The following is a 137357-nucleotide window of genomic DNA, read 5'->3' as shown; positions in this document are numbered from 1 at the left end:
TGGGGAGCCAGGCTGGCTTGGAGGGCTCAGCTCCAGCTGGGGCTGCCTGCTTGCTGCCTGGGGAGCCTGGTCTGGATCAGCAATCTGGCACTGTGCAGTCCCTGGCATGTCCCTTGTCCCTGGGGAGTGCGGAGAGCAGCTGCTCTGGGAGCCTTTCCCACCGCCATGGCAGCTGGGGCTGCCCAGAGCATGCGTGCGCTCACAGGAGCTGCTAAGCCAGAGGAAAGCAAAGAGCCACCCGTGGTCTTCCCCTACGCTGAGAGTCCCTTTCACCTGTCGGGGACAGCGGCCCCCTCCCTCGTCTGACCATCTTTCTGCATTAGTGGAGTTTCCTGGCCTGGCAGGAAAGAGTGTGGGCCCTGCCGTCTTCCTGTCTGGCTGGATGGGGACTGACGCGGCTTTGTGTCTCTGCTCTTCCTCCCTTCAGGTTTCGACTGCCGCTGTGGGAACCTGTTCTGTGCCATTCACCGGTACTCTGACATGCACGCCTGCCCCTACGACTACAAGGCAGAAGCTGCTGAGAAGATTCGTAAGGAGAACCCCATCGTTATTGCTGAGAAGATCCAGAAGTTGTGAAGGGGGTTGAGCAGCTCGAACTGCAGCCAGGCAGCCTGGTGCTCCTCCCCTTCCTCCCAGCCTTCCTCCTCTTCCTCCCAGCCCCATCGCTGGTGCGATGGGGACTCCAGCAGCACACATGAACCAGCACCAGGACATGGGGAGTCCCCACACCTCTTTGGCAGACAGTTGGCGTTCCTTCTCTCCCTTCCTGCCTGTCCAACAGCCACAGCTCAGCTGATCCCTTCTCAACCAGCTTCCCAAAGGAAAAGGGACCATCCTTCCCCACCACTCCAGTGCTAAAACCTTCGGACTTGTCTTCCACCGGGGCGGTTTGTGCGGCGCGGGCAGCAGGGCTCTGCCAGGCAGCTTTTCCCTTTGGCCCACAGCTCTTGAGTCCTGCGAACCACCTGGGACTCGCAGCTGGAGCCCGTGAGCAGCCACTGGACTTTGTTCCCTTTGCCTCACTGTCTCTTTGTGGCAGATGTAAAACCGGGAGCTGGGAAATCCCAGCAGCAAGGCTGCCTTCTGCTCCCCGAGAGGTGTTTGGTCTTGGATGCAGAAGAGATGATTCTTTAGATTTAACATCCCAAATACACCTCTCCTCCCTTTAAGACACTGTTGTTGAAGCACCGAGGTGGTTAAGCAGCAGAGTACTGGCACAGTAAAGTTATTTTGTGGCTTGAAGTGATGTGGCCACAGGTCAGGACCTTTAGGAAAGTACTGCTCGCTGCCTCGTGCCTCTTGCCACAGGGAGGGAGCCAGCCTGCTGCATCCAGGGACGTGGCTGGGCTGTGGGACACCCTTGCACCAGCCTCCCATCCTTCAACACCCCCTGAATTACTGCTGGCCGCTTCCCAAGTGAGGTTTGTCGTAATGCAGTGGTGCCTGCGCCTCTCCTCTCCCCTCTGCTCCCTGCCTTCTGCCTTACACGATTCTTTCTCATCAGGGTTGTGCACAAAGCTCAGACCGTCAAACCTCCGCTTCCTTTCCTGTCCCTGCACACAGGTGGATGGTGGGGACCCTTCCTCCCCTGTGGGCCACGCTGATGCTTGGCGAGAGCCTTTATCCCCTATGAGCATGTTGGCTTGGGAATCCCACCCAACTGCCCTGCCCTCTCGCCTCGCTGCTTGTCCCTGTGAGATGAGAGGCAGGGCCGGATCCCCAGGAGATGCTCTGAAAACTGGATAGAGGGAGCTGGGGCGCAGGGAAAGGCACGTAGAGGGCTGCAGGGCACGTGAAAAGTCACGAGGAGGTTCCTGGGGTGCCCAGAAGTACAGGCGGGGGCTTTCAGAAAAGCCCATGGAGAGCCCTGGGGAGCAGGGAGAGGCACTTGGAAGGCTCTGGGCCCACTGAAAGACTCGTAGAGATCTCGGGGGTGCTGGAAGGCTCAGGGAAGGCTCCGGGGTGCAAGGGAAAGCAAAAGGAGAGCTTTGGGGTACAGTGAACATGCTCAGAGGACTCAAGTACCCCAAAAGGCACCTGGAAGGCTCTGGGCTGCACACACACATGCATACATGTGGAAGGCTCTGGGTTGCAGGGAAAGCCAGATGCTGGGCTTGGTAGCACTCCAGAAAAAAACACATGGAGGGCTCTGGGGCTGTTAGAAAGGAAAACTCGGGGCTTGGGTACACAGTGCAAGGCAGGTGGCAGCTCCTGGGGTGCACTAAAAGCCACCCCAGCACCATGCAGGGTCTGCACCCACCCTGGGGGGCTCTCCTCCCTGGGAACACCAGGAGTGGGGCTGCGGCTGCAGGGCTCCCAGCAGTCTCAAAAGCAGAGAAACCCAGATGAGTCCCGAGGAGAAGCAGCAGCCTCTGCCCTGCTTCTGGCCAGCCCACGCTTTGGAAGCATTTCCCTCAGCATCGGCTCATATAAGGGCGTTGGAGAGTGGAGCCACAGGGGCCGAACCGGCAGCTGGGGGACATCACAGCAGCTCCTTCCAAGTGCTGTTTTCCTCCTCCACTTACGGTGATTGCAGGGGGATGGTTCCGAAGGTTTCGTTTTTCCTATCCAATTTCAGCTGAAGTGGCGTGCACCCTGCAGCAGCTACCACCATACGGCATTGCTGGGAGGATTCAGACCTCCAAAAATGATGCAAATCCCCCGCCAGCGCGGAGCAGAGGCGAGGCTGGCTCTTGCCAGCCTTTTCCTCAGGTTTTTGCTTCTGGGCAATATCGGCGTCACATCCGGAGCACGCGAGTGGCGGCACGTTTTAGTGCTAGAACGCAGCCGGGCCGTAAGCGCGGTGCCGGCAGTGCGTGGCGAGGCTGGGTTCCACCGTTGAGGTTTTGGCTGAGAATGAGCCGTCACTCTCAGGGAGGAAGCTGTGAGGAATTGCAACCACTCCTTGCCTTGCGTTCGCACGAAGGTTGCGAGCCCCTGGGGAGGGAAAGCAGCTCCCATGGGTGCAACGGGAAAGCCCATGAGGCAAAAGGGCAGCTGCGTGCTTGTTCACCACCTACCTTTTTCCCTTTTATTTCCTTTCTCTTCGTAAGTGTAAATATTAATACAGTCTAGTTTGCTTGGATGCTGTGGTTGATTTGTTATGGGCACGGATGTGTCGCGTGCCAGCGTCGGCTCAGATCTGGGCTCTTCTGGGGTGGCTGGTGGGGTTCTGTGCCTCAGTTTCCCTATGGCTAATAACTAACCGTGCCCAGTGCTGGCGGGGGTTAGGAGCACCCAAACTCCCGGTTTCTCTTCCCACCACCCCAGTACACAGGTTGTGTTCTGGGGTTGTATCCGATACCCCTAGGCCCTGGAAAACCAAATTCCCCCTTGGTGGGGGAGCTGCTGTCTCCCCCCTCGCGTTTGCATGGCTGGAGTGGGACCCCACGTTGCGGGGGGGGTGGTGTTTGGGCCCGGGCCTAGGACCCGGGTGGGACCTTAGGTCCCACCCGGGTCCTAGGCCCGGGCCCAAACACCACCCCCCCTTATCCATTTTTGTGTTTGGCATCTGGATTTGGGAGGGGGAAATATCCTGGCCATGCGTGGCCTCTATCCGTGGGTTTCTTCCCCCACCCCGGGCACGTCTCTGAGTACTGACCACCCCGGCAGCCATGAAGAGAAAGCAAGCCCGAGGGAAGACCGCGCCGTTCCCTTGGCAACGAGGGCGGGGCGAAAACGTCACTTCCTGGAGAAGTGGGCGGGGCTAGGCAAGTCGCTGTGCAGCGCCGCCCCCGCTTGGGAGGACCGCAGCGGCCGCCCGTCCCTTCGGCAGCCCCGAACGCGGAGGGGGGGGGGGCCCGGACCGGGCCGGGCCGGGCCGCGGCGGATCATGTCCAGGTACCGGGGGGGGGACACATACGGACACGGGGCTGCCTCGGCTGGGGAGGCACGAGTGGGTGCTGGGGGCGTCTGTGGGGTCGCGGGGCGGCCGTACAGGGGTCAGTGGGGGAGGGAGGGGGGTCCCGCACCGGTCGGTGTATGTGTTTAAGGGGCCCACAGGGGTCGTGGGGGGGCCCCACGCGGGTCGGTGTGTGTGTGGGAGGCCCGCAGCGGTCACGGTGTGGGGGTGGGGAGGCCCAGAGCAGTCGGAGGGGGGGCCACACCGGTCAGTGGGGGGGGGGGGTGTGGGGCCACACCGGTCAGTGGGGGGGGGGTGTGGGGCCCACAGTGATCGTGGGGGGGGGTCCCACCAGTCAGTGTGTGTTTGGGGGGGTCCTCCAGTTCGACACGGGTCAGTGGGGGAAGTGAGGCCCACAGCCGTTGTTGGGGGGGGGAGGTATGCCGGTCAGCGTGTGTGCGTGGGAGGCCCACAGCAGTCGGGGAGGGGGGGCCCACACAGGTCAGTGTGTGTGGGGTGGGGGGGTCCCATGCCTGTCACTGGGGTGGGGGGTCCTACACTGGTCAGCGGGGCTGGGGGCACTCACCGGTCAGTGTGGGGGGTCCCACACAGGTCAGTGTGTGTGTGGGGGGGGTCCAACAGCAGTCAGTGGGAGGAGGGAGGCCCACGCTGGCCAGTGTGTGGGGGCCCCCCCACATCAACCAGTGGAGAGGGGTGCGGCTGCACCGATCAGTGTGTTTGGGGTGGGGGGTCCATGCTGGTCAGGGTGGGGAGGGGGGACACCCACTGGCCAGTGGGAGGGGGTTGTCCCCCCATGCTGATCAGTGGAGGGGGCCCATGCAGGTCACTGTGTGTGTGGGACCCCTCCCCACCAGTCAGTGTATTTGGGGGGGGGGGTCCCCATGCCTGTCAGTGGAGGGGGGAGGCCCACGCTGGTCAGTGGGTGTGGAGGGACACCTAGGGGTCAGTGGGGGGGGATTCCCACTCAGGTCAGTGAGTAGGTGCAGTGTGGATCCCTCACTCTGGCTGTGGGGTGTTTGTGTGTTTTGGCGGGGGGAGGAGGGTCAGTGCATGTGCGTGGCGTGGATCCGGCCCCCACGCCAGGCGGTGGGTGGGTGGGTGTGGGGTCAGGGTGGGTGTGTGGTGTGGATCTGGCCCCCGTGCTGGCTGCGGGGCGAGGGCAGCCGGGCAGGCAGGGCTGCCTGCCCGCGGGGGTGCGTGTCCCCAGCCGGTGCCGGGGTTCGGCTTGGCGTGAGCGTGACACACGGCGTGAGCGTGACACACGGAGCGTGCGCCGCCGGCAGCTGCCTGCCTCTGCCTGCGTGGACCCACGCCCCGACGTGCCCGTGCAGGTGTGTGGCTGCCGGACACCGCCATCCGCCGCGGGTGCGTGTGGTCCCGTTGGCACGCGGGGTGCCAAACCCAGGGAGGGATGGTGCTGCTGTGTGCCAGGCGCGACGCCGGCCCCGGCACCGCTGTGAATGGTCACCAGCCTGAGGGAGACCCAAATTCAGCCCCGGTCCCTAAAGTATAGGGCCTGCAGCAGGGCCAGGGCACAGGGCATCCCTTTGCTCTGAATATTTCGGCATATTTTGGTGCTGAGTGCCTTCCCCTCCCGGCTGGGCGGGAGGACTCCCCCCTCCACCCTTTCCTCCCCTTTCCCAGCCCTTCAGAAGCAGATGGAGCAAATTCCTTGGGGTGTGGGCTGGTTTGACATTCCTCAGCGCAAGCCTGTGCCCAAACTTGCAGAAAATAGTTGCTTTTTTTTTTTTTTTTTTTTTTTCCCCTTTCTCCCCTCTCCTCTTTTTCTCCAGGAGCTCGGCACTCCTGCCGCTTGCCTGTGCGGCCAGGCCTGTGCCAGCATCCAGGGGGGGTCCTGGAGAGGCCGTGTCCTTTGTACCAACGACCACACGGCTGTTGTAGAGAGCATGTGTGTGTATGTGTGCGATTCTGCGCCCGCCGTCCTCGCCTCCTCAGCGTGGGCCTGCGTGCGGGGGCTGTGGTGCGTGGTGTGGGGGTGTGTGGGCTGGGACATGTTGAAGAAGGCTTGGTTTTGGGGGGTGTGCGTGGGTTCAGTGCAAATGTGGGGGCTCTGAGTGGTGGGTGTGCGCTCTGTGTGTGTGTTAGAGGGGGGGACGGTGTGGTGTGTGTGTTCGCTGGTGCGTGGGTGTGCTGGGGAGGTGCATGTTTGTCCCCAGCCATGGGTCACAAGTGTCTGGGGGGTGCCCGTTGCAGAGTCCTCACTGCTGCCTGACCTGCCCGTAGGCCACCGCTGCCACCCGCAGACGGACAGATGGCGGCCGTCCCAGCCCCGACCAGCGCCCCGGCCCGCGGTGGACTGCCGGCAGCAGCCGTGCCGAGGGCCGGCTGAAGACGGGGCCTCTCCGGGCCGTTGTCGTTCCCGGCTTCTCTCCGTTTTGGATCCTCCCTCGCTCCAGGCGCGGCTGCCTTTTGCCTCATCGCCGTCATGAACGGGCTGTCGATCAGCCAACTCTGCTGCCTCTTCTGCTGCCCTCCCTGCCCCAGCCGCATCGCCGCCAAACTGGCCTTCCTGCCCCCGGAGCCCACCTACGCCGTGGTCCCCGAGCCGGAGCCCGTAGGCAGCACCAGCACCGGCTCCCTGCGCGGCGGCGCCGCAGGGCGGTGGAAGCTGCACTTGAAGGACCGGGCGGATTTCCAGTACTCTCAGCGGGAGCTGGACAACATCGAGGTGTTTGTCACCAAAAGCAGCCGAGGGAACCGTGTTGGCTGCATGTATGTCCGCTGCGTGCCGGGTGCCAGGTGAGTTGCCTGTGGATGTGCCGGCCTGGCACTGCTGCCGGTTGTTTGACCCTGCCCTGCTCAACGTTGGGCTGGTGAACTGCTGGCAGGCACGGTGCCATCCTACCGCCTCCCCTCCTTCAGCTGAGTGCCACCTCCTTGCCCCGGCCTGACCCAGCACCTTGCTGAAGGAGCTGGCCCAGCCACAGAGGTTTGGAGGCATCCTGTGGAGTGGGTGAGCTCGGCTCCCAGGACCGGTCTGGCTTGTGGCTGCAGCTGGGAATAGGGTTAAACATGGAGCAGAGGCAAAGCCGGAGGCTGTAGGGATGTAGGGATTCCCTAGGCTGTTCCACAGATCCTCCCCAATGTCACGCCAGTGACGTTACTCTGTGGTTGCGAACCAAGTGTCTGCACGAAGCTCTCGGTGAGCGCTGGGGGGTCTGCACCGGCCACTCGCCCTCTGTCCCCAGCCCCAGAGTGACCACGTGGATGGGTGAGAGCCTGTGCTGGCCAGGAGCTGTCTGCAGTGAAACGGGTCTGCATGTTTAGTCTAACTCATGGGCGCATTTGAATCCTCAAGAAAAGTGATAGAAACGAAAGCCAGGAGGGCTTTAAGCACAACCTGCTACTGGTCACTCCCATGGGTCCGTAAACTGGGAAGCTGGAGAGGGGCAGCCTGGGGTGTGGGATGGAGGCCCCCCTCCTGGCTGCCAGTGGCTAGGCATGAGGGGATGGCGTGGGGACAGGAGGGGACTCAGCAGCTGCTCCCTGAGCTGGTGACACAGCATGGGGGTTCAGGTGCGGAGGGAGGTCAGGGCCCAAATCCTGCAGCGCCCTGGTTGACCCCACACACCAGTATCCTTCCAGGAACAACTTGCCCTCCAAGGAACGGTGTCCGCAGAGACCTCTGTGCGGGGGAATGCAGCCTGGATCTGCCCTCAGCTTGCTGTGGGCTTCAAACCCACTGGGTGGACTTGGGGCGAGGCGGGGATGGCTCTTGTGGGGGTTGGAGAGCTGCATTAAAGGAGACCTCCACAGGCTGCCCAGTGAGGATGTCCACTCTGTCCCTGTGTGTGTTGCAGGTCCCCAGAGAGGAAACTGGTGGGGGGATTGCTCTGCCTGCACATCCGCCAGCCTGCGCCCTGCCGCGGCAAGACTCGGTGCTGGCCGCGCTCCCAGCCAGCCTGCAGGAGCAGCTCTTTAGCACAGGCTGCAGGGCTGGAGGGAAGGGCCCGGCCTGGGGGGGATCCATCCCTCCCAAACCCACCAGGACATCAGGTCTTGCTTGCTCTCTGTCCTCTTTGCAGTTTGTCCTGCCACCACCTTCCTGCTGGGGCTTTCTGGGGCATCCAGGCGGGGACAGGGAGGCTCAACCTGGCTGCAGACCTCTTGGACCAACTGTGGGGGCTCAGCAGGGTGTGGGTCCTGCTCCCTCCCTCTGGCAGAAGAGAGCCAAGCTTCCATCAATGAGATATTAGTGTTAATTTTTATGATTAACATTGTTTTTCCCCTTATGGTGGAAATTTCTTGTGCCTTGTCACTCCCACAATTCACTTCTCTCCCAGCGTCTGGTGTCTTGCCAGACTCGGGAGAGGAAAAAAAGCTGCTGTCAGAATTCTCTTACTTGAAATCCCCATTGGGCAAACGGCCCCAAATCCTGAGCTTTTTACCAAAAATAGACTCAAAAACTTGAACAGAATCATCCTGCCTTCGGGCTGCCTGTTTCTGCTGGGAGCAAGCCCCTGGCCCCGGGCAGTGAATAGGGTCCATGTATCTCTGGGGTTGGACCAGGGGTGTCATGAGGGCCTGAGAGGCGTTGGCCCTTTGTGTCCTGGGGTTTGGTTTTCAGCCTCTGAAGCAGATGTCCTGGCTGGTGCTGCCCAGGCACATCGGTCCCCGAGAGCCGCTGGTGGAGCCAGGCAGCGCGGCAGCAGCGCGGCAGCAGAGTCCACAATTAACCCGCCATGCTCATCTCTCCTTGGTGCTGCAGGTACACGGTGCTCTTCTCGCATGGCAATGCTGTGGACCTGGGGCAGATGAGCAGCTTCTACATCGGGCTGGGCACCCGCATCAACTGCAACATCTTCTCTTACGACTACTCGGGGTACGGTGTGAGCACGGGCAAGCCCTCGGAGAGGAACCTCTACTCCGACATCGATGCTGCATGGCAGGCGCTGCGGACGCGGTGAGCGGAGCACCAGAAAGGGGGAAGGGAGGACGTCCAGGAAAACCCTGTGGTCCGGCAGTCTGGAAAACAGGAAATCTCCCAGAGAGGGAACCCAGGCCACGCGTAACGGGAAGGGGTGGCCGGAAAGCAGCTGCAGGGGGAGTGGGCCGGGTGACCCGGAGGGGCAGGGATGCTGCGGGGGTATGACCTTGCCTGGGGGCACTGGCACAAGCTGTGCTCCCCATCGTGCTGTTCCCAGGCTCTCCCCTGGCTGTGCTCACCCCCAGTTGCCCAGCTGAGCTCAAGGTGCAGCTCCATGATGGCCTCTGCCTCCTCTGCCCTGCCTGCGGCCAGGCCTGGCTTGCAGCGTGCCCCGGGAACCGGGGGCTGCCCCATGCGGCTGCGATCCGGGGTCCACAAACCTGCCCGTAACCCTGCTCCTGGCAAGGGTGAGCCTTCACACCCCCCACAACTTATCTGGCAGCTCAGCCCTAGCTGCTGGCTCATCCTGCCAGTGGTGCAGGGCAGCTGCTTTGGGCCCAGCCACAAGGAGCTGGGGGAAGACAGGGGGGACATTGCCCCATTCCCCACCACCCTACCCCAGGAAGCCTTGCAGGGTGCTGTGGCCAGAGTAAGGTGACCCCCTGGGCTGTATCTCCTGGAGATGTGACTCTGGTGCTTGGGTGCTGACCTGCCCTCTTGTCTCCCAGGTATGGGATCAGCCCAGAGAACATTATTTTATATGGACAAAGCATCGGCACAGTGCCCACGGTTGATCTGGCCTCCCGCTACGAGTGTGCTGCCATCGTGCTCCACTCCCCACTCACCTCTGGCATGAGAGTCGCCTTCCCTGAGACCAAGAAGACCTACTGGTTTGATGCCTTCCCCAAGTGAGTGGCCTGAGAAGGGACAGGTGTCAACTCTGCAGGGGCAGTACCCAGACGAGCTCTGTCCTGGACGCTAGCTCTGGCCACGAAGAGGGGTTATGGTGAAAACTGTGGTCCTGTTTCCTATGATAGGCTTAAACACACCCATCGGCATCCTCTTGCCTTGTATTTGGTCCCCTCTGGGGGATCGTAACCCTCCCTGGGGTCACCATGCCCCCTCCTGACGGCCATGCCACGTGTGCGCCCCACGTCCCCTGGTGGCATCACCTCCTGGTGATCCTGTCCCAGTGAATATGCCCACAAGCTTTGGGGCTCTGCCACTGGCCCCTCGTTAGGTATCACAAGCCCTGGTGGTCCCTGGGACTCCTTTCTCCCCCAAGAGTAATTTCTTGGGCTTTTTTCCCCCCCTTTGCAGACGGCAGGGGCAGTGGCATGGAAAGGCAGCGCTGAGGTGGGACGAGCTCTTGCTTCGCTTCTCCCTTGCAGTCAGGCCAGCAGGGCCCGAGGGACAGTCCCCAATCCGGAAGCCGTGGCTGGGAGCCACCAGCCCACGCTTTGCATCCCGATGGCCTCGCATGGCCCTTGGGGCCGGGCTGAGAACAGCTGTGCTTCCACTCCTCAAAGCCTGGCACGGCTGATCCTGACACGGGGAGGGCCTGTGCTTATACTGTCCTGCAGTGATTTCCGTCAGCCCTGCCTAGGTCCCACAGGGCTGTTGTCACTGCTGTCTGGTACTTGTCTGTCATGCTGGGGTAAATCTTGTCTCGGAGCTCACTCTTGGCAGAAGCTCCGTGTCCCCATGCTCTGCTGCAATCAAAGCGCATTTCCTGGTCCCTCTCCCCAAGGGAATGTGTTTTGGGGGGCAGGAGGAATGGGAGTGCCTTGATCCCTGTACTTACCCCCCTCTCTCATCTCTTTCCCACCCACCTTCTTGGCAGCATCGAAAAGATCTCCAAAATCACCTCTCCTGTCCTCATCATCCACGGCACGGAGGATGAAGTCATCGACTTTTCCCATGGCCTGGCGCTTTTCGAACGCTGCCCCAAGGCTGTGGAGCCGCTGTGGGTGGATGGGGCCGGGCACAATGACATTGAACTCTACAGCCAGTACCTCGAGCGCCTTCGGAAATTCATCTCCCAGGAGCTGGCCAGCCAACGCAACTAGCTGTGGGGCAGGGGGACGGGCAGGGGGTTTCTGCCTGTTTCTCCAGTTCTCCCAGCGTCCCTCCCCAGACCCTGCTGCTGGAGGTGCAATGAGTTTGTACAGCCTCAGCTCCAGGCTCGGGAGAGGGCAGGAGGCCCTGGAGCAGACAGTGCATTTCCTCTTGGACATGAGCACAACTCTCCTCCCTCCCAGTGTCAGCCCCGGCGCTGCTGGCACCACCGGCCGGGCTGGCAAGAGATGGCAGCTCCCTCCTTCCCCCTTCCCCAGAAAGATGAGAGCCCACCCTCTTGATGGCGTATCCTTGGCTTTGGACATCTCCTTGTCCTTTCTCCTAAAACAGCGAACTCCTGAATTCCTCCTGGCTGCTCTGCTGCTCTGACTATAGCAATAAGGCGAGTTGGAGAGGGGCTGGGGGCCCAGCCCCCTCCCTGGCATTGCTGCGGGGCGGGACGGAGGAGGTGGCAGTTCCTGCTCTCAGTCGGAGCTTTCCCGAGATCAACACTGGTGGCGGCGGGATGCCTTGTGTTCGCCCTGTGGCTGGGGCAGAGCCGTGTCCCCAGTGGCAGTTTGGGGATGCATGGAGGACGTGCCCCCCTGTCCCATGCCCTTTACAGTCTGGCCTTGCTCTGCCTTCTCGGAGCGCTCCCCATGTTCAGGTCACCCCTGGAAAACATCCTCCGGTACCGCTTGCTTATGGTGCATTCGGGAAACGGGGCGAGGAAACCAGGCACCGAATAAAGAGCAGAGGTTTAATGTTTTACCCGTGTTGCCCTTTCCCTGCATATGCCTGGGGTTGCCTCCCTGGGACCCAGCCAAGGGGACCAAGCCCCAGTGCCTGTGGGATCCGGCCCCTCAGCTTTCCCCACTGGACAATCACTCTGCTGAATTGCACTTGGCTGTATCCCCAACGCTTGTCACCCTCCTCCGGGGACCGGGCAGCAGGTGGGGAAGGAGCCTTTGGTCCCCTGGGACCAGGCTGGAAAGGTCTGTCTCTTCAAATCAAGCTGTGGGGACAACGGGGGCCCATTCCCTTGCCAGCCCATCCCATTTCATTAAGGGATCCCATGGGATTATGAGGGCAGAGGTGGAGGATGGCCTCAGCCTCCTAGGACCTGTGGCACGGGGAGCTCCCGTGTGCCGCAGGGGAAGGGGAACGTCCCCATGGCCTGCCAGTGTACCAGGGCCAGTGTTGTGAGGGATGCAGCGCGGTCCTGAGTGGGCAGGGTGGCCCTGGGGGGAGCAAATCTTATTTTTTACCTGCTCTGTGCCTAGCTGTGCCCCTGGCTGCATGGGGACCTCTGCAATTACTGGTGTTTGCTGGCCACGGAGGCAGGTGTGTGGGGCATCCTACTGTGCCCTCCTGCCAGCAGACAGGGTATTTTGCCCCACAAAAAAGCAGGGTGCTTGGGTTTGTGCTTTTTGGGTCAGCCCCTGCTCTGAAATCACCCTGGGAAGAGCTGTTCAAAGTATCTGTGTTTTCCTGCCCCCGGGACATCCTGCACCCCAACCCAAAGAGCAAAGCACCGCTCTGCTCCTTCCCGTGTCCACAGGGATCCTAATGGAGCTTCCAGGCACCGGTTCCCCCCTCTCTGTCCCTGTCACCCTCATGTCCCCTCCTCCCCGGTGCGAGGCCGTGGGGCCCGGCGGGCTCATGTGAGGAGCGATAATCTCCTTAGGCGGCTCTCGGAGGGGCTCAGGGGCCTTGTGGTGGGGCCTCGCCACAGCCCCACGCTCGGAGCACTCAAATGCACCTATTGTTTGGGGCTGGGGGCCATGGGGGGGGCTGAAGCGGGGGGCATGGGACCCCCAGCTCCCCACACATCCCTCACCATACACCCCACGGGACCAGGGTGCTCCAGTAGAGGAAGGGGGACCCTTCCTTGGCACTGGGGCTCTGCAGGAGCTAGAAGAGGAGTTGGATGTTGGGGCTCTGGGTGATCATCCCCTTTTTCCAGGGTGGCGCTGGCATCCAGGAGCCGGGATGTCTGGCTTCTCCCTGAGCATCCCCCAGCCCTCCCCTCCCTTCCCTGGCTCACCGCACGCAGCTGCCGGGTGATTTTAGAGCCTTTAGCTCACACGTGTGCTGGAAGCCAAAGCCACCGCAGTCACCCAGCCCGGCTCCCCTCCGGCCCCAGCTCCGATTAGCAGGGCTGGAGCAGCCCACGACACCCTAATCCTGACATAGAGACGTTTTGTTTGCACCAGGGGTATTTTTATCCTCTTACTGCTGCCTGTTTCCTGTTGAGCTGCGGATACTTGAGAGCGGCTCTGCATTGCCGGCAGGACATCTCAGAGCCAGTGGCTGGGTTCAGGGGGATGTCGGGGTGGCTTGAGTTTGTGTTTACTGTGTCTCAGTTTAAAAAAAAAAAAAAGGACAAAAAGACAGAAAAGTTCAGCCTGATCCCCAGAATTTAGACCCAGCTCAGGCATATGGGATCCTGGTGAGCCGGACATCACTGGCTGCCACCTCCATGATGGGGAGCCATGGCTGTGATCCCTGGTCATTAGGGAACGGAACTTTTTGGGTCTGGATCCTTCTCTGCTCCTGGCCTGAGAGGGCTCGGGCTCTGTCCTCACCTGGGCAAGAGCAGCTGGAACGAGGAGGGAGGGGAGAAGCAGTAATCCATACGTGAGCTGCAGGGTCCCCAAAAGGCATGAGCCATGAGCCAGTCCTGCCCTGGGGGTCCTAGGTGCAGTGTTCCCCACCAGTGGGGCCAAACAGGGCCATGAGCCACTGGGACGGCACTTCTGTCCCCACCACTGGTGCCATGGTTTGGGAGCACCAGGAGGGGATGGGGAAGGAAAGGGGCTGGGTTGGGGCTGGACCTGGATGGGATTTGGTGCCTGGAGGGGGACTCTGCCGAAACTGTGGTCTCGGAGGCGGGGAAAGGCAGAGTCAGGCTTCAGGGTGTCCCCAAAGTCCCTCCCGCAGCCACAGCAGAGAGGGGATGGGGCAGGCGTCCCCCTGGGGTCTTTTTGAAGTCCCCGGCCAGAAGAGCCGGGGCACAGGCAGCTCCTGCTCCCATCGCTGCAGAGTCGCAGGCACATGGCTGGGCTGGGGGGTGCCTGCGTGTGCCCGTGTGTAATGGCTGTGAAAGGGGACGATGTACTGGATGTCTCAGGGATCCTGTTGGGGAAAGGATGGGATACCCACTGTGATGATGCGATGAGCCCTCGGCAGAGGTGTGATGCCGGTGCGGACGAGGCCGTGGATGAAGCCGGGCATGGGGGACATCGGGCTCACCGGGTGACCAGCCAAGAGGGGTTTAAGTCTCTTTTGGGGCATAAATGAGGCTTTTGATGGCCGGGGCCTGCGTGCCACAGTCATGAGACCCCGTTCACAGGCCGAGCTCAGTCATGGGATCCAGGAAACTGAATTAAAGCATCTTAAGGAGCTTTTTTCCGAGCTCTGCTCTAGTTTTTCACGTGCTTGTCATATGAACAAAGACGGTATAAAAGGGCAGAGGGGAAGGATCCCATCTGTGGTCGGGCTGGGGAGAGGGGAGGGCACTGGAGGAGGGATGCCAGGGTGAGGGGCTCTGCACGGCGCTGGCTAAGATGGAGGGAAGGGGACAGGGAAGGACAAGGAGAGGAGAGGATGTGCTGGCAGCAGCCCCTGGCTCTGCCCTGCCAGGTGAGTGAGGCAACGACCTGGGGCCGGTGGGGGACAGCTGGGGACAGGGATGGCGGCAGGTCTGGGGGAGCAAAGCCTGTCTTTCCCTGCTCCTCGAGCAGCACAGACGCTGCGAGCATCCCAGCATGCCCGCGGCTGCGCCCAGACACCAGCTGGCACTTACCTGGTGAGAGACGGTGAGTGTAGCATCGCGTCACGGAAAGGAGAGAGCACGGGTTGCAGGGGGGCACCCACCACCCTGCGCTGTTGGCTAGGGTGGGACGGGGGTGGCGGGTGCCCAGTGGTCCCCAAGGTCCCCCTGTGCTGGGTTCGGTCCTGGGAAGGGTGCCTGGGCCCGGTCTCTGTGGGTGGGCAACCGCGGGATGGACCCACGCAGCTCTGCGCTGTGCACATACGTGTGCAAACACTCACACGTGTGTACGTGCACACACATGTGCACACAGATGCGTGTGCCTGCAGACATGCATACACGCATTCACACTTGCACACAGACATCCAAGCACACAGCGACCTGCACACACATACGTGCACGCCTGCGCAGTCTTGCACACGCATTCACCTCCACGCGTGTGCACACATGTGGCTGTGCACGCATGTGTGCACACCCTGGCACAGACATGCCCACACACACGTATGTGGATGTGCACACACTCCCATACGCTGCCCTTTTGGTGCCGCACTCCTCACCCCCTCGGGTTTGCACACACAAACCCACACATTCACCTACAACCTCCCTGCAAAAGCCAGCGCTGCCCAAGAGTGTGGCCCCGCTCACACCCTGCACGCCCGCCATGTCCCAAAATGCCCCAGAGAAGCAGCACAGGGTCTGGCGGGTCACACCGGAGAGGTCTATGGACTGGTTTTCACAGGCTGGGGATCCCCCAGCTCCCCCCGGGTTCCTGCCCCCTTCCCTCCCCTCCTGGCTTATGTCTCTCCGTCTGCAGGAGCGCTCGGCCGGAGGATTGTGGGGTCGCGGCCCCCTGCCCCCTGTGAGCTTCCCTTTGTCATCCTATGCCTGAGCGATGCCTGGAGGCTGGGACGGTGAAGGGAGGCCCACGGGCTGCCACAGCCCTGCGGCGACGACGCCTGGACAGCACATGCGGGACCACACAGCCGGGGCCGGGGGCTGAGTCCTGGGGGGGGGGGCTGGGAGCACCCTTGGGGGGGCTGGAGCATCCCCTTGGGGGGCCAGAGTATTGTCTTGGGGGGCCAGGAGCACCCTGCGGGTCTGGGAGCACTCTTGGGGAGCTGGAGTGCCCTCCCCGGACTGGCTGATACCCAGTGGGTTGGGGCTGGGCAGTGTGGGATGCAGTGGCCGGGCCATTGCCCCAGGATGTGGACGGAGGACCCCTGGCCACGGGGAGGACCTGGGGGGCGACTGGGATGCTGCAGTGGGGCTGGGGAGGAGTCTCCCATGGGGGACGTGGACTGTGGTGGGATACATGTGGGGTGGTACCAGGACTGGGCTACCAGAAGCGCCAGGATTGGTATCACCCCACGCATCAAATATGCCATCCCTGCGAAGAGATGAACCTGCCTGAGGATGTTTTAGCAGCTCTGGGGAAGCCCCTGTTCTCCCACTGCCCTGTTTCTTTCTCCAACTTCACAAACTCCTGGCTGATGCCTTGTGCCTGGGCCGTGCTGGGACAACTGGAAAGTTCTCATGTGGATGCAAAAAAAGTCTGTAACTCCCACTGTGGGGAGCAGAAACTTGCCCCAGGAGGTGCTTTTTTACAGTGATGCAAAATAACAAGCAGGGAGTGGAGGTCTGCAAGGCGGGAGGCTCCCACCACACAAGCATCTCCGTCTGGTTTCCTTATTTTTTGGTTCTTTTCTCCCCAAAAACTCAACCCAATGCACCTGGCTGTGGGTTTATTGTGGGGTGGGGATCAGCTGCAGGGATGCAGAGGCCCATTCCCCACAGGGGCTGTTTTGCCTGTGGCTGGGCCTGGGCTGGTGGGTGGGGTTTTGGGGACACCCCTGAGCCTCAGCTGTCCCAGGGCTGGATCTGGCCTTCCGCCCCAGTGAGCAAACTGCGAGCATCCCCCGTGGCAGGTCTGGAGCCACGTTTCTGGGTCACATCCTCCATTCAGTCCTTGCTGTGTTGGGGGACACCTAGCACAGCGCGAGGTCTCCCCAGTACAGGGAGCAGGTCCCCGCTGTCACCCAGCAGCAGTAATGGGCTGTCGTGGGGATGGGTTCGGCCCAGATGCTGTGGGATCCCTCTGCTTGGCTCTCCCCAGGGACGAAAGGGGCAAAAATGTGGAGGGATGCGTGTTAGCGCAGCCCTTGCTTCCGAGGGCATCGTTAGGATGCCCTCGGGAGCTAGGGCTGTGCTGGCGCACATCTGTCTGCGCTGCCCCTCACCCCATGTTGGGACCCAAAGTGCTGTGACAACCCTGCCACATGCCCGAACCCTGTTTCGAGGTTGTTCCTCTCCTTAACTTAAATCGGGCCATTTGGGTGTCTGACGTGAGCTGTGCCAGGAGGCAGAGCAAGCATCAGCCAGGCATCCCGGGGGCAAGCAGCTGAGGAAATCCCCTCATTTCTCTGCAGAGGGGTTGGAAGGTTTTTGGAGGGAGATGAGGTCAGTCTTGGGGATTCATTAGTTGATCTGGGAGGCTGTGGTTGGGGGTTCAGGTCCTTGCAGGGTTGGAGGGACTTGTTTGGGGTGCTGAGCTTGGGGAGCACTTGGATCTGCCAGGACGGGTGAATTTGGGTGTGCCAGTTCTCAGAGGGGCTGCCTCAGGGTGCGCAGCAACCCTTGGGACCTTTTTCAGTGCTGCTAACTGGGAACTGAGTGGGCATCCCAGTTAACTAAGCTGCCCCTTTCCACATGGGGAAGCAAAAGCATAGACAAGATTGGCCTGAATCAATCAATAAAGGACAGTTTAGCCATATGGGGTCCTCTAGGTCTGGACAGAAGTGAATGGTTTATTTTATATTACTTTATTTTATTTTGCCAGCTTGTGAGTTGAGTAAGCATGGGGCAAGAATTATAAGGAAGGGAAATAATATTATTCAGCCTGTGTCTGTGCACGTGGCCTTTCTATAGAGTTATCTCTATTACAGCTGAAGTTATATAAAATAGATTTATCTATATCATAAAAATAAAAATGCTTTCTTTTTTGGGGGAAAGAATAGCTTGCTTTTCTAGCACTTGTGGGAGGCGGGGAGCTGGCTGGCAGGAGTGTAGGTGGGGATGCTCAGCATGAGCCCTCCCTGGGTACCTTGTAAAGCACCTTGTGTTGGTTGCATGTTTCTGCCGGAGGGAAGGCTGTTGATATCCTGGTGTTTCCTGCTTTTTAAAAGCTTTTTATTGATTATTCAGGTTTCCCAGGGCTGGCAGCTGCTCGCCTCCAAACCTCGGCAGTGCTGGGGCATCGGTCTCCTGCCTGCCCCCCCCTGCACGTTGGCCAGGCATGGTGGTGGGTTCCTCTCCTGACATCCTCAGCTCCCAGAGTCGCTCTGCTGGAACACTGGGAGGGGGGTGGGCAATGGGTAGGGAGGAGGCACCATCATCACCTTGTTGCAGTGCTGTATTTGAAAATAAAGTGGTTTTGTGTTTTTTTTTAAGACTACTATGAAACATGACTTTTGTAATCTTTCCATTGGCCTTCCCTGGGGCCGAGGACGACTCCTCCTTGTGCACTTTTCTCTATATCATCTAGCTGGCTCCCTGCACTGCCTCAGCACTTTCCACCCTCTCTCCCATCTCTCCTTTCAAAAGTGATGAGGCTTTTCTGGATCATCCCTTCTCTCTGGGCTGGGGCTTGCAGCTCCATTTAATGGGATTTCTCCTCGAAGGCCTTGGTTGCTCGCTGTCGTCCCAAAACAGCCTTATCTGCTGAAGGTGGAGACTCCCTCCTCTGAAAACTCAAGGTAGGGGCACTGCTAGGTGGTACCCAGGTGCTGCAGATGCCCCTCACCTGCCTGAACCCCCCCCCAGGGCCAGCTCCGAGTCCCTGCTCTGGTGCCTACTTGACACAGACAGATTGCTATTTACCATGTGCCTCAGTTTCCCCATTGGTAAATACGGGTGTGACGATTGCCTGGGGCAAAGGAGGGAGGGCTGGGTCTTCATGGCAGGGAGCAGCGCAGAATGAGTTCGCTCCTCTGCTTGGCCTCAGGTGAGTTATTTCTGCCTCAGGTCCCTCTACCAAAACCTGGCTGGTGTTCTGCTGCTTTCCTGAAGGCCGACGCCGTGCTGAGGGTGGTGGGCCATGCTGCGGTCAGTGGGCCATGCTGGGGGTGGTGGGCCGCAGCGCAAGGAGCCCAGGGCCGTCCCTCTGGCCGCAGCAGGGGGGACCTGGTGGTGTTCGGGTGGAGCAGAGGTGGCCCAGCCCGGGGTGTGAGGCAGCAGGACGGGGTGGCTGCAGGGCTGGGGGCCTGCACCCGCCTTCCCCTCACTCTGCGGCTTTGGGGGGAGCGGGTGCAGCCGTGTGCCCCAAACCAGCTGAACTGGGAATTACTCTCGACGGCATCTCCTACAAACTGGTCACACGCCAGTTGTGGCTCCGGGAGGGCGACTGACCTCCAGCCGCGGGGGTTTGTCCCCCTGCAGCCCACAGGGGCCCGGAACGGCCCCAGGCCCCTTCCTGAGGGAGGGACCCACCCCAGACTCCTCCCGTCGGTGCCCCCAGGCCCGCAGCCGCCGGGCAGAGGCCAGGCAGGCCCCGATACCCCGAGGGAGGCGGCCGACGGGCCGAACTCACCTCAGCGCGGGCGCCTCCCTCTGGCCGCCATTTTCCATCGCCCGCCCTCGCCTTTAGCCCCGCCCCCGGCCCCGCCCCGCGCTCCGCTCAGGCGCGCCGCGGGCAGCCCTGTGCGGGCAGCGGCGTCACGGGGTCTTCGCCGCCGGGCCTGGCGCTTCCAAGATGGCGGCGGCGCCGGAGCCGGCGGTGTGAGGCGAGAGCGCGTCGTCGCCGCCGCCCGCGCCTCCTCTCCCCTCCCCTCCCCTGCCCCTGCCCCTGCTCCCCGCCCCGCAGCCGGCGGGATGCTGAGATCCACCGGCTATTTCCGCGGCATCGACTGCCCTTTCCTCAGCGCCGGGGGGCCGGGGCCGGGCGGGGGCCCGCCCTGCCGCCGGCCCTACTGCCACTTCCGGCACCCCCCGGTGGCGGCGGCGGCGGCGGCGGTGCGGTGCGGAGCCTCCGGCGGCCCCGGAGCGGGGCTCGCGCTCGGCCACGGCGCAGGTACGGCCCTGGCCCGGCCCGGCGGGTCGCGGTACCTCCTTCCCTTTTCCCTGTCTCTTTCCCTCCCCGGGCTGTGGCCTCTCCCGGCCCTGCGCCGCCCCCGCCCCGCGGTCCCGCCGTCCCCCACCCCGGCAGCAGCGTGTCCTCCCCCTGGCAAGGACAGGCCCGTGCCCTTTCTCCTTCTCACGCCTGCCCGCCTTTCAGGGCCTGAATCTGCCTCCGAGTCCTCTAAATCCCACCTGCTGCCAGGGCTCGGGTGTTTCCCCCTCAAGCCCCTCTCGAGTGGGATGTTCTCACGGGGGTCTGTCGGTACCATCCAGGCGGGGCAGGTGGGTCCCGCTTGCCCCTGAGCTCTTGTGTCTGCTTCTGCTCTCTGGGCCCTTCGATGTCACCTCTTGTTGCCTCCAAAGGAGGGTCTGAAGGGCCTTTTCTGCCCCTCCAGGTGAGAGAGAGATGGGTGTCTCCTCATCATCATCGTCGGTCAGATCCCACAGTTGCCGTCTGACAGGAGGTGGTGGGGAGCAGCTTTCCAAAATGTCCGATTGCCTGAGGTCAGCCTGTCTCTCGTCACCAGGATGGAGGCTGCAGAAGGGCAGCTCTGTTCTGATCCCTTTCTTTGTCCCTCCAGGCACCACGGCTCACGTGGCAATGAGGTGTCAGGGCAGTCTCTCACTCAAACCTTTGCTAAGAGTTGCTGTGCCATCACAACCCTTCCAGAGATGCATGGCCTTTGGGAGCTGGAGGTGATGTGTTCTCTTGTCCAGTGCTGCAAGGCAGGTCCTGCTAGTGGGGTGTTGTGGGGCGCGGGCTGCAGTGAGCCGGGCCCCCTCCCTCTGAGGGTCTTGAGTAAGGCATGGAGTACTGCCAGGTTTCTCAGATGAAGCTTGGCTACAAAAAAGCTAGTGAGCTATTGTTCTCCTCCATTCTTCCAGCAACTCGTGTCGTTTTACTTACGTTATTTGCAGATCTGCTTATTTATCTGGAGAGAAAAGCTTTCATTCTTTTCCCTAGAAAAATGCTGCTTGCTTTATTTTTGTTAAAGCTGTGTTATTTCAGTTAGGTATACTTGCTAGTATGTATGGTCTCTAACAATCTGAAGCAGAAGTTGTGAAAATAAAGCATGACTTGTGTTTTTTCTGTGCCTGCTTAACTTTTGGTTATTCTCAAGTTTGGAAGATGATTAATTCTTCGTGTCTCCTGGCTACCTGGTCACCTTACCACAACTGTGGTTTAGTTTAGAATAAAGGAAGCGTGCATACTCAGGGCTGTCTCAGGCAGGCAGATACCATATTAGAAAGACAAAAGGTTTTGCCTCTTTCGGTGTTCTTTTGAATTTGAAAAGCTCCGTAGAACCCTTTAGGATGGTCCTCTAGGTGCTTGATATTATAATTATGTTTCAGTGTGCTATTCCTGTTTGTCTTTAAATATCTGTAGAGTGTCAGTTTTGGAACTAGATTTGCTCATTTTGGTCTGCCACCTGAAACAGATGCTGGTGTACTAAATAAAAGCTGGTGCTGGTTTTGATTTTCGAAACAGGGAAGTGAAGGTTCATCTTTAGTAAAACCTCCTGCTGCACTTGGAAAGTGTGTGCAGCTTCTAATACTGGCTGAAAAGTGTTCATGTAAGAGCTGAGCGTAAATGACAAGAAAGAAATTATCCAAATGTCTTGTTAGGCCTGGCTAGGATGTGTTAGTGACCCAGGAAAAAACCCCTGTGTTTTGGGGAGTAATAGCGGCTTACCATATTATGACTCTTAGAGAAGCTCTGGCTTTTGAAAAACAAAAGCTATAAGCATGTGTCTGGTTTTCCTAGGTGAAGTGTCTGCCACTTGCAAAAGAAGCAGGATAACGAAGCTTAACTTCCAGCCTGCTGCCTCCCACTTCCCACAGCCGGCTCAGTGTGTGTTCTTGCCCTCTTTCCCAAACTCTTGGCATCTAATGCATAGCATGGGTGTCATAACCAGGAATCTGTAAATTCTGCCTCAGCTTGGTGTTGGACTTCAGCCATTTTTTTTCTATGTTGATTTTGATTGAGAAATGGAAAATGAGCGATGAACCTGCTGCAAAACACTGTCTTTTAGAAAGGACTTCAGCGGGGTTGCGTAAGGTGCCTGATTTCTGTAGGAGCAGAAGATGCTTTCACAGTTGTTTTGTAAGCAGTGCTGTGTCTCGGCTTCATCTGAAGGATTCAGGTTGAAGTGCTCCTGTCTTTTCCTCTGTCTGTCTGAAGCTTGTCTAGCCTGGAAGGATGTATTTAAGATTTACACTAGAGGGTGTAGTAGTTTAGCTAGCAACCAGGCAACCATCTTCTTGAAAGCAGGTTCTTGATCCAACATAAGTTGCTCCCCGTAAGTGAAACTACCTGTCTTGTTTTAAAGTAGCCTTATAACAGTGCACTTCGGCGTATTTGACCTATTTAATCTCATTGCTCAATAAATAAGCTTTAAAAGCCTAATTTTTTTGCCAACGCAGGTGGGTATCTATACCAAGAGCTACAATGCAAATCTGTCTTTTCTTGGATACTGCCTAGAAAAAAGGATAACATCTAAAGAACCAGCATGCTAAGCATATTGATTCGAGGCTGATGTTGACTTCAGTGTTTGAGGATCACTGTAGGACTGGCAACACTCTTAGTAGATCTTTCATAGCCTTGAAAGTAGCTTTTGAAAACTGAGAAGTCGAGCTGGCCTTGCTGGGTCGTGGTGGGAGGAGGCTGTGGACAAGTGCTAGGTGGAGCAGAGGGGAGATGAAAAGGGGAATTGGTGCGACATAGCACTGTTTCCCTTTTCTTTCCCCCCCTCACAGTTCCAGACTTCCTGAGGAGCGTAGTGTTCAGATGTTCGTAATAGATGATCCCTATTTTTCATACAGTGCTCTTGTGGTCTCAACCACTGGGAAACAGTGGTGAAGAGGCCTCCATGCCTGTTAGGAGATCATCAGCAGCAGGAGGACTGAGTTTTCCTCCTGCTGCTGCTGTTTGCATGTGTCAGGCGTTCCCTTTTCTTCCCCTCTGAAAGCAGCTCAGTAAATACAAACTTGTTGGGTGAGGAGGGAACTGGTGTGATGCGTCTGGTCCTTAGAACACGTTTGACCTGGGTTCTGAAATGTATGATACTTTATGTGGGAAATCTATTTCAGTGTCTTTACTGCAAGTATCTGCCTGCGTGGTAAAAAAGTGTGGCTACCTGGAGGCTTGTGGAAATTCAGGGCTGGCTGAAAACTGAGTAGGGTGCTGGGGTGATAGCATGCACTGATGTGGTATTTCCACAGCAGTGTTCGTGGGCTGAGAAATGGGATGTGAGCCTGTACAGGACTGGGAATCTGGAGATTGCAAATTCTAATCCTGACTTGGCTGAAGTGCTTTTTCCATTTACAAAATGACTAAACCCCACCTGCTTCAGAGCAGGATGAAAAGATTATTGAATGTGTGTGAAGTGCTTTGAAAGCGTGCTGTGTAAGTAGGAGGGAAGAACTGCCTTCAGTCCTAAAAGCGTCTCTTCAAGAGCTGTAGAGGAGAAAAATAGGTCTCTCTTTAAAGTCTAGGTCCTGAGTATGCTGAAAGACATAAAAGAAGCATAATACATCTCTTCATAAATATCTTAAGGAAACCAGCTCTTTGGTTTGCTGGGTCTGATAGTAGCTGTCAGGAGATGCTTAGGAGGTGGATGTTATTTGAACCCAGAGCAGAAAGCTGTGTCCAGGTCTGGAGGTCTGAATTCCTCTTTGTCTGCTCTGATCCTTGTGTTAGCATGAGATGGGAAGAGCAAGGCTTTCAGCACCCTGCCTTGAAATACTTTATTCTGGAGTGGTGCATGCTGACAGTTGCTCAGCAGTCGTCTTATATGGTCCAAAGCTTGTGGAGTGGTTTTCTTGCTGTGTGGTGTCGTGGTTTAACCCCAGCTGGCAACTAAGCACCACACAGCTGCTCGCCCACTCCCCCCTGATGGGATGGGGGAGAGAATCAGAAGAGTAAAAGTGAGAAAACTCGTGGGTTGAGATAAAGACAGTTTAATAAGTAAAGCAAAATAAGGAATTAATTCACAACTTCCCATCAGCTGGCAGGTGTTCAGCCATCACTAGGAAAGCAGGGCTCCATCACATGTAACAGTTACTTGGGAAGACTCTGAACGTTTCACCCCCTTCCTCCTCCTTCCCCCAGCTTTATATGCTGAGCATGATGTCCTGTGGTCTGGAATATCCTTTTGGTCAGTCAGGATCAGCTGTCCCAGCTGTGTCCCCTGCTAGCTTCTTGTGCACCCCCAGCCGACTCGCTGGTGGGGTGGGGTGAGGAGCAGAAAAGGCCTTGACTCTGTAAGCACTGCTCAGCAATAACAAAAACATCTCTGTGTTATCAACACTGTTTCCAGCACAAATCCAAAACACAGCCTTGTACTAGCAACTATGAAGAAAGTTAACTCTATCGCAGCCAAAACCAGCACAGTGGATTTTCTATTTGGATGAGCAAGGCTTTGCAGATTAAATCTAGATTGCATCTTGGAAAGGTGACTGGATGGGTTTGTGTGGTACTGTCCAGCGATGGAATTTTTCACCTCTCTGTGATTTACACTACCCAGCCCGCAAGTAAGCCACTGTAACACTGTTTGGCTCTTGTTGGCCCAGGTCGGGTGCAGAGAAATCCTTGGGCTTATCTCCGCAGCTTTAACTCTGTTGATCCTGTCACTGATGCAGGAAGGCACTTTACCTCTCCCTTCTTCAAAGTCTTCAGCCAAAAAGCAACCACGTGGGATGGCTGTGACTTGTATATAAAACACTGTGCAAAATGATACTTGGTAAAACCTAAAGAGGCTCTTGAAATGTTAAAACCCAACTTTAATCATCCTCAGCCCATGTGTCACCATAGGATCAAGGCTGTTGTCTTTTTCGCCAGTCAGGTTCCTCATACAGCACATTGCTGAGGGGCTGCGCATTAAACTCAGCAGTGTTTGGTGGGAGCAGCCTCTCTGTGCTATCTGGGATTGCCTTTGTACTACTTATATTGCAGCGCAGGTTCACTCTATGTGTAGAAAGGATGAAAAAAAAGTCTTTACAGATGCGTTTTCCTTCCCGTAGTTGATGTTGTGCAAGATCAGCTTCTTGTAGGAAAGAGCTTTAATTACTGTATTTCCTACAGGGAAATTGAATGAGCAGAAATGCAAACTTCTGAACTGCCTTCAGTATTTCTTCACCAAGAAAGGAAATTGAGTGGTTCAGTGTTGGGTGCTCTAGTCCATGAACGGCATGTGGGGGGCATTGCCAACACTGCTTTTTTCCCCCCCACATTTGTGTTTAGGACAGTAATTACCAAAATGTCGCCAGTGGATGTTTTTTTAACTGAGTTTTGAAATGAAGAATAGAAAACCCACTTGACGGTAAGGTCAGAATGTGTCTTTTCATGTAAATCAATGTCATGGCTTTCCAGTGGTTAGGGATTTCTTGTCATTTAACTAAATTGTCAGTTATGGCAGGTTTCCTGTGGGTGGGCAGGTGCAGCTGCATTATATGTCAGGATTTCGGTGTGGGCTGGCAAGGCACTTCTGATTTTTGGTCTTTCTGCAAGTGGGAGTGTGGCTGTGGGGAGTCTCGGCCCTGAGCTTGCACGTGGCTCTTCCTCACTCCAGTCACAGACCTGTGAAAAGCAGGAGGTGGGAGCAAATCTTCTCAGTTGTCAAGCCGGAAGGATTTTGAAGGCTAAAGGTGCAGCAGCCTGCATGGGTGTTGAAGGCACTAGAGTTGTGCCAGTGTTTGCGAGCTCCCCATGCTCCTCTCTGCCCACCACAAGAGCCCTTTGTCTGCTCTTACAGGATTTCTCTCTCCAGTGTGGAATATCTTACCTGACATTTAAACACTTCCTCTGGCTTTTTTTTTTCCTCTAGTCAAACACTGCAGTGCTGCTTTAGTGCTGGAGAAGCAGAAAGCACAATTCACTAGTCCAGCATTTCCCAAATCGCTTTCCGTGGGCTGCCCTGTGCTGGATGAGGGGGGTCAGAGGCACCGGGGCATGGGCTCACATAATACCGGAGAGGCGGCAGCACTGGGCTGCAGGCAGGCACGCACCGACAAGCAGGGCCAGGTCATCTCCCTGCCCTGCAGCCTCCTTCCCCACTGCGACTGAGCGTGGGTTGTTGTGCTGGAGAAGTGGGGTGGTGTTGGGCTCCAGTTGGGAAGCGTGCTGCTGGGGGGGGGCCCGGCAGGCCAAGGGGATCACTTAGCATGACCCTGGGGATCGCTGTTTGGGAAACTGCTGTGCTTGCCAACTTGTGTTGCTCAAATCAAGTAAAAAGCAACGTGTACAGTTGGGGATTGGGGAAAGTAGGATGTCAAAAAATCCCCCAAGATGATAGTAGTAGTGCTAGGAAAGAAGAAAACAGTCAAAAAGCCCCTGCGGACGCTTGAGTAAAACCTCATCCGACTTGGGAGTAAATGAGGGTGAAGGCGGGACTTTGGGTTGGTAAGTCCTGCCCTAATTATCTCTGCAGCCCAGAAAGTGCTGTGTCAGCACATGGTCAGCGGTATTGTGCTATAAGCCTTTGCCGGAGTGTCTTAGCAGTACCAAGCAGATATTAAAAGCCTCAAGTACAGCATGAACAAATATCTGCAATATTTATTAACTGCGGGGAGCTCAGGTAATTCTTTGAAGTTTTTGACTTACTGTGGAGTGAACTTGTGTTTTTGTGTGGGTTGCAGTACGTGAAGAAGCAGCTGTGAGAGAAGTGCCTTCTCCAGAGAGGCTTTCACGTGTTAGCCATTCATTTAATGTGAGACTTTGGTCCTCAGGGTTGCATCTGCTTCTGAAATACATGGACTATGCAAAAAAACTTAGCTCTGCTTTGGAGGGTTTAGTTGCACAAGGATTTTAATTTCCCTGTGAGATCTAGCCTTTTTATTAAAGAGGATCTGTGCTGAGAATCGGGGAGTGTGTTGGGATAGCTGGTTAAAAGAGTCTGTGGAGCTGCAGGTGTCTTGAGTCGTAAAGGAGCTGCAAAGTATTAATTCCAGCTTTTGAGTTAACTAAAGCCGGACAGGTTTTAAAACCAGTTTAAGTTTTTGTTTTAGCCCATCATAAGTTACAGCTGAAGTTTTTAAATGTAATATAGCTTGAAGGGTGGTTTTCTTTAGTTTTTAACTTTGTTTTTCAAAGTTTCCAGTTGTGACTGTATTGAAATACTGCTGGTTATTGTTGGGTTTTTTTCCCTTAAATGGGAATTCTTCACCCGAAACAGTTAAAGAAGTAAGACAGGTGTTGAGAAGGTAACTTATCTTGAGCAAGCAAGAGAAAGGCTGGAAAGTTAAGGAACTGGTGGGTGAGGAGTATTGTTACTGCTTGTGACCATGCTGGTCAAAGTAAGTTTTCAAGGTGGAGTTAAATAGAGAGAAAAGAAGACACCAGAATACTTGAAGTATTTCTTTTTTTTTCTTCTGCTTTGAAAGCTAAGTTGTAGCCACCTTTGAAAAAACTAATTATACAAGAGATGTGGAAATGTTTTCTGGTCTGTCTTTTTCTCAGAAACAGAAAAAATAAGTCTCTGTTAATTTTTTTTTTTCCCCAAACAGAGTTTCAACTTTTCTTGTATATTGAGGAATAACTTTAAAGCTAAAATGAGAAAGGGAGTGGAAAGTCATCTCCAAAGAATCCAAACATTGAATATCCAGATTAATGTATCATCGATTTTAAAACGGTGAGACGCCTTCTAGCCTGTGTGATGACAGGCTGTGGGGTCGGGAGAGCAGCATGGGGAGAAATCGTGATATTTTGGGTGCCAACCGTTGCTTTCTGCCCCTGTCCTGGTAAATACACCCGTTCTTTTTCTCACGTTCTTTCCTAGGTTATGGTACAAATGTACCAATGGTGTGATTTCCTCTTAGGAAAACATTACATTTATTACAGATCTTGACACACCTCTGATGCTCTTTGCCTACCGCTGTTGTTTTAGCACCAGGACGGGTGGGACTATAAATCACTGCGGCAGTAGAGGAATGTAAATGATGGCTTTTGCATGGGCCAGACTGTCTCATTCTGGCTTTTGCATCCTCGGATTTAACTAGTGTTGCTGTGTGAAGGAGTGGCAGTCCTAGCGTCGAGGACAGTCCTCCAGAACTGTCTGTGAGGCTATCACAAGGGTGAAGCTGCCATATTTAGTAAGCTTGAGGACCTTTTAGATGCATCTTCTGCTGCACCAGAGAAAAAAACCTTGCAAAGTTGATTTTTCTTGAATAAAATTAGGAGGTGTGTACTGCTTCCCTGGATGTTGCTGTCTGAGCTGCTGTGAGGGGTGTGCCCTAATGTCCTCCTGTCACAGCGAGTTTCCTGAGTGAGTCGTTCCCTGATAATGCTGCCTGCTCAGGAGTGACATGGCCCATGTTGGAGCTGCTCCCTTGCTGGATTGAACTCACTTGGGCAGGTCCGTGTCTCCTCTCCAGCCACAGCATGTCAGCAGTCTCAGGTGGCTGAGCGGAGAAAACGGCTTATGGCTTGTATGAGGGTGATGTCTGGCTGCTCTTGGCCCTCTGTGTGATCCACCCCTCCCTATGATGGTTGTGAAACCCTCCGGTGAACCCCCTGGTCAACCAGTTCAGCCCACTGAGACGGTTCTTCGGTGGCACCAAGTGCTTATGTTGGCTGACAACATCTGGTGAAACCATACCCTGACCTTAAGCAGGCTTTGTCACAGCAGGTTTAAAAATACCGCAGTGTGATGGATGACTGTTCAAACTTTTTTCAGCCTTGCTAATATAAGACTCTCTTTTCTCATATTTGCTTCCTTTTTTCCACTAAAGAAATGACCTTGTTGGTTCATGATGTACTTTGATGCTGTGGCATCAAATACCTGTCATGGAGTAACAAATGCAAGGAGTAGGTTGCATAGGGATTGGCCAGCTTGGACTAGACTGGCTGTAATACCTCTCAAACCTTGCTTCCCTGATCTTCTTAGACCAGGACAAGGTTATCTATGCTTTTAATACTTAATTTTAATAATTAAATTCACTATTTAAAAAGAGAAAGAAGGAGCAAAAAAAAAATTCATTAGGACTAGCGTTATATTTAAAGTTGAAGAAACATTTCTCTTAGCTCCTCTTACCTGCCCTCCTAACCCATTTACTCTGAATAATTATTTGAAATGTACTATTTTAAATCTCAGTGTTAATTATTTCCAGGTGGTTGGACATTACTGTTAAATTAATTGTTGGAAATTTGCTTTGGGTACTCACAAATGAGGTCTGTGCCAAAACCTGCCATTTCTTTTGCGCTGTTTAATTCTGTACAGTAGCAAAACTCAGCCTGCTGGTAAAGCTTTTTTGAAACATTTTGTTCTTGAGAAACCACTGTCTCTTCTGTGAAGCATTAAATGAAAAGCTTAAAATAATTTTCCAATGGTGATAATTTTTCTGTAATCGCAAAGGTTGTCCATTTGCTAAGTACTGGCACTGTAAATACAGGCAAGCTGTTAAGCTAACAAAGCTGTTCTGATGACGTTAAAATAAAAATTTTTTTTTTTTTTTTTTTTTTCCTCCAGAGGTTTCCCAACAGCTTTCACTGTCCCCATCTCCCAGTGAATGCATTTGTTGCCAGCTCCAGGTGACCCAGGAAAATGGGTGACTTCAGCAGCGGTCTTGAAAATGTTCACTGTCTTTTGGCCTGTGCTGGTGCCTCTGCAGTTTGGCCAGCAAACCCTTCCATTTTGAGATCTTAATTGGCGTAAATTTGAAAGTTTCCAATTTTTGCCTTCCTTTTGTTTAGCAGCAGCTGTTGCTGCTTAGCAACTGTTATATCTGGAAGGAAGGTAGTTGTCATCCATGTCCCACATGCATGGAAGAGCTTGACTCCTCTTCCAAAACCTGCAGGTTTACAACCACCAGTACCTGTCATACATCTGGGCTTTTCTGTATTTAAAGCATCTGAAGTATGTGTTCTGGTAGGGTGCTTGAAAAAAATAGACATCTTTTTCTCCAGAGTGATTCACTGTAAAATAAGTTTTAACATCAAACAGGTGACCTTGTACTCCCATTATTCATTTAATGTCAGCCTTTGTTTACTGCTTTCGCCTGTTGCACAAACTAGAAGGACCAGTGTACAGCAAGGAGTCGTTAGCTTTAGAAGCTCTGTAATAAAACAGCTCCACCTCAGAACTGAGGCATTGTTTCCCAGAACCAACCTGACTGTAACCAGGAAAAAAAACAATCAGCTTGGTTTTTTGGAAGAATCTTGTTTTATGCTTTTGTATACTCGGCTGAAATGGCTGATTTAAGTGCAGTTAATTTTGGTACATTCTAAAGTAGTTCTAGGTTAAATAAATTGTTTGCTGAGGTCCTATGTAAATTATTAATAACTTCTTTGGTGTAGTGTTGATGTTAACTTCACCTTTTTGTGCCTCAGAAGGACTATTTCATTATGACTGAGGTGTATTAATTTATTAAAATAGTTTGTATTTTAAAGAGTGTCCTGACAGCAGTTTAGTTCACAATCCTGTAAGGAGTTGTCATCTTAAGTCTCATTATCTCACGATTCTCAAAGGACAGTGTAGACTCTCAATTTGACATCCTACGTGGTGCCTCTAACTCATTTTGCTTCAGAAATACTGCAGACGTCTTGTATATCAGAATAGCAAAACCAGTGTAGTTCATCTTGTAGTAATCTTTCTTTACACCATGGACACTAATGCATTTGAAATGGAGAGGACTAAATGCAGAAGCTGAAGACTCGTTTGAATCTTGTATTCAGGTTGTAAGAAGGGGTGTGTGGGTGTAGCTGGGTGCCTGCCTGTGTGGCACTGGGCTTAATCATCCAGAGATCCTTTTCTGCCCTAGGTTCTTAGAAGTATAATTAGGCATCTGAAAAGGTGGCCTGATTTCAGATAGGCTATTTAATTTCTCTGACTCTGGGGACTTGTGTGTTTAGGGCTATCCATATATATATATATGTGTGTGTGTGTGTGTGTATGTATGTAGATACATTAAAAAAAAAAAATCCCCTTCTGCTCGTGTTTCCACTACATTGTCTGCAAATGCATCATGGCCAAAGGTGACAGTCCTGATTAGTATCACGGAGCCCACTTACACAAGTCTCTTTCATGGAAAAGGTAGCCTTTGATCAGCGCCGCTTGGGTAATCCATCAGGCCTCCTACACTCCTACAAAAGAGCTCTTTTATGACGATATCTCAAAGCCTGCTGGCATTCTCAGAGATTGCAATGTATTTTTACATCTGGTCATTCCACTGAAAGAAAATGTGCAAATTATTTTTATACTGTAGATGAACAGCAGAGAATCAGACACCAGGTCTGTACTTAGATTGTCTTCTACTTTCTCTGTATCCTGATGTATTTAAAATAGTTTGCTTTTCTGTGTAGACAAGATGTATTTTGTGTATTGTGTAGTTTAGGGTTTGGGTGTTTTTGTGTGTGGTAGTGTTTGTTTTGGCAAGTCTTTAGATCCAGACTCTGTGTTCTTGCCTCTGTTTGCTTATAGGCCCCCTAATACTTATCGCTGCACAAATTACCAGGCTTTCAGCTGTTCCCTTAACAATGCTTGTGCTAAATTTTAGGTCTCTATCATGCGTTAGAGGGTAATATCTGACTCCTCCAGACTTCACCGCACTGGTCTTCTCTACCACTATGGAGCTGGCGTTTCGCAAAGTGGTGAGAAATGAGGTGGCGGGTATGGAGGGCTCTGTTGTTCATCAGCTGTTAGGCTAATATTTATACCTATCTGTTTACATATACTAGCCTTGATGCTGCTGGTGCTGTTTACATCTAGGTTTGGTCCTGGTTTTTCCTTGTTACCTGCATTTCTTCGTGGTTTCTTTTTCTAACTAGGCTCTGGATATCAGTCTGTCAGGTGTACACTATCCTCTGAGATGCTCTGCTTTGCCACCTTCTCCCTCCCCCAGGGTGTGAGCCGTGCTGGGCATCAGGAAGAGCAGACACTAGTTTCGGAAATGCTCTTTGTATATTGGTTGTAAAGCACTTTGCAATAGGTGGAGGGGAAGCTAGTTATAGAAATATATCACCTTGTTCCTTTTTCCCCCGATTTCTGGTGCTGAGCACAGCTCAGACTGTCCTTTGTAAGATGGTGACACCATACTATGATTGCCCAGAGTCCCTGCTCAATCAGGAGCTAATTGGTTTGGAAAAAGACTTTGCAAACCTGAGGGAGTAAAAAGTATTTTTTGAAACCACTGTCTTTATTTTAACCCAGTCTCTATTATTCTGCTTCCTTGGAGGCTAGTTCTGCCAACTGCTAGACAGGTTCTTTTCATATTACCAAAGGGAGCTGTGCATTCATGGATCCTCTCCAAAAAAAAAATAAAAATCCAAGAAAAACTCAGTCTTGTGAGAATGGTAGAAGCAGCTCCTGTAAACACTGTTTATTTCTGGCTGTTACAAGAAGTTCTTTCATCCCTCTTAGACCTGAGAGGTTTATGTTTCCCTGTGTTTTATCTCTCTGCTTATTGTTTTTTTTCTTCTACATATTCATGTTGGAAAGCCAGTTTTACTACTGTCCTTCTAGCAAAGAACAAAAAGTTCCTCTGGAATATCAGCATCCAGAAACACTGTGATAAAACAAGAGTTGAAAACTGTTCAAAGTCAAAAAGCAGCCATTAACTTACCTGTAGCTTCTGTTAGCTTGCTAAATGCAGTCACCTTTTTATTACTGTACTGGGTTCCTCCATTACTAGTCTAATTTTTTAAGGTGAAGTTATTTTCCTGCCTGCTTTCACAAGCAGGGTGCCTGTCACTCTGCACACATGCGTGAATGACATCCTTTTCCCTTCCATTTCACTATGAGTTGGGAAGGTAGGTGGGAGAGTTTGGGATACCGTGGCAGAAAGTAGAGAGTGTTTATGCTTGTGACAACTGCTCCCATGTCCTTTTCAAGATGAATGTTACAAGATGAGCTTTAATGGACTCTCCACTTGTAAGTTGTCACTTGGACAGGTTGCTTTGGCATTTCCATGTAGTTCCATAGGGTTGGACCATCACTTGCCAAAAGCGCTGTGGTCGGAAGAGCTGTGCAGCATGGTCAAAGCGTATCCTCTGCTTGTAGTCCTAGAAATGTCTGTGTAAGAGAGGCCACCGAAGAGACTTGTCTGAAAAGACGAATGTCAGAAAAGAGAAATGTTCTGGATGTTTAATATTCCTGTTGGTGGTTGTTCTGTGTGGTTGAGTTGTGTTGCCTTTGTGCCTGTAGTTTTTTCTTACTAGTAGCACTCAGTTTGTCAGTCCAAATAAGACTGGTTTTTCTGCAACTGCCATGAGAAGTACTGAGCTTTGAGGAATATTGGAGGCTTCAGTGGGCTTTAGGCATTGGCATTGATAAGTGAGAACCTAATCCACAGTTTTCATACTGGAATCCTCTTTCCTCCCTTGGTTGCTTCACTGAATTAAGCAGATAATTCTGTGCAGACTCAGCTCCTCTTAGTCTTAATACAGTGATTATTCTTTGGTGCCCCAAAGAATAGTTAATTTATAGAGGTTTTCCATGAGTAATAAAACCACTTTGTTACTAAATCTTTAGTCCTTAAGACCCGGGAGTAGTTTCTAAAATCTAGTCTAGCTGCACGCCTGCTGCTGGCCAGAGAACATCACTGATGGCTTTTGGTATCAAACATTTATTCTGTGGTGACAAGAGCATGGCTTTTGGTAGTATTGGGTTTTGATGAGAGCAGACCTTAAAAAGACCTTTTTTAAAATTTTACTCCAAAGAAAATTTTGCCTAAATTCCTGGCAGTAAATTATTTTTTCTTTCTCTTTTACAGAACGAGGCTATGATCCCTACAATCCAGAACTTCCGAGGCCCTCACTGGAGGTGGAGGATGGCGCTCTGGCTGACATTACAGATGTGACACCTGGTATTCTGGAGCTGGAGCTGGTCAACAAGGCCATTGAGGCAGTCAAAAATGAAGTTGAGAGAGAGCAGAAAAAGTACGAGGAGCTGCTAGAAACGACAAAGGAGTTCAGTGCCTCAGAGGCCTCTTCGCTCATTTCGAATACACCCGTGTCACCTGCTGGGACACAAAATGATTCATTTACTTCCTTAGAGTATAATCCAGGTAGCTACAACTTTAATAATAACTCGGACTACAACCCTACTCCTCTCGCTGCTGCTAGCCGGTCAAGTAAATACACTTTGGATACTTCCCGATCTAAAGGTAGCTCACTGGAATATGTTCCCAAGGCTGTAGTACAGAATAAAAAATACAGTAGCACTGTCACTAACAATAAATATGTGATTGATGACTCTAAGCCTTCTACAGACTTGGAATATGACCCTCTTTCAAATTATTCAGCCAGGCTTTTGAGCAAAGCCACAACAAAGGAGCCAAAAGGGTCTAAAAGGGGTAGGGTGTCTAGTTACGAAGAATCTTACTCTCCTTCGCGAAAGAAGCTCTGTGAAGTACTCGATGAGTATGAAGTGTGTGCCAGGTTCTCTTCCTCTGAAGATGAGGCTGATGAGGAATGTAAACCAACTTCTGCTAGTTCACAGTCAAAAGCTGGTTCTGAAAGTGAGTCAAATGATGGGTTATCCAAAAAAGAGCAGAGCACCAAACTGGATGACTTTGCTTCCCAGGATAACAAAGAAGTGGCAGTGCGATATGGCATGGAAGACGTTTCAAGTTCACAGAAAAATCTTGCCAAAAACTTATCAGACAAGAATGCAAAAGCAGCGAAATTGTGTTCTGGTAAGAATGACCAGGAAATTGAAAACAAAAACAAAGACTCAAAAGACAAAACAAAAAGGAAGAAATCAGACCTTAGTAAAACGCCTGGCCTCAATGAGGTTGGTAAGAAGGAGAAAAGTAAAAATACAGAAAAAGACAAAGTGCTCAAGAAAGAAGAAAAATTAAAAATCAAGAATGAAGAGAAAAACTGCAAAGATAAAAGTGTCAAAGTGAAAACTGATGGGAATTTAAAGAAACCTGAAAAACAGAAGTCAGAAAAAGTAGATGGGCTTAAGAAAGAAAAATCCAAGTCCGCCAGCAGTAGCTCAGGGAAAAGCAAGAGTGAGGGTTTGATCAAAGGCTCTAGCACAGAGAAGGTGGGGAGCAGCAAGAAGGACTCCAAGATGAAAACAGTTGATGTGAAAAATGGTAAGGAAACCTCTGGCCGTAAAAACAAAGAGAAAGGGACCAAGACTCCAGCACTGGAGCGGAAGAAAGAAAAGGTCAGTTCTACAGAAAAAGGAGATCCAAAGAAGGGTCGGAAGCAGCAGAGTTTGAGTCATGTTGACCTGTTCGGCGATGAGAGTGGAGATGATGATGAGAAAGGTCAGCCTTTGCCATCCACGTTACTTGATGTGAGCTCAGACTCGGATGGTGATGGCGGTGGTTCAGACTCTGAGAGTGAAAATGAAGCGACAAAGAAAGCGAAGCGCTCTAAATTGTCAAAGTCATCATCATCTTCCTCAACATCTGATGACATTGATTATTCCATTCTTGAGAAAGACTTAGACTTTGAGTCAGATCCAATGGAAGAGTGTCTCAGGATTTTTAATGAATCTACAGTTGTGAAAACTGAAGACAAGGGAAGGCTGGGTAAACAGGTAATGCTGATTTGGGTTGGTTGGTTCTCTCACCTCTAAATGGGAAAGGATTCTGGTTTGGTTTAGTGGTGTTGCTTATTTCAAGTAGCTGAAGAGGGCTACAGAGGGAGACTCCATATGTTGGAAGAACCTCATCCTTGTCATGACTGAGTGCTTTGAAGAGTTTGCACCTGAATTTACCTGCTGGATGGAAAGCTGCTGTGAAATGTAAGGATTCAGTTACCTTTTGTGTGGAAGGCCTTTAGCTTTCAGGGTTATCAGCTACTTTTCTCTCCATCTGGCCTAAGAACCATGGTGGCCTGGATGGCTGGAGAAAGAGCTTCAGAGAGTATGTTGTGGGTGTTTCAAAGCTAATCCAGGCTTGCTAATCTGGGTGATGCCTTCTTGTTGCAGCATAGTTTAAGGAATGTAGTGGCAGGTAGAACCAGGAAAATGTGTTGGTGCAAGTAAATTGATGTAGTTGGCACTGGACGTTTCGGAGACTCCCCAGACTACTGTTTCCTATTTTAAATGCATACTGCAGATATTTTATGAAGATCTCTGAATACCTTTTAGGTGGCACAAATAAGAAATGGAGGGTAAAATTTCTTCAAAAGGTACAAGGGGTTTCAGAATAAGGAGGTAAAAAGACAGCATTTACATAAAAAGGCTTCTGCCCAGTGACTGTGAGGTCAGAGGGCTCTCCAGAGGATGCAAGACCCTCATTTTCAAAAATTAAAACAGAATGGAGCAAGTGTAAAAGTCTAGAAAGCAGCTGCTGGCAGTGATCCTCTAACAACATCTGAGGCAGGGAAGTAGGAGCAGACAAAACTCATCCTTCATCTTCTGACATCTTGAGTTTGACTGGGCATCAAGAGCAAACCCTTGATCCCAGGAACGGTTGCCTGTGCATGGGCAGGATTGTTTGACTTGCTGTCAAACCCAGGATGCCCAGGTTTTCTGGTTGGGACGATTTTGCTTGTGTACAGAGCAGGTGTTCAGGGAATTGGATTGGAAAGAGCTTTAAAAAAAGAAAAGGTGACAAATTTGGCAATGTTGAGAAAACACCCCAAACTTGTATCTGGCATTACCCATCTGGCACATCTGACTGCAGTGCAGAGGTATCAGGGTTGCTGAGTTAGCTGTATTACCTGGCAGGCTTAATGAGGCAAGGTGACAAAAATCAGGTGCCTTCTGTGTGCTGGGAGAGAGGGGGTACCAAAGGATGAGTGTGTCTATCCAAGGAATTACTGAGTGGCTTCAACTGCAGCTTTCCTGCATACAAAAGATAATGGAGGTACTGGGACACCACCAGTGCTTCTAATGTGTTCCAGTTTAGACCCCTTCAAACACAGCAAGACTCCTTTGGAGATTACTGATCTGAAGGAGGGGCAGGGCGAGTCCAGCAGGAGCCGTGAAACTGCATGGTGGAGAGGCGGTTTCTCCTGGTATGATTGATTGTTGATTTTTAGTCCAAAAACAGCATCAGAAATTGCTGCTGGTTTTCAGGCTTTTGTGAATTGGGTGGCTGAAGTGGCCATGAACAAAATTCTTCCATTCACGACCATCTGTATGTGGAGGACAAAGTGAGCTGGGATCTGCAGCGTGGGGAGGAGAGCTCATCTTTTGAAAAGAATAGCTGGACTATTAAAGCTTTTTGCTGAACTCTCTGTTGCACTAATATCCCTGATCTGTTCGGAGAAAAGTCTGTGTTGCTGACAAGTAAAGGCCTTTTTTACACTCATGAAATGCCTTGGTAGGAGAAACTATATAAAGCAGTTCAGTGTAATGATTTTCTTCTGAACTATTAAGCATTACTTGATTTTGCTTGTTTAAAATTCAGCTGTTCTTTCTTCAGTGTTTAGTATAATTCCCAGCTAGGAAAGAGCACTTTATTTTTGGCTTTGTTTCTCCAAATTGCCCAGTTTAAGTGAAAATAGTTTAAGAGTATACAATCTATAGGGAGAAATACTAATCCACGTAGAGCTTTCCAAATACAGGGTGGTTCAAAATGGGCTGAATTCAGAAAGTGCTGAACCAGAGGCTGCCACTCACTGCAAACAGTTAATTCTGGCATGGAGTGGCAATGTTGAGCTGTCAGCAGCCACGTGTGTTTCCTTTGCACGTGCTTTACCTTATATCCCTGCACTGAAATTTAATTTCCCCCTGTTTTGGAAAGGGAGAAACAAGCATTGCAGCGGAGGGGTCCTTCTTTGACAGATGGGTGTTTGTAAGTAGGTACCTGCTTCCCCGCTGTGTTTCTGGCGGGTGGGATTGGTCACAGGGAATTTTTTTGTTTACAGAATAATTTTGTAGATGGAGCCCATGTCGTTTGATCTCTGTAATGTGCTAGTCCAGAGGGAAGGTACGTGTGGGCAGTGTGGTACTTTTCCACCAGGCATGATGGCTTTGTGAGTGAGTTTATTAAGGATTTAACTGAATTAACAGACTTACCGAGTTCCTAGAGAGCAAAGTGATTCAGTGCAAAGTGCTCATCCAGAATGCCCTTGTGGTGATGAACACAAGCTCAACCTAAGTGGAGTCTGAGCTCATCCCCAATTCCAGCCCTCAGCTTTGTTGCTGAATTTCCAAGAGATTGTCAGGCTCGTCTCTGCTCAGAGATTTGCCAGGGGTTGTGTTGGAAAACTGAAAGCAAGATTGACTGGAGAGCAGCTGTAGTTTTGAAAAATAAACTTGTGAAGTGTTTTTTGTATAAATGAACAGCTGAGTCAAAATCAAAGATATGAAAGTGGTTTCCCCCCTGCCCCGGGAACAAGTCTGAGATGTTAATTCAGAAGTAGCTTTAGCTGGAGAGGTGCTGTTACTTCCTCCTGGGTTTCTGGCCATACAAGTGTGTGCCCTGGGGATTTGTTACTGCAGTCTTTCTTCAGATATGGCTGTGGATAAAACTGCAGAGAAACATTTCCCTAAATGTGGAGTGGGGGCACCGTGGTTTGATGTCAGGCAGGTTTTCAGGACCTGCTCTGGCAGCATGTTCTACAAGGGCAGAAATGAGTCAGCTCCCAAGTTCTTAAAAACAAACCCCAAACCCCCTGGATTTTAAGAATGCCATGAAAGGTGACATGTGTGAACGGCTGGCAGGAGAAGGATGTTCAAGTCTCTCGTGGAAGGTAGGGGCTCTCCTGAATCATGCCAGTGCTGCCTAGTGCACAGCTCATGGAGCGACTGCTTGGGGGAGAACTGTAATGCTGCTGTTCGTTGGCTTCATTGGTGGCTCTTGGGTTCAAAACAAGGTTTGTTTTAGTAGTTCAGCAGCTGACCACATGTTGTTCTCACCTGCCACCTGCAAAGACTTTCTGTTAACCCAAAAGGAGATTTTTCAGATCTCCTCATTGAGAGGGATCTTCAAGTCCATTCAATTTTGGAAGCTTGTTCTTTTGTTTTCCAGCTGTCCAAAGAGGAAGGAAATGAAGAAAAGACAGAAGATAATTTAACTACCTTGTTTCCTGGCCAAAAAAGAAGGATCTCTCATCTCGTCAAACAGGGAAATGTAAGTGCAGCTTTTAGAAGCAAAAGTTTAGATTCTTTAAAGTGAGGATTTTTTGTCCTGTTACAACACTGGAAAATTATGTCATCCCAGGTTCAGGCAGTAGTGGATGAGTTGTTTGTGCTGGAATCCGTCTATGTCAGTTTTCTTTTCTCCCCTTTCTGATTTCTAAAAAACGTGGTTAGGCATCCGTTACAAATGGCAGCAAAACTCTAATAATAAAATGAAGGGTAAACTGTAGAAGCGTAAATGGATTCTGTGCCTTGTAACTCATTTGGATAAATTGAGATGTTCATTTTTCTACAGTATAGCTTCATTCAATCACTTAGATAAAAATTAGCTGGACACAAGGTCAGTCTGTGTTTGATAGTAGTTTTCTTTGTCTTGTGGACCTAAAAGATAGCTGTAGGAATTTTGTCAGATGTTTAAAACCATTGCCTTATATCTGTGCTGAATCAGCCAAAATATCAACAGTATCTTGTCTGATGCTCTTCCTCCACAATTGTGAAAATAGTTTAAATACAGAGAAGAATAAAAAAAAAGAAGCAAGGAAGGCATTCTGGTTTTTTTTATTTCTTTCTCACTGGGATTTTAATTCACGTTTTCTCTGAGGGTTTAATGTGTTTCCCTCCAGGTGCTGAGCACAGATTAGTCAGTTTTATGTTCCAGCAGGATAAGAGTGGAGACTTAAGCACTGATTTGAGCTGGGTAGTCCAAATTAATTGTTCTTCCTTTCCTCTCTGCCTAGAAAAGGTTTCTTTGCTTTTAATAATTTGAAGCCCTGAGGTCAATACAGTGCGTTTTATTTAACTACGTATCTTCAGCCAGTTCATGTGTTTTGATAAGGGCCCTTTCTTCCAAAGTGAAGAGATAAGAGACTGAAGCAAATGGGTTGGAAATTCATTAACTCAAATATTTATTGTAAATAGGTACCTTTTAGACATGTACAAATCTTTAAATACATTTTCTTAATGTGACAGCTAATCCCAAAATGCTTTCCAAAGATGTGAGCCCCAGCACAGCCATTGCATGGGCAAACAGAGCCGATCTGGTGTGCTCAGCAGCAGCTGCCATGAGCACGCACTGGGACGTGCGTTCCCTGGAGTATCTCAGCTTGGTGCTGCTGCCAAGTTTGTTCAGGAGGTGCCGTAAGACCTGAACTGCTGCTTTTCCGTGCAGAGTTGAGGCCTGTGCTTTGCTGTATCTCTCCAAGTTGAATATTTGCTCAGTCTTGCTTGTGATTTATAGCTCAAGGACTGAGCAGGCAGAAGGGGGGGGAGCTGAGTTCTAGTTTAGTTGCCAGGGGAAATAGTGGGCGAAAGGAATTGAAGGTGAGGCAGAAAATGAGTGTCCTGTCCTGCTCGGAAGTCTGTAATTATAATTCAAGGGCTGACTGCACTCAGTTTGGTATCCAGAAGCTGGTGGCAGCATCAGAGACCAGGAATGCAGGAGGTGCCAGTTTGCCCCCAATTTGTGGTCTCAAAACCACCATGTTACGCATGGGCTGTGTGAGCGCACCCTTCTCTGAAGAAAATCAGGAGGGAAGGCCTGTTTCTCCGATTTCAAAGGTTATTAAGTAGTGTGGAGAAGTTTGTACTACTGCTGTTTCTCTTGTACTTCTGCTGCTAGAAAACTTCTCTCTTTGCTGACATAATTTCTGGCACCTTTCCTGCAACCTAAATTTGGACATCAAAGAAAATGCATGTGTAACTTGTGCTAGTAACGGCTGAAGCAGTGAAATGCCTCCAGAAGTAGGCAGGGACAGCCTGTTTAAAATTCAGAGCTCAGTTTATGTAATGCTCTAATCCTATAAATACATATATGTGAGACTTTTAAGTAGTTACAGGAACTAGAGACCTGAAACAAGGCTGCTGAGAGGTGGGGAGCTGCTGTAATTGCAAGGGTAGATGGCACTGGTTCTTCAGCATGGGAAAGACAGAGAGGGAGAGAGCTGTAAAACTCAGCATCATGTAGCAAAGGGGAATGGAGAGTAGTTGGTCACTTTTTCATTGCAATATAAACTAAAGAAGCATGCAGTAGGCAGCACCGGGGTACATTCATTTTCTAGTGCAAGACTGTAGAGCTGAGAGTATTGACTCCAGAAGAGGGTTAGGCACAGTGATGGGGAACATCATGCCATTAAACAAGCAGTTCAAATACCACCTACCAATTTAGGAACATGTCAGAGTGCTGGGAGGTCTTGCCAGAGGGCGAATCATTAATGTCGTGGTTTTTGGTGGGTGACTCCAAATGTTTTGTCCTGGAGGACGGTGGGGATCTTCTTCTCTCAAAGACCTGTATTTGCTAACAGAGACGGGTTGAGAAAAAGAGACCTTTCTTGGGTGAATGGAAGCCAGAGGGTGGCGATTGAGCAGGCGAGCATGCTGGCTCTAAAACTTTTTTGTCTGTGCAGGCAGAGGTCCCAAGCAAGCCCGTAATCCGGCCGTACCGTCCCCCCACTGCTCAGGAGGTCTGTTACCAGAGGATCCAGCTGGCTCAGCAGCAGGCGGCACAGCTGGCTGTGGCCGTTCAAAAGGCCTCTCTTTCTTTGCCAGGAGAAAAGAGGAGGATTGCTCATGTGCCAAATGTAGCCCTTTCTGCAGCAGCCAAACAAAGTAAGCCAGCAGTGTTATTTGTGATAATGCTGTCCTGTCCTCCCCCTTGTTAAAAGACACTGCCTTATGTTTAAATTTCTCACGAGCAGGTGTGAAACTATCAGGAGATGTGTAGCATTGGCCATGACTTGAGTCTTTGCTGATAGTGACCAGTGGAAGGTCCTTCCCCTGGGAAATTCCATCCTGTTCTGAAAAGCAACAGGCTAGACATACAGCTTCATTCCCCTGTCTGTCTCATCCAGCCTCCCTCACTTCAGCCTGTTCTGTGTTTCTTCCTTGGAGTGTGCTTGCTCCTCATTCTTTCTTCCATTTAAGCTTTCAGAGGTGGCACGAACAGGAGGGAAGTACTAATTAATGCTCATTGGTATCCCTTTGTAGTTGGAAGGACTCAGAGATGACGCGATGAGCAGTTAGTGCATTGTAGCTGACAGGGTTACATCTTTAAACTCTGCTGACTCAGTTACCCCAAAACAGAAATGAGGCACGTTCCCTGGCAGAAGGTTCCTTCAGCCTTGCCTGGAAGGTGGTAAAATTACCCAATTTGTATCCCTTTGGAGGCTTCCATTTGAAAAAATCACAGCTTGCAGCATGGACCTTTTATAGTAAGTTCATTCTGGAAACCTGGAGCCCAGTGGTTGGATTTCTACCTAAATATATTTTTTGTTTCTTGCAGGCCTCATGAGTAGTAAGACGACTGTTGCTGGCAGGAGTGTCACACCTTCCAATGACTGTGAAGCATCCGCCCTTCCTCTGAAGGCTTGCACGTTAGCTGGGATGGCTTCAAAGACCACCAGCACCATCGTGCCGAAAAGGATAGCACATGTTCCCTCCTTGCAGGTAAGAGAAATTTGAAATCTTTCCGGTCATTCCCCACTGAGGGTGGTATGTTTAACCATGCTGCTCCAAACTTAGCAGTCTCTGAAGAGCGGTGTTTTGATTAGGTTGATTAAATGGGTTTGTTTCTTCCTGTGGTTTTCCTTGATAGCATTGTATAAAAAATTAAACACTTGAGGGGTAGGAGCTTAAAAAGATAGAAATACTTAAGTGCTGCTCTGATCTCTTTGAATATTGATCACTCATCTTCAGTTTGAGTCTTCTGTTGTGCTGTCTGGCTAGGTGTGTAGCTGTTTGTGTCAGGGACTTGGAGCTTTTTGTCTTCAAAAGGCATGGCTGGATTAATGGCCTTCCCGGGCTTTGTGGGCCATACTGAGGAAGGTGGTTGTGCATAATGTCCCACAGTGACCTATATAGTTAAAATGTGATGATTTAAACTTCATGCTGCTGTTAATATTTGGGGAAAAAACTTTTTTTTTCTTCTTTTTTTTTTCTTTTCTCCTGGGATACATGCCCAGTACTCACTTTTGCTATGAACTCTTTAGCAAAGAAGTCCCTCCTTTTCCCATGAGCACCGGGGAACATGTTACTTGCTAAGACAACTCAGAATAGAGTTTCTTGTTTAGCTGCGTGTGGATGGCATAAAAAGCTGTTTGCTGGAGTGGATGGCAAGGAATGTGGTTAGTGCCAGGACTTGATTAAAGATATCTTTATTGATGATACCTTGTGTCAAGATATGTCATAAAGTACTCTGATTATTTCTGTAGGAGTGAAAAGTCATTTTCTTTCTTCCCCACCCAAAAAGCCACCATAGCAACATATAACTTGAAGCTGATTAAAAATAAAAAGAACAACTGAAAGGATAATATTTACCAGTGTTACAGAGGTGCTTAAGGGTATCATATTAGAGGTTGAGAAAAAATATGTATGTAATGAAAAGGACCAAATCCCCTTGAGTGGGGCATCAAACTGGAAGTCGTACGAGGAAAATGAGCACTTTTCCCATTGAGATTAGGACGAGTTGCTCCCCTTCCATAGAGCTGTTTTTATTACAGATTGCAGCAGATTGTTTGGTTTATGGATATCTCTTGGGTGGGATGGAGAAAGACTGATGAAACAATGAGTGCTTTAGAGGTGAATATACAGTTTTTTTCTCAAAAAAAGAGGCAAATTGTGTGATTTGGCAGATAAACTGGTGTTAAATGGAAAACTGCAGTGGTAGGTCATGACTTGGTCCAACATGCGTTTTTTATGCCTGAAGACCATGTCGTTCAATTTAAGGGGGAGATCCTTTCAGGAGCATCATGATTGACATTAAAAAAGGAAGAAGAAACCAAATGCAGTGAAGTTACAGGAATCCCACAGAAAGTGTGATGATTTAGCTGGCTGCCAGCCTGGCAGGAGTGAGCCTTTCATTCTCTCTTCACAGCCAGAGTACCAAAAAGAAAACCATGTCTGTCATGCACATAACTGGTGTCATGTTCATGTCTCCAATTGAAAGCGTGGTGCTTGGTACCATCCTAATCTTGAATCTCTTAATGTAAATGTCATCATTTTTGTGGTCTGGAATGCTTGTATGTGTAAATGTAGTATTGTGACTAGTGCCACTGGGAGTCCTTGGCTGCTGGATGAGTTGCATAACGAAACATGGTTGTTTTTTTGAAGTAGTTCAAATACTGAAGGTGGTACAAAAGCTTCAAGTGGCATTTTTAGTACCAAAAATGATGTGTGTTATGTTTAGCTTTGGGCAGATTTTCAGAAAGGAAGTCATGCCACTATTAATAACATAGCAGGAAATGTGAGAGTCTCAAAGCCACATACCTCTTAAATCCTGAATAGCCTCTTTCTCTCTCTGTCTCATCTCTAGAGCGCCAGCTTACAGAGGCCTGTTATTCCCACAGAATTTGGTGCTAAAGTCCCAACAAACATTCGTCAAAGATATCTCAATCTCTTCATTGACGAGTGCCTGAAATTCTGCTCTTCCTCCCAGGAAGCATTTGACAAGGTGTGTACTGATGCTTGCTTCTTATGAATAAAGTCTGCAGCAGACGATAACATCCTCTGCCTTGGCTAAGACCTTCTAAAACTGCAGCAAGCCCAGAAAACTCTCCTATCCACATACAGTTCTGTAGAGGAGACTGGCATTAAATAATTCCAGACTAGACAACAGAAAGTGTAATTCCAGTGGGGGTTTCCAGTAGGACATCCCATCTTTCCCTTCATTCAGAAAGCACACACGATCTTTTTAATAACCCCAGAAGAAGGACATAGGGGAATGTGCATTATGGTCAAGCTGGACAAAAGGGCCTTTTGCTCTGGTACAGTAGCAAACACCTCCTGGAATCTAAGTGTTCAGCAGAGGTAAGTATTTGAGATAGATGTAATTGGTAAAACTTGCTGCTTATGAAGGCTTTTAAGGAGCCTTCTAGCAGTAGGGAGTAGTATAGTAGGATTTCCAAAAGCAGAGTTGAGAAAGTAATGCATTTTATTGGAAAACTTTGGCCATTAATGTTAGTTGGGTAATTATTGGACATTGTGTGGTGTGTTTTGTAACCAAAGCAGATGCCACGAGGATTTCATTTGTGGGATTTCACCTTCACAGCTCCCTAGGGGGAATGTTCCTATTGCATGCAAGGAGTGACCGTTTGCCAGACTTCCTTTTCTTGCCAGTTAAGATCTTGCGCTGCCACCGAAGTGGGGAAAACAGCCTTTCCCATGCAGTCCCAGAACTGCTTTGTTAATCTGTCAGGGAAGATTTCATATGAAAATGCTTCTTCTAGCACTTTGTTTAAAATACAATTATTTTTTTTCCTCTCACCTAAAACAGGCCCCAGAACCAGTATATGTTTCTGCCATGTTCCACTTTATTATTCAGTTCCTTGATGGGCAATTTTTTTTTTGCTATCATACTTGGATTCTGTGTTTTAAGAGCCAAACATTTCTTTTCTCCAAAAGCAGTAGTGAAAAGAGAGTATGTAGTAATGAATTGCCTTGTTTGCAGGCTCTGTCAGAAGAGAAGGTGGCTTATGAACGTAGCACCAGTCGCAACATCTACCTGAATGTGGCAGTGAACACCTTAAAGAAGCTCCGAAGCCTAGTGCCCAATTCCCCGTCCAGTACGAACAGTACGTACCACATTTGTGGTTTAATAATCGGAGCCTTGCTTGGATTAGAAGCCACGGAGAGAAACTTATTGAAAAGACAGACCCATTTCTCAGAAGCATTATGCTGAAAGGCAAACAAGTCCAGTTAGCTTTTTATAGTCTGGCAAGCTTTAATGGGCCTTCAAGAGGCAAGTCCTGTAATGCTTTGTTGGCTGTCTGAACCTAAATGGAGATAATGCCACATGGATTTTTTTTTTAGCACAAGTTCTTTAAAATGAAAAGCCCCGCTAATGGAGTAACTTTCACATGATGCCTTCAAAGTGATAGACTCGTCCATCACCGCAGAAATCTGTTACACACATTAAGCTTCAAGAGAGAAACGAAGAGGGTTAAGACATTTCATTATTGGCTCTCGAGAGGGTACATTAAACAATCAATTTGTGCTGTTCTTGTGAATTTTTTTTTTCCTGGTCTCTTCCCTTTTCTACCCTCTGTCTTCATTACCTTCATAGCCATTAGTCAGAGCGGCTGAACTTGGGAGGCTGGCCTTTAGGAGAGGGCTGCCAGTTAATGATTAGTAAAAAGCACCTATCTGCCATTATCTGATGTGCTGAGCATATTCTAGAGCTCTGAAGCTCCTTTCTGAAAGAAGTTGAAAGATGCAGCGTGAGAGTCTGGTCTGCAGGGACCTAACAACAAAGCTGCTCATGGTGGATGGGTGATGCCACCATGCAGCACATGACTGGGTCGAGTTGCTTCTGTGCTTAGTCCTCTCTTGCTTTTGGTCAGTAGGAGGGCTTGCTATGCAGAGTAAGCAGGTAGAGCTATCAGAGTTTCCAGGGGAACTGTAAAAATGTCCTGCTGCCCTTAAAAAAGGTTGCTATGGGCTGGCAGTGGAAACAGAAAGTTCCCTATAGTGCTGGAATGAAAATGCCAGGACACCACCTTACACGTGCCAACTTCTGGAGCAGGGCAAGAGTTCAAGAGGATAAATGCAGTCCTCCTTTTGCCAATATGTAGTGCCCCAAACTGTAGGACTGAAGTCACTTACTCTTACTCAGCAGGGTACCTGATCTCTGTCCTCTTTTGCTTCTTCCCTCTTCTCACTGCAGAGACAAGTAACAAGAAAGTGGTGTCCCATGAAGCTGTGCTGGGAGGGAAGCTTGCTGCTAAGACGAGCTTTACCCTAAACCGGTCAGGGAGCTTGAGAGCAGAGGATTTAACAGGTAAGACCCTGCTCCTGTGAGTCTCTAGCCTGTAAATTATAGCTGGAGGTATAACACTGTGACTGGGGAGAGCAGGATCTGGCTGATGCATGAAGTGCTGTGATTTATCTGTGGGCCAGTGTTATGAGTTATTACCTAAAGTACAGTACAGCGCTGCAGAGTTGCTCACTGAATGGTACGCCACTCTGATCAGCACCTTCCTTACTTCCCTGCTTTGGGCTGCAAGTTCACTGATATAGTCTGCGTGGCTTTGATGTAGCATCAGTAACTGTTCAGAGCTGCTTCTTGTGTTTTGGGTATTACTGACTTTTGGGATTTTATTTCTGTCTGGATTTTACTTTAACTTTCTTGCCCTGAAGCAGTACTTTACAATGTGCCTGCCAGATTAAAAGGCAAACTTACAAATATCTCCATCTGCTCTGCAGGGCTCAATTTCACGTTTATGAATGTCATAGTAAGGTCATATCGTAGCCAAAGGGTTGTGCCAGAAGCATTATTCATGTTGGCTCAAATCGGTTATGGGTATTTTGGTTGCCAAGAGATGTAGGCAAATTGTTGAGGAGATCAGAGAAGAGACAGGGAGGCCACGGAGCAGAAGGAATTGACATGGAGAAAGCTTAAAAGGGCCTGTATAGCTCAGCTAAGCAACATCAAAGGGTACACAGCAATACTGGAAGGGTTTAACGTAGCAGCAAAAGAATAGATATTGAGCAGAGTGCAAGAAGTTATAATTATTCTGTGAAATGAAACAAGCAGCCTGAAATCAACAGCAGGAAGAAAGCTTCTGATAATGAATTTTTTAGCTAGCCGTGGGTGGCCTTTGAGCAGTATTCTTTGGGCTGTGTTACAAATTACCAGTTAAAGCATTTAAAACATTAAAATGGGAGAAGTCTCACACTGGTAGCAGAAAGGCCTGAAGATGGGCCCTTTGGGGGAATTCTGTTTCAGCTATGTTTTCCAGACTTAATGCTGGTTGTTGAAGAGATTAAAAATCAGCTTGTGCACCAATGACCAGATTTTAAAAAAAACTGCCCCGACACCTATTTCCCTGTCAATCCTGAACAAAGGCAGCGGAAGCAATTTCAAAATATTGCGAGTCCCTGCCAGGAGGCTTGATAAAGAAAAAACAGTAAGAGAGAACAGCCCCTGCTTAAGTGATCTGGCTTCAGCATTGTCTTTTTGTATAGGAGCTGCCTTATACCGGCGGCTAAAGGAGTATCTCATGACTGAGGAGCAGCTAAAGGAAAATGGTTACCCAATGCCTCACCCGGAGAAGCCCGGCCGCGCTGTCCTCTTCACTGCAGAGGAAAAGAAAACGATTGACTGTAAGCTCTGCTGGCTCTCATTCTGCAAGGTTTGCTAGATACATTACAACTGGAGACACCTGTCCTGCTTGCAACTGGTCTTTTTGCATAAAGATGTTCTTGGTCTCAGCATGGAGCCATTTGCTCCTGGTGTGATGTGTCTCCTTGGCTGTGACCTCTGTGTCTGCAGGCCAGCTGGTTGCAGAGGAGAGGCGTGTGGCTGCAGAAGTCTGCTGCCTTTCCAGAGGACAAGTTTCTTCAGCTTGCATGTCACAAGAATGTTGGTTTTGACACAAGGTTTATAGTTTGTGGCATGGGGGGCTGTGAGGCTGAGTAAGGTTTCTAACTGCTGCCAAAGAATATGAATTGGTCAGGTTGCCTCCCTGGACAAGCTGCCTTTGGCCACCCCCTGTGAGGGCACATGTTTTGCACTTGCTTACTCAGTGCAGGCTTTGACTCCTAAGTTCGTTGCACTAACTTGGAGGCTGCCTGCAGCTGTTGCAAGGGAAATGATTGGAGAGAGGCTCCTGTTCAGCATCTGACGAAGCTCTGCTCTTGCAGGGGAAGGATTTTTTTGTGTGTGTGTCCCTGCATATGAACTGTTGTTACAGTGGGATATGGACTGACATTGGGCCAGGCTAGTTTTGCAGTGGGTTATGCCTTGCTGGTTTGGACTGCAGTTTTCTGCTTGATCTCTTAACAGCGCTGGGGCAAGTAGTCTCCAAAAGCCCTTTTTGCAACTGGACAAAATAATCCCCCAGGTTTCCTCAGGATAGGATGGGGTCCTCCTCTGTCTGAATTTTCTGAACTCCTGTAGCAGGATTAATGCTTCTCAAACACTGATTAGAGCAGGCTGTGGTGCAGCAGGGATAAAACACATACTTAGGATATATTTTAAGGTGCCTTGCCACACTCCTCTGAGCATCTCTTTGGAGAGACCTTGCTAAAGTGTGTTAAGTGCTCATCCATGTTAACACCTTGTGTCTACATTTGTCCTGTGGTTGCTGAAGCAACCTGTACGAAAGCTCTCTTGCATTAACGCTGTCAAGTGCTGTATTTGTTAGAGCCCTTTTCTCCAGTTAACCAGCCAGCTTCTTTATATGATTCTGAGATCAAGTTCCTGGTCCTGTACTTTGCTGCAGATGTTGCAGGATCTTTGAATTTGTTCTTATTTAACTAAAGCTATTGCTGGTCTGTTAATGCTGTGACCACGGTCAGTGGACAAAAATGGTCTAGACTGGTGTTATGTGGAGCTTAAATGCTTACACTAGAACTCAGGGAATTGCATGGAGATCAGAAGCATGACAGTCAATTCCTTTCCTGTGGCTTTTTGCATCTCCCTTCTCTGAACTGTGGGCAGTACAAGCACAGATGACAGGAGGGAGAAGTCTGTAACTGCCCCCTCGGTGGGCCAGGCTGTGCTGTAAGTCATCCCATTTTTAGATGCTGGAGAATCCTTACAGAAAAGCTGTACCCAGGAAGAACTCGAATGTCATTTGGAAGTGACAAGGCACAGATCCCCTGGAAACCAGGCTTCATTACCTCTGATGTCCAAAGAATGACTTATTTATCCTGTTCCTTAAAATAACTGTGTTAGAGTACAGCATAATTTGCTGTGGATGGAGAAACAATGCAGCAAATGTTGATGTGAACTGTGTTTAAGCTGATGTTGTGCACCAAAAACATTAGGGAATCTTATGTTTGCCTCTGAGAAGTGTTTGGGAGGCAAATGCTACAGGACTGCATTTTCAGAGGGATTGCTGTGTCTTTTATGGGAGTTTGAAACAACATTTGGAATCCTTTTTAACAGGAAAGGTTGTTTCACCAGTGTTTGGGGCTTGAGTGATGCTGATTTACTTGTGCTTTGGCCAAGTTTAACAGGTGAAGGATTTCTAGTGACCTGACTTTTGCTTCTCCTCTTAAAGCCTCCTGCAGGATTTGTTGTCGTTGTGGCACTGAGTACATGGTCTCAGCCTCTGGAAACTGCATTCGCAAAGAGGAGTGTGTCCATCACTGGGGAAGGCTACGCAAGCAGAGAGGTATATCTCTTCAAAGAGGGCTTAGTCACATGCTAGCTGTGCTCTGACTTCGAACACGGAGTCTGCCTTGGGTTTGAGTTGCTGTGGAACGTTTTGTGACTTTGGGGGCTTGTCACGTTCACAGGTTGTGACAGTTCCTAGTTTCGTCACTGGGTGGCCCTGCTGCTGCTGAAATAGCCTGGCAAAAAGCTGCTGGGAAGTAGTGGGACAGTCCCGAAAGTGTGACGCTGGGGCTGGAGCAGAGGTTGTTGATCTTTCAGTTTAAAAAAAGTAAAAGAAAAAACAAACCTTCCTGTGCCTTTTGAAAAAAATCAGTCTTTTAAGGAGGCTGACTTGTGAGGTCTAGATGCCTGTCACTGCCCAGGAGAGTTTACTCGTCTTGGCTGAATTCATTTGCAGCAAGGCACTAACCTAGTTTGAGCTCTCCTGTGGTTTTCCAGCAGAGCATCCGGGTGGCTTCTGGAGTTTGTCTGGCTGAGTGTGAAAGACTTAAGCTCTTTAGATTGCTGCATGTGAATCCATACTTATTTTCCCCCTTTGTTTGGCATATTATTGTTGCTGTGCTCATCCAGGGTATCTCTGCATGTAAGAGCTAAAGTTTAGATCTCCTATTAACAGGACTCTTCTCTTCCACTCTTATCTCTTACTCTTTCAGTGCCAGGTGGATGGGAAACTCATTACAGCTGCTGCTCAGGAGCTGTGGGTTCACCAGGCTGCCAGGTTGCTAAAGTAAGTTATTGAACAACACCTTTTTAATGTCAATGACATTTGTCCTGTGCTTACTGTGGTGATGGCTGTGTAACTGTTGCTTAAGCCTCTAGAAGAATGGTGGCTTCCCTTAAGGGGGACAAAACAAGTACTTCTGAAATATCTTTTGCTATGCAAAAGCAGGAAGATTCAATGTTTGGCAGGAAGGAGGAGACTCAGCTGTCTGGATTGAGGTGGTTTCATTTGTTCTAAGCAAATGCCAGTGAATTAAGTTGCCCAGCAAAAGCTCACATACAGACTCCTTTAGGGAAGCGCTGAGGAAGTGAGAAATAAGGGATTTCCTTTCAAAGAGCAGTCTCAGGGCCTTGACAACAGTGTGCCAAAACTTTTTTCCCATTTTTCCCTTTCCCAGATGCCTGTGCTAAGGTAACTTGCTGCTGTAGGCCAAATCTTTTCTTAGTTTTCTGTTTACTGCATGCCCTTTGTTGTTTTAAGGGGTGCAAGCTTCCCAAAGAGCCTGTTGTGACTCATAACTATTACTTCTCTTGAGGAGGGACAGGGGGAAAGGATCCCAGCACTAGAAAGCAGAATGAAAAACCTGCACAGGAATGAAGTTTTGGCCCTTTGATAGAGCTGAACACTGTTTGGGATACCTTTGCACAGGTGCCTTTTTTTTTCTTCTTTTTTTTTTTTTTTTCCTTTAGGCAACAGGAGAGTTGGCTTCCCAGCCTGGCATCACTGGTCCTCTCAAAACATTGGCAGAAGGGAGCAGTCCATCTTTTGCCTCTCCCTCAGGTCTCTGGGGATGCTCCTCGTCACTGTTTCAGTGGCATTTTTATATTTGGCAGCTGCCACGCAGGGGAGAGGAGCATGATGCAGAACCAAGTGAGAGGGGATCTAAAAGGGTCACGTCCAGTGGAAGAGGCTCCTAGAGCGTATCTGTTATAAAGCATCTTCTTGTCCCACTGTTTGAAAGACCTCAAGCGATACAGGGCTAGCAAGGCTGGCTGTAGGTTCTGGAGAGGTGTGTGCCCTTCTTGTTCTGGCCAAAAACTAGAGCTAGGAAGTGAATTCTGGGGCAAAATTCAAGGCTTGTTAAAATAGGAAGAATTGTCTGTATGGGCACCCTAAAAGCCTGCCCTGCACAGTCTGAAGCATGGATGGGATCAGGCAGGCTGCTACTTCTCCTATTTCTTTTTCATGTGAAATTAGGATCTCTCTTTAATCAGTGTTCCAAAAAACATCCAGCAGGGAAGTCAGGAGAAATTGATGGGACTATAAAAACGTGACTTCTCCGCATGTTTTTACGTGGCTGTTGTAGACCATAAAACCTCATGGCCTTTTAAGAAACATACAATCTCTCTAATAGTCCTTACTCAATGAAGCATGCCGCCAGTGCTGCAGGGCTCAGGCATCCTTTTGCATCTGCCTCCTAGTTGTTGTGCTGCTACAGATCACTGTGTTCTGGATTTCTTGGTTTTTTTCATCCAGATGAGCGAGTTTCACAGCATCCTTTGGTAGATTTAAGGTTGGAGTCCACAGCCTGCTCAGCATGAGAGTATGCAATGAGATACTGGGATGTTTGGGCTACTGGGGAGCACGGTATCCTTCAGCTTTGAAGGAGGGAACTGAAAACAGCGAATATTTGTAATAAGAAACTGTTCTAACTAGATCCATAGCTGGTTAGAAAAGCATGTCTGTATCTTTTTTCCTTCCAAATACATTTGGGATATGCCTGTCTGGATTATGCTGCAGTTAGCCAGTGTGGCAGGAGATGGCAGGATGGAGCTGTGCTCGTACCTACTGCTCCCCAGGAGCGGAGGAGTTTGGAGATGCTGTTCTTTGTGACAACTGAGTCTCCTTCTCTCTCTGGTCTGAAAAACAGAAGCAACTTTTCTGCCCTCCTCTCAGCAAGGAAGAATTGCACAGTTGCAGAACATGAACTAGTCTAGAAAGACACCTAAATTTTTTTTCTTTCCTTCACTGCCCAGTTATATTGTATTACAGACGGTGGGAAGGGATCAAGCTGCGAGGGAGAGAAACGTTTACTATCTGTTGGCCTGGTAATCTGCCCTATCCATTTCTTCAGCAAAACAGTCGGGTTCACGGGCATAGATGCAGAATGGACAAATGTGGCCTCTTGCTCCTGGGAAGCAACGGACCATGTGGCCTTTGGATACAGTGCTGGCTTTGGATACAGGGAGAGATTGGATTCAGTGTTGGCTCAGCTGCCTCATTAACTTCAAATGATGTAGTTCTCTGTACTCTGGCTGCACCTGCAGTAATAACCTGTGCAGGAAAAGATGCGTATCCTTGCTTTGGTTATCCCTCTGCCTACAGGTTTCAGCTTTACAAGTGCCTCAGTTCCTCATCTATCCAGCCTTTCTATCCTGACACAAGTACAGTCTGATTCCTTGTAGGGTGGGATCTGTGAGAAGGACAATGAAGAAGGCTGTACACAGCCTGCTGTGATTGTGTGCAAATACATTGAGATTTAGGGATAGGCAAAAATTAAACAAAACAAAAAAACCCACTAGGGAATAAGGGAGAGAGAGCATCACCTCTGGGTGTGGTGCAGTAGTTTAATTTGACCTAAAATCATGTTAGTGGGCAAAAGGGCTGTCACAGCCTCTGCCTTGCCCTCGATTATGTGTTCCTGCTTCCCCACTGGTGCAGTGGTACAGATAACTAGATCAGTGCAATCATCCAGTTTAAAACTCCCCCCCCCTCTGGAGAAGGCTTTCAGGCTGACCAAGTAGGGTGAGATCTGTGGCTGCGGAGGAGAGGAGAGTGGGAGTGCCTGTTGCAACAGCAGCTTAGTCTTGCATTGGCTTAAGCTACTTGTGAAATCCCTCCCTGAGTTTTCCTGCTAGCTCAGGGAGCTCTTCTGCACTGGATCTTGTTGACCCTAGAGCTTTAGCTAGGGATAATGAAGAGTGGTTGGAAATACTCCCTATTTATTTCCTCAAGTGCTGGTAGGCAGTAGCTCCCGTTCGTCTGCGAGCTGTGTGGTTTTGGAATACGGTGGCTTTTGTTTGTATGCACACATTGACATTTTCTGGTACTTCATTACACCAGTTTCTCATGCTGCCTATGGGCTATGATACATCTGATGCTAATGCTCAAACAGGGATGTCTGGGATTAGAATCCTGCACCTGGACATGTCTTGGCTGCAAGCTAAACCAGGAACCAGCAGCTGGAGTTAGGTCAGTGTAAGACCTCAGTGTGACCCTTTCTGAGTAATTCTGCTCTGAATTGAAAATTGAAAGCTACTTGTCCCTAGATGTGAGCTGTCAATATGATGCCACTAGCCCTGATCTGGCTTTGGAATCAGGGTTGCATATGGCTATGTTTGCTGTTGTGGTGAGCTTCTTAGACTGACTGGTAGGCAAAACTTATTCTTCATTAACCTTTAGAAATTATTAAAAAAAAAAATCTTCTTGTTTAAGTTGATGTTGTAGTGAAGTGGACTTTTTGGATTCTTGTTCCTACCATCAACAATTGTCCCTTTTTTTTTTTCTTTTTTCCTTTTCCTTTAAGCAACATGTCCATGATGGACGAAAGGAGAGCCTTGATGGCTTTGTGAAGACTTTTGAGAAGTTGCCTACGACTGATGGCTACCCTGGAATCTACGCATTAGACTGCGAAATGGTGGGTCCCTAACGATAGAGGCAATACACAAGCAAAATAAAGCTTCTTGGGGAAGGCCGAGGGTGTGATACAAGTGGCTGAAGGAAAGGTCTGCTTCCTTGCCATCTTTCCTTTCTGCTGTGGACTCTAAGTCATATTGGTCCTGTACATTTAAATTAGCTCGTCCTAATTAGTTCTAGCAATGTGTGTTTCATTTAGGGACTGTGTGCACCCTTGAAAAGCTGTAGCTAGCTGGCTGATATTGAGCAGTATTTGCTGGCTGGCCTTGCTACACTAGATGTGCTGCATTTGGGGAGCTGCAGCACTTTGGTGAACGGCTCCATTGATACCATGCTGTGGTTGGCATCCACTTGTCTTCATGTCTGCTCTGTTGCTTGCAGTGCTATACCAAGCAAGGACTGGAGCTGACAAGAGTAACTGTGATCAACTCTGACCTGAAAGTGGTATACGACACCTTTGTCAAACCGGACACCAAGGTGGTGGACTATAACACCAGGTAAGGACGGTCTTCCTTGGATCAGAGGTCTGTGCTTAGAATCAGGAGCTTAGGGGGAATGGCTGGGAGCACTTGTTGCAACTCCACTGACTGCCACTTCCTAATGGCTGAGATGCTTTGGGCCTTGAGGTGTCCTTTAGTGAAGGAAGACCTCCTCTTGCTCTGCAGATTCTCAGGTGTGACAGAAGAGGACCTGGAGAACACTAGTATCACCCTGCGGGATGTCCAAGCCGTCCTACTGAACATGTTCAGTGCAGATACCATATTGATAGGGCACAGCTTGGAAAGTGACTTATTTGCACTAAAGGTAACTTGCATGTCTTGTGTTTACATCTCCCTCTGGTTCTTTCCCACCCCTGGTGTGTGTTATATGTCTCCTTTAAATTTAGGAACTGTTTATTTCCAAGAACCAGGAGGAACACAGTAGATTTGTCCCTGAGCCAGTGGGAAGCTGTCTGTGGTGGAAGAGCAAGGGGGTGGGTCATGTGTGTCACTCATGTCACCCCAGCTTTTAGTGACTGGTGCTGCCCAGGGTGACAGACCTCTCTAGAGGTGACTGGGGAGGGTGAATAGAGTAGGGCTGGTTGGAAGGACTGATCTTGAATCATTTGCCTTTCACCCCTGCCATAAAGTCAAGAATCCTCCGTTGGTGTCAGCATGCTTTGACTGGCTTGAAGATGTGCTCAGCCAGGGTCAGGGCATGAACAGGGGAGGCTCCAGAGTCCCCTGTGCCCTCTGGATGCCCAGAGTAACTATTTTAGAAACACGACAAGCCTCTTTGTTGTCTTTGCCACTTGAGATAATTCTCATGGTTCCTCTTCTAATGTTAAAAAGTCTGTTTTCTTTGAGTGAGGTTCTCTGCCTGGTTTGCTGTCATTTGTGGTGTTACTTTGATCAAGCTATTTTGACCTTTTATCTGTCTTGTTTCCTGCCTGGCCCTCCTCAGTCTACCCTGCACATCTCTCAGCCATCTCTGCTGTCCTGTGAGGGAGGGCTGTCTTCTCCCCTTGCACTCTGAACATAGATCCCCAGGGGTTTGTCCAGGGTCACCAAGAAAGTGTGCGGCAGGCAGGAGCTGAGTCTTTAGTCTATGCTCACAAGCCAGAACTTCCTCCAGCCATTTTTTATCATGCAACTTCTTTGATGAAGGAGCTGTGGCTGCCAACTCACGGTGATGGTTTGGAAGCAGGAGGTTTTAATGCCTGCAAAGCACTTTACCTCTCCATGGCACCCTTTATCCCAGCCTCTCGGAGAGTTCATCATCATCATAAAAAAATTATTTACAGTTTTATCAGCACAAGATGACTGCGTTGGCCTCTTAGAGGCATGATTTTCTCTTAGCATCGCAGACACTGCCAAGAGAACGAACCCGAGAGCAATATAGCAGAGCGTGACAGGCAGGGCATGTCAAGTCGTAATGTCTGAAGGCTGTGGCAGTAAAGTTGACATCTCGCTAATGGCCATGGCAAGCTCCAAATGGTGATAGCATTTCAATTTTTATTTAAAGCTATATTATCCTGTTTCCTCAGTCTTCCTGATCTACATAAGCAATTATCATTGTGCCTGGGTGGGTGCCAAACTTGACTGCAGTCTAGGAGAGATTATCCATAATGTTGGCAGTTTTATACTCCAAAGAGCGTAGCAGGTTGTTTCTGTTAAACTGCAGCTGTTCTCAGGCATTTACAGAGCTGGGCTATGAAACTATTAATGACGAAGTTACGGATTGTCACGCAACATTAGCTGGTGCCTAGGAAGAGTCGAGGCAGATGAGGAGACTGGATTATCAGGGTCCTGTCTGAGTCATCCTGTGTCGAGACTTGCAGAGCCGTCTTTTGGTCAGGCATACAGGTTTATTTCTTAGACCTTGCATTTTACTCTTGTACTCAAGATGTGGGCTGCCTTCATCCACGTTCCTTTAGCACTTAAGGAACACGTATTCTTGGCAAAAGAGGATTAATCTCATCTTAGCCTGAGAGTAAGAAATTAGTATTTAAAAAAAAAGCCAGCTTACCCTATGTTTATGGACTCTGTCAGATGTGGCCTTTTGGTCCTCCATAGGGGCCCTTGGTGCAGGGTAGGTAGCATGTTGACCTGTTCAGCACCCTTAGTTCCTCCAGCACGATGACACTTCATACCTAGATGACAGCAAACCTCTTGCCTCTCCTGTGTGCCCAGGCACTTTGACCCAGACATGGGACCAGGCCAGGGCCTCCCTCTCATCCACTGTGTAGCTCCTCATGCCCAGAAGTATAAGATCTCCTTGTCCTATTTCATCCTTGCTAAGCCAGTGCTGGTTAAAAACTTCCTGTTGACTCATTGCTGATGGACTGGAAGTTTTCAGGTTGGTTTGCACCTTGAGAGTTAGGCCTTTTCTGCAGAAGCAGTGTGATGTATAATGGGTTAGGTACAGTTTTGACTTGCACATCTTTCTCAAGATGTGGACAGAAGTGGGAAGCTGTTGAAAGGCTGTTACAAGCTTTGTGGGGTCAACTGGTTCCTCGACTTAGTTTTTCATTGTGAAAGACACTCTCAGAGGTATGCCAGCTTCTTCAGGCTGGTGTATTAAGGATTGACCTGTCCTGTTGTTTGAGTTATTCGAACTGAATCGGCCTTGAATTTCTGCTACTTTGAATGTGCAGTTAGGCAGGACTTCAAGGGCAGGTATGTTGGCTGGCAGAGCACTGGGAAGCCTGTGTGCACGCACACTTCAAGGGGGAGTCATCTTTGATTCAGCCAGAGTCTCTTGCAAGACTGGTTGGGTTGGAGCTTGGCGACAGCATTACATTGAGCCTGAGAGGCTGACCGGAAGATTGCTTTAGTATGGTTAATCCTAAGGAGTGTCCGTCCCTGTGGGAGAGGGAAAATAAGCATGTTTCTTTCCTGCTCCCTCCCTCCAGCTTATCCATGGCACAGTGGTGGATACTGCAATTGTCTTTCCCCACCGGCTGGGTTTGCCTTACAAACGGGCTCTCCGGACGCTGATGGCAGACTACCTCAAGCGCATCATCCAGGACAATGGTGAGACCAAGGAGGAGCTGAAAGTGAGGGTCTCGTGTCCTGTCCCACCTGGGTGTGGGCTCCTTGGACCTGCCTTCCTCTGCTCTCCCCAAGCCCCATCATCCTCTTTCTCCTAATCTTTTTTTTCCTGCGTAGCATCTGGCAGTAGCTGTGAATGGGCCGGCATATGAAGTCTCTGCCACACAGTTTCAGTTTGAACCCTGTTCTGAGGGCCAGCAGCTCTTGCTTCTTCCCTTTCTGTGCTAAGTGGGGACCAGAGAAGTGGTGTGAGAAGGCCAGACATAGCTCTGTCAAGGCCATGTCATAGAATCATAGAATGGTTTGGGTTGGAAGGGACTTTAAAGATCATCTAGTTCCAAACCGCCTGCCATGGGCAGGGACACCTTCCACTAGATCAGGCTGCTCAAAGCCCCATACAGCCTGGCCTCGTGTCATGCCCTTCCTGCCCTCTCTGGCAAACTGAGATTGACCTTTCTGTTTGAAGCATGGCATGTTCCTTTCCATCTTCCTTGAGCACATTGTAAATAATACTGCTGGGGAAATTGAGGTGCCTCTGGCCAGCTACTCTGTAGCCTGGGGGCCTACAGACTAGCAGGACTTCAGCCCTTAATTTAAACAAGGGAATGGTGTCAGGCTGAAGTCCAGCAAAAGATGTGTTTAGTGGAAATTCTTCTACTTCAAATCCATCACTGTGGTTCACGGTGATCACAGATGCACCTGTGGTTGCTGTGGCAGAGGGCAGTGAGCAGCTGGGACAGCAGTGTCAGGCAGGACCTGGTCTCGGGAAGCCTTCCTCTGTGCTTTGTGCTCTGAGCAGGCAGCCCCTGTGCAGCAGAGACTGCCTGAGCCGAGGTGCTAACTGCCATCCTTGTCTTTCTGTCCCCAGTGGAAGGGCACGACTCCAGTGAGGATGCCAGAGCTTGCATGGAGCTGATGGTCTGGAAGATCAAAGAAGATGCTAAAGTGAAACGATGACTTGCGCTTTCTCTCTCTCCTGTTCCTCTTCCACCTCTTTGAAGCAGTGCAATAAATGCTCAGAGTAACACTGTCCACCTGTACGCAGCAGCATGCTACCCCAGACTCCCCGTGCACTCGCAGGTATCTATGGGACTTAAGGACTGCTGCTGGCGCAGCTGAATGGCACCAGCTCACTGCTTGCAGGTCCCTGTGTCCAGATAGTGGCTCTCAGATCCTCTTTACTCCACCTGAGGGATACTTTGTGGTACAACAATTGCCTTGTAGGCATGGCAAGGTGGTTTTGAGTAGCACGACCAGAGAGAACTTCTTGGTTCCTAGGAGAAGCTTTTAGAGGTAGGTTGGATATGTGCAGAAGGATCTTTCTGGTTCGGTTAAAGGTAGATCTTTTCCTTTTTTTTTTTCTTTTTTTTTTTTTTTTTCCCAAATGTAACTTAAATTGCCTCTGTACTCCAAAGCTGGTAGATTTGCACAGTGTTTGGAGATGAGGGGAAATGGAAGAAAGTTGTGCAGGAAGCTGTAAAGTGAGTGGATTGCTGGTGTGGCAAGCAGGGGGTGGTGAGAGCTGAGGATCAAGCCATCTGGGAGGAGATCCTAGTGCAGTCCCACTGTGGAGGAGAAGCCAGAGCTGCAAGAGAGGGAGGCTGTCTCTGAGACTGTGTGGTGGGAGCAGCAGGTCAAAGAGGAATGAGATGGGGTCAGGGGAATTACTGCCTTCTGCGACCCAGGTGATCTCTTCAGTGAGGGCTGGCATCCTGGTTCTGCAATTGCTGCAAAAGGGGGAAACCACAAGTGTCAGACCTTGCCCAGACCTCAGGGAGCCGTATGTGTAGTAGCAAGGCAAGGGACAGTAGGGCTGGGACAAACTGGGCTCCCAGAGCCAAGCAGCAACTTGCAGCCTTCCAGGGAAGGAGCTGTGTTGGGGAGGACAGTGGTAAGAGCAGGCATTGTGTCTTTGAGGGTTAGGACAAGCTGTCCTGACCCTGACCCTGACCTTCCAGCATGTCTCCAGTGAGCTTGTATGTAGGGATCAAGGTTTTTGGGGGGACCTAGGTGCAGCTAAGATTGCACCTAAGGGTGGCCCCTAACAGTCTGCAGGACTCCCCACCAGGCTGTACCTGATAGCAGGGACTTGATGCAGGCAAGAGCAAAAGCAATAGGTAAAAAATTATTCTTTTAAACTAGTTTACATGTTGGGTGTTTTGAAGAAGAGCAAAAGACCCAGTTATTGTCTGTCTGGCCCCTGGACAAAAGCAACTGTTGAGAGCGTGTCTCTCTCACGCTTGTAGCAACTGGGGCAGCAGCACAGGCAGATTGGACAGCTCTGGTGGTCTCTCTCTGCCCAGGCTCTGTTGCTGTTGGAGGAACAACAGAGCTGATCAAAATGGTCCGTGATAGATGAGGTCTTTTAGCTGAGGTCCTGGCAGCAGCTTAGCCCCATTATTAGAGCAGTGATCGCCTCTCCCCTCCCAGGCAGGACTGGCATTGCTTCCCAGCAGTAGCTGGTATGGTGCTGGCCCCCGTGTCCTTGGCACGGGCTGGCTGTGTTGCTCCAGCGGCAGTGGGGCAGGGGAGCTGCTGGGTTTTGGTTCTTGTCAGAGGTGGGTTCACCTCTTTGTACCCCTGCTGGCGGTGCTGGGCTCAGAGTTTGGGGACGTGCTGCATGTCACCCGGCACATCCCACTGACCTGTCCCACCTCCGTGCCCAGCGCGGTGGTGGGGAGGAGCATGGGGCTGGTCTGTGTGCCGTGGGCCGGGGTGTTCTGCTTGGGCCCCTCTGCGTGGGCCAGAGGGCACTGGTACTGCTGTCCTCAGAGGCAAGGATGTGGCTTCCAGTGCCTGACCTCTGCCAGGCTCTCATGAAGCCACCAGAAGTGGGGACTGTAAAGGCTCCTGTTACTGCGGAGCCCCTCTGTGTGTCCTCTGGCAGGCAGTGGCACAGGCTGCCAGCTTGTTCACTACCCCAGACTTCAGGTTGTGCAGCTCCCTGCCACTCCCTCAGCACTCCATAGGGCACGTCGCATCCAGCTCTCCTTGCAGCCCACCTTTGCCAAGCATTGCAGGCACCTCCTTCCCTGCCATGAGGCTTTCTTGTGAAGCAGCCTTGGGACACCTTGTCTTGTCCCCCTCTCCCATCACCCGCAGGGAACGATACTGTTCCCGCCCAGGCTGTGGGAGAGACAGAGAGAAAGTTCAGTGCTTCCTAACCAGGGAGGAAAGTTTGTTCCCGCTTCTGCCTCTTTCCCTTGTTTATTCCCCTGTTTATCTTCACACCTGGCTGCAGTGATAGAGTGTACCTGGAGCAGCCCACTGATCTACCATGCAGCCATGTTAGATTTCAAAGCTGGCTCTTGCCTCAAGGTTCCTCCATTACCGGACAGGCAGTCCCAGCTCCCTGGCCCTCTCTTGCAGCAGCTGTCTTTCCTGGAAGAGCTGGCACATTTCTAATGTGGACCTGGTGCGCTGGTGTCCTGCTTGGGGAGCTGGTTGCTTGGCTTGATCTGACTGCCTGGGATTGGGGAAGGCAGAAATCGCTGCAGGGTGCATTCCTCTAGGCGTGAGTCCTTGCCAGGCCAGGGGACCTCAGTCATTTCCCCTTCCTTTCCCCACGGTTCAGCTGGGACCCCCTAAAATGAGGCTTTTGGAGTGGGGTGTGTGTGTGGAGGGGAGGTTGCCTGTCTCGTGGGATGTTAGTGGGAAAGCGGACCACTTCTACCCATACCATCGGTGTGGGTCAGAGCAAGCGTCGGACTCACAGGCTGCCATCGCCTCCACCCCCGGGCACCATAACACTGTAAATCCAGAGGTTTGTGGTTGGTAAGAGGTTTTTGGGTTGTACATAACTATTGTAACCTGTAACTTTTTGTAATTGTTTTTAATAAAAGAGTGTTGACTAGACGCGTGCTCCTGAGTCTGGGTCTGCTCTGCCTGTGTCCAGGTGGGGGAGGATGGGTGCTGGAGCCATCCCGGAGGTGGGTGGGCTTCCCTGGAGCATCCCTTCAACTTGCAGCCACTGTTATTTCCTCCATGTCCTCACAAAGTGGCTCTGCAGCAGAGCCCAGCCTTCCCCCAGCACTTGTCACCGGCTTTGGAGCTCTCAATAATCCGTGCCTCTCTGCGGCATGTCAGCCTTCTGGGGGTGAGCTGAGGAGCTGGAGGAGAGGGGGTGAAACTGGTGTCACTCGGCTGCTGCAAAAGTCCAGCCCAACCCCGTGGGACTGCAAGACGAGGTGATGCCCGTGGTGCCTGGGGTGGTGCGGGCTGTATCCTTGCTCTGTGCAAACCCTTCTCCCCCCCCATGCAGTGTCCTGAGCCATGGGGCAGCAGTGGGGCAGGTCCTGGCTCCTCTTGCCTCCATCCCGGAGCAGGAGCGAAAGTCCGGGAGCGCCAGCGCCTGCCTGGGCATCCTCCCACCGCCTGACCAGGCTCCCCAGGAGAGCCCATATCAATCTCACAAATGGGGCAGGAATTAAAGTGCCAAGCAAAGGAGCTGATTCAGCACGGAGGAAGAGGTGAAGGTAAAAAGTTCAAATAAAAAAATAATAGGCTATTAGATGACCTCACTGGCAATGTGTTTTATTTAACGTGCTGGTGATGGCTTGGCGATGGCAGCGGTTACTCAAGATGCTATAAAAGTCACGACTGACCTGTGTTCTCAGCCACCTTTATGGGCCTTTGAGGTGCTGGGTGTGCTGAGCTGCAGTGTTAACCTCCCGGGGTGCCATCCCTTTCCCTACGGGATGGGGAAAGTCCCCCTCTTGCAGGTCACCTGCTGTGAGGCAGGCAGGGTTTTTAGGGTTGCAAGAGCCCCTGTCCCAGGTGAGCACCGCTCACCCAGCATCGGGTGTGCAGATGGACACGTGGATGGACAGGCAGACACCGGGTGCTGCAGGTGTGTGTTTAATATCTGTCTCGGAGACCCTCATTTTTCTCTGGAAAACCTTGTTTCCCAAGGGTGCTACTGGAGGTGGGGCACTGCCAACAGAAACTGCAGCAAGGGGCTTTCTTGCTCTCTGAAACCTTTGCCCCTTTGGAGTCCTTTGCCTCTGACTTGAAGCGTAGCCCCTGGGCTTGGTGCTGCCTTTCCCCCGGTCCCAGGCTCAGCTTTGGGATGCTGGAGCTGAATTGGGAAGCAAACAAGAAGAGAGACTCCCAGAGCCATAACCCTGGTCCCTCGCGGCCTGAAACCCCTTCAGACCAGCACAGCCAGCTCCTTCAGGGCAAGCTGAAATTTGGAGAGGTGACACAAAGTAGCTTGCTGGAAAAAAAAGGCTTGATTTCCACCCCAGCTCAGAGATGCCAGGGTGTTACAAATCCCCCCACTTTGTCCCCCCCTTGCCAGGGGTCCGGCCCCCATCTCTGCGCACTGTGCCTGTATCGATCTGTGGAAACAGCCTCTGGCCCCCATCCCAGTCTAAGCTCTTTACCAGCAAATTGGTGCCACTGGGCTGGCCGTGTCCTTGGAGCTGTCACGGATACAGTGACCTGCTGGGTCCCTGATGGCACTGTCAGAGCTTGTTTCAGCCCTAAGAGAAGGGATCCTGCCCTGCTCCTACCTCTGCAGTGCTGGTTGCAGCTCAGCTTGCATAGCTGCTCCCCCCCCTGCCCATGTCACCAGGGAGAGAATTTCCAAACCCGAATGAAAGCAGCCTCCTGCCCCCTCGCGAGGCAGGGAGAGGTTTTGGGCAGCCCAGGGAGCTGGTTGGGTGGATGGGGGCGTTACGTGTCCCTCTTCTGCAGCTGCAGCTGAGACCAGGCAGCTCATCACATGCAACCCTGCATTTGCAGATGCTACCAGGGTCTGTACCAGGACCTGTCTCATCCTGCAGCATCGTTCCCCCATCAAAGGGCATCCACGGGGCATCTGCATGTCACCCCCTGCCGCTGAGCCACGTGGCATAGGTCAGAGGTGATCACGGTCATCGATCCTCTTATCAAAATGCTTTTTACCACGGTTTGTCCAGAACCTCCAGGAGGATGAGGGCTGGGAGCAAGTTATCTATCATGTGTCAGGGATCCCGTGGCTTGTGTGTGCAGGCAGGAAAGCTCCTTATGCGGTGACGTCGGTGCCATGACGCCCTTTCTACCATGGTCGATGGGGACAGGGATCTCGCAGCAGGCCCCGTGCATCCATTCCCTCCACACTCCTCCTCGCTCGTCTTTTGTTTGGCCAGAGCAGGGGTCGGTGCGCCGAGCCCGGGCACCCCAGCCACTCTGCTCCGTGCCTCGGTTTCCCCTGGGGTGGCAGCGGGGGATGCCAGTGCCCCTGCACCCCCAAAGTGCCCTGCAGCGCAGGGGGGCTGCAGGCTTCCCCAGACATGGGGGTCCCTGTTCCCAGCCCTAAACCTGCAGCAAAGCAAGGTGGGTGACACCGGTGTCACCGCAGGGACCGGTGTCCTTCTGCACCCTCCAGCCACCAGCGAGAGAGGAGAACCGGCCAGAATGGGAAGCAGGGGCTGGTGGTGGGCGAAAAACAAAGTGACCACCAGTGACCAGCCCTGTCCCCTTCCCAGCACTGTCCCCTGGCCTGAGGTGGCTGCAGGGTGGCCGGGAGCAGAGGAGGAGGAAGAGGAGGGTGCCGATGCTGAGCAGGAAGGAGGACAGCAGCCGCCTGGTTGTGCAGGGTTTTTTTTGGGGGGGGGGGTGAGTTTTTGGGTGTTGGAGGCGGGTGCTGGGTGCCAAGGGCATCGCTCACTCCTGCCACCGCCTCTGCGCAGAGCAGTTCTGGTCCCAGGGCTCAGGGGAGGCGGCAGCCATGCCCGGAGAAGCGCTGCCCGTCCATCGCGCCATGACGGCCCCCGCCATCGCCATTATGTCTGCTGGTGGCCGAGCCCGGACCAAAGTTTGGGGCATTAATGGGAGCCCGGGGAGGTGCTGGCTTGAGGCCGGGGGCTGCACGTGGGGCTGCTCCCAGGCTGAGAAACAACCCCTGTCCCCCACGGAAACGTTTCTAAATTATTATTATTATTTTCTCTGAACAAACGGGGCTTTGTAGCTGCTCGGCCGGTTGGAACGGGGCACCTGGAGCTGCTCAGTCCATAAGCAAAGGTAAAAAAACCAAGCTCAAATGTTTAACTCTTCCCTGCAGGTGCAGGAGGTTGCACACAGGATCTGGCCGCTGCTGCCGTGGGGCAGACCCCACGAGGGTCTCTTGTGCCCGGACAGGGGGACGCGCTGGGACGGTCATCGTGGCGCCCAGAGGAGCATCATCTGCCCCAGCGTTGGGCTGTGTGTGGCCTCCCGGCGCTCACTTAATTGCACCAAGGGGGGGGTGGGGGGTGTTCAGCTAATTGCAGGGGGCGATTGATTGGTAAAAATGTCATCTTCGCTGGCTGCGGTTGCCAGGGTGACCTCGGCCGTTCTCCGCCAGCGTTATTGGTTCCTGGGTGCCCAAAGCCACCCGCCGCGTGTCCCTGCGGGGGGGACACCGGGCCAGGATGTGGAAATCCCTTTTCTTCCTCCGGATCTGGCCCGCTGCTGCCGGAAGCAGCGAACGGCTGTGAAAACAGGGGGGATACGGAGGATTGGGGCCGGAGTCTGACCCCACCATGCCCAAGTGGCCACTGGCCCTTCCCAGTGGTGCCGGTGCCATCTTCGTCCGAGGGTCTTTGCGGGGCTTCGGTGCTGCAACTGCTGCCGGTGCAGAGGGAGCAGCGGGGAAGGGGCAGCAGGTAGGAGATGGCAGATGAGGGCCGAAATGCCGGATTTCCTCGCCGATGCTGCTCCAGGGCCAGGCGTCAGCCCCAGGAGAGCTGCGGGGGATCACCGCGGCGGCGGAGGAGCTGCTGGGGAAGAGCAGGCGTGAAAGGCAGGTGATGGGCTTGGGGAGAGGGAAGGGAGAAACTCCACTTGTATTTGGAGAAAAGGGTTGGGTTAATGTTAACGGTCATCATCCAGGGCTGCAAAAATGCAAAAAATCGCTCCCAGCGGGGCTGGCCAGACCCCGCTGTGGTCGAGGATGGAGACTCAATGGCCCCGCTCCAGCATCTGCCTGCTCTCACCACTGGCATTTGCTCAGACCATCTAACCAAACCGTCCTGTCGTGCCCACTGGGACCCAGACCTCTCCCTCTGAGCTGAACCCCTCGGCAGCTGCCGTGTTATATTTCAAAATGACACGTGCTGCAGTTCATCAACTTTGCGTGAGAATTAACAATAACTTGTTAATTTGGCTTATCTCGCAGCACCAGCCCCTTGGGCAAGGGCTGGATGAGGTTTTTCCCCTCTGTTTTCAGGAGGTGAGGAGCAGACCCGGAATGGGGATGCACCCAAATCCGCACCCACTGCCGCAGGTCGGGTGCTGGCCAGTATCACCCAGTGCCCCATGGGGACATGGGGATACGGGGACACAGCGCAGCTGCGTTGTTTATGGACCTCAAACAAGTTATTCATGACTACGCAGTAAATGCTTTATGGACTGTCAGGCCAGCGCTTGGTTAATTGCCTCCGGGTTTCTGTGGTTAATTGCAGTGAGCAATTAATCTAATGACGGCTAACGCAGGACCACTACGGTGGGGCCTCTGTGTGGGCGTGCGGGACAAGTGCGGGGTGGGATGGGAGAGCAGGGAGACACCAGGGTGGCTCTCGTCTCCTTAGCTGTCGTCACTAACGAGGTGGCCTCTGTCCCCAGCCGGGTTTGCAGTCCCGGTGCTGTCACCTCGGGGCTGCTTGGAGGCGGCACGGTTCGTTTGTGCCTTCAGCCTCCTCTTCCTCAACTGGCCCCTGCTCCCACCTTCCTCGGGCTTCAAGGCACAGCCCAAGCCCCACCGAGCTGCTGCCAGAACTTGGGGGCTCTGGAGGGGGGACACTGAGTGCTCCCCAGTGAAACCAGTTCAGCCCCTGGTGCAGCCCAACGCCCCTGCTGCCTGAATCTGCCTGTTCTCTCCCTAAACGCTGCCCCAGAGATGCTCATGCCCACCCATTACCCTTGGACCCAGTTTGGGACCACCTGCCTCTCCACCAGGACGGTGGTGGGGATGACCTGGCCGTGAGACTGTGTCCCCATCCCCTGGCAGATCCCATGGGAACAGCTCCTGCAGCAGCAGCTCTGGGTTGTTTTGAACCAAGCTGCGCCGAGATGATAAATCCGGGCACGTTTTGAGCCGCGTCCCGGCTGCCAGCAAGGAAGGGGAGCCCCCGGGGGGTCCCTGGCGAGGGTGCCCGGGCAGCGGGCAGGGAGAGGCAGGCAGCCAGGCTGGGAGGCAGGCAGGGCAGGCAGGTCCCTGGAGAGGCCAGGGCTGGAGGTGTGGCATGGGCTGTCCCCACGGTCCCTGCGTGGGGCAGGACGGGTGGCAGCAGTCCCGCTCGGCGCTGCGGCGGCAGGAGCTCGGCGGTTGCCCAAGGCTGTCGGCAGGACCGCGGGCAGGATCGGTGCAGGTACGGGGACCCGGGGGACGGGGGGAGCGTGGCACGGTGGCAGCCCCACCTCAGGGCAGCAAGTCGCAAGAACTGCCATCCTCCTTCTCCTGCTTGCTCTGGGGCACCCATGGGTGCTGAGTGGGCAGTGTGGGGGGGGGGCTCATTGCTGGGGGGTCCTTTGGGGCTCTCCTGGGAGCTGCATCTCTCCCTGTGGACCCTGGGGAGAAGGAGGGATCCCAGGGCAGCACCCCTCTAACAAAGCCCCAGTTGGATGTTGGGCACGGAAGAGCGTTTTGGGATGGAGGAACCGCCTTTTCACCTGAAGTCACATCAAAGCAGGTGGAAAAATAGGGCGAGCGGAGGGAAACTCATGGCCCGGGCATGTCCTCAGAGCTGGGGGAAAAAAAAAAAAAAACACCCAGGGAGGTTTTAATGAGCTGTGATCCACCCGGCTGGAGCGCGGGGGCGTTTCCGGCATGACGAGGGCAGGAGGAGGCATGAGCTGGCTGCTGCCCCACGCACCCACCTCATCATCGCCCGTCCTGGGGCTGCTGTCACCGATGTCACGATGGGGCCGAGCCTGGGGTGATGCCGGAGCTGTGGTAACCGGGGGTTGGCGGTGGGGGGGTTGGGGGGGTCCCCAGGGTGGCGGGACACCAGCTGGGGTCCCATGGGGATGCTGTAGGCAGGTAAACAACAGCAGCACTCACAAGGCTGGTTACAGCAACGTCTTCCAGCCCCGGGCAGGTAATGGGGGGGTTAGGCTGGTCCTGTGCCCCCCACTTTATTTTTGTCTGGGAGGGAGCAGGAGGGGGAAAAAGGTGAGCAGAAGCGCCTGGCCACGGGCACTGGCTGTGCTGGGTCTGCTGGGCGCTCCCAGGGAACCCAACGTGTCTTACGCTAATTCCTGTACTGAGCAACAACTCAACATTTTATCTGGAGATTTCAGAAACAAAACCGTCACAGAAACCCCATAGCAGTAGGTCGGATCAGCGAACGACATAAATCTCCACGTGTTTCCCTAAGCCAGGCCAAACCCTTGTGGCACAGTGCCCTTTCCTGCTTAAAACTGGTTTATTTGTGTTCTGCCATGCAAACCTCCGCTAGCCTAAAACTACGCTTTTTGGGTGAGAAAGCCCCACTTTCGGTCTTGTTAGCGCCCAGCAGCACCGCGTGGCTGCTTTACAGCTGGAGACCTCAGGGACCAGCGGGACGGGATGTTCCCTGTTGGGCCAGGTGGACGAGCCGGTTCATCCCAGTCATTGAGCTGGAGGAACATCCCGTGGGCTAATAAATCACTGTTGGTCTAGATGAGGCGTGGAGCAGTGGTCAGAGGATGTCTTGTGCCTTTGGCCGTTGCTGGCCCTTTCTGGCCCTGGGAAGCTCCAGGCTTGGGGCTGGTGCGGGGTTTGGCTGCCCGCCTGCATGGCTGGGGCTGGCAGGGTGCCCTGGCACCCTCTTCCAGCCTGTTCCCGCTTACCCAAAGTGCAATTTTTATTTCTAATTATTGAGGTGATGAGTGAGGTTTGTCGAGAGTTTTCTTGGAACTGAGATTTCTTGGATACCCTCCTTAGGAGTATTTCTCCAGTGCTTTGAATCACTCTTTTTTTTTTCTTCCTTTTTTTCCCCTTTTCACCCTGCTCCTGGGCTTTGGCAAGAGGCTGTTTTCCTGGCTGCCTTTGCACAGCACTCGGCTCCACAGAGCGTCCTGCATCTGCCAACTGCAGGTGCTTAATTAGCTGTACTTTCATTTGGCATCGCCTGGGAACAGGGGTGCTTTGGAGCCGATGAGCGGTGTGCGGAGAGGGTAATGGCAATTGTTACTGGGTACAATGGGGCTCGCAGGTGCCAAACACAGCGGGGACATGATGGATAGTCAACCTCAGGCCTGATCCTGGGTGCAAGAGAGACCTTCTGAAAGGATGACTGCAGACAAAAGTAAGGTCTTCCTGTGCATCTCGGCAAGACTCAGGGCAGGGTTAGACTCTTTGATTAAAGTGATCACACTGTTTGCTGTTTTGGAAGCAGTGAGCCCAGGCAAACGTCTTGGCACTCATCTCTGTCGGCCTTAGCTTTAATATTAATGTCCTGGAGCAAGGTCAGAAGAAGCTTTGAGCAACGGGTCAGGGCCCCGAGGGCACTAAAAGCGGTTAATGGCCCTGAGCAGCCTCACCTGGGACCTCTCCCACGCTGCCCATGGGCTCTAGTTAAGCTCAGTCCTGGGGCTCAGTCCTAGCCCAAGTTTTAGTTGTAGGTGGGTCTGTCTCCAGCTTGGCCAAGTGCCTGTGCCTGGCCACGGACCCAGCCCTCTACCCATGGACTGACTTTCTGGCTTGGCCTTGGAGCTCTCTTGTCCCAGTGGACCTGGCCAGCAATCACTAGGCTATGTCTCACCTTGGCCTTTGTCACCAGACATGATTCTGACCTGCGTGTTGACTTCCTAGCTTGAATCTGAGCCTACCTCATCATCACAAGCTTGACTGGAGATCTGAGCTCAGGGCTGAGCCTGGTTGCCATCCCTGGCTCTGCCCTGCTTGCCCGCGGTTGGCAACTGCAGGATGGACCGGGGCTGGTGAGGACCTTGCTGTGCCCTGGCCCAGTGTTGGGGATGGGGTCACGGCAGGGATGGTTACCTCCACCAGTATGAACCAAGGGACACTGGCTGGCTTAGAGGGGTGTGAGCAGGTGGCTCAGTTTTCCCCATTCTGGATACCCTGAGGTTCATCTTGTCTTCTGTTGGATGTTCCCTATGGTGCAGGTACCTCCACCGAGCTTGTATCCTTTGGTTTGTTCATGGTCCATGAGGAGGAGGTAGCCCTGCGTGGTAAGGGGAGCCCACCCCTCTGTTAGGAGGAGGCAGGGAAACATGCCTGCCAGGAGTGGGAGATGGAGGGCAGTTCGGCGTCCCCCGCTTTGTCTCTCTGCAACCAGATGCAGCCCAGAACTGGCTCTCTGCAGGGAAAGATGTCCCAGGCTGACAGCTTCACTGGGCCAAGGACACGAGTGGGGTCACGGAAGGGTGGAAGACAGGAGATTTGCATTTCTCTGTGTCAAATCCTTTGCCACCTTATTTTGCCCAAACAAAGTGGGAACAGCCAGTCTGGGCAGCAAGGGGCTTCTGTGCAGCTGGGTATGGAAGAAATCTCATCCCTCCAGGTATCCCTGCTCTTCCCGCTCCCTCTTATCTGTGGGACAAATGGTAGCTGGAGCCGTAGGATGTAGCATGAGCGTCCCACCGCGTACAGCAGCTCCCTGCAAGCCTGCCTTCCTTCTCAGCCACGCTGCAAAAATAAAGATGGGCCCCAAATGTGCTGAGTTCATGGGTGTCATTTAGGATCCAAGTACAGCGACAAATGCCGAGTCCCTAGTGGTAAAGAAGGATGATGTCGTGGATCAAAGCTTTTTTGGGGCAAGTTCTTGGATGCAGCAGCCTTGGTGCTGTCCATGTTGCTGTTCAGGGTCTCTTTGATGAGGTGACAGCTCTGGCCCAGCTGGTGGCATCCGCGAGTGTCTCAGGGCAGCGTCGTGTGTTGGGGCAAACCAATATCAAATTTGCCTTGTACCACGAGGAGCAATAGGGAGAGAAGTAGATACTTTGGTGAAAGAATGGAAAAAAAGAAGTGATCAAAGGAGTGAGATAAAAAATAATGGCAGGGACAGACTTCTGTGTGGGATTATTTAATAATAAGGTAATTAATGCTTTATACCTCACTGACTCCTTTCATGTAAGGATCACAAAGCGCTTCACAAACATTAATTAATCTTCTCTAACATCTCTGCAGGGAAGGTCACTGAGCTACTGAGCGTAAGGGAAATCTTGTCATTGATGAAGGTGGCTGCTCTCTAGGCATGACGGATGCTCGGGTGTGATGGCAGGATGGGGAGAGTTTCTACTCCTTGCTGAGGACTTCAAATGATTTCCCATAACTTCCTCAGAGAGGAGAAATGTCTTTGAGTTGTCATTGGGCAGCTGGAACTGGGCAAAGGTGTGTCTGAAAGATGACCCATGCCAAAGCTGTTGAGCATCCCTGAGAACACTGCGAAGGCTGGGGTCTATCCAGACAACCCCCAGCACCAATGCCCACACAAAGCCCGAGTAAGCGTAAGGCACCCGTGAAGGGCAAATCTGTGACTGTTGGAAAAAAATGCCAGGGTGAGGTGGATTTCAATTCAGATCTGAGCTATGGCTGGTCCTGCAAAAGGCAGGGCAAAGAACATCAGGCGTTAAAGGGAGAAAGATGTTTTCCCATAACAAATATTCAGCCTGACATCACTGATCTGTAATGTTCAGATGGCTACAGAGGACTGCTGTGGGGTTTTACATCTCTGGGGTAGTAAAAAGGTCTAAGTTAGTTTGTGGGTCTGAGGAAGACACCCACCTCCAGCTGTGCTCAGAAGAGTGTCCCTTCTGCTTGATGTCCTGGCCTGGAGGGGTGGAGGGCCCAGCTTTGGGATGTTGGAGCATCCCAGTGGGATCATGGTGTTATTGCTCAGCATTGCAAATATCTGTGGTTGTCCTTGTTCCTAGATCCTGGCAGCAGTGCCAGCATGGCTGAGCAGGACCAAGCCTCAGGCTGCCTGCATGGAAAGAAGCAGCTGCCAGGTCAGTGTGCAATGAGTGTTTTGGGGGGGGGGTTCTTTTTCTTTAGACAGTTTATGAGAAAGTTGAATGTGGGACAAGGTTGTGAGATGGAGAAGAAGCAGATTTAGGGTGAAATGGTCTGGAAGGATTGACTGTCAGCTGTGGTGCTGGAGTTGGGGAACATGGCTGGGATATCCCTTGCTTGGCAGTATCAGAAATGAAATCAGGAGAGGAACAACCAGTCTTCAGAACAGCAAAGACTGTGCATGGAGGAGTCATCCTTCACCTGGCCTGATTATATTGTTAAACCAAAACCTGAGCCCAAACAGTTCGCCTGAGGCTCAGAGGGGAAGTGCGCGCAGCAGTCCTACATCTCTGGAAGCTTCTGGCCTCCTGCCTGCTCTGCCCACTCTGTAACCCAGCTGACCCCAAAGATCCAGCTCTGTCCCAGTTGTACCTTCAGCTGCTCTCAAGATGTAGGTGCGCTATGGAAAGCCCATCTCACCAGCAGTGGGTCACCACACGCCCAGTGGCACCATCACTGGTCCTTGTGTCCTTGGAGGCCAGAGGCTGATGACCAGGGCCTGGCTCTGATGAGAGCTGGTGGATATCCACTTGCTTTTCCAGCTTTCACCTGGGAGGTGAGGGCCAACGACCGAAACTACCATATGCAATTCAAGAAGAAATTTGCCTTCTGTCTGACCAAGAAGAAGTATGCGGTGAGTCAGCCTGGGCCAGTCCTGGGCCATTTCTTTACCCAGCCCCTGATTCCTGAGCTGGTGGTGGTTGGGGGTGACATGACAGAGATGCTGCAGAGTGATCTCCAGTAGGATGGAGAGTCACATATGTAATCCAAAATGAATAGGAAGGGCTGCTCCCTGCCTGGTGCCCCAGATGCCTTCTGAAGCTGTCAGAGAAGGAGCACCACTGTATGAATGATACTTTTTAGTCTGACGGTAGAGTCAAAAGATTTTGAGAAAAGTTTTAATTGAACAAAACCAGGTATTTCTTTTCCAGCTAAATAATGACCATCTAGTTGGAGGTCGGTTAGAGATGCTTTAGATGATCAGAAGCAAATTATTTTGGTTCAATTTTATATGTCCCTTTGCTCTAATAAATCTCTTTTTTCCTTATGGCTTTGGTAAATTTTTAAAGGCATCTCTTCTGCCATGAAAGGTTGAGAAGTCCTAAAAACACCAGAATGATTTTGGTATTTTCAAAACACATCATTGATTTCATGTGGCTGAACTCCCACTGTGGCTTTGACCTTTCTTCTGCAGGGCAATGCCATTAAGACAGCCAAGTACAACATCTTTACCTTCCTGCCGCTGAACCTCTATGAGCAGTTCCACCGAATGGCCAATGTCTACTTCGTCTTTGTCATCCTCTTACAGGTGAGACGGACACCAAGGTAAGAGCAAGTGTGTGGGAGACTGTCTAGCAAAGGAGGGTTGTCTGGCATTTAGAGTAGAGGACTCTGGTCTAAAATGGTGTCAAGGATGCTGCTTTTCCGCGGTGTTCATTGTCTTTCATGAACTCTGAGGGGTTTAACCTATATGTTAAGTTTGGTTAGTTTAAACTGCTTGGGTTGGGATGTAAGCGAAGCTCATGTAGACCACACCTAGATAGAAATCCTACCCTCCAAATTCAGGGACCCACGTGCATTTCACACATCCACTTTAAAAAGAGGAGGAAATTCAGAAAACCCGTTCTTTGTAAGCAGAGATGATACGATTCTTCTTAAACGGGTTCCTGCCATCCTCAGGCGCTGACTGGGGAAGGGAGCTGGGAGGGAGGGGGAGTTACTCAGTCACCTCAAGTGTCCCAAGGTGGGGTGAGTGTTGCGTCAGTGGTCTAAAATTCTCCTTCTCTAGACCTTCCCTGAGATCTCCACACTGCCCTGGTATACTCTGCTGTTTCCCCTGAGCTGCCTTCTCACCATCCGGGGTCTACGAGACCTGATCGATGACATTGTGAGTATGGGTTGGAGCAAAAGCCTGTGTGTTGGGTGTAGGTGCTGGGGGGGACAGTCAGCAGACAGGGTCCCTTTGCTGTGGGGTGAACTGAAAAGCTTGGGAGTTGCTGTCATTCATCGTTCCTGAGGTACCATCCACTCTACCATGTCCAAAATGCTTTGTATTTTCCCATGGGAAGGATGTGACCAGCCGGTTGCTTTCCTTGGGGTCTAGACCCCCATCTCTGTCATCTTTTAATATCTTAACCAATGGCTATATTCCCAGATTGGTCCCCAGAAATACCTCTTTATTCACCGGAATACATCTTCCAATTGCTTCAGAAAGCAGATATTTGGGGCTGAGAAGGCAGATGGTGGCATTAAGAAGGTTGTTTTCATGGGACAAGGAAGTCTGGCATGGCCCATCATTTTCTTTTGGCCTCTTTTTCTCTCTGTACAGGGCCGACACCAAAGTGACAGAAACATCAACAGCAGGCCATGTGAAATCCTGTCTGGGAAGAGGTGAGGGGCTTTGGGAAGCTGTAGCCTTGTTTTCCAGGCCTGTGTGGAATGATGGAGCATCTGAAATGCTGAGCACCCTTGAGCACAGAAGCTGAGAAGGGTTTTGGTGGGACTGTCCCTGACTCTGCAAACTCCCATCACCTCCCAAAATCTGCTACAGGTCCAGCTGTTCCTCTGTAGGGACAATCATATTCCAGCTACAGACAACAGGTCTAAAAAAGCTCTAATTTGCTGTGATGTGCTGGGAGGAGGGTTTCCTTGGCCACAGACGTTCCTCCAGGTCTTCATATCTAACCCAAGGAGTCATATCACTGCTAAACACTGGTCTGGGGAGGATCAGCATGTCCCACCTGTGGCCAGGGGGCTGAAAGTCCCTGCCACCCGTAGATATGGGGGATATGGATGTGACAAATGGGTCCTGTGCCATCCTCAGTGCTCAGCCAGCCTTCAGTCATCCCCATGGGAGGCCACCACGGTGGCAGAGGAACCAACAATCGAGAGACCCCATTCATGCAAGAAGCTGGGACAGACACAGGCTGGTCCAGAGGACAGAAACAGCCACAGCCCCCATTCTCACTGCTTTGCAAGGATAAAAATGTCCACCCCTAATTCTCCCGCAGCTTCTGCTGGCAGAAATGGCGCGACATCTGCGTCGGGGACATCGTCCGGCTGCGTAAGGAGAGCTTTGTCCCAGTGAGTGATGCCCCAGAGCTGGCTGCGCACCAGGGGCAGTGGGAGGGAGTTTTGGCAAGGAGGGTCTCAGCCAGGTGCTCTCTCCCCCTTTTTGCTCTTCAAGGCCGACATGCTCTTGCTGTGCAGCTCGGAGCCCAGCAGCCTGTGCTATGTGGAGACTGCTGACATCGATGGGTGAGGAGAGGGGCAGGGGACCGCTATTGCCATGGGGGGAGAGGGGCAGAGACATCCCAGCCAACGGCTGAAGCCTCCAGTCTTGGGGACCCCCTGGCACTGGGGGGGGTCAGGCATGCTGGGAAGGCTGCAAGTCCAGCAGAAATCACAGGATGTGGGGGATCCTCCAAAAGCTAAACCTACAAACACCCCAGAAATGGGATTTGAACCCCAAATTTTGAAAATGGGAGTCCAAAAACACTTTTGAGACTTCCACAGAGCAGCTTGTGACCTTGGGCATCTCTCTCCATCTCTCAGCTCCCTCCCAGCCAGGCAGAGGACAGCAGCTGCCTGTCCCTCCTACCTCCATCTGCAGATGATTTAAAGGCAGGGTCTCTGTTCCAGGGCTCCCTGCATGAGTGCTTGATGTCTGTCACGATAGGTCCCTATCTCGCTTTTCATTGTCCTCAGTCATTTAAACACCCAATAATTAATGGTCATCTCTGTCCCATGGGTCTGGCAGCTGAATTAACAGCTCTGTCACCCCACAGGGTTGTTCTATTTTTCTCTCCCTGGCTCTTGTTCACAGGGAAACAAACCTGAAGTTCAGACAAGCCCTTCTGGTCACCCACCAGGAGCTGGTGAGCGAGGAGATCATGGCTGCCTTTGACGGTGAGCCTCCCGGATGGGTGAAGATGTGGCCATCTCACTGGCATGGGATGAGTTCAGCCTTGGGAAGTCTTTGGCCCCTCAGGCACCAAGTGCCATCAGTCCAACAGGAGGTTGCACTTGCTCCCGCCTGCAAGGAGCCAAAGACCTTGCATGGAGGCCCTTCCCCAGCAAAGCAGCCCTGTGATGAGTCCATCGGGGCTGTGCACCTTCCCCCTGCCGTGGATCCTGATTTTCTTTTTGGAATCAAGTGCTTGGCTCCCAAACCTGAGCTCAGACCCTGGATTTTTTTCCCCTTTGGCCCTCCATAGGATGCAGACTCCCCTCTCAGAGGCTCTGGGAATCAAGGGGATTGTGTTGTGTCTCCACTTTTATAGCCCAGTGCGGTTCCTGGACTGAGCACCCTTCCAGCACTGCAGGGTGGCCCTCCACCTTAGCCTTAATTTGAGCCATCCACATCCCAACTACATCTGCAGATACCCTGACAAAACCTCAACCTCCCCAAGAAGCCCCCAGCACCCCTCTTCGGAGGGGCAGGTGTGGCGGGTGAGGGGAGAGAAAGGTCCTCTCGTTTCCCCCAAAGCCATCACCTGAATCATGCCCTCTACTCAAGGGAGAGTGACGTGTGAGGAGCCCAACAGCCGCATGCACAGCTTCACCGGCACACTGGAGTGGAGGGGCGAGACCTACTCGCTTGACAGCGAAAAGATCTTGCTGCGAGGCTGCAAGATTCGCAACACCGACGTTTGCTACGGCTTGGTTATCTACGCAGGTGAGTGCCCAGGCCCAGAGCAGGAAGGGCAGAAAACACCCAGGTCCCCAGGGATTTTAAGCTGCCCAAGCACTCCTGGCATCAGCAGGTCCCATTCTTAGCTGATAGAAAGTGGGAGGACCTGCCGCTGTAACCAAGCCCCCAGAAGTTTGTCCTAAGCTTTGGTGGTGTTGGGCTTGCTGGCAGGGAGATGATGTGGTTGTACCAAACCTCTACTCAGCCCAAGTTATATTTCACCTGCATCACATCCTGGATCCACTCCACTTTGTGGCCTCTTGCACTTTGTGGCTCTGAGAGTGCAGCTGAGAGCTTGGCCATGAGTAGCTGTGGGTAGAGGGGAGGGATAAGATCTGGTATAAGCAGTATTTCTCCAAATATGCGGCCACAGCTTGATTAACCACTGATCAAGGGATGTGGTCCTCTAAAGTCTTCGTTGGTGGGGAGATGTTGTTACGGAGGTAACCAGCACCACTTAGCTGCAAGTCAACCTTCTGGGGGCTGTGGACTCAAATTTTCACTTCTAAAATGCTTCTCATCCAGGATTTGATTCCAAAATTATGAGGAACTGTGGAAAGATCAAGAGGAAGAAAACCAAGCTGGACCGCATGATGGACCGGCTGGTGATCATAGTGAGTGTGGTGCAAACTCCTCCTGCTCTGGTCCACCGGCCTCCTGGGGTTACTCACAATTCTTGTGAGAGGCTGCTTGCTTGGGTGATGCTAATTTTCTTAAGCTTGCAATATTTTGCCCCAAATATCTTGGGTTTAACATGTTATGGGAAAATACCAAGTGATGTTCCCAGGAAGTGGCAGTTGCTGGGTCTGGAGCAGTCTGCGTGGTGGTTGTGTTGCTTAAACCCTGGACCCTGGCAGCTCAGTCCTCAGCTGTAGAGCAGCCCCTTGGACCAATGAACTGGAATATTCAGGATCTCCAGCCACTCCTGGCCTGCTTTACTAATCCATAACTGTGCAGGTCCAAGGACGTGGCTTGTGCAGAGGGACCTGCTGGCTGTGGCTCAGCACAGAGTAAGTAGATGGAGGATGGGGGAAGGAGGAGCCTTTCCTCTGTGGGATGCAAAGCAGCATGGTCACAACGAATTGGATGGCTCTTCCTCCTGTTCCTGGTGGTTGAGTGTCATCACTTCTCAGACTGGCCACTAGATTCCTTTGTTTGCTGGTACTACAGCAGGAAGGCTGCAGGACACTCCTTGTACAGGGAGATGGTGTCTGAGGCAATTAGGAGGGTGGAAAAGTTGGGGTTTGCTCTGTGTGTGTGTTGCGGATGTGTCAAGCTGAAATAAGTGCTGCAGTCCTTCATCTCGGCCCAGGATGAGCTCTGAGAACCAGTTTCAGGCACAAGGACACCTTTCCACAGGTTTACAGCTAAATGAGGCAAACCGTTCGGAAGGGGCAATGGTTGATCCTAGAAAAGAGTCTGGTGGGCTCTGTGTGATGGGCCATTCTCATCCTGGCTTCCCATCTCAGATCTTCCTGGTGCTGTTGGTCACGTCGCTGGGCCTCGCCGTTGCCTCTGGGTTCTGGGCCAGGATGTTCCAGGAGAAGCACAGCTACCTCTCTGCTCTCTACAAGCGTACAACTCCTGCCCAGCAGGCCTTCTTCAACTTCTGGGGCTTCACGATCCTCCTGAGCATCATCATACCCATGTCCATGTACATAACGTAAGAACAACAGAGCTTGGAAGTGATCAGAGATCAATACCTCACACCCTGTCCTTGGCTATCATCTGGCATCTTGGTTTACAGCCACAAAATGGGGCTGCACAAAAGATCCAGCTGGGACCCTGAGCAAGTCATTCCCATGTGTTCCCTTAGCCATAAGAGGGTAAGGATGGATGGGATGTGTATCTTACAAACATTGATGATGTGCTTTGAGACCTTCTCAGAGGAAAGCCAGAAAAGAGATGCAAAGACACGTACTGATGTTGGAAATTGTGGGCAGGCTGAGGATGAGGCTGATGAAGGTGGTGTTTCCCCACTGAGCGGCAGCAGGGTGGGGAAGAGAAGGGCACAACTGTTGCGAGCAGGCAATAATCACAATCTGTGCTGGAAGAAGCAGTTTCCAAACTTTTTGGCCCTCCAGATCTATTAATTTTGTCATCAAGGGCCAGAGTTCCAGAGGGGAGCCCAGTTGCCTGGGACCTAGTGGGCTCTCAGTCAGGTGTGATGAGCCTTCTGGAAAACTGGCCACAAACAATGAAAACCCTCTTGCTTCTCCCAAGCTCAGAGCAATAGGATCCAGGTGGGGAGTTCCCCTCTGCCCTTTCTTTCTGTGTCAGATCCCCAAGTGCCCTTGGGATGCGAGTAATGTGATCTCCTTCCCCAGCGTACGTTTTCTTCTATCTGACACCCTAGGTTTGAATTCATCTACCTGGTGAACAGCTTTTTTATCAACTGGGATCTGGAAATGTATTACGCTGTCAAGGACATTCCAGCAAAAGCCAGAAGCACCAGCCTCAATGATCAGCTTGGCCAGATTGAATACATCTTCTCGGACAAGACTGGCACCTTGACACAAAATGTTATGAGCTTCAAGAAATGCTGCATCAATGGGACCATCTATGGTAACTTTTCATGGACGCAAGTTTGTAGAGACTCATGAGTGAGGTAGACCTTGAATTTAGGCCACTTTAGTTCTTTCCACTCCTCCTGGCTCACTAGGAAGTTTGGGGCATGTGGATTGATCTTGGTGGTCCAGTGTGGAAGCAGAAGCTGTAGGAATTCAGCTTGTTCTCATCTTCCATGTTATCGGTGCTTTGCAGTGGCCACCACACCTGTGGTCACATTTGTCTCACGCTCCCAGTGCACGGAGTCAGGGCACAGTTCTGCTCCCCTAAAATGGGTGCCTACCTTTCAGGAGATGTATCATAGCTCAAACTCAGCTGAGATCAGCTAGGTCTTCCCTGATACAAAAGGGACCCTGGGGTTAGAAACTCAGCACAGCTACGTGGCAAACACATAGTCTGAGAGAGGCGGATCCCACCTGGAATAATTAGCTGATGATGGCCCAGGTGTCCAGGATAGGGCAGGCAGAGGAGCCTCAGGGTGATGGGCCAATGAAGCCCATGGATTTTTATTTTCTATGAAAGTCTGGAGAGAAAAAGGAGGGTTTGCTTTTCTTCTTTACATTGTTTTCTGGTGAATCTCCAGCTCGGTTTCCAAATCTGGGCACTTTAAGGCTTTCAGGTGACCTATGGAGGAGGCAAAGAAATTATTATTTCCCTTATGCTTTTCTTTACAGTGAATGCATATAATTGGTCTTTGCGCTTTTTTATGATTCTGCTTGGGTTTCCCCTTAGAAACTTGAGAATTGCCAAGTCCTTCCTTTTCTTACTGCTATACTTACTCGAATGCTCATCTGGCTTTTGGGAATTGTCTCAGTGCTTGATTAGTGAAATTTAGCAAGTGGGGTGAGCCAGAGCTTTAGCATGGAGCTCCTTTTTCCTGAGATAAGTATCAGGCACTTGAGACAAATAGACAGTGATAAAGCAAAGAAGAGGGAAAAAAAAAAATCTAGCAAAGTTTTTAAGCAGGAATAAAACCAATTTTCCCCTGCCTGATGTATCATTGTTGCACCTCTGTGACAGCAGCACCGCTGTAATCCCACCAATCTCTGGCCAACCGCAGCGTCTCCCAGGAAATGTGGATGAAGGCTAGACCTGAATTTTTAACATTAAAAATGTGTAGAAAGCCAAATAAGTCAAACCTGGACATCCTAACAGAGCCTGGCTCATGACTGATACCAAGCAGATGCTGGAAACCTGTCCCTTTTCGCTAGTCTTTTGGCCAGCAAAAGCAGCAGTTCCTTCCAGAGAAACTGCTTAAAGCCTCCGCTGGTGATGCCTCCTGCAGTTATTAATTGAATTATTTTTATTTTGGCAGGTACAGGCACAGGCCGTGAGAACAAGCAGTCATCGGTGCGTAACTCCCCTCTCCCACGTAGCATGGGGCCGGACGCTGTTCCTCATCGGGGCCAAAGCTGTAGCAGTTATTGATTACACCGGCAGCAGGACCAGCCTTTTGTTTTGGAGCACAGCTTGCTTACAATGGGGTCCCATGCTGTAACAGAGAGGCATATGCTTCCTCGTGCTGGCAAGTTTGCCAGTTCTCAGCTGCCAGTCAAGGACAGGGGAACTGGGTTTATAAAATAATGCGTCCTCTTTTTTTTTTTTTTTTTTTTTTTTGATTCGCAACCTTTTTATACTCATCCCCTTGGTCTAGGCAATGCAGAGCTTGGCTTATGGACTCTGATCATGCCAGCACAGGGTTGCTGTATTGTCGACCCAGCAGCATCCCTGGTGCAGAGCACCCTGCTCGGTCTCTCTCTCGGGCACCTGCAGCCTGCCCGTGCCTCTTGCAGGGGTCGGGGTTGACCTGGAGCCACCATGGGGAGAAGAAATTGGACTTTTGCGACGTGACGCTGCTGGAAGCCGCCCGGCGGGACAGTGACCCTGTGCTGAGGGAGTTCCTGAGGCTGCTGGCCCTCTGCCACACTGTCATGGTGGAGGAAAAGGGCGGTGGGTTGGACACAGTGGTTGACGTGCTTGGAGCGGGGTCGAGCTGCCGTTCGAGGCATTGAGGCCACGATGGCTTTTTCCATTGCCCAGCAAAGCTCTGCTGTGGGGGTGCAGGTGGCATGAGAGCCCAGGGATGCTTTGGGCCACCATCCAAGCATCATGGACGTGTACATTTGGGTTTCTTTTAAAGCTAATTAGTTGGAACAGAAGCACAGGGAGGATAATCCATCCCTGTCTGGGCACTTGTCCTGCCTGTGGCAATGAGCAGAAGAGATGAGACAAGTAGGACTGTGTTTCCCTAGCCTGGTGGCTTGGACTTTAGGGTCTCCATAGATAATGTTGGTACTGGGCAAGAACAGGGTGTTTCAGATGTCCAAGAGTTGCCTGGCTGGGAGTCTCCTTGTCTAATCCCTACTCCTCTTCTGCAGACCAGCTGGTTTATCAGGCAGCTTCACCGGACGAAGAAGCACTGGTGTTGGCAGCCAGGAACTTGGGATACGTCTTTCTGGCCCGAACGCAAGACACCATCACCATCAGTGAGCTGGGGGTGAAGAGGACGTACAAAGTGCTGGCCATGCTGGACTTCAACAGCGATCGCAAGAGGATGTCTGTCCTGGGTGAGCGGGATGGGGTGTCCCAGAGAGGGGGCCCTCCAGGAACACAGAGGGTCCCTTCCATACCCAGCCCTACAAGGGATGGCACCCGGATGGCTGTGATTGACGGCAACTGGCACAAGGACTCCTAAGGATTATCCTGGTCATCCCTGCGGTTTTGCTCTCCCTGGTACCTTGGTGAAGGGTTTGAGAAGCCAAGAAAGCGAGTAAATCAGGGGTTCAGAGTAGGTATATGAGGAACTGACAGTCCTTGAGGCCTGATTCTGCCTCATGGTGGTGCAGATCTGGGGACATTCCCGTGCTTCCTATGACCGCGAGCAGAAAAACGCTAGCGTCCCCCGGGGTGCCTTCTGCAGCATGGCCATTGCAGGGAACAGCAATGAGTGGGAGCCACCTCTCTGCGTACCTAAGCTGTCCTTCCCCTCCCTCCCAGTGCGAGACCCCCAGGGCACGATCCGGCTCTACACCAAGGGGGCTGACACAGTCATCCTGGAGAGACTGCAGAGGCGAGGGCCCAATGAGACCTTCACCGAGATGGCGCTGGATGTGAGTCCCATGCCAGCCTGGGGTGGAAAGGGCTGGTCTCCCTGCTACTGGCTTTGGCCTGGGTGTCCTGGAGTCCCCCGCTGCTCTTTCTCCCTCTGGCTTCAGGATTTTGGTCCTTCTTCCTTCTGCTCTAGGAGCCTCACCTGCATATGGGACAGGGGCTAAGAGGGCATCAAATCCACCTTCAGTGTTCTGCATGGACCAGTTGCATTGCAAGGATCCTCATGGGGATGCTGTAGGATGGGGGAGGGAGTCAGAGCCCAGAGGGAGACCCTTGGATCCTGGAGGGTCTCTGGCTCTGGCCATGGGAACAATTGCGTCTGGCTGGCATGATGCCCTGGTCCACTGTGAAAGTCATCCCGGTCGAGGGAAGGGAGACCTGATGTCTCATCTCTGCAGCGCTTTGCAGAGGAGACGCTGAGGACTTTATGCCTGGCCAGCAAGGAGGTGAGCGAGGTTGAGTACAGCGTGTGGAGCAGGAGGCACCGTGAGGCCAGCATCCTGCTGCAGGACCGCGCGCGGGAGCTGGACAAGCTGTACGAGGAGATGGAGCAGAACCTGCAGGTGGGATGAGGCCGGGGTTTAGGAGGAACCGGTTGCGCTGGTCCCACAGAGAGCAGGACCAGGGGGTTCAGCTTTCTGGGACGAGGGGTGAAATGTTCAACGCAACACCCATCCCCTGGGTGGGAGGGCAGGTGGAGGTCCGCCCTCCAGGGGTGACTTTGTGACATGCCAGTAGACACCGGGTTAGAGATCTGTCAGATTGTGTCCACCCATGGGCAAGGACCCCTGGTTGGATCCAGGGGCAATTCCCACCTCCGCATCTTGCCCTGCCCCATGTCACGACACCCACTTACCCTCCTTCCAGCTGCTTGGGGCCACAGCCATTGAGGACAAGTTACAAGATGGAGTCCCTGAGACCATCCAGCTGCTGAAACTGGGCAACATTAAAGTGTGGGTGCTGACGGGAGACAAACAAGGTCAGTGGAGGCAATCTCAGACCCCACCAACACATTTCAGCTTCTCCCCTAAGCAGGACCAGAGAAGAGATATGAGATCCTGGAATGGGAAACAACCAGGTTCTGCTGTTCCCCTTAATATAAAGTAATAGCACGTCCCAAAGATCATGTCACCCATGGGGAAACTGGGGCAGGGGAAACCATCTGCGTAATGGCACAGAGCTGGAGCAGAGCCCCCAGCAGCTGCAGCCCACTGAGGGCTGTTGGACCCAAGGGCTGGGGGCTGCCCTGGAATGGGGGGGGGGGGGGCAGCATCTTATGGCCATCGGCCATTGGCACCTGTGTGTTGCAGAGACCGCAATGAACATTGGCTATGCGTGCAAGCTGCTCACAGACGACATGGAGATCCTGGAGGAGAAGGAGATCAGGTGAGGAATCGTGACCTCCTGGTTGAGGACATTGATATCCCCGCTGAAGACACCTGAGGGTATAGGAACCTGTGCAGGATGGGCACAGCTCAACTCTGCCAGAGATGCTTCTCCTTCCCTGTCCCAGTCTGGATATCAAAGGCCCTCATTTGCTGTTTGCGTGCTCATTTGCATGGCCTCCCCATCTGTTTCTGCCCCTACAGCATTCTCTTGGCAGGCTTTGACCAGAAAGTGCTTAAGCTGTCTCTCCAGCCTCTGAACCGTGGGGACAGAGGCTGATTTCTGATCTCAGTGAGCCCTTGGGTCCCCCTCTCTGTCCCTCCTGTTCCCACCCCTGGGTACCAGCCCCATCTCCCTGGAGCTGGCTTTGAGATGCCAAAGGCCAACTGTAGGTCTCGGTCGAAGCCAGGCAGCGTGCCCTGTGTCCCCAGCTCAGCTCCAACCACCCCTTCCTCACACAGCAAGATCCTCAGGACTTACTGGGTGAGCAACAACCACCTCAGCAGCAGCGGGGAAGTCCTCTGCAGTGGCTGCCTCTCCCAGCAGCGCCCAGAGGCTTCACGCAACAAGAAGAGAGCTCTCATCATCAGCGGGGACTTCCTGGTAAGGTGGCACTAAGATGCTCTTCTCTGCTCCCTGCCCACGCTGGCAGATTGCTCTTTCTGCCCTGATGCTATCCAAGTCCTGGGTGGCACCAGCACGTGGAGGAGGTGATGCCCCTCCTGCCCAAGGGGTGGGAAAACCCCATTTTTGGCTGGGGAATGATGAGTGAAGAAGGGGACAACCTTGCACTGATCATTGGGTGTTGGGGGGTTTCAAGCACACCTCCCTGACCAGTCTTCTGGGATGATGCAGGCTGGAGGGTCTTCTGGTCATATTGGGACAAACTGGTTTCACAGTTGCAGTACCTGCTGCGTGCTGAACTTGGAGAAAACCGGGGGTCGCTTTTTTGTAGCACCTACAAGATTTAAGAGCATTGTTGAGGACCTGGGGGCCCTCGTGCTGTGAAGGCTATGAGTGAGGTCCCAACCACGTGTGCTCTCCCCTAAGGACAAAATCCTCCACACGGGAGAGGTGCTGAAGGAGAAGGGGTGGCTGTGGCAGCGGCTGGCTTGCTGCAGGGCTACAGGCTCGCAGGAGCAGGGCAGTCTGGTGGAGAAGGCCTTCGTGGACTTGGCCACCAGCTGCCAGGCGGTGATCTGCTGCAGGGTGACCCCCAAGCAGAAAGCCCTCATCGTGGAGTTGGTGAAGAAGCACAAGAAGGCCATCACGCTGGCCATTGGAGATGGGGCCAACGATGTCAACATGATCAAAAGTGAGGCTCGGGGCAGGGGGGAGTGTGGGTTTTGGCCGGCACGTCCCGCTAGCGGGGAGTGGTGGTGCCCCATCTGCCATCTCCACCACCTCACCTCTCCTTTGAGATGAGGAGTTGGGAGGGGAACCCCCAAACCAGTTCCCCGCCGTGCCGGGAGGGGAGCGAGAGCCACAGGACCAGAACCAGGACCAGCCTGGGACAAGAGCAGGGTGGACCACTTGCTTTGACAGCCGGGATGAACCTTGATGAAACTTCAAGACCCAACGTGGGCAGCTGGCAGATACGTTCCTGCCCCTCTCCAGCAGCCCTGACACGGGGCTGTGCTCTTTGCACGCCCAGTCATGCCTGGCATGTCACTCCCACAGCTGTGGCATGTGATAGAGGGGGCTTCTTCCCTTTCCCCATCAGTCCTGGATTCACCCTCTGCCCATCACCCTCGGTGCAATCCACAGGGAATTCAAGCACCCAGCTCACTGAAAACCTCCCTACCTGCGTTTCACACCCTCCTGTCCTCTGCAGCCGCTGACATCGGGGTGGGCATCAGCGGGCTGGAGGGCATGCAAGCCGTGCAGTGCAGCGACTACGCCCTGGCACAGTTCTCCTACCTCCAGCGCCTCCTGCTCGTCCACGGTCGCTGGGCATATCTCCGCATCTGCAAGTTCCTCCGCTACTTCTTCTACAAGACCTTTGCTGGTCTCATGGCCCAGGTCTGGTTCGCTTTCCACAGTGGATTCACAGCTCAGGTGAGGGATTCGGCCATTAGTTAGGGTCATATCCATCCCATGGAGGTCTGCACACTGGTGTTTTGACACACACACCCCCCCCCCGCCGCTGAGGATCCCATGCAGGTCTCGTGCCTGGTACTGCCTGATGGGCATGTGTCCGCATCACTGCCCTGGTCTCCTTTCTCCCATGCCCTGGTATTGGGTTATCCAATTTTTGGGGGGCTGCCTGGCTAAGATGCACCTGGTTATCTGCTTTTTACCTGGCTGCATTGGGAAAAGCATCCTGCGGAGATTTGGGGTGTCCTTGTGAGCCGCAGCTCAGTCTCAGACAGACGCAGGGAAAGATGCCATGTGCATTAAGCTGGCTTCCTCCAAAATTTTATCCCAAGGGCCATTAGTGTGACTTGATCACTACTGTGTGGCTTCAGCCTCCCATCTCTGTCTGCAGCACGGCCCCACTGCAGACAACGTGGGGCTGATGCAAAGCCTGGGGAAAGTCCATGGGATTTCTCCAGAGTTTGGATACGAGTCTCTTGGACTCACCCCTGGTGCCTGGGCATCCTTTCTGAGTCTTTCCAAAGCACCACGGAGCTCACAGCTGCTTTCTTTTCCCTTCTAGCCTCTGTATGAGGGCTGGTTCCTTGCACTCTACAACATTTTCTACACTGCATACCCCGTGCTGTCTGTGGGCCTTCTGGAGCAGGTATGGGTTCACCGGGCTGCATCCAGCCCCTGTGCCTGGAGGCTGCATCCTCAGCAGGTGTGAATCAGCCCAGCAGTTGTTGCACCCCATCTGCACGGCTTTTTGTGCTGGGACACGGTACCAAGCAGCTCGATGGCCATTTGGAGCTCTCCACCAGTCTTGGGGTGCCTCTGTTCCCCATCACCCCAGAGCAAGCAAGTGGAGGGACTCACTGCAGCTCTCCCGAAGGGTGTGTTGGGTGGGATGGCCCAATCCTGCTCCCCGGTGTGGCTGGGGAGGGTGATGCTTGGTGCTCTCCTGGCAGGACGTGAGTGCCAAGAAGAGCCTGGAGTTCCCTGAGCTCTATGTGATCGGGCAGCAAGACGAGCTCTTCAACTACCGTGTTTTTGGCATCACTCTCCTGCATGGGGTGAGCACCTCGCTTGCCAGCTTCTACATAGCGCTCTGGGCCTTTGAGGACCATGTTGGCAGCAAGGTTGTCGGTGACTACGAGTCCTTTGCCGTCACAGTGGCCACATCGGCGTTGCTGTCAGTCCTCGTGGAGGTAAGCACCAATCTGCCCTTCCCCATCCTGGCCCGGTGGTAGATGATTAGGGATTGGAGCCCTGGGCTCTCTTACACCATCCCCAACAGCTTCGTGCCTGGGGGGTGATCTCCCTTGTGGCAGGGGAGGAATTCAGGACAAGTGGCTGAATGGAAGAAGGTCCATGCAGCCTCTATGAGACACTGTGTGCTCTGCCCTTGTCCCTGCAGTTCATCCTGGACACCAAGTTCTGGACAGCATTGTCCTTCCTGATGGTCACAGCCAGCCTGCTGCTCTTCTGCTTCTTCTCCTTCCTGACCCAAAGCATTGATGCCTTCAGGATAGCCCCTGCCATCTTCCGTTTCCCAGGTGAGATGCCCCGGGGATCCCCATGGCCCGGGCTTGGTGTTTCCTACCTTGTAGGTCATCTCTTCATCACCACTTCTCAGTCTTGCTGCCTTGAGTTTTGACTCCAGTTTAGGTGCCATCTCCTCTTTAGACCCCTCAACACCTTCATGGGTGGGAGCCTGTCCCCCGACAGTTGTTCCCTCTGTCCTCTCCACCTTCTCTACTTAAATGTCGCCCATCCACTTCTTGCATTGACAGATGCCAGCTGGAATGCCCTGACCGACCCCTACGTCCTGCTCGTGGTCCTGCTGTCCCTGGTGGTGAACACCATCCCCTCGCTCACCGTCCACTTGTACTGCACCATCATGGGCAAAACCACCATCCAGCAGGTGAGGGCTGCACGGGGGCTGGCATGGGGAGGGGTCTGCCTCCTGCCAGCGTCAGTGTCTGGGGCTGGCCAGGGCGCTGCTGGTGGTGGGAAGGGTGAGGTTCCCCAGCGAAGCCACTGCCTGGACTGTAGTGGTGGGACATGTCACCTCTCCTTGGTGGCACCACTCAGCTCGTGGTGGTCTCTCATGACACTGGTGCCCAAGCCTGACTCCAGGGCCCTCTCCCCAAATTGGTTCATGGCCTGACAGAAGGCCCTGGGGCAAGAGACCTCCTCTTGGAGAGGGTCTGCTTTTGGCTGCAGTAAGGAACTGGCCTGCAGGACTCCCCGGACCTGCCACTTAGGAGGCACTGGGGTCTGGTGCAGGTCTTGGTACCACCCCCAGCCTTGGTAGACTTCATCCCCATCTGAGTTGTGGGTTATATCTTCCTGGTGGTACAAAGAGGTCCCAGATGAGAGCAGGGCTTGAGATTGTGCACCAGAGCTCCAGGAGCTTTGAAGACCCCCAAGAGGTCCCCATGTTACGTATCCCATCGTGGTAACTCAGGTCATGGTGGAGCTGGGACCCAAACTGTGTCTCGGTGGAGGGTGTCCTTGAGCTCCCTGTGTGTCCCCCCTCGGGGTGAGGGCTTGCCCACAGCCCTGATCTCTCCATCTCCTTGCAGAAGATCCGCTTGAAGGCTAAGCGGGAGCCGGAGCCCTCCGTGGAGCTGCGTGCCCATGTCCCACACGGCTCCTTCCACCGCCGCTCCAGCTACGCCTTCTCCCACCAGGAGGGCTACGCCGGCCTCATCACCCGCGGTGACAGTCTGCGTGCCAGGACCACCCGCCGCACCGCCCCAGGTCTCCTGCACCCAGAGACAACCCCAGCTCTGTCCTCCCTCCCCAGCCCCTCGGCATAGCTGCCCTGGCTGGCATCAACCTCCCACCATGCTGGGACAGGGGAGGTGCCATCAAGGCACAGAACTGGCTGGCTCCCTCCTTTTATGGGCATTTTTAAAATCTTATTTGGATGGTTTTGAAGCACGGGCAGCCCTGTGGCTGCAGAGGCTCTGGCCCAGCCTGGGGGGCTGCTGCTCCAGGCACTGAGTCCTGGGATGTGTCCCACCAGCGGCAAAAATCTCCCCCATGCAGTGTGTGCATGGGCTTTGCAGGAGCCTATAAAGCCATGAAAACCACCAACCTCTGCCTCCACGCTTGGCCCCTCGCCCCGCAACACCCTGGCTGGCACCCCAGCCCCCTTCCCTTTGCTGAGCCCCCTCGGAGCTGGGCTTCCTCCTACCCAAGGCTGATCCTGCTCCAGGCTGGACCCACAAACAGCAACTCTGCTGCCCCAGGCTCATTATTCCACCTCTGAATTACTAAAATACTCTGATGCAAAACCAGCGGTGGGGCTGGGTGGCGGGTGCAGCCCTTCACCCCTGCTCACTCCCTCCTGTGCTGGGGGCCGAGCTGCACCGGCTGCACGAAGACCCTCATCTTGTTTTCCCACAGCTTCAAGGAGCACCGGGCAGAGCCAGCCACCCTCCCCATGCAGGGCTGGATCTGGCCCCCGTGGCTTTCACATGCATCAACCCAACAGATCAGACTCGAGGGGCATAATTTTAAAATACCCGCTACTTTCTGAAGGAGGACCTATGTATGATTGATTACCTGCAGGTTTTTCTTCTCCAGCCAAACCAGCCCAGCTTCTTGCAGCCTCCTCTTGTCGCTCCCCACCATCTCCACCTCCTTGTCTCTGCCATCCCAGCACGAGGTGCACATGGTGGTGGTATCTGCTACGTGCCATACCCTGTCTCCACAGCAGCCACTTCCCACTCCCTCAGGACCGATGTCCCCATCTTTGGGGACAAATTGTGGCCACAGGCTGTTCACCGCAAAGTTCTGAAAAGTACTTTTGGTGAAGGGGGGAGGGCAAAGCATCGGGGTGACGTGCATCGGCTCTGCCCAGCGGGCACGGGAGCACTTGCCCTGCAGTGCCAAGCTTTGGGGACATCAGCAGCTGGAGAAGTTGTGTGTGAACAACTGACTGGTGACCAGATCACCCTTTTTATTGTTTTTATTTTTTAATTAAAAGGATTTTAGCTTTTCTCTCCTCTCCTGTAAATCTCTGCTACGCCACCAAGGAAGAAAGCTGCACAGAAAGGTCCTTGGTCCCTCTGTGCGTACTACCGGCTCTTTGCCATCTGCCAGCACTTGCACCATGGCAAAATGCACAGTAGGACAAGTTATTCGGGTGAAAAGATAAATAATTAAATCAGACATGGGGTCTTGGACCTGCCTGCAGCACACACGACTTGATGGGTTTGTTTAACAAGTGCTTTGGCCTCATCTGCACCGAGTTTGTGAGAATTAAAGTGTTTTCTTTGGGCTCTGGCCAGAAGGGTGCTGGATGGTGCCAAGAAATAAAAGCATCTGAGGCTTCCTCTGGGAAAGCTCTCACCTCTGCAACTGCCAGGTGGAAAACTGGGGGCAGAAACCTTTCCCAGTGCCTGGGCATGATCCCTGCATCAGCCCCCTGATACTCTCAGGCCAGGTCTAGGGAAAGGAGTTGAGATGGTTAAAATGGGGCTACTCCTCCAAAGCAGCAGCAGAGCTGCATCAGGAGGGAAACAACCCATGAGCATCACTGCGGGACACACACACACGCCAGGGTGAATGACTAGAAAATAATTTATTGAATAAACAGAAAGCTGCAGAAATACAACACAGTCATGACCAGTAGAGGATGAACAAATAGAGATTTTTTTTTTTTTCTCTTTTAAAACCTGTTGACAGGCTGGAGTTAAGTTTCCTGGTAACTTCCCCTGCATGAGTCGTTGCAAAGAACAAGGAACAAACTCCAGAGCACACAGCACAGTTTGGATAAAGTGCCTGACACATAAGACTCTTTTTTTTTTTTTTTTTTTTTTTTTAATGTTTGTAAGTAGCTTAAACAAATATAGTTGCAAGACACAGAGGAGTAACAATTGCATTTCGCTGTAGAGTAAAACCTATCCCATGAGAGTAACAATGAAGCAGCAGAAAAAAAAATATCAATTTAATTAGAAGGAAAAAGTCATTTAAAAACTCAGAAATGCGGCCCTCAGACCGTGCGGGACGAGGGTGAGTGTCGCCTATTGCTATACAGAAAAATGAGCAATGTTTTCTGTAGGTGGCTGAACTGGCAAACCCGAGGCTGCGGGTTCTTCCTGGCCAGGATTAATTCTGTCTGACTTCTTTTTTTCCTTTAGAAATTTAAGGGGAAAAAGAAAAACAAACAAAACTTGATTTTGTTCTTTGCAGTTTTAATTTCCTCTCTTTAAAAACCCCAAACAAAGACACAAGAGGAACCGGATTCTGCACGGCAGCATCTGCAGGTCCAGCCCCATCGCCGGCTGCCAGCGCCACCTCAGCTGCGGGTGTCCTCTGAGACAAGGGAAAAGGAACCAATTTAATGCTGGGGACGCGCGGCGGTGATGAGGGCGGCCGGCTGGCACGGTGCCGGCAGCCAACCCAGCCCAGTGGCTTCTTGACAGTGCCCGAAGTGGGCTGGGGAGAGAGGTAACAAGGAGCCGATCGTCTTCCCCACCCAGACTTGGGGTGCTCGGGAAAAGGGACGAGTGGTGATCTATTTTTTTTTGCAAAGCCATTTCTCAGCACAGAGAAACGCCAGCTCCTGGCCCACTCTGTGTCCATGTTCTGTCAGCGGAGCCATCGTTAGAGCAGGAAAATCTCGTCTCTGGCTGTGCCATAGTGGGGTGACAATGGTTAAAACCCAGCCAGGTGTCTCCGGGAGCCTGTGCTCCTCCTGTTCATCCAGAGGGTTGGGGACAGCACTGCCCCGCTGCTGATGGTGTCAAGGCACAAAAGCCATCAGTGGAAAACTTCCACCCAAGGTAGAACTGGAGTGCCTGGGGGAGCATCAAGAAATGACCCAAATCCCTGAAAACTTCCACAATTGAAGTAGGACATGGTGGCCAGGCTGAACCAGCAGATCTTAGTGGGAGATCCTGAGTCCACTCCTCTTCCTCACCCTCTGACCATCTGCCATCCATCATCCTCAGAGGTGCCCCTGGGGCCCCAGTTTTGCTCCTGCTCCCCACAGCACAAAAACACCCTTTGGGGGCAACCCTGGTTGAGAGAATTGTCTTTAGGACAGAGCTTGGATTGTCATTACCTGCAGGAAAAAAATAATCTTTGGTATTGTGGCAAGTTGCTCCTCAAGGCATTTTGGTTGATGTGGGCAGCAGGCATGGCCAGATCTGGCATGGCGCAGGGCTCAGCCTGCCAGCGGTTGATCCAACAAGTCCTGGTGGGCTAAAGGACAAGGGGACAGTGCTTGGCTCTTGGCTTCTCTGGGGTTTCCCAAGCCACTCCGTTCATTCCCCATGATGGAAACCAGCTGGTCTCTGTAAGGTCCAAGGATTTGGGAACTGTGTGTTGCATCCAAGCCTGGTGAGACCTTGCAGTTGGAAACGAGGTCTTGGCCTCCAAGCACCAAAGCTTGTTGTGCTAGAAAAGGTCTCGTAGGAGGAAATGGGACATGGCAGAGATGCAGAGCTCTCCGGAGGACAGGAGGGTTGGTTAGTAGATGAATGGTGCTGCTGGAATAAACATCTCTTCCTAAACCCCAGGTCCTTGGTCAGTGGGTCCCACGCCTCCCACCACCACCTGGTACTGAGCATCTCAGTGCTGGCCGTGAAGAAGGCAAAGGCTGCAGGGACACTGCATTAGACAAGAGATGCAGATTTAAAAAAACCCTACTTTGCTTTGGTGGGGCCACTTTGGTGGGGCCCGAAGAAGCTGAGATCTCTCTCCTCGCAGTGGGCTGAGCTTTGGGGCCACCTCTAGTGACGGAGGCAAAGGATGGAGCGGTGAAGAGGCTGGAGAGGGCTGAGGAATCAGCATTTTAAGGTAAATGGTCTGGTAATGGTGGGGAAGCAGAAAGAAGTAGGTACCACTGCCTCCTCCGAGCCCCCATCACCTTCCTGACTTCCAAAGACATGACTCCTTACTGCTACTCTCCTCCCGTCTTTAAGCAAGGAAAGGAGGAGCAGCAGGGGGAGGAAGGAGCAGGGGATGCAGCCCTGTTCAGGGGGGCTCTCTGGACATTTTCAGAAAGCTCTCTGGCTGTCTAGGACAGCCAGGGAGACCTTCCAAAATCCCCTGGGACCTGTTAGTGGGCTGGGGTCCTCCAGGACCTTCTCCACTGGCTGGACTCTTCTTCTTACCCCTTCAACCAGAGCGGATGCCCCCATGCAGGGCGAAAGCCAGGCTGGGTGGCACGTGAAAGCCTGGCAGGGACAGACACTGTGTGCTGGGTGGTGTCTCTGACCCAAACCACATCCCTGGGGAGAAAAACCTCAGAAATGGGTCGCTCCAGTCCATCCCTGGGTCCATTTGAGCATTGATGCAGCACCATCTTCAGCACCTCTTTCCACACAGGGCAAAGGCAGAGGCAGGTCTGTGAGGTCACCCCAAAGGACGGGGACTTGGGAGCATCACCTGGAAAGGTCTCAGCCCCGCGGGGAGGTTTGGGGTGCCCGGGGGCCGTTTCCCTTGTCTCAGAGCACACGAGGAGCCCCGCGGCTTTGCCGGCTCAGGTTGTGGCAGTTGATTGTCTCTCCTCTCGTCTGCACTTGGGTTTTGACCCACAGAGCTGGATAAAGAAAAAACAAAAAGCCAAAAAACGAAACCCAAAGCACGGCGAGGAGCCAGACCCCATGGTGGCGGGTGGGACACGTGGGTGTGCACACCGGTGTCCCGTGCCCCAGATAACCCTTACCCTGTTTGCTAGGCACGGGGCCACACTGTGCACCCTGTCCTCCCTGGGGATCCTCCGAGCAGCCCCCTGCCTCCCTGCATCGCTGTGACGCGATTTTCAGGGTGAGGAAAGGAAGAAAAGAGGCAAAGGAAGAAACCGAGGGGATAAACAACAACTCTCCCGTGGTTGCATGAGTTGGAAAAAAACGTGATCCATGCAGAGAAGTCCTCATCAACTGAAAACTCGTGGACAAAAAAAGCACAGTTTGTCCCCTCCCGCTCCCACCCGACCACCCCTCCCCGAATAATTATTACATTACTTCAAGAAAGAGTATATTTTTTTCATGCATAAATCAAATTCTCATCTTGTCTTTTTTTTTGTCTTTTTTTTTGTCTTCTTTAAATTACATTTGAACACAGAACACATATAATAAATACTCTTGTACGACATGACTCAGAGAAAAGTAACACATCCGAACGCAAAGGTATCATCATCATTATTAGTTTTTCTTTTTTTTCTTTTTTTTTTTAAAAGGACTTGTTTAAATATGAAATCTGTAAACTCCAAGGGTCCTTTTTTTAATCTTTCTCTCTCTCTTTCTCTCTCTCTTTCTCTCTCTTTTTTTTTAAATCGTGAAACTATCCAGCTTTCATTTCCTTAACATTCAATATGTCTCCCATTGAACGCGTCAAAGAAATAAGAACATGCCGTCTTCTGCAAAATTATAATTTAACAGTATAAAGCTTCAAGTCACAAATTCCAAAAACTAGCTAAGTAATTTTTTTTTTTTTATCACATAAACTATACATTAAATATTTTGAGGTATTTCAGAGAACATTGTCAAAGGCTTGTAAGGTCTGTGCTGGGTGGAAAAGAAGGCTTTCTCCTGCATAGAGAACGTCTTTGGTATCACAAGCCATGTGGGTATCAGGTAGAAGCGGGGTGGCACGGCCATGGGGTCGGGCAAGATCTGGCCAAGGCAATAGTGTGGAGGGGGAACAAGGAGATGGGGAGGCAATGGGGTCAGGGATGCTCTGACCTGCTCTGTCAGGTTGCCCAGCGGGATGGAGGACCCTACGGGGGTCCCGGCTGGGCTTGCTATCATCAGGGGGGTTGGCCCTGGGCAACTTTGGTCCAACTTAAAAGGAGCCACCTCAGCTGGAGCCTGAACCAAGTAGGTACAATTCAACCCAAGATTTCCCTAAATTAGACATTCTGGAGATTGCTGTGGAAGAGCATCTTCTCTGGCAGGTCCTCCCATTGCCTTTTGCTAAGGGTGAGCGGTGGAGTGGAGCAGACTCGGCTGTGCCCATCTCCCCCAGTGAGCCAAAAATGCCCTTTGGAGGACTTGGAAACAGTTCCTGCTGAAAGGTTTCACAGCTCCAAACCGTTCCCTAAAGGAGGGGTTTGGAGAAAGCCTGGGGTGAGGCTTTCCACCGCTCCTGCCTTCATCCTTCCAGACAGAAATGCCAAGAACTCTCCCTGTGCTACCAAAAAGGGAAACCGAAGCCTAAGTCCGAGCTGAGCGAGGAGGAAACACCCCGTGATGAAACCCATGTCTTCATCTTGTGGGCTTCTGTAGGGTCCCAGCACCAAGCTGGGCTGGCGAAGGACACGGAGCAAAACCTTTCCTCAGGAGCGATGCCCTGCGAAAAGGAACCTGGACACCAGGTCAGTGCTCCTAGGGCAAGAGGGGCTGGACGGAGGGACCCTGGGGACCACACCAGGTTGGGGGACACAGGGACATCTGAGAGAGGGGACACGCCGAGGAACCAGCACCTTTCCCGCAGTGGGCGGCAAGGGGGATGCTTTCTCTTCAATCAGAACAAGGGTTGGGTTTCTTTCCTTCATCCCAACACCCAAAGACTACAAGAGTTGCCAGAATCCGTCCCTTTGGAGAGCTGAGGTAATAGTGAGTCTTTAGGATCAAAGCAGAGGAGCAAAGAAATGGCCACACACCTTTGGTACAAGAAAAAGGCACTCATCTACCAAGCTGCCATCCCGGAGTTGCTCGCTTGCCTTCTCCCTCGCTCTCTGGGGACTCGACAGGGCTGGGGGGGCTGGGGGTGGCGAGGGGCTCTTGGCCGTGATGGGGGACTCTCGGCCGGCCCGTCCGCGGGGAGCAGGGAAAGTGGTGTTTCCAGCACAGACCAGACAAGGCAACAAAATCTTTGGTATCAGACGTGATTTTCAAATCACAAAAATTGAAAACTCAAGTGAGGTAGCCTTTATTCTCGGGTTCTCACTAGAAATGTCTTTGCATCCTTGAGGGCCTGTGGCATTTACTCTTTTTTTTTTTCTTTTCTTTTTTTTTTTTCTTTTTCTTTCTTTTCCTTTTTTTCCCATTTTTTTTTTTCCTGTGTGTTTTTCACTTCCCAAACCAAGGCCCCCTTCCTGGCTTTTCAGCCCTTGAATACTACTCGATGGGGTTCAGGAATCCACCACCATCGTCACCACGTCACGACAAGACAAGAAGAAACAACGTTAGGGGAAAAAATCAGTGGCGGGCAGCGGGGTCCTGGGGGGATGAGATCCGCTTTGCCTTTAGTTTTTGGGTTGTGGTTGGCAAAATACATTGCAGCAGCTGCCCCTTCCCACTCCTTCCCTCTCTCCATCCCTCTCTCCCGCCCTTTCTTTCCAGCAATAAATTGGTTTAGTTTGGTGTGACCGTGTCCAGTCTGACACCCCCAACCCCTCCACCGCCCACCTACCCCAGGAGCTCTTTGGTTAAAGACGTCCTCTAACCCCGCCGGTGACCACAGCCGGTCAGGGCTTTGTGTGCAGGGGTTTTTTTCTTTCTCTCTTTCATTCTTTTGTCCTTTCTTTCCTCTTTTTTTGGGGTGCATTTTTGGGGTTTTTTTGGTGAACACATACACTTTTTTTTTTCCTTTTTTCCTTCTTTTCAACAAGGTGCCTTCCTGTTACACAACAGATCACTCTCAAAGTAAAGTGAATCGAAGAAACCATAGCGCTAGAACACAGATGGTACTATTTTACCCGCATAAATTCAATAGTGTCCCTTTTTTTTTTTTTGGTTGATGGTTGGTTTTGGAGGATTTTTTTTTTCCCCAAGTGGTGGGGGAAGGAGGGGACCTTGCCTCCCCCTCCATCCCCAAGCCTCTCCCAGCCCTTCCCTGTCCCTGGTGGCACCTCCTGCTCCTCCCGAAGACACCCCAGGCTGGCAAGGAGCCCACAGGGCGGCTGGGACAAGGGCTGATTGTAAGGGTTTGGCCTCGTGATTGCTTTTTATATGGCACAAGTCACCATCGGGAGCTCGGAGGAAACGATCGTTTTGAAGCTAGTACCATTGCTCCAGAAATTCGCGTTTTAAGGCAGGTTGTTAATTGGCACAAAAAAAAAAAATCTGGCGTCTTTTTGGTAAGTTGCCGGTATTTGCGTTGAGCTTGTTTGCTTGTGGTTTCTGTTGTTATTCCTTTTTTTGGGTTGGTTTTTTCCCTTTCAATCTCGTCGGGGAGTTTTCCCCCTTCTCACACCCAGGGCTGGATTTCGCCACCAGATCCCTCGGATTTTTCTTTTCCCACCGTACACCGACGTTGGTTCCCAGGAGGGAATTTTTTTGTTGTTGGGTTTTTGGTTTTGTAATTTCTTTGGTAACAGAGATGAAGAGGGGGTACGGGAGGGGGCAATAGTGTGTGTCGAGGGGTGGATGGGGTGAGACACAAAGCCAACAAATCTGCTTTGTCTGTGTCCATTCCTCAACCGAAAAGTGAACCAGAAATCCAGTGGTGAATGGTGAAGCCAGTCACCAGAAAAGATCAGATCCTTCGCTCCAAGTCTCTCCTCCCGTCTCCTTTCAAACAATTATTATTTTTAAATACCCGATTTCTGTAGCTAAAATGTGCTTCTTTGACCTGCTTGGGCGCCAGGCGACGCGGTGCAGCTGTGGTCCCCCTCCAGCCGTGGTGCTGGGGGATGCTCGGGTGCATGGAGGCGGGTGGCCACAGCAAGGTGTCTCCTTTGCCACGGAGTTTCTCTGGGAGGGATCCGGGGACGAGTGCTCTCATGGGTCGGGGTGCATGTGTGCATGGGGGGGGGGGGGGGGGGGGGGCGGTGAGGGTGCTCTTGGGGGTGTCCGTGGGGGGGATGGAGGAAGATGCCCATGGAGGAGACTGGGGCTACAGGAATGCTCTCGACCAGGTTTTCAAAACCTTCAAGGGAGAGAAATGCCCATGTGTCAATGGCAGAGAGGGTTGGGCTGCCTTGGGGAATGCCGCTGTACCTCAGGGTGAGAAAAAGCTTCAGCAGCCAGAGACCTGGCAGGAGCCTGGTCACCCTCCAGGCACACGCTGAGCATTTTCCCTGCTCGTCCCCCTTTGAACCATGGGGGGCTTGGCCCTGGTTCAGTGCGGTTGTGCCAGAGCCCAGCCCCATGACTCGACCTCTTGTACCTCCCCCACCTTTACCCCTCCACTGTGGGAGCTGTAAGAGTGGCTGTGGCAGAGATCGAGGTTGGGGAGGGTGGTCGGGGGTGCCCCGCTCTCCAAAGACCCTGGTGGGCATATGAAGACACGGTTCTGTGGTCCCCGAGGACATGGTTCTGTGGTCCCTGAGGACCAGGCGTGCTTCCAAACAGCACCTCACCCTCTCCCTCCATCCCACATCATCCCTCGCTCCACAGGGGTTTCCTCCAAGCCCTCCTGGGGACAGAGCTGACCTGGTTGCAAACCCTTTCCCTGCTCCACGAGCTGGGAGGATGTGGCAGCAGGATGTGGCACAAGGCGCACATCCAGGGGTGACGCCCGGCTGAGGGTTTGGGAGGCTGATGGACTCGCAGCATCCAAAAGCACCCACCCCGGTTGGCTCGGGGCATGAGTGTGAGTCTGGGGTTGGCTTTGTCATGAGGAGGATGTCCGGGAAGGGACAGGGAGGGCTAGGGGACATCATGCTTTGGAGAAAGTGCTTGTAGAAGAAGAGGGGACTCCGGGGTTGGTGCCTGGCTCCTCCTGCCAGCGGTTCATACACCGCCGGCGGGCATTCATGAAGAAGTTGCTGACGGTGTTGAGCTCCAAGCCCAGCTGCTGCGAGATGGTCATCTGCATCTCCTTGGATGGGCGCTTGTTCTCCTTGAAGATGGCGATCAGGGTGCGGCGCTGGAGGTCTGTGAAGACCAGCCGCTGCTTCTTGGGCTGTAGGCTCCTGTCTTTCTGCTGCTCTTGCTCTTTGCGTTTGCAAGCTAGATGTTCAAAAGAAAGAATAGGGCCATTAATTGGTGCTCACCACCCTGGCCCACTTGCAGGTTGCCTGGCTGCCTCCCAAAAACCAGGCCCTTCCCTCCAGTAAACCTGCTGGCTTGTTGCCCACCACTCCTAAGCTACCTCTCTCCTCTTCCTCCCTGTGCCTCCTGAGCGTCTGCTGAGATGGGATGACAGCCTCTTACGACACCAGTACGAGAAAAGCCTGGGTGAAGCCCATCACCTCTTCAGATGCCCAGGAAAAGCCCAAGTCTTGGCATCTCCAGCTGACCCTGGGACTAGAGACTGAGGAAACTCCTGGGCTGACTCTGCTCCCACAGCCTGGCTATTGCAACCTGCTCCATCCCTAAATTTTGGGGCTCATCCACCAGCCTCCCTCCCTTGCTGCACTCTGGCATGATCTCCCTTGCCTCCTCATCACCTCTGTGGATCTTGCTGGAGGACTCAGAGAACGGGTGTCCCTTGGCCATCACGTCCAGCTGTCACTTCCGAAACACAGGGAAGAGCCAGGGACAGGGACGTTGTGAAAAGGCCGGTCTGCGACCACCACATCCCACAGCAGACAGCCTGGAAGGACCATTTGTGGTTCCACCTGCTCTAGGAAGGGGTTTTCCTGCCTCTGGAGGCTGGAGAACAGCCTGAGCCACCTGAAGCTCCAGGAAATTGTCTCCCTTGCATGTCTTTGCTACCAGAAACTTTGGCACGTGTGTCAGGTTGAGCCAGCACCAAACTAAAAGCCTCCCCTTCAGATTTGGCTAGAGCGGTAGGTGAGGACAGAGATGCTGTCACACAGGGATGGGCTGTCGGGAGCCAGGAATTCCCCCCTGACACCACCACGCTGCGTGCAAGGGAGGGAGGGAGGTGAGTACACACCTTTTGGTAAATACATGAATTTTAATTGCAGGAGTATTAAAATTCCACACTGCTGGTGGAAGGGGTGAAAAAAGGAGCCCTTTGCTATGATACTCTTCTAGAAAATTATAGAATAACTGAGGTTGGTGGAGGTTGCTGGTCCAGTTCCTACACAAAGCAGGGATGACCTGGAAGCTGTTGAGGGTGCACAGGGACTTCACTGGCTCAGGACTTGGCCACATATGCAGTACTGCGGGAGCACGAGATGCCCATGGGCAAGGCAGGGCATGGATCTGGCCCTCCAAGGTTGGGGACACGCTGTTTCCTTCTGGAAAGCTCGTAAGAGTCAGAAAACTGTGGGCTTTTCGAGGAAAGCCCCATTCTTGCCCCAAACAACAGAAGTTTTCAGCCTTTGGTATTTCTTGGTTTGGATCTGCCAAAGGATTTTGCAAGTAGGGCACAGGTCCTTCAAGACATTCATTGTCGGAACGTTGCTGGATGACAGATTTCAACTTGCTTCTCTCGGGCACTTCCAGGAGTCTCTTCCACCTGGTGCACAGACCTTGGAGGGGCCAGAGGCCAAGGCTGAAAGCCACTGCCACAGCAATGGGATGGCATCTTGGGTCCATGGGACAGGTATTTCCCTCAGGTTAATCACCTGCCTGCTATAGAAACACACCTTCACGGCCAGGCTGAGTAAAAGGGCAAGCAGCCGTGTAGCCTAGGAGTAACGGGAGGATGTCTGAAGTCACTTCTTCCTCACTACAGAACAAGCAAGGTCTTCCTCTGGTTTTTCTTCAGCTGGCCTGCACTACAAGTCCTCTTTACATCACCTTGAACTAACAGAGAAGGATGATATCCACCCCTTCCACCCAAAGCTGGGGAAATCTAGAACTCAGTGAAGCGGCTAATTTATCCAACAAATTTAGCCTTGTTTCCCTGGTTGCTGGGCTCAGTCCTTGCCCTGGCCCCATGCGGATGGTGGGAGCCATCGATTCTGCTCCTGCTGGGGCAGAGGACAGGAGGCACCAAGCTTGGCACAACCAACTCAGCCAAAATCAGCTGTCCCTGACAAAGGTGGTTAGTGGAGAGTCTTCCCCTCCCCTTCTCCCACCCCCACCAGCAGGTTTGGCTGCAAACCACTGTCCTTAGGGACATGGGACAGTCTGAGCCCTGGTGGTGCTGTCCCAGGGGTATCTTACTCAAACAGCCAGCAGAGAATGGTTTAGTGGAAACCTACCCTATGACCATCAGATGCTTGCAAAAAGAACAAACAAAAAAAGCCTTTATAGAAAATTTGACTTTTTTCCAGACATGAATTAAAAAAAAAGACCCCCCAAACTCCCCCCAAAACAAACAACAAACAGAAAAAGTCCCCCCCACACCATACGTGCACATTCGGAGCAGCGCGTCTTCGCCCTTCCGGACCCCTCGCCCGCCCGCCATGTACCCTCCCGGCGTCCCCCCGGCATGCTCGGCTCCGGCCCCATGCCAGTGGCGCGAGTGGGACCTCAGATCGATGGTGGGCACCTCACACGCACCCTGTGAGCATGGCCTTTGCTCTGCATGGATAGCACTTAAACTACATCGCTCTACCATATATACACCAGGTACATACAAATGTGTGTAGGTATGTGTAATTACATCCATACCTCCATGGGACATGTGGGGTGATGTGCTGACCCTGCTGTAATCCTAGCAAAGCCACTGGGATCCAGGTTGTTCTCTCGCTCTGCTGCCTGCTGGCACCCATTCCCACCAGTGGTGCTGGACAGCCAGCCTGAAACCCAGTGTTTCAGCTTTTCAGACTCACATTCCGACCCCTTCATTCAATTTTTAGGAGTAATTATTACAAACCAGTCACCCATTAATAACTCAAAGCTCCGAGGCAAACACTAACCATCAGGGTCTTGCTGGTAAAACTGTGATCCAGCATTTAAACCAGTGCCGACTATTGCTTAGGCAGAGGTGACACCCTGCTCTGCACCCCTTGATAACCCTGTTATTTTTGGCCTGCAACACCGGCGGTGGATGCATCCCACATTTCCTGTGCTCGTTTGTTTATTTATTAATTTCTTTTTCTGCTGACACAGCCCAATACCCCTCATACCCAGTTCAATCTAATTACAGCTCCGCACAACAGAAATCAATAGTGACGCTGGTCAGATCTATTTACGGCGGCCATCAACCCCCCAACAGAGGATCTTTTTCCTATTCCACATCCCCCGGGCACTGCTTTCCCAGGCAGGCTGGCGGTGGCTGTCCCCGTGTCCCCACAGGCCTTGGGAGCCAGGGACGGAGGACAGCCGGCGGCACGGCTCCAACTGCCACATAGGTCAACATAAGGTGAGGGTTTTTCTCTGTGCTTCAAAATCCCTGTTTTCCAAGTCCCAAGCTCCAAATGACTCATCTTAGGCTGAATGCTGTTCTTCAGCCATGTCGTTCCAGCGTCTCTGGGCCTGGCCGCAGTCCGTGGGGATGGGGACACACTTCAGGGCACTTCCACCCCTGCTTCCGCATTATCTCCCCAGCAAATGCCCAAAGAACAGAATTTATTCCCTGCCTTGTCCTGCTCCCTGTTCTTCCTAGGGCACAGGAGACCTTGGCAGTACCAGGACCAACAGCAGGAGAGAAGGACCAGGGTCCTCCGTGGCTAGCAGGAATGCTCCGATGGCCAGTAAGGGGTCGAGCTCACCCACAATGGAAGTCTTTCTCTTCTCTCTCCATCTCTCCCCAGCTCACATCACAACACCTGCACCTCTGAGACCTCCACAGCTCAGCCAGGCTTGGCTGAAACCAGCCAAGTGCAGGAGTGACAAGGAGGGAATGCCAGATGCAGTGCGATGGGGTGATGGTACAGAGCTGGGTCTGGGCCTGGGATGCTGGTCACACAACCCTAGCGGTATTTCATCCCTAAGGTAGCTGATCTGGCTGCAGAAAAAACACAGGGAGCAAAGGCAAGGAAGAACCTCGGGGGCAGAAGCAAGAGGAAAGACCTCTGAAAGCAGAGGCATCCCACCTGCTTCCCCCGGAGGATTTCTGCTGAGGGTTTCTGCATCCCTGGAGACTTATGTCAGAGGGAGTGCGTTTTCCTTGACTTAACCTTGACAGCTCAAAGCAAAATATCTCCCAAATCATTTTTAAAGAGACATAATAGAGACAATCAAATGGCTGCTGTTCAGAAGCTGTGATTATGCCTCCCAGCATGAACTCCGAGAAGCATTTAACTAATACCTGATGGCTTTGCAGGCTTCCGCAGCCTGCCAGACACTGGTTTCTCTATTATACCCGCAAACCTCTGTTTTCTCAGCCCCAGCGTGCTCTCCCTCTCCATTCACTTGCAATACAACCTGTAATTTTCTGCCCACTTTGCTTAAGTGCTGGTGATTTGTTGAAATCACAAAAGACAGCCAGGGGCTTTCAGAGCCAGCATGCTGGCTGTAAGTGAGGTTAGGGGGAAAAAAAACCCCACAAGCTTTTCTCTTTCTCTCCCTGTCAAATCAGCTCACAGTGGTGCAAGGGGACAGAGGAGCATTTAGGGGCTCAAAGGGAGGTGGAGGAAGAGATGGAGAGGGGGTACCTGGATGTAGTTGGCCAGCTCGGGACAGATTTCTTCAGTGCAGAGGTGGGACAGGCTCTTTCACTGGTGGGCACCGGGTGGGAAATGGCCCTGAGCAAAGCTGCCTTCTCTCCATGCCTTTGAGAGGAGTCTAGCCCCTGGGCTGCCTCAGTTTCCCCCTCTCCTTGAAGGGGCAGAGGGATCTCAACCTCTTTCACAGAGAACAGGGCCTGGGTGTAGGGTTGTGCAATGGGTGTTTACTGGTTCACGCCCTGCCCTGATATTCTGGAAGGTTTTGAGAGCTGCAGCTCTGAGTAAACTGGGATGAGCCCAGTGCCTCCCACAGCAGAGCGGTATCTGATCCTGAGCTGAATTAACCTCATGGCATCTGCTCCCAAAAGCTGGAGCTGAGTCTGGACCAGAGATCAGGGGATTTCATCTGCAAAACAGAAATCCTTTGGTCCACAGCTGGGCCAGCTGGGTTGCTCAGAGCTGGGGCAATTTAGTAACTGCAAGAGGTCTGTTTGACTTTTCTTTTCATTGTAGGAAAAGAGCCCAAAGAGATTTGTCACAAAGAGGCTTCTCCAGCAGAATTACGGGTCTTCTCTAGCTGGGAAGACTCAGTGCTAACAGGAGAGTCAGCAGTGGACAACGCAGGAAGAAAGAGTGCCCAAAACCCAAACCCCAACTTTTTTTCTGCCTTTTTTTTTTTTTTTTTTTTCCTGAAACGTCACTTGATTCTGAAAACTAATGAGCACACAGGGAAAGGGGATGCAGTGTCAACCACACAACTGCCAGGGCAGAGCCTGCCCCATGCTGCACGTCCTGCAAATAAATGCCTGCAATCTTCCAGACTTCAGCAGCACACAATAAAAAAAACCCACCTTCTGGGCTCCAAAACCTGTGGGGATTTTGACGGCTGTGGTGCCACAACTTCTGACAGCTTTGAACCATGCTGTAGTAAAAACTGCCCTGCTCTAGAAGCCCGCAGATTCAGAAAACTGTGTATCAGAGGCCATCGAGAGCCTGAGAGATGCGGTTAGGAGCTGTGACTTGTCTGCAGAGCTGCAGCCTCACAGTCCTGCTGGGTTGGAGTGACACAGTCCAGCCAGAGCTCCTGGCTCTGTGCGTGTCCCTATGCCACGTGTCCCTGCCTTGGTGGGGACAGGCTTCCCCGCTCGTGTCCCTGAGAGCTGCCGGAGGATGAGTCCTGAGGCCCGGGGAGAGCCCCTGGTCATTGGTATGCAGCCAACGCGCTGCAGGGTGAGCTGCTTCTCCGAGCCCAGCAAATTAAATCTTCCTCTGAATGCTGCAAATAAGGAGATGAGATGAGACAAAGTGCTTGCCTCTGCGTTGCTGGGTGCATTTTCCTTCCCTTGTGAAGGGTTTCAATGACTCATTCCAGCCAGCAGCTCCAACCAACCTGTGTGGGGCTGCAAGGCATCACCAGCTGCCTGCACTGACCTCCCCGGCCCATTCCCCAGCAGCCCAGCAGCTTTCAGAGCAGTGCAGGTCGGCAGGCAGAGGGAAGGGACTAGAAATGAAAGCGTAAGTCCTCAGTCCTCCGCTCAGGTAATGACAGTCCCTCCCAAGACAGGGGTTCAGCTGGGACTGGCAGAGGCTGGAGGAGACCAGCAGAGCTACCCAAACGTGCAGCAGAGTGGCGATGCCAGCCCGGTGGGATGCCTCACTTTGCCTCTCCTGCACTTCTCAAGCTCTGTCTGGTTTTTCATGGCGTGGCATTTTCAGCTTTTCCAGCTCTGAAGCAGATGAGTTTGTCTGGTCTGAGGGCAGGTGAAGGGACACAAAGAAGCTGGGATGGCTGCAGGTGTGCCTGGCTCCATCCCTCCGTGTTTGCCCTATTTTTATTCTTGTCCTTTCCAGGTAAGCTGCTACCGGCCCCAACAGAGACAGCCCTAGCCTGAGCCAGCTGCATCAGACCCCTCTCATGGACCCAGAACAGTTTCAGGTGACTTAAAAATGTGGGTTTGTTGTTAAAAGCATTTCCTTGCTGCAGAGGTTTGTTTTTTAACTCACTTTTCTGGAGACTTTTGTAAAGGGAGACCCAGTGCCCTGCTCTGCTCTCCCCCAGAGCCGGGTGAACTGGGCTCAACCCACAGCTCTGCCATCACATCTGCTGGCAAAGTCACCTCCCCAATTTGTCCTGTTTCCTCCCTTTCTAAGCCTTTTTCTGGACCAGCGTCGTCTGCTTCTTATTGTCCTGGTGGAGACCACTGCCATCACAAGCGGCTCGGTGCTCATGCTGCCAGCACAGCCCAGGACCAGACCAGATGCCTGGTGTGAGGCAGGGCTGGGCAGAGGTGCCCTGGGAGTCCTCCCAGCTGCTCTGTTCTCCTTACTCTTCTCCCGAGTCATTGCCACTTAGTGTGACGAGAGCAAATTGGTGCTAATGAAGTGCTAGAGTCAGGCAGCGTGGCAGGCAGGAGCCGGCAGTGCCGCAAGGGATGGCAGTGGCAGGGGAAGGTTGTTGCCTTCTGGGAGAGAGGGAGGATGCAGGGATGGGGGTGGAACACCGCTGGAAACCCTCCAACCCCTGAAATAAGTTTTCCTTGGAGTCAGAGACACTTGCTCCTGCTCAGCTTTGATGCAAGAGCCCCAGCTGCGGAATCTGGGGGGAAAAAGGTAGTTTGGGGTTCCATTTGTGCCACGATGACATGGAGAACTAAGTAACGCCAGACAAGGAGACTGCACCACGAATCTGAGGCAAGTGACATCCCTGTGACCCATGCAGCTGTGGGTCCTGCACAGTCCTCCTCTGTCCTTGCTCCTTCGCACAGGAAAGGAGCAGCAAGGATCTCCCTTTGGCATCAGCACGGGCTACTGCTAAGTGACTCTCAGCCTGTTCCTGTTGGACTCCTCCTGCCAAACTCCCGCTGCCTTCAGCAGCTCCCAGATCTGGCTCTCTGAGCGGGGACAATAAAAGAATTCAGCAATCAATGAAATGTGTTTCATCAGAGCACACGTTGCTCCTGAGCCGCTCTCAGTGGAGAGCTGGTGTCCAGAGAGGCCCCAGAGCCGTTATCAGCCAAGGAACATTTGCTGGAGAGAGAGGAAAAGCAGTGGGGGGAAAAAAACAAGTTTTCTGCATTTCCTGATTAAATCTGGTCTCAGGTGGATTTATCGGGTGTGAGATGGGCAGCTCCCTTAGGGTTTGGCTGAGTCAATTCTCAGATGGCTGCTGGCTTTCTTGCTCTGTGGTGCTGTGAACAACAGGAAAATCTGTAATCCTCCAGGTTGGGGCATTCAAGGTTTGCTTCACCAGAGTTTGGGACCCTCTGAAGGCAGGTGGGAGGGCCTGAGCAGGGACACCAGTTGCTCTCAGATTATCCCTTAGGTCCAGCAGCTCATCACAGGAGGGAGCTTCCAGATTTGAGCCCTTCCCTGCCACCAGGCCCTGCTCCAGAAGGCCCCAGTGCCCTCAAAGGGGCTTCCAGCCTGACCTCAACAGGTGCCACAGCCCGGCTCCCAGCGTAACCCAATTCCCAGCCATTCACACCTGGCACAAAGCCGTCCACGTCGTGAGGCAACAGCCAGCGCGGGTGACACATGCCCAGGCTGGTCATCGCGCACTGAGGAGGGGTCTGGGGACAATGGCAGGGCCCAGCGCCCCATTTTGCTGCTCTGAGAGAGTTGAGGGCTGCTTGGGGGCCGGGGGGTGACACAGGGCAGCTGCTCAGACCCCATGAGGGGACCCACCTGGTCCCTCAGGGTGCGTTGCCCCACCAGGCTGGCCCTGGCCCAGGGTGACGCCGCGCCCCCCTCACCCCTGGCTGGGGCAAAGGGCCCTCGGCAGCACCTGCCTGCGGGCTGGGCCGTGAGGGCAGCGGGGCCGAGGTGGAGTGGAGGGGACTCCCAGCCCCAAGGCCCCGGCAGCCGCAGAGACCCGCCAAAGCCCACCCCACTCCACCACCCCGCCGCCATTTTGGAGCGCTGCCCTCCGCACGGCGGGGAATGGTTTACTCCGCGCCCCCCCCCCCCCCCCCCCGAAAACACGATGGGCCTTCCCCGCCGCGCTGGCGCCTCCCTGCGGATGGACGGGCGCATTTCCACCACCCCGGGGGGGCGGTGGCAGTGATACAGCTCGCCCCGCCCCCCCCGCCGCTGCCCAATGGCGCGTTGCGGCCGCCCCCCTCCACGAGGGAGATGGGTTACTCCCTCCCCCCCCCTCGCGCTCAACACGATGGGCCATTCCAGCCACCGTTCACACACGGGGCGCGCTGGGATGGAGCGGTCCACTCGCTTCCCGGGGGGGGACACGTCGGGGCCAGAACCAAGGGCATGGCACCTCCCGGCCCGGCAGCGAGGCGGGGAACTTCCGTCTGCCCCACGGCTGCCCCAGTGTCATGTCACCTCCTACAGTGTCCCAACGCTGCCCCATCGCTGCCTCACACAGTGCCCCATTGCTGCCCCGTTGCTGCCCCACAGGCCGCCCCATCGCTGCCCAACGTACTGCCCAGTCACGGCCCCACGGCTGCCCCGCGTGCCGCCCAGTCACGACGCCATCACCGCCCCATCGCTGCCCCACAAACAACCCCACGGCTGCCCCACGGCCCCTCACCCCTTCCCCATTGCTCCCACCCCAGACACAAAATCACACCACCACCCCCGGGAACCCTGTGCCCTTCCCCCGGGGGCGGCTCACCCCGTCCCCCACCACACGCGTGGGGCTGGCGAGGCTGCGGCCTGCGCTAAGCCAGTGACTCTTAATACACCGCTCTGGCGTTATTAGTTCAGCTCCCAAGGTATTTCCCGCAGTAATTGCACTGATCTGCCAGGGATTACGTGCTGCCGCTGTAACGATGGATGATGTTTTAATTCGAGACGGGCAGGGCAGGGACCGAGACCCCCCTGAGCACCAGGAGTGGAGGCACAAGCCCAGCGGCGTGGGATGAAGGGGCTGCCCGGGGACAGGCAGCGGGGCCTGGGAGGGGTTTTGGGGTGAGGAGCAGCCAGAAACCGGGACCCCGCTGGGTGACCAAGCGATTCCCTGGCTGGGAGCTCGGCCAGATCCACGACGGGCTCCCGGCAGTGGGACGCCAGCGATGCTGGCTGGCGGGGGTTCAGCATCTCCCTCTGCCCCATGGCTCCAAAGCAGCCAGGGATGCTCCTGAGCGGCTGGGGAGGGTCCTTCCCAACTCCCAAATCACTGCTTGGGGGGGGGGGGGGGGGGGGGGCGGCGAATGACCAGCCAAGGCTGTATCCACTGTCGCTGCCCCCCGGGTCCTGCTCCCTGTCCCTCTCCGGCCTCATCCTGCCAGGAGGGAAACTCCCCCAGGAAAAGGGCTTTTGCTCCCTCCCATCCAAACATGGCAGAGAAACTTCCCCCACAACATTACATTTAAAAATGACCCCCATGCAGAGCTGTTCCTTCTGGTAAAGCAGCAATTAATCACGGCAAGTATGGGATGGATTTGTAATCAGCTCCCCCCCTCCCACAGCCCCCATTTCACAGCCCTGGGTATTTTTCTTGCCCCCCCGCCGCTCCATGTGGGGCTGGGGCCGGGGCCAGCACAGCCCATTGATCCTGCCTGGTCGATTTTATTGAAACTCCCACGAGTGGCTTTAACTGCGTGTTGGATATTGCTGGCACATCAGTTTGATGGCTACGTGACCGGCGGGGAGCTCACAGACAGGTTTGCAGGGAGGGAGGTGAAGGGAAACGGCTGTGGGAGGGGGGGATTAATCCTGATGGAGCTGGGTTGTTCCCTGGGTGGAAGCTGCCCATCCCCAGGGCTTTGCCCCAACGGTGGGAGAGTGAAATGTAACGGCATGGCTGGAGGGGGGGTGGGTGTGTGTGTGTTTGGGGGGTTCATTAAAGGGAATGGTTTCTCTTGGCCAAATTTCATTGCTGGCTGCGAAAGGGGCTGTGGGGGGCAAAATGGGCTGAGAAGGAAAGGAGGAGAGGAGGAGGGGGGGAGGAAAAAGGAAAAAGAGAAAAAGAGAAAAGAGAAAAGAGAAAAGGAAGAGGAGAAGTAGAAGAAAAAGGAGAAGAAGAAGAAGGAAAAAAAAACAAAAAGAAAAACAGAAAAAGAAAAACAGAAACAGAAAAAGAAACAGAAAGAGAAACAGAAAAAGGAAAAAAAAAAGAAAGAAAAAGAAAAAGAAAAAGACAAGTAAAAGAAAAAAGATAAGGAAAAAGAAAAGAGAAAAAAAGAAAAAATAAAGAAAAGGAAAAACAGAGAAGAAAAAAGAAAAAAATTAAAAGGAAAAGAGAAAAAGAAAACCAAGAGAAGAAAGAGAAAAGGGACAGAAGCGATAGGAGCAAGGGGATCCCAGCCGGGTGTCACAGCTCCATCCAAGCCCAACGCCCAGCAGCCCCTTTGTTTTCCCCACATTCTCGTCCCCCTTTCCCTTCCTGTCTGTTTTCTCCCATTTTTGTAGAACAGGAGGCAGCAAGGGGGGTGTCTGCCAGGTGATGGTGCCGCTGCCTGGGGGAACCGCTCCCTCCCACCAACAGCACCCCCCGGGTACCCGGGCTGGGCTCCGGCACCTTCAGGAGCATCAGAGCGACGGGTGAGAGGAGCCGGCTGGAATGAAATCATCATGCAGAGAAAGTATAAACCCTCCATAAACGCCACTAGAAAACCTTCCAAGCAGGAGGCTGAGGGGGACATCTGAGCCCCCCAATTCACCAAATGCCCCCCCCCGAGGTCCCTTTTCTAGGGGAGATGACGGTGCTGTAATGACACCCCTGGGGCTGAAGATCCCGGCTCTGCCTGTATCGATTAAGCAGCATCTTCTCATACAGAGAGAAGGGCCGATCCTCCTCCACCCCCGGGCACCCACTGGCAGGGCAACCACCTTGCACCGGTGCCAAAAATCAAAGCAAATAAATAATTTGGGGTTTTCTTGGAGGTGTTGAAGGCAGAGGAATGGCTGGGAATAATTAATTTGGGGCGGAAAAGGCTATTTCAGTTTCGGGGAGATGCTTTCAAATTTTCTCCAGGAAAACCAAGCTGGTTTGAAATCAGCATTATTTTGAATAAATGCCCTGATTTTGATTACTTATTTTTCAATTTATTTTTTTTTCTCTTGGCATAGAAAGCGTCCTATGATACCTGCACCCTTTGCCACGTCTTTGACTCACCTCCTTTTGCCCCATTTCTGACCCACCTGAACTGAAACCAGCTGCAACGCAGACCCATGTGCGAACACCCACCTCACCACAAACATGCAACAGAAAGCAAATTAAATGCCCTAAATCAACTGTGGTCCCCCTTCTGGCTGCCTGTGTGTGTGGGCAGGTGGGTGAGTGGCTTTGGGGGGGTCTGGTAGCAGTGCCCCATACAGGACCTCACCTGGGAATATCAGGGTAGGGGTTCACTGCCTTCAGTGTGAGAAATCAAAATCCTGAAGTTTGGCCCCAAAAAAGGAACTAAAGGAAAGCACTGATCCATGGATCCATTTCCAGAGGCTTCTTCTTAAAGCCTTGGATCCCTCTGGGTGACTCCAAAGCCCAGCAGCGCTGTGCTACTGTCCCACCCTCCCTCCTCCTCCTCTCCCCTTTCAGGTTGGGAGGCAGATGGGGAAGGGACACACCCCCCCCCCCCCCACCCCATCCCAGGGCGGGCTTTGGAAGCACAAACCACCATGGCATCGACCCCATCATGTTTTTTGAGCATCACATTTGAGCCAAACTGGGCCAGATGTTGGTCCATCCACTGAGTAACCACTGAGCAAAACCCGACCGAGATCCATCCCCCATCCTGGGTTTTAATTTATCTGGGCAGATGCCAGGTCCAGGGCAGATGAGGGACCCTCAGAAGTTGGGAAAAAATGAAGAGTAGGGACAGATCTCCAGAGAAATTGCAAGGGATGGGATGCTGCTTGCAGGCACTGGCGTCACTGCCACGCGCTGCTGCGCTCCGCGGCCCTGCAACAGGCACTGAGTGCCAGGGTCTCCGATGGTCTGTAGTGGGAGCAGCCTTTGTCGGCGGCAGAGCAGAGCCGTTGATATCTCTGTCAGCCCCTGATACTATCACCCGTCAGCAGCTCCCAATACATTTGCAATTTTATCCCTAATGGAGAGAGTTTGCTCATTACCTGCTCTTTATCGTCCGAGGATAGCATGATTCCCACAAAGGGGCATCGCTCGCTGGAGCTCATCTTCCAGCTTATAGGTTTGGCCTTTTACATGGCATCACTGAGTTCCTCGGCTTTAATAACCAGCTGCTGGTGTCTTCACATACTCCGAAAAAGCACTGTCATCCCCACTCTTTCATGTGGGGAAACTGAGGCACAAAGGGATTTGTGGATGCTCAACTTGTTAACCCACGGCTAAGTCGCAACTCCTGTCCCTTCAGCTGCATGGTGGCACTTGGTGTGGGAAGGGGAGATGAGGCGTTGGGACATCTCCCTGTGGCCAGAGCCACTTGCCGTGGCTCTTGGCTTCCCTGGCTGTGCCAGGCACTGCTGTGGGTGCTCCTTGGGGAGTTTGTCACCTATACAGCCCTTTGAGGACCGTGCTGGCACAAGGTGTTTCCCCACATTTTGGTCCACTTAGGGTTTTTATAGGGTCCCTGACAGCCAAACCTGATGCATTGGGTTCCCAGCTGTGCCCTGCAGAGCCGTGCCATGCACCAAGCCCTCCCAGCACACCCCAAGCCCACCAGCCCCCAATATTTCAGGCTCCCTGGATTCATGCCAACAGCAGAAGACCTCGGTTCTCTTCCAATCTGAGTAGGAGACCTCGGTTCTCCTCCAACCTGGGTAGGAGACCAGCAGTCCCCTGGTCCCCTTGCTGCCTCTTCCTGCCAACACCTGGGCTCAGCAGAGCTGGGTGGGCTACTGCTGCCCATGCCATCAGCAGCAGAAAAAGCTGCAATTTGCTTTTCCATCATAATTTTTTTGTCAAGATGTAAGGATTTTCCTCACTGCTCTGCAAGCAAGAAGATGATGGCCAGTCCCAGTGAGCGCCTTCCCAAAACCAGTCCCTGCTTTCCCCTCGGCAGGCTCCCGCACAGGGATTTTTCTGGCTCCTTCTCCCAAGCTGGGCAGAGCCAAGCCACCCCTAGCCTGCCAGGGGTGACAAGGTTTCATGGACCCCAAAGGGGTCACTCCTGCTTGGTGATTTCTATACCTTGGGTTTGGGATCAGAAAAAGAAGAGGGACAATCACAGAGATACAGAACCGAGGCAAGACGGCGGGTCCGGGTCTCCCAACGGGGCCATCAACGCAGGGCAGCGGTGGTGGCATCTGCTGTTCCCCAGGTTAGAGGCCAGGCAGCAAATTCCACCCCGCAGCTCCCCACTCTCAGCTCACAGCGACACCGAGTCCTCCTACATGGAGAAAACCAGGGTACGGTTTGGTTGGAGCGACAAGGTCCTGCAGTGAAGAGCTTGGAGGCAAAACCCCAGGGATGAGAAAGCGAAGGAAAGGACCATCACTAATCCCAAACAAGGGGGCAAAATGTTGGTACCCACAGTGGGATGGGGCTGGGGAATAGGAGCATCCTCGCTGCAGCCCGCATCCCACCCATCGTGGGTGTACGTGGGTGCACCTCCTCCCACCATGCGGCACCTCCAGTCCCACTTTTGCTGCAGCAAAGCATTGCCTTCTCCGTGCCTTAACTTCATCACCTGTGAAACACCTTGAACCCTATTGAATCCCTTTTAAATAATTTTTGGACTTCCTCACCTTGCGCTGCAGAAACCACCAGGACTTAGACCAACAGTGCATATCGCTAACAGAAAATATATATATATATGTTAAGATAGAGTTACTAAAGTCATTCTTGAAATCCTACCCATGCCCATGCAAATGTGGCTCAATTTTAATATTGGGTCTTTATTTTTTAAATGTCCTGCTCCCTCCTTCCAGCACCAGATAATCCAGGTTGCCTTTTTGTTTCCCTATTTTTTAACAACTCCAAATGTTTTAAAAATCCACCATCTGTTTTGCCTGTCCAACCCTGCCTTGGTTTAAATCTTGCTGGAGGTGCTTTATATATCATTTGAGGTATTAACAAGATTTTTGAATTTCCATTTAATTGGCAAAACCTTGCCACTCGATGGCCACGGTCCTGCACGGAGCCAGTAAGAAAGGTACTCGGCTGCCAAAACCTACTGCCAGCTGCTCGCCAACCCCAGCTCATACCTGCATTGCTCCCGTTGCACTCACCCACCATTGCTTTTGGCTGAGGACAGATGGGCTGAAGGAGAAAAATTTTGGCTCCAACTTCCCTTTTTGGCCAGTTTTCAAAACTAGGGACTAACCCCAGTTGCCATCGGTGCTGTGCAGGAGTAGGGCAATGGCCAAGAGCACATCCCGGGTTGGTTGGACACATCCCGGGTTGACTGAAGCCTCCGCTTGATGCTGAGACACAGGATTTGTGCACCTCAGCTCAGCTCCAAAAAGGGAGCTGGGGCAGAGACGCGTGCAGGTGCGTGGATGTGGGGTGAGGGCAGATCAAAGCTGCCTAATGCCTCCATCTGTACTCGGGGTGCCGGGGTCCCTCTGCCTGAGCCTGAGAAACCTCAGGAAATCAGGCAGCAAAGGGGGAAAATTCTTCCCCTCCAAGAAAACAAGGTGCTGGGGCTGGGAGGTAACTGGTCTGGCTTCTGCCGCGGCCAGGGAGGCAGCGATTCCTGTGGGAAACACAGCCCGTCCTAAGGCAGCGGCATCCCAAACTGCAGCCCAAGGTCTGGAGCAGGAGGACACGTTGAGTCTCCGAATCTCCACCGAGCTGCAAAGCCCCAGCCCTTCTGAGCCAGGCTCTGGTGGGTTTGGGGTTTTTTTTAATTTTTCCTCTTACTGTTTCGTTGGTGTTGCAAGTCAGCCATTGCCACTCTGCCAGGAGCCCTGCAAAGGCTTCACACGAGGAGACCCGTGTGCCCGGGAGGTTTCCGTAGGGGATTTCTGATTCCTCTACACCCAGGCGACGCTGCAGGGATGCTGGGGGAGGCGAGGTGCCGTGCCCAGGGCAGGGTGGGATGTTCCCAGGGCAGGAAAAGAGGCGCCTGGGCCCTGCCTCTGGTCTTCTCCTGCCTTCACCATCCCTTCTCTTCCTCCGCTTTGGCAGAGCCCAGGTTCGTCCCCGGTTTTGGCATTTGCTCCGCGGCACCGAGGAAGCCAGGCAGAAAACCCTGTGATGGGAGCACAGGCAGAGCCTCCCCTGCAGCCACTCCTGGGGGGGACGGCTGTCCTCTCCCAGAGGCGCAGGCTCCCCGGCCCTGCAACCACATCTGAGCAGAATGAGAAAATATTGGATTTGTTTTCTGGAGTGAAAAAAAAAAAATAAAAAAAAAATCCAATATTCTGTCTGCGATCCCAGACTCCGCGCCTGGTTATGGCAGGAAAATGCTGTAAATCTCCCCTTTCCCCACCAGCTAGGGAAGAAAGACTGATTTTCTTTTAATATTCTTATTTTCTCTCCTGGTTTAAGCCCCATCATTTTGCAGGCGGCTCTGGAATCTCTTTGTTGACCAGGGCTTAAACCTGCTTTCCCAGCTCCTCCGACCCCGGGAAGTCGCCTCGCACACCCTTCCCAGCAGCTCGCAGGCAGCGGCAATGAGATTTTAATAGATGTATTTTCAAATTAGTTCTGGGCCTTTCAAGACTTATCAGTTAAATGAGGTTTTTCAAATTGATTCAAAGGTCACTCTGAGAGTTTTCTCTTCTCTGTTATCTCTCCCTTATGGTTTCAGTGGCGATTGACAGGACAGAGAAAAAATATCACCCCCATGTCGTACACCCAGAAAAAGAAAAAAAACAACAAAACCCCACCCAAAATGTGCACCCAAAAATGAGGAGGCGGCAAGAAAGGCCCCAGCTTTGGCCCCTGGTGCTACCTCTGCTTTGGGGCTGGGGGGGGGTCCCTCCCGGGCAGGCGATGAGCGGAGCCCTGGGAGGGGGATTTGGGCAGCAGTGTTTGTGGAAGCAGGACCCCACAGACACGGGTGGGTTGTACCCGGAGCAGAGAGGGGAGATTATTTCCTCCTGGGGGGGGTGGAAAGCCTTTTTAATATTTAACCGACGAAGGTTTATTGGCCCCTCCTGACGGGCAGATTAGGAGCAAACAGAAAAATCACCGCGGGCGGAGCGAGGCGGCCCCCGCCGCGCTGATAAGGGCGCGGGGTGGTGCGGGGCAGGGTGCGGGGTGCGGAGCGGGGTGCGGGGTGGTGCGGGGTGCAGTGTGGTGGGGTGCGGGGTGCGGGGCGGTGGCGGTGCGGGGTGAGGGGTGGTGCGGGGTACGGTGCGGGGTACGGTGCGGGGCGCGGTGCGGGGCGCGGTGCGGGGCGCGCAGCGGCCGCCCCCGCGGAGCCGGCGGTGGCTGCTCCAGGCTGGCGGCCCCGGTGGGCGATTCCGCGCCGGCGGAGCAAGTCGCGTCTTATTAACGTGCTAAGAAAAATATAAAATAAAATAATAATAATTTAAGAAAATTTTGAGAAATTTAAGGGGGAGAAAAAAAACTTTTTTTTTTTTTTTCCAACGGGAAGAACGGGTTTCTCTCCTTTCTCTCTTGCTTTCTTTGTATTTTCCTGAGTGGGCATCTCTCCCGTGCAGGGGGGGGGGGCGCTGGGCGCCTCCAGCCCCAGACTCTCGTTTTTCCCCATTTTACAGCGGCGAAATAATTCGCTCCCGATCCCACAAACCTCCCCCGCGGCCGCGGAGCGTTTTCCTCGCCGCCCCGCGGACACGCGCGGATCGAAAGCAATGAAACCGTCCGGGATTTTCCGCCGCTCTCCCGGGCCGGAGCCGTGGCCGGTGCCCGGGGCCGCGGTCGCCCGGAGCCGCGGCCGGAGCCGCCCCGGTGCCCGGTGGCCGCCGGCGGGGAGGAGCTGTCGCTGGGCCAAAGTCGTTTGAAAGAAGCTGAAATTGAAACAAAACTCGTGGGGGGAAAAAATAATATCTATTTCCCGAGTTTTTACGCGGCGCAATCTTGTCCCTGATTCTGGCCGTGTTGTGTATTAGTTCGCAGTATTAATTAGCGACATTAATTATTAGCGTTGCTAAAACTCTCGGGCATTTGCTTTGGCCCAGCCCCGTGATCGTGCTCACAGTTTCAGGGTGGTTTTGGGCTTTTTTTGAATAACGACGGCTCGTGCTGCGGCGGAGATTTGCTCGGGGGAGAAAGCCCTGGGAGAAAAAAGAAAAGAAAAGAAAAGAAAAGAAAAGAAAAGAAAAGAAAAGAAAAGAAAAGAAAAGAAAAGAAAAGAAAAGAAAAGAAAAGAAAAGAAAAGAAAAGAAAAGAAAAGAAAAGAAAAGAAAAGAAAAGAAAAGAAAAGAAAAGAAAAGAAAAGAAAAGAAAAGAAAAGAAAAGAAAAGAAAAGAAAAGAAAAGAAAAGAAGAAAAATAAGAGTGATATTGAGAGAAAGAAAGAAAGAAGGAAATAAGAAAGAGGAAAGGAAAGGAAAGGAAAGGAAAGGAAAGGAAAGGAAAGGAAAGGAAAGGAAAGGAAAGGAAAGGAAAGGAAAGGAAAGGAAAGGAAAGGAAAGGAAAGGAAAGGAAAGGAAAGGAAAGGAAAGGAAAGGAAAGGAAAGGAAAGGAAAGGAAAGGAAAGGAAAGGAAAGGAAAGGAAAGGAAAGGAAAAAAACGAAACTAAAACACGAAAAGTAAACGAAAACAAAACAAAAAAAAGGGTGGGGGGAGAAAAAGTTGGGGGCGAAGGCTAAAGGAAAAAGAAAAGAAAGCTGGGAGAGGGAAAGGGAAAAGAAACTGTAAAAGACGAAGAAGGGAACGAACGGGCTCGGGGAGCGCTGCCCAGCCGCCCCGGCCACAGCGCGGCCGCGCTCCCCCTGCTCCGCGCCACGGGAAAAGCTTTGGGGCAGAAACAGCCGATCCCGGGGGCCGCGGAGCCCACTCGGGACCGCGCTGCTTCCCCGGGACGTGGGCAGCGGCCAGGTCCCAGCGGAGCCGGTTCTTCCGGCCCGGCCTTACAGCCCACTCGCGGCCCCGACGCTTCACGCAAGTGCGTGAATTTCCCGCACGGTCACGCGTCTCGGGGAAAAACACGGGAGGATGGGTCAGCCGAGCGCTCGGCCGAGTTCGGGGCAAATGAACGCGGGGAGCGGGCAGCCGCCGTGTACCGAAAGGGACACAACGATGTTGTCGCCCTCCCGAGAAATAATCACGAGCGAATTCCCTAGTTCTGAGTGTCGGAATAAATCCGTGGCGCGGAGCGGGTTTGCTCTGACAGGATGGGAGCGCACCCACAGACACGCGTGGTAGGAAGGCACCCACCGCCCTCCGCGGACACGCGGGGATGGGAGCACAGGAGCGCGCCCGCTTCCCACAGGGTCCCACGGGAACGAAGCCTGTGTTTTTGTCGAGGGACTGGGATGGCGGGTGGGGGGGGTCGCGGGTGGAGGCTCGGAGCCCCGCTCCGCCGTGCAGGAACCCCCAAAGATGCCACGGCGGGAGCTCCCCGCCACCCACGGGCCCTCTCAGGCCTCGTGGGGGGGTCACGAAGTTTGTGGAGCTGCATCTGGGGAGGGGGTGGGGGGGCTGCGGCCGTGACAGCGGGTCGCAGAGATGGATGGCCCGAGGGGCCGGGCCGGGCCCGGCCAGCTGCTGCCCAGATGTTTCCCCGTGGGACCCCCCTATTTTGCGGAGCCCCGCGGGGCGAGAGGAGCCGGAGGGAGCCCGGGGGCGGTGGGGGGGGGGGGGGCTGCAGCCCCCCCGGCTGCGGCATTGCCCGGGTCCCGGCTGAATAATTAATGGTTCATCTGCGGACGGGGCGGCGGGAGGGGGAACTGGAGTGGAAAGAGGAGAAAAGCGGCAATTGCCATTTATAGGGGCCCGGCGTGTTTATTGATCCGCGATTTACTGACTCGGACTAATCCATCAGATGGACTCCGGCAGCCCGGCGGGACCGGGACCGGGACCGGGACCGGGACCGGGACCAGCCCTCGCCCTGGCCGTGCCCCGCGTCTAAAACTCGTTTTTTTCCCTTGCACTGGAAGGGAAAAAACCCGATCGCAGCCCAGGCGGGGAAGGGCTCCCTTCCCTCCTTGCCGGCGGCGGGGGTCGCAGCCCTCCGGGCCCCTCCAGCCCCCCCAGCCCGGGGCGGCCTGAAGGGACGAGCAGGTTCCACCGGAGGCCCCGGGTGGGTCGGGTTGGGGGGGGATTCGCCTGCAACGATCGTTAAGGCCGGGCACGGCCCCCCCGCTCCAGCACGACCCCCTCCCATAGAATCCCCCCTTCTCGGGGCAGCCGGGCCGGGGCTGAGCCCGAGGGGCTTCAACCGGTGGCGGTCCCGGGTGGACGAAACGGCGGGAGGAACGAAACGAAAGCGGGTCCCGGCGGGGCGGCACCGGGGCCGGGGACCGGGAACAAAGCGGCCGGGCCGGGGGAGGCCGCGGGGAGGTGGGAGCGGTTCCCCCCGCCCGGGGCCGGGGGCCGGCCGATCCCCCGCCAAGGGCCGCTCGGGGCGGCCCGGTCCCGCGTGGGGAGCCGGGGTTCAACGCGGGCCGGTTCATGGCGGGGTGACTGCTTTGGCGGTTTGTTTTGTTGTGGGTTTTTTTGTTGGGTTTTTTTCCCTGTCTTCGCAGAAAGCAAAGAATTAAACCCCGTCCCCGTGAAATTTGGGGGTTTCATTTCCGTAAATAATGCCTCCAAGGCGTCCCTGGGGCCGAGGGAAACTCGGCGCTGGGGAATAAAAACCATTTGGGAGAGAATAAACCTCCCCCGACGCCGCGGGAGGAGCGGAGCGATGGCAGCGGGGCCAGAGCCCGAGCCGGGCCGGCGGGCAGGGACCTCCCCGAGCCCCCCCCAGCCGGGGCCGCGTTTTTATCATCACCATCACGGTTATTATTTCAAATTTTGGCGAGTCAGAAACCAGCCACCCGCTGCTCAATTAGCCCGAACAACGGGGGCATTAAACGGCCGATCGCGGCAGTGTTTAAATCTTTATTTACCAGAACCTTGTAAAGCCAGGAACAATTTGCATTCTATTAACTGCTTTTCAATAGGGCATCGACTGGAACTAAAAGATGCCACTACCCTGCCCTAATTAAAGAGCAACTGAATTACACTAAATACATATGAACGCTGCTCTCCTCCATAAATAACAGCGGGCTCCTCGCCGTGCCGAGCGCCCGGTGGGCCGGACTCTGCCCGGCGCCACGGGGACCTCCGATTTCTTAAAAAAAAAAAATTAAAAAAAAATTAAAAAAAATTACACACGCGTGGCTTTTACCCCACGCCCATCCCCGCTTGGCCCCGCGGAGCTCCGGCGCGGTTCTGCCGGGGACGGCGCGGAGAAGCCGGGGGAAGGAAGGGCCGGAGCGGCTCCGGGTGCCGGGGGGGGGGGGGGGGGGGTGGCGGGTCAGGCCGGGCACCGACCCCTCTGCCAGCCCTCGACCCTCTCCCCCGGGGAGCAGAGCGGAGCCGGGCCCCCCGCCCGCCCCCCCCCCCCCCCCGCAGCCACACACAGCGCGGCCGCGCAGCAAAACCGCGTTTCTCCAGCAAACCCTCGGCCCTGAGGCCGACCGAGCCCCGCCGGGGGCGGCGGCGGGGAATGGCGCTGCCTCCGCGCTGCGCTCCGCACCCGCGGGGCTGCGGGACAGCAGCAGCCCCCCCCCCCCCCCTCCCCCGCCCTGCCCCGGCCGGGAACCGGGAGCACGGGGCGGGGGGGTCGCTCCTTCTCCCCGAGGGCAGCCGGTGCCCCGGAGGGAGCGGAGAGCAGCCCCGGTGCCGCCCGCGTCCCCCCACCCTATCCCCGGCCCCACCGGCGGGGAGCGACCGGGCAGCGCGGGGACGGACCGGAGCTTTCCCCGAGCGCGGCTCCGGTACCGAGAGTCGGTGCTAAACCGCCCGCGAAGGAGCTCCACGAACGGCCCCGGGGGCCGCGGCTCAGCCCGCACCCACGGGCGGCGGGGAGCGTGGGCCGGGGGCTGTCAGCGGCTCTCCGCGGGGTGAGGGACAGCTTCGGCGGGTGGGACGGAACGGGAAAGCCCCGCCGGGGCTAGAGGCAGCCCGGAGGGGCGGCGGGGAGCGGCGGGCAGCTCCCGGCTCCCGCCACCCGGGATCTTTCATTTCCCGCTGGCAGGAGCAGGCCCGGGGAGGCGGGGGGGGGGGGGGGGGGGAAGGTTCGCCTTCAATATAATACGCCTTAAATAGCATTTCTTTCCCTTTCTTCGAAAGGCTTCACATCGACTCGATAGCAGCCACCCCCCTCCCGCGAGCGAGGGGTCCCCACGCGTGTTCGCAGCATCCTCCTCGCCCACCCACCCACCCACCCGCCCGGAGGTGCGGGGCGGACGGCCGCGGCAGCGGACCGTGCCGTAACCTACCTGCCAGCCTGAGCGCCGACATCCTCTGAAATTCCGGCTCCTGCAACCATTTCCACATCCTCCGGAAAGTCTCCCGGCCGGACTTGAGCTTACTCCAGGGCTTGGGGTTCCGCAGCAGGTCCGAGAGGGTCCCCTGGGAGCGGCACAAGATCCTCTGGGCGAAGATCGCCTGCGGGATGCTGTAGCGTTTCAGCTCGGCCGTGATCCTCTGAGCCACCTCCTTGGTGTTGATCTCCTCCACCTGCCCGGAGCCTCCGGGCTGGGAACCGGTGGCCGAGGCCTGCCTCTCCCTCTCGCCCAGGAGAGAGCCACCGGGCTGGGCGTGCGGGTGACCGTGCGGGTGCATCCCGTTGAGCGGCGGCATCATGGCCGAGCTGGGGGCCGCCAAGCCCCGCGCCAGGTGCTCCTCGCCCCGGGACAGCATCGCGGCGTGGGAGTCGAAGCCGTTGGGCGAGAGCATCTTCTCGTTGGGCAAGTGGCCCCCGGGGCCGTAGGGGGCGAGCGGCTGCTGGGCGTTGTGCAGGCTGCCCAGCCCGTTGGGCAGCGGCGAGAGGGGCTGCCCCATGGCCGGCATGTCCTTGGGGTAGTGGCTGTAGAGGTTGCCCATGGAGGCCAGGCTCCGCTCGTCGCGCATGAGGGTGAAGCTGCCGCTCACGTTGCCGGCCAGGCGCTGGTGCGGGTGGTGGTGGTGGTGGTGGTGGTGCGGGTGGTGGAACTTCTCCGAGACCGTGGAGATGGGCGGCAGGTGCTGCAGGGGGGTCAGCGTGGTGTAGGTGCTGCTCAGGCTCATGCCGGAGGGGGACTCGCAGGACATGCTCATGGCCGGGTGCAGCGGGGCGGCCAGGCTGTGCTCGGCGCGGTAGTCTCCCCCCTCCAGGATGGAGGCCATACCCGACACCATGGCGGGCCGGCCGTGCGGCACCAGGTTGCGGTGCGAGCCCTGCCGCCCGTGCGCCGGGCTCAGCAGCTCGGCGGGCTGCGAGTGCGGGACGCCGTGCAGGCTGCCCAGGTTCTCCATCGCCAGCTCCATGGTGGCCGCCGGGCTCTGCCGCTGCCTCGCCCGCTCGCTCGCTGCCTTCCTCCCCCACCCCCCCCCCTCCCGCCGCCGCCTCCTCCTCCTCCTCCTCCTCCTCCTCCTCCTCCACCGCCGCTCCCCCCCCCCCCCTCCCCGCTCCCCGCGCCGGCTGCCCGGATTAATTCAGACTCCGCGCTCGGGGGGGATCGATCTCCCGCGCCCCGCGGTCAGGCCAGCATGATGCGCCGCGCCCGCCCCAGCCCCAGCCCGCTTCGGTGCGCTGCGGCGCGGGGAGGGGGGGGCTGCGGCCGGCCGGGGAGCCGGGGAGCCGGGGCTCGGTGCGGAGCGGAGCGGAGCGGGGCGCGGTGCGTGCGCTCGGGGCGGCTGCGGCGCGCCTCGGCCGCCGGCTCCCGGCAGCCTCGCTCTGGGCCGCGGCGTGACGTCAGCGCCGCCCCGCCACGCCCCCCCCCGTCGTCGTGTCGTGTCCCCCCCCCCCCCCCCCCCCCCCCGCCGAACCGAGCCGAGCCGCGCCGCGCCCCCCCCCCCCCGCCCCCCCGTGGCGGGGGGACGGGGGGGGGGGGCAGAGGCGGGAGGAGCGCGGAGCGAAGCCGGCGGGGCCCGGCACACCGCACCGCAGCCCCAACCCCCGCCGGGGTGACCCCCCCGAGGTGCCCCCTCTGCCCCCGTACCGGCGTGACCCTCCCCGCACCGGGGGGGTGTGTCGCCCCCCCCCCCCCCCCCCAGCACCCAGGTGACCCCCCGCACCCGGTACCCAGCTCGCATCTGGCGGCGCTGCACGACTAATGCCCACCTGCGCCCCCCGCACATCTGGCTCCCCCTCCCCCGTGGACACATCTGGCTGTTCCCACCTCTGGATGTCCCCAGCACCCCCCCCCATCTGGCTCCCCCCCCGTGCACACATCTGGCTGTCCCCACCTCTGGATGTCCCCAGCACGACCCCCCTCCGCTGCCTCCCCCGGACTCCCCCCCCGTCCCCCGTCGCTCCCAAGGGCCTGGCTGCCTCGTCTACCCCAAAGACGCCTGTCCCCGCACACCCGTGTTTCCCCACGCGTGTCCCCAGCATCACCACCCGGCCCCCGGCGGGCACTGCTTTCCGTTCCCGGGCAGCGGAGGCTACCGGGAGGTGGGGGGGGTTGCCTTGGCCCTGGGAGCGGGGTTGGGGTGGGGTGTGAAAGGGACACGCGTGGGGCGGCACATGGCGCTGTGCTGCAGGGCCCTGGGCAGCGGTGGTGGAGAAGGGAAAGGAAAGAAGGAAAGGGAAAATAGAAAGGGAAAATGGAAAGGGAAAATAGAAAGGGAAAATGGAAAGGGAAAATAGAAAGGGAAAGGGAAAAAAGGGAAAGGGAAAGAAAGGAAAGGGAAAGAAGGGGAAGGGAAGGGAAGGGAAGGGAAGAGAAGGGAAGGGAAGGGAAGGGAAGGGAAGGGAAGGGAAGGGAAGGGAAGGGAAGGGAAGGGAAGGGAAGGGAAGGGAAGGAAGGGAAGGGAAGGGAAGGGAAGGGAAGGGAAGGGAAGGGAAGGGAAGGGAAGGGAAGGGAAGGGAAGGGAAGGGAAGGGAAGGGAAGGGAAGGCAGAAAGAAGAGGTGACACGAGCCGGGTTTAGGCCACCGGGCCGGCTGGGGCTCTGGGTCCTTCCCGGGCCCGTTTCCAGCCGGCCTCGGCCCCGGCCCCGGCCCCACCGAACCGGGCTCCCCACGCCGAGGGGCGGCGGGCAGCGCCGGCTGAAGCGGCTCGGGCATTTCCAGGCCGGGATGAGCCGGTTTTTCCAGCTTTATTGAACAGACCGAAAAAAAAGAAAAAGAAAATCCATAGTTCCCCGCGAGTGGGCCCACCAGCCTCGCGTGGGCTGCTCGGTCTCCGGTCACCGCCGGGCTCCAAGAGGCTCCCACGGCCGAGGGTCGTCCGGGCGGGCCTGGGAGCTCCGGTGTGGGGCAGCGGCAGCGGGACAGCAGGTCCCTACTCTCCTGGGAACGGGAGCCGCCGGCCGGTGCTCCGGGTGTCACCGGCCACCCGGCTTCGCAGTGAATAATTCAGCAAAAATTAACGTCCCGTCCAAACTTAGTGCATTTAACCCAACCTATCCCATCCATCCCATTCCAACCATCCCATCCCAACCATTCCATCCCGTTCACACCCCCATTCCATCCCATCCCAACCATCCGATCCATCCCAAACATCCCATCCCAACCACTCCATCCCATTCAGCCCCTCCACCCCATCCCATCCCATCCCATCTCATCCCATCCCATCCCATCCCATCCCATCCCGCCCCCGGGAAGTCGGTGAAGCGCCTGATTCAATAAAATAAAGCCCCGCAAATTCCCTGGACGCGGGCGCAGGGCGGTCACCCGTGGAGCAGAGGATGGACCGGGGAAGAGCCGGGGTCGCCCCTCAGCGCTTTTTCTGCCCCTGTAACCCCTTTATACCGCGGTCCAGCCCGCTGGAGCCGGGACGGGCCCGGCCGAGCCGGGATGTGGGAGGAATCCGCTCCCCCCTCTCGGTCCGTGCCCCGCTCCCGGCTCCCACCCCCGGTGAGTCCCTACCGGGAGGGTCCGCGGGCCGTAAGCAAGACCCCGAAACCGGGAGGGAACCGTGTCCCGGGGGCTCCGGTGGGGATGCGAAGTCCCCGATATCCAGGTGGGCTGGGGCGGGGGGGGGGGGGGAATTCCAGGCAGGTAACGGGACATGGAGCCGGGCAGGGATGGGCAGGGGGGGCAAGAGCCGGGCAGGGATGGGCAGGGGGGGCAGGAGCCGGGCAGGGATGGGCAGGGGGGGCAGGAGCCGGGCAGGGATGGGCAGGGGGGCAGGAGCCGGGCAGGGATGGGCAGGGGGGGCAAGAGCCGGGCAGGGATGGGCAGGGGGGGCAAGAGCCGGGCAGGGATGGGCAGGGGGGCAGGAGCCGGGCAGGGATGGGCAGGGGGGGCAAGAGCCGGGCAGGGATGGGCAGGGGGGCAGGAGCCGGGCAGCGCCAGAAGATGCTGAAGCGGGGGGGTATCGAAGTGTGCAGAGAGGAGGAGGCGGGGAACAAACCAGGGATGAAGCAGCCGCGTCTGGAAGGGTTTCATTGAGTGTAATAATGGCGATAGCGCATCGACCGGCCCATCGACCGCCCATCGATAGATCTATCCCTGCAGCTGCCCAGTGCTCCCGCCGTCCCGCACAGGGTCCCCGGGCCGGGCTTACTGCCCCCCCCACCCCACCCCCCCCGCCCCCAGCACCGCCGGGTCCGTAGCACCGGGGCCCCCCCGGGGCAAGGCGCTGGACTCTGCCCTCCGCCGAGCTTTGCAGGGAGCAAACAACAAAAAAAGAGAGAGACTTTTTAGTAATTAGTGCGACATAATTGAGTAATGCGGTAGCCCCGCGGCCCCCCCCCCCCCCCCCCCCTCAACCCCCCTCCCGGCTCTTCCCGATCGATGCAATATCATTAGGCGAGAGTCACCGAGACACGCGGGGCCGGGGGAGCGGGGGAAGCGGCAGGAGCTCCCGGGGCCGGGTCCCGGGGTCCGGACCCTGGGCCCGAGCCGCTGCCGGCCATGAGTGAGCCCCGGCGGGGTTTGCTGCCTCCGCGGCTGCCCCAGCCCGGGGAAAAGCCCTCGGAGCGCCCAGAGGCTCTAGCGATGGGCCGGGGAGAAGCTCGGGGGAGAGGCCCGGTCTCCATTCGCCAGCTGGATGCTATTGATCCCTTCCTTCGCCTCCTCTTTCTTCCTGAGCTCCCTCTCCCTATTTAATTCCCATCCCTCTGCTCCTCCGTAGCCGCCCGGGCAGCGCTCCGAGAGGAGCCGGGCAGCACCGGCACCCCCGGGGGCGGAGAGCGGTAAGTGCGGAGGGGAACCGCGGGCCCAGGGCAGCCTCCACCCGGCCCGGCCCCCCCCCCCCTCTCTCCCCCCCCATACCCCCCCCCAGCCCCTCCGGAGCGACCGGCAGCTTTGCTTAGACGGGACGAGCAGGGAGAGAAGCGCAGCCGGGCGGATCCAGTAGCCCCCCCCCCAAAAAAAAACCAACCCCAACCCTCTGCCAGCGCAGAACCGTGCTCAGGACCCCCTCCGCCCGCTCAGCACCCACCCCCCCCCCCCGGCTGCGCCTCGCTGTCCCCCCCCGGGCGGAGCGGGGCTCTACCCGCACCGGAGAGGCGGCCCCCGCTCCCGGCCGGCCCGGGCAGGAGGCGGCGGCGGCGGCGGGGCCGGTCGGGCAGCCCCGGAGCCCGGGGGAAGGTGTGTCGGAGTCAGGACGTTCGCTGCTGCCCGTTCCCTGCCCGTACCCCTGCCTGTACCTTTGCTTTCCTGGGCCGTGCCGCTGGGCTGCACCGCGGTTGGTTTGCGCTCAAATCTATTTTATTTTTATTTCTTTCCCCACCCTCCCTTAGGAACAGCTCGGAAGCCCAAACGACACGGCCAGAAATACACCCGGAGGAGCGGGGTGCGCACCTGCGGGCTGTATTTCTTGCAGGAGGCGAGCAGGTCCAAGGCAGGGGATAAACCATTTTGTTTTGCCGGGCAGAGAAGGAGAAGGAGCCGGTAACGTGGCTCCAGCGCATCCCGCCATAGCACTGCCCCTATAGCAGCCCAAGTTCCTCAAAGTTCTTTAAGGCTTCAAAATAACAGCACCATCGCCTGGCAGGTGAATTATTTAGTGCCTATAGATTCCTCGCAAACCCTTTCATTTCGGTTCCAAATCTTCCCCAGCCCAGCCTTTGCCTATGGATGTCTCGATTTTACAACAATCAAGCGGGAGGCAAAGAGCGTGGCAATTTCTGCTAATCGATTTTCCATACAATGGGCCCCAGATGATGTTTTAAAATGTGAGAAACTAAAATGTGTTGGTTTAAATAAGACTTTTGCAATCAATAGCTTTTAAAAAAAGAGACTTTGATACCGGTTCTTGAAGGGGATTCAAACGCTTTCGCTTCCAAAACAAAACAAGGCAGGAAAAAAACCCAGCCACGCCGGAAAAGTTCCGCCCGGATTTGGGGTTATTAAAGCGGGATATGGGGAAAGACGCTTCGGGGGGGAGCAGCGCCAGGACCGAAGCCCCCAGCCCCGCCGGTTCCCTTGCGCGCCCCCGCCCCGGGGCTCCGCGCGGTTCCGCGCCGCCTCCGCGTATCCCGGGCCGGTCCGCGGGCGGGAGCAGCCCCGCACCTCCCGCCGTCCGTCCCCCCCCTCCCGTCCTCCGGCTTCTTCGGCGTTTTCGGGTCCGTTTTGCCCTTCCCCGATTTCCCCGCGGCGCCCAGCGCTGTTGCGCCGGGGTTTGTGGCTCTTCGGGCAGGAATCCAACCGGGAAAAAACTCCGGCCCTTTCCTCATCGACCTTTTCCTTTGCTTAAAATCCCGCCTCTCCCCCCCCTCCCCGGCAGCCCTCCCCGATCTGCTCCCTTGGCGGATTTTTTTTTTTAATTTTAAGACAATTTTAGCTGCAAGATCAGGCCCTTTCCCCGCCGCTCCCGGCTTTTTTTCCTTTCCCTTTTGCGGGATGTAATTTTTTATTTTTTTTTTAAATTGCCCCCCCCGATGAAAAATTTCCCCCTCTCTGCAGAATCGGCCCCGGAGGAGTTTAGGGAGAAGGACAAGGTGGGGGGACCCGTCCGGAGCTGCCCCCCCCCCCCCACCGTCCACCTCTGCCGCCCTCCTTCCCCCCGGGGCTCGGTGCGTCGGGCCGGGGCCGGGCTGGGAACGGGGAAAAGCGGCAGCAACGGGGGGAAATCAAACGGGGGGGCGGCGGAGCGGGGGTGGGGGGAGAACAGAGCCCTCCACAGCCTTTCCGGAGACTTTTCTCGTTTATCCCGAAACTTTGGGCCGCCCCGAAACTCGGCGGCCGGGAGCGGCGGGGCCGCGGCGGCGGGGAGCGGGACCGGCTAGGTTTGCCATCCAATTTTGCCCCGGGGGGGGCACTTTGAGGACGGGCCGTTGCTCTTTTCGATGTAACCCCCGCAGTTTTTCCCCGAACGAAGCGGCCCCGCCGAGCTCCGGCGTAGCCCGGGCCGGGGCCGTGCACCCTCGGGGCTCAGCACCCACTCGCGACCGGGGACCGGGTCGGGCCCCCCCCCCCGCTGCCCCCAGCTCCGGGAAAACCAACGGGGGCCTCCGGGAGCCTCTTTCAACCGCAATTTGTTTTCAAAAGTTCCCGGCGGAGCAGCCCTGAACTTTACACCCTGGCAGCGGCGCGGGACGGGCTTGGCCCCGCCGGGGCTTTCGGGGGAAAACCGGTGAAAATCGCTGAGAATTCGCCCAGCTCCGAGCTCCGAGGTGGGATTTTTATTTTATTTTATTTTTTTTTTTTTTCCCGATTTTTTCTCCTCCCTCCCGTCCTCTCTCTGCTTTTTCCCGGTCGGGCCCGGCCGTCCCCGAGCCAGGCTGGGAAGCGAGTGGATTTATAAAGCCCAACGTGAGACATGCAACGAATTTGTCCGTGCTCGGCGGGGCGGGGGGTGGTGGGGGGTGGTGGTGTCCCCCAGACCTCCAAAATACCCTTCACCCCCCCTCCCCGCCTCTGTCCTCTCCCACTTTCTGCTCCTTGGGCATTTCGGGGACCCTCAAACCCGAGTCTCTGAGCACCCCAAAGGCACCCCGAGGGTTCACGGGGAGGGTCCGGGGGGGTCCGTGAGCGCAGCTTCGCTGCGGGGCCGGGGCCGAGGAGCCGGTGCCGGTGCAGGTGCCGGTGCGTTGTGAAACATCGAGGAAACGAGAAGAACCGGGCGCTTTCCGCTGCGCTGCAGCGCTTTCCTGCATCACACCGTGCACCGAAAGCATGCAGATTCAACAGAGTTATTTTATACATAATATATATAAGGATATATATATATAAAGAGATTATATTTATTTTATATATGAGCGATGTATATATATATAGGTATATATATCTATTCTCTGTTTCTCTATATTTCCCGCAGGTATTTCCCTGTCGCTGCAGGGCTCCTTCTCCCGCCTCGGGAAGCGTCTCTGCTTTTTCGAAAAGATCCCGGTTTTGGAGACTTTTCTCCGCAAGCCCGAGGGCAGCGGGAAGGTACAGCCGCCCCCCCCCCCCCCCGCCTCCCCCGGCGTGATCCTGCTCCGGCTCGGCCGCACCGTGGAGGGGCCCGGGAAAGGGGGTGTGTGTGGGGGTGTGGGGGTGATTTGCGGGGCCCGGAGCCCCCCCCACGGTTGCTGCGGCTCAGCCCCCGCAACAGGTACCTCCGTTCCCCGGGGCTGCGGGGACCCGGCGCGTCCTGCGGCAAGAGCCGGGGGAGGCAGCGAGGGAGGGGGGGGCAGGCAGGGGTAGGGGCAGGCAGGCAGAGGGGACAGGCAGGGATGGAAATAGGCAGGGATGGGAGGAGGCAGGGATGGGGACATGAAGCAGGGACAGGGATGAAGCAGGGATGGAGAGAGGCAGGAATGGGGAAGAGGCAGGGGTGGGGGTGAGGGAAAATGGGAAAAGAGGCAGAGACAGGGACGAGGGAAGGGGACGAGGCAGGGAAGGGGATGAGGTAGGGATGGGGACAAGGCAGGGATGGAGAGGAGATAAAATGGGAGCCGAGGCAGGAATGGGGGACAAGGTGGGGGACAAGGTAGGGTCAAGGCACGGACCCGCCAGACCCCCACAGACCCCCAGCCAGACCAAGCAGCCGCTTTGGGCTTGGTAGGGACGGGCAGTGGGTTCCCACAGGATGGGGTGCTCAGGCCTGCCCCTCGCCCACCCTGGCTTGCTTGGGTCATGGGGCACTTGTCACTAAAATAATCCAAAACGGCTCATATCACACAGACACAGACACAGACACACAGAGTGCGGACCGACCACAGCCCATACCCATCGCACAGAGCCGTCCAAGGGAAACATGTGCATCCTCTACCCCCAAATCCACCCCCCCTCCTACTAAACTCCACCACCGGCCTGGGTGCGAAGCCACCCCCATGGCAGATGCCACCCCAAGAGCCAGCCTGGCTGGGGTGCAAGGCGGTGGCACCCCTTTCCCCGTGCCCTTCTCTCTCCCGCAGCAGTAATTGCTGCTGTATTTATCCAAACTAGGAGGGGGTGGCAGAGAAAGACTTCAAAGAGTAATTTTCCGGGAATTCTCCTCGGTGTAATTGTCTTGATAATAAATCCAGATGCTTAGCCTGTGTATGAATTGCTTTTTACCATTTTCATTTATTATTGAACACAGTGGGGAGAAGGGGAAACGCAACAGGGCTCTTTCTTGTGAGAGAAGGGGCGAAGGGGCCGAGGAGACGATTTCTCTGCAGATCCGGGAAACCTGGATGTGCTCATCGTCTTGTTCTCCGGGTTGGTTTTTTTTCTCCCCTTAATACTTAGCCCATTTTCCCACCCCCACTTTTTTTGGGGGGTATTGAAAACTAATTAAATAACCCGTTAGCTAACACGTTAAATTAAGATCCACTCTTGGATTTAATGATGTCTCCAGAATAATTGACAGAAATGTGAAGACAGACTGTCAATAGATTTCCTTCCCCTGGTTACACTGTATAAATGTGATTAAAACAGATCTCAAAGAAGGGTGTCCCAGCACAGCACCCACACAGGGACAGAGCGAGCCATCAGGGCACCCGTGGGTCTCAGGAGACAAATGTCTCCTGAAGTGGGTGCTGAGTGGGGAGATGGATGGCAGGACAACGCTTCTGCTCCCCAGGGTGGCCATGGAGGGCTGGGGATGAGAAACCACCCTGAGACATAATTTGGGTTGGAGCAAGACCCCGGCAAAGCCTCACGCCTCAGGGGAAGGGGGAAGCATCCCTCGGCCGATGTCCCCAGCTGTCGCCCCATAGTCTGTGTGCTGCAGCACCGAACGATACTGGACGGACGTGCTCCTTCATCCCCAGCCCTTGGAGCGGTCCAGGGCAGCCTCGTGCTGTGGGGATGGATGCAAAGCTGAGTCTTCGCTTTGTCCTGGCCCCAGCAGTGCAAACAGTGGCTGGTATGGTGAGCATACACCCATCGCTTTCTGCTTAAGCTCTCAGGTAAAGGTTACCTTAGCATCCAGGCTGAAAAAAATCAATGGCTGATACAGCATGAGACTCAGAAAGACAACATACATCTATCACTTAGGGATTCGATGGGCTTAGAATAGTCTTGTCAACAAATGATTGTTTAAACAGAATATCTCAACTGTTTATGGCACCCTTAATCCATACATCTAAGCACCACTGTAACATGTCGTGAGCATGGATTGCTCTGTAGAAACCTCTGTTGTTAGGTCCAGAGCTGCAGAACACTTAAGCATGTGCTTAAGTCTCTTAGACTTCAAATTAATCATGTACTTAAGTGTTTTGCTCGACTAGGCCTGGCCTAAGAACAGGGAAATACCTGTCATTATGTTAATTGATGAAGGTTTTGTTTCCTGCCCTTCATTTATGTAGCATATAAAGGGCTAAATGCACACACGTGTGCTCTGGACATCGAGTCTTCTGGCTGATTTATCCAGCCGGTGCACAAACAGACCCAGTGTCACCCGGCCGTGGAGGTTATTTCGTAGCTCTTCCTCCTGCCCTGGGCACTCGACTCCTTGACGTGGCATTTCAGGGAGGCTTTGGGCCAGCGGAGCCGGTGGTGGTGGGTGAAAACCCCCCAGGGGTTGTGAGTTAAATGATGCAAAGGGAAAGAGGAGAGGAGCAGATGGAGAGGGCTGCAAAAAAAAAAGATACAGAAGACAGTGAAGAGCAAAAAGAGGCTGGAAAAGCATCACAGACGCAGAGCAACAGCTACGATGTCCACGGGGACCTGAGCAGGGAAAGCGAGGGAGGCCAGTGCCAGCTCCAACCAGCCTGGAGACCTTCTGGTGGCGACCTGCAGCCCCCGCAGAGCCCCCGCACAGCAAATCCTGGCAATGCAGACCTGTGGGAAGCAGATGCAGCTGTGGAGGAGATGCTGCCTGAGCAGGTGCTGGCTGGAGCCCAGTGTCCCCCTGGTCCCTGCGTGGGTGGCTTGGCCATGACCCGGGGAGCAAATCCCAACATCATTGTCCGCTTCTCGCATCCGTCGCCTGTCCAGGCTGGTCCTGAGGTCTCTGGGGTGGGGGAGATGTCTTGCTGTGAGCTCCGTGCTCAACACTTGTCTCATGTTAATTATACAACAAATTTAAGTGTGTTGGGAAGGGGGAGCTTCTGTTTCCTCCCCCAAATAACTGCAGCTTCAAAGCAAATTTGAAAAGAGGCTTTCAGGTGTTTGGGGGCTTGCAAGGGGACAGGGGCTTATGAAAACACAGGACCTGCAGAACAAAACATACGGTGAGAAAGAAGAGAGAGTGAAAGAAATAAAGGAGTGTTAAACCACGTATCAATATTTCTCTTCAAAATGTAGAATGCATTTTCTTTCTGAAAAATTAATAACCTCACTTTGTCAATGGACTCTGTCCCCCTCCCCACCTCCCCTCCCTCCCGCTCACCTCCCCTCCTCTTCCTCCCTGTCCTTGTTTGCAGAAGACGTTCAACGGAAAACAAGCAGAGAATAAAAAAAGCCGGTTAATCCTCAGCGATTCCAGATTCGAGCTTTTTAACAGCTTCTCAGGGTTCATCTCCCAGCCGTGCCGTCTCTGCAGAGAAGGGGAGTCCTCCCCGCGGGCTGCTGGCTGGCTCCTGGCTCCGGTTCAGCCACGCGTCTTCAGCCAGCGCAACGCCCGGCGTGCTGCCTTCAGGCAAATCAAAGTGCATGGCCTGAATTCCCCAGGAGGGTGTCCCTGCGCAACCTCGGGGCAGTCTGAAGGACGTTGTGGGGACAGATGGGGTAATTGCCGAAAGGATTTGGGGACTCGGCCCGTATGCTCCGGCGAGACTCAGCCAGATGCCTGCAAGGGCCAAGCGCCTGGGTGCACGGGACGCTGAAGCTTATGTTTGCATTTAATCTCCACCTTAAAGCCAAGCAGCTAGTTAAATGATGCACCCCCTGAGCAGCCTTGCTGGAGGGGAGTGGGGTAAGTCCCTCTGAGATGCCACCTCCCTCTCAGCCTGCCAAATCCGTGCCCCAAGCTCAAACCCAGCAGCAAGTGCCCGAGCCAAGGGAGACCCTCGCAATCTCCCCATGAAACCTGGCCTGGCTGGAGACAGCGGCTGGACCACTTCTTGTGGGACCTTCCTTAGGGCTCCCCGAACAGCCGGCAGAGACACCGGCAAGAATCCCTGTTCCAGCACATGCTTAACTTCAGCGGGTTATGAAATGACCTTGGAGCCAGTGTGGTGCCTGGAAGACTGGCGGAGGCTGGGGCAGGGATGGCAGCAGTCCTGTCCCCTGTGGGGACATCACAGGGGGCTCGAGCTGGGGATCAAACCCCCTCCCCATCACTTTGGCATCCAGCAGATCTTGAAGGCAGAGCTGTTCGGAGGCTGCTGGACCCGGCAAGCTGGGAAGGGGCGGTCAGGAGACCAGGGGAGCATCCACCCTGCCAGGATGCTGTGGCTCAGGATCCAACCCGAAGGTTTCTGTGGTGGTGAAGACCAGGAATATTTTCCCAAGACGCTGCTCAGCTCTCGGGGCCAGTGGAGAGCTTGTCAAATATTGAGCAGGCACATCAATGTTGCAGGCTCTAAGTGAAAGCAAAAATCAGTTAATGGTCTTCCTAAGCCATCCTCTTGGCGTGGGGACTCCTTGCAGAACCTGGGGCGGACGATTTGCGAGGGGTTGATGCGCTGCTTAGTAAAGTGATCACTCAGCACCCATTAACATGTGAATAAAACAAAATATCTGAAAAATCCCAGTGGCAAGAGGAGAAGTACTGCCCCAATTTAAGGAAGTGGTGCTATTCATCAGAGCCTGTAAGTACCTGCTTAAACTGTCCTGGGAATTTGGAGAAGAGTTTTGGGACCTGACAGGAGATGGGTTCCTCCTTCTGCAAGAACTTATGTGAATTTTAATTTCTTCAATTAGGAAAAAAGCAAGAAATTGAAAAAAAAAAATCAAAACCATTGCAGACACTGTCAATCAAAGCAGGTGGTTTTGACAAGCTTTAAAGTTGTAGCTAAATTTAAGCTTGGGCGGTTTTTCAAATTTCCTTTTAGTGTAAATTAATCATGATTTTAAAACAAAAATAAAATCACACGGGGCTGGAAGAGGAAAATTATTCTTTTGGAAAATGCTGAAACAGGACAATCCAACGACTCCCACTCTTTTCATGTGGCCAATGAAATGTCTGAAAAGGGAGATTTAATGAAGCAGCTGGCTCCTTTGGGAGAAGGATTTGTTTTGATGAGGTGACATTTTTCTGATTTTCAGAACTTTTGGAACATCCCTCATCTCTGCTTGATGGGGAAGGGCTTCTGATACTCCCAGGAATGGCGCCCTGCACTGACAGGGCTCTCAAGCTGTTGTCCCTCTCCTCCAAGGTTTGTGTACTGCCTCCTTCCAGGTGAAAAAAATAGTGTAGGACAAGAAAATTCAAAAAGGCAATTTTAGAGGAGGAGGAAATTGCAGCAGCAGAGTCAGGACGACTCTTCATGGCAAAGGACTTGGGTCCTTTCATCGCCTTGTGGCAAGATGGGGCCCACAGCTGAAATTCAGCCCTACCTGGACGCCTGCGTGTAAAGTCTGAGTGAGAACTCATAACTGCACCTGCCTTGGGCTGAGTTATGTTCAGCTCTTCTAGCTGAGATGAAACTACTGGGGGTTTTAATTTACACTAAGATAATAATGTATCTTTAAAGATAATAATATATCTTTAAAATAGGATAATAATACATGTCCTCTGATGCTTCATCATTTGGCTGAAGGATGCAAGGTCAGATGAAGGTCCATTAACCTGCACACAGTATCTGGGCGTCAGTTCAAAGACCCATCTAGCTGGGTTTCTTGTCTCCAGTGGTGAGCTGTAGTCTACCCAGATGCGATGCAGGTACTTGTTGACTCACCTGTCCATCAGGAATGGGTTAGTGAGCTTCTCCACTGCAGGATGACCCTGACCTCTTTTGATGGAAAGCCAGAGGGTCATGTGTTGAACCCAAAAATTAAGCAAAAGAGGTGACCCAGAGAACACCTGACCCAGCAATAATATGGACATACCAGTGTGGGGGACGCTGGGGTTAACTGGAGACAAACAGGCTGTGCTGAGGGCTGAGGGTTGGCATCTGAGGTCCATCCTTGTTGAGCAAGCACCGGTCTCAGGTTTTCTATCCGGGAAGCATCTTTGCATGTGAATTACCTCTTGTAGTAGTTAATAAAAGTGGTTGGCTTTGATGACCCTGGAGAAATGTGGCTTTTCCTGGCTTTTGAGGGAGCCGATCTGCACTTGTGGAAATGAGGCCACTTCACTTAGGTGTCTCACAAGGGAAAGCGTCCACTTATGAGCACTTGTGCTCTAGTATTAACCCCTCTGTCCTTTGGCTGCGTGAAGATAATCACAAAATAAGGGTTGTAAAGCCCTTGTACAAAGACTTTGGGATCTAGATACAACATCGTCTAGGGACCATAGTAAAAGGCATCGTTAGAAGACACACACACACAAACAAACGAGATGCATGGATCTACAGTGGGACGGCTTGAGAGCTGGGTCAGTATCTGTAGGGTAAATACTCTACAGCACCTGGGAAACAGCCCCCCACCATCCGATCTTCATCTGATGGAAGAGAAGCAAAGCCTGGCATCATTTTTAGGATGATCTGTTGGAGGGTGCAGAGATGATGCTGTTGGGGAGGCTACGGGAGCGAGAGCCCGGAGGCTTTTGTGGCAGCGAGATTTGCCTAATGAATGGCTCTTTGGAGAGGAGGGATGGACCTTGTCTACACACAAAATTGCAAGCCAAAATTGGTCTTGTGTAGACACTCTTAAATCATTTTAAAGCAGGTTGGTATTGGTTTGTATAATTCGATTCCTTTACCAAAGCGAAGCGAAATCGATGCAAATGGGGTTTACATTGATTTCAGTACATCCGCACAAAGGTTTTGCCCCAGTTTAATGAAATCAGTTTAAAAACACACCTTTAGCTAAACTGGCATAACTTTGTGTCCAGCCAAGGTGAGAGCGGGAGGGAGAAGGAAAGGCGGCAGCGTGATCTCCCCTAAAAAGAGGCGAGGGAGAAGTGTGCGTGAAGTACATGCGCAGGCAGCGAAGCCCCCGTTTGAGCAGGCTGCAGTGGCGCAAAGTGATAAGGAATGGGTCAATATAGTTTTCTCAAAGATTTTTTTTTTTTTTTTTTTTTTTTTTTAAAGAAAGGTTAAATGTGAGGTGATATCGATTTCCCTTTTCTCCCCGTCCCTCCTCTTGCCACCCCCCCTCCCTTCCCCGGCCCCTTCCCCTCCTCCCTGCCCTTTCCCCACCTCCCCGCGGCCCGGAGCCATCCTTGGAGGAGGAATTGAAGCCCAAAGTGGCCAAGTGACCACGGAGGACCACGGCGCCCGGCCGCGGCGCTGACCAATGGCCGCCCAAAGGAGCCCCCGTTGCTTAGCAACCCGCTGCAGAGAGAGAGGCAGAGAGCGCAAAAAAGATGGATTTTCAGATTGCAGCAGCCAAGCAGATCAATTCTGCAACATGGGCTACAGTGGCCAAGCGGAATCTCTCTTGCTCCCAGCAGGTATTGATCCAGCCATGCTATAGGCATTGAATGAGCTCTAATAAGTCCTGAGTAAACAGGAACAAGGACTTAAGTGATAGCCCAGCAGTCAAACATCAACTCCCTTTGTCTTCTTCTTCCTCTTCTTCTTCTTCTTTTTTTTTTTTTTTAATTGCTGAAGGGTTTGCAAGAAAAGGACAATAAACTTTATTGATAGAAAAATAAAGAGTCAGAATATCACTTCGTTCACAGCCTGGGAGGGTTTGGAGGGGAAAAGTCCCTGCCTCAAAAATGCAGGTTGGCTTTGCAGAGTGGTGACCCATGGACACACGTGGTGAACGTGGCTCCCAGCCTACCCGAGCTTCCCTGGGCATGTCCAAGACTCAATGACGAGGTCCTTCAAAGTGAGTTTTGCCAGGGACAGGCTCATGAGGGAGTGCATGTGTCCAGAGCTGCCCATTTGTAGCAGACACGGAGGTGGGCACCTTCAGCAGTTTGGACTCAGGTGATGAGTCTCCTCCAGATCTCCAGGGGAGGAAAGGGGAGACGAAACCTTCTTGCAGAGAAATGGAACGCAGGCCAGCCTTCAGAAAGGGGCTGGGAGCAGTGAAATACCCCCTTTGCAGATGCCAGGGCAGGCAGCAAAGCTGGATCTGAATGCTGCAGAGCCTGAAGGACATGTCCAGAGCTGCAGGATGCTCAGGAGGAGGAAGGGAGCAGACTTGGCCTCGGTCGTGAGAGAGATTTTGCTTGCTGCAGGGAGATGCCAAGGCTGAGAGCTGAACCAGGCAAGAAGGAATCTGGACTGATCCAGGATTCTGATGTCAAAGAAAGGGATGCAGGGTGGCATTTGGGGGGACATAACCAAGCTTGAAGGACCTGCTTTTGTGGGAAGTGTGTGGCTGAGACCAAGGAAGAGCCCAAATAAGCTCGGCTGATGAAGACCTGACTTGGTGGGTCCCAGCCTTTCAGCTGGGGTCAGGCTTGTGCAAAACTCTCCAGTGCTTGGGGTTTTCCAGCTGCCCTCTACCTGGAGGCTGCAGTGACCAGCCTATTGCAGGCCAAGAGCCTGGAAAACAAACATCCCATGGCCATGTCAAAACCCGCTGCACTGTCCCTGTCCCTGTCCATGTCCTCCCTCCACCCCTATGTGCGTGGCTGCTTTGCTCCCTGGTCCATCCCCATGACTCCTCCTGCAGCATCTCCATCCCCTCTTCCTTCCCCAGCCTTCACCTCCCTGCAGCGAGGAGCCCCACGGGCTCGGGACCCTCCAGCTATTGCTCCCTATGTCTCAGCTTTACCCATTTTCTCCTCAATTTCCTAAATGTCCTAAATTTCTACCTCCAGCTCCATGCACAGTGAAGCCTCCAGCCACCGCCATCACCCAGCTGAATAATTACTGTGGTTGGTGCGGTTAAATCACCGGCAGGAGGGACAAGGATCCCATCCAAAGGGCTGGATGCTGCTCTTGGTTGCATCTGTGGCAATTCCCAAGCGACACCAATTAAATAACTAGAGCTGCTCCAGATTTATGCCCGTGTAACCGAGATCACAGGCCAGGTCTGCCTCCAGCGATTAGGGGACTGGGGAAATGAGAGCTCTTTGCTTGCACTCTGAGTTCTCTCAGCCCACATTTCAGCAGCCTTCGTCATAACAGGGCTGATAATTAATTGATCTGATATTAAGGTGGCTGGCTTCCGTGCTCACCCGAGCTCCCTGCTGCAGTTTAACACCAGTTAAATCAAGTGAGTCCTTGAATCTTTAAGGTGATCCATGGTGTGAGAGGGAGCAAAAGGGAGATGGGCACCTCTGTGCAGATG

General features: G+C 53.5%; 6 protein-coding genes across 9 annotated transcripts in view; 5 read left to right on the top strand and 1 right to left on the bottom strand.

The window, feature by feature from the left end:
- The window catches only part of LOC126041998 (AN1-type zinc finger protein 5-like), a 10027-nt gene extending 7816 nt beyond the window's left edge, over positions 1 to 2211 (top strand). The window contains exon 7 of the mRNA XM_049808502.1: positions 428 to 2211. Within this exon, the coding sequence (XP_049664459.1) occupies positions 428 to 576 (149 nt within the window). The 3' untranslated portion in view covers positions 577 to 2211. The remainder of the gene's footprint in view (positions 1 to 427) is intronic.
- Positions 2212 to 3724: 1513 nt separating this feature from the next.
- ABHD17A (abhydrolase domain containing 17A, depalmitoylase) lies at positions 3725 to 11577 on the top strand. 2 transcript variants are annotated; one of them, XM_049808496.1, is made up of 5 exons: positions 3725 to 3840; positions 6107 to 6622; positions 8592 to 8786; positions 9479 to 9658; positions 10594 to 11577. In XM_049808496.1, the coding sequence occupies exons 2-5, from the start codon at positions 6309 to 6311 to the stop codon at positions 10817 to 10819; spliced, it is 915 nt and encodes a 304-aa protein (XP_049664453.1). In that variant the 5' UTR covers positions 3725 to 3840; positions 6107 to 6308; the 3' UTR covers positions 10820 to 11577. The 2 variants fall into 2 exon arrangements, with proteins under 2 accessions (XP_049664453.1, XP_049664454.1); XM_049808497.1 differs by having other exon boundaries at positions 6077 to 6622.
- Positions 11578 to 19331: 7754 nt separating this feature from the next.
- Positions 19332 to 61539, top strand: REXO1 (RNA exonuclease 1 homolog). Of its 3 annotated transcripts, none has more exons than XM_049808464.1 (16): positions 19332 to 19648; positions 33400 to 35183; positions 38572 to 38673; positions 41084 to 41285; positions 41959 to 42122; positions 43987 to 44124; positions 45121 to 45244; positions 46336 to 46449; positions 47637 to 47774; positions 49679 to 49792; positions 50448 to 50521; positions 54042 to 54152; positions 54533 to 54648; positions 54817 to 54955; positions 57546 to 57666; positions 58553 to 61539. In XM_049808464.1, exons 1-16 carry the CDS (start codon positions 19450 to 19452, stop codon positions 58639 to 58641), a joined length of 3729 nt encoding a protein of 1242 aa, XP_049664421.1. In that variant the 5' UTR covers positions 19332 to 19449; the 3' UTR covers positions 58642 to 61539. The 3 variants fall into 3 exon arrangements, with proteins under 3 accessions (XP_049664421.1, XP_049664424.1, XP_049664423.1); XM_049808466.1 differs by lacking the exon at positions 19332 to 19648 and adding an exon at positions 26150 to 26270; XM_049808467.1 differs by lacking the exon at positions 57546 to 57666.
- Positions 61540 to 67553: 6014 nt separating this feature from the next.
- ATP8B3 (ATPase phospholipid transporting 8B3) lies at positions 67554 to 89363 on the top strand. Its single transcript, XM_049808375.1, has 28 exons — positions 67554 to 67600; positions 71527 to 71601; positions 72208 to 72299; positions 72861 to 72974; positions 73455 to 73553; positions 73995 to 74056; positions 74677 to 74749; positions 74853 to 74923; positions 75492 to 75574; positions 76185 to 76343; positions 76884 to 76972; positions 77828 to 78021; positions 78715 to 78923; positions 80242 to 80353; positions 80581 to 80876; positions 81305 to 81493; positions 81924 to 82036; positions 82436 to 82600; positions 82905 to 83016; positions 83348 to 83423; positions 83885 to 84026; positions 84474 to 84738; positions 85258 to 85481; positions 86083 to 86166; positions 86471 to 86710; positions 86920 to 87058; positions 87296 to 87426; positions 88091 to 89363. Exons 2-28 carry the CDS (start codon positions 71547 to 71549, stop codon positions 88325 to 88327), a joined length of 3825 nt encoding a protein of 1274 aa, XP_049664332.1. The 5' UTR covers positions 67554 to 67600; positions 71527 to 71546; the 3' UTR covers positions 88328 to 89363.
- An 8357-nt stretch (positions 89364 to 97720) lies between these two features.
- On the bottom strand, positions 97721 to 121082 carry ONECUT3 (one cut homeobox 3). Its single transcript, XM_049808494.1, has 2 exons — positions 120051 to 121082; positions 97721 to 98365 (listed from the first exon to the last, which is right to left on the bottom strand). Exons 1-2 carry the CDS (start codon positions 121078 to 121080, stop codon positions 98073 to 98075), a joined length of 1323 nt encoding a protein of 440 aa, XP_049664451.1. The 5' UTR covers positions 121081 to 121082; the 3' UTR covers positions 97721 to 98072.
- A 2472-nt stretch (positions 121083 to 123554) lies between these two features.
- LOC126041941 (serine/arginine repetitive matrix protein 1-like) lies at positions 123555 to 129077 on the top strand. The gene is made up of 8 exons (XM_049808374.1): positions 123555 to 123614; positions 124837 to 124897; positions 125139 to 125294; positions 125447 to 125532; positions 126612 to 126721; positions 127197 to 127321; positions 127966 to 128078; positions 128820 to 129077. Exons 1-8 carry the CDS (start codon positions 123555 to 123557, stop codon positions 129075 to 129077), a joined length of 969 nt encoding a protein of 322 aa, XP_049664331.1.
- The last annotated feature ends 8280 nt before the right edge of the window (positions 129078 to 137357 follow it).

This window comes from Accipiter gentilis, chromosome 8 (genome assembly GCF_929443795.1).
Source record: "Accipiter gentilis chromosome 8, bAccGen1.1, whole genome shotgun sequence".
Classification (NCBI taxonomy): Eukaryota; Metazoa; Chordata; class Aves; order Accipitriformes; family Accipitridae; genus Astur; species Astur gentilis.
The sequence above is the reverse complement of the archived record's forward strand: the minus strand, read 5'-3'. Positions and strand labels throughout refer to the sequence as shown.

Coding starts and splice junctions, on each gene's coding strand:
- ABHD17A (XM_049808496.1), top strand. CDS start 6,309: ATGAACGGGCTGTCGATCAGCCAACTCTGCTGCCTCTTCTGCTGCCCT. Junction 8,787..9,478: donor TGGCAGGCGCTGCGGACGCG/GTGAGCGGAGCA, acceptor CTTGTCTCCCAG/GTATGGGATCAGCCCAGAGA. Junction 9,659..10,593: donor TGGTTTGATGCCTTCCCCAA/GTGAGTGGCCTG, acceptor CCTTCTTGGCAG/CATCGAAAAGATCTCCAAAA.
- ONECUT3 (XM_049808494.1), bottom strand. CDS start 121,080: ATGGAGCTGGCGATGGAGAACCTGGGCAGCCTGCACGGCGTCCCGCAC. Junction 98,366..120,050: donor GTCGGCGCTCAGGCTGGCAG/GTAGGTTACGGC, acceptor TTGAACATCTAG/CTTGCAAACGCAAAGAGCAA.
- LOC126041941 (XM_049808374.1), top strand. CDS start 123,555: ATGTGGGAGGAATCCGCTCCCCCCTCTCGGTCCGTGCCCCGCTCCCGG. Junction 125,533..126,611: donor GGCTGTATTTCTTGCAGGAG/GCGAGCAGGTCC, acceptor CCCTCTCTGCAG/AATCGGCCCCGGAGGAGTTT. Junction 128,079..128,819: donor AGCCCGAGGGCAGCGGGAAG/GTACAGCCGCCC, acceptor ACACAGACACAG/ACACAGACACACAGAGTGCG.
- ATP8B3 (XM_049808375.1), top strand. CDS start 71,547: ATGGCTGAGCAGGACCAAGCCTCAGGCTGCCTGCATGGAAAGAAGCAG. Junction 74,750..74,852: donor GTAAGGAGAGCTTTGTCCCA/GTGAGTGATGCC, acceptor TTGCTCTTCAAG/GCCGACATGCTCTTGCTGTG. Junction 87,427..88,090: donor GCAAAACCACCATCCAGCAG/GTGAGGGCTGCA, acceptor ATCTCCTTGCAG/AAGATCCGCTTGAAGGCTAA.
- REXO1 (XM_049808464.1), top strand. CDS start 19,450: ATGCTGAGATCCACCGGCTATTTCCGCGGCATCGACTGCCCTTTCCTC. Junction 46,450..47,636: donor GAGAGCAGAGGATTTAACAG/GTAAGACCCTGC, acceptor CTTTTTGTATAG/GAGCTGCCTTATACCGGCGG. Junction 54,153..54,532: donor ACGCATTAGACTGCGAAATG/GTGGGTCCCTAA, acceptor TGTTGCTTGCAG/TGCTATACCAAGCAAGGACT.